The following is a 119,315-nucleotide window of genomic DNA, read 5'->3' as shown; positions in this document are numbered from 1 at the left end:
AGATGACACATGGTAAAGTTTGAAAGGCTACAAAATCAAGTCTTATAAAATCAAATCAAATAATTAAAGTCAAAATGGAATAAAAAAGATATATATATATATATATATATATATATACACACATATATAAAATGAATTTCTCAATTGAAGTAGAAAGGGTATTAGAAATTAATATTTTTCTTATTAACAAATTACTAGATGAAGGAGACAAGCTTATAAAATCAAGAAGTCTAATTATTTTAATTAAGCAATCAAATATCGGGGATTTCAAATTCCATCCCCTACTGTTAAGATATGGACTTATATATCTAACAATAAATTCATGACTAAGCTATTCACCTCTTACAATATTTGTTTTCTGTTCGTTCAAGAGTATGGGCCACATATGTGTAGAGCCCAAACGCCATCACGAGTCTTAGATGATGGGCCTAAGACTCGTGAGGCCCAATAACCCAATGGGTATGGTCCCTAAGGCAGAATGGTATAAAAGGTCAAGGGTCTGTTCATTTTGTAATATCACATTTTTTTTAATAGAACAGAACCCTAATCTCTCCCGCTTCCCATTGCCAGAGAGAATCCAGTGACGGTGGTTCCCCTCCTCAGCCTTAGAAGATCCATACATCTCAACCAAAATTCAAAAATGAATTCGGGTATGTTCCATGTGAATAAATGTATGTTCTAAATGAATTGATAATAAAGATGTATGACAGTGGTTCCCCTCCTCAGCCTTAGAAGATCCATACATCTTCAACCAAAATTCATAAATGGATTCGGGTATGTTCCATGTGAATAAATGTATATTCTAAATGAATTGATAATGAAGATGTATGACGGTGGTTCCCCTCTTCAACCTTAGAAGATCCATACATCTTCAACCAAAATTCATAAATGGATTCGGGTATGTTCCATATGAATAAATGTATGTTCTAAATGAATTGATAATGAAGATGTATGACGGTGGTTCCCTTTCTCAGCCTTAGAAGATCCATACATCTTCAACCAAAATTCAGAAATGGATTCGGGTATGTTCCATGTAAATAAATGTATGTTCTAAATGAATTGATAAATATATCCTGCATATGTTTTGGTGATAATGGAGATCAAAGATATATATATAACAATTGCTATCAGAGCAAGGTTTCGATTCCATTTTCACCAAAAACAATCTTTAAAAACAAAAACGAAAGATCCAAGGGAAACAACAAAATAAATCTGGGCCATTTTGGGCACTGTAGGCGTTCATTTCAGGTGCATTTCAAGCACCATTTAGGCGCCATACCTGGTGCTATTTGGAGAGCCATTTCAGGCCCACTCCAGATGTAATTCAAGCGTCGATTTTCCATTGTTTCGGCGCCGTTTTGGTGCTGTTAGGTGCGCCACTGCAGGAGACATCCGCCTTGCATTCCCTCCAGACGCCGTTCTTGGCGTCGTTTGTCGATTGAAACGTCATTGAGCGACGACTTTCAGGCGCCGTTTGGCGCCGCGGGTGGGGCTGCGCTGTTTTGGCGCTGCTGGTGCACCACTGTAGGGCCGCTGGTGCGCCGCTGCAGGGTTCCCTGCAAATGTAGTCATGGGTCTCAAATGCATCCTATTTTATGGCATAATTTAATAATAAATAAATAAATAAATAAATAAAAATTGTATGGGTTTATGCATGTAAAATAAATGCACTCTCTAAGCTTTTTCAATAAAGGACTAGTGGTTTGATATATATATATATATATATATATATATATATATATATAGATATGCTTTTGGGAACATCACCAAATAAAATTATGGGTGAGCCATAGTCCAGTAGCCTAGAAACTATAAGGGGTGCAATACCTGAGGAAACACAAGCCAAGGCATTCTTGGACCAAATAGCAAACCGATTCGCTGCAAACGAAAAGGTTGAGATAAGCATTATTCTTAGTAAGCTTGTCTCTATGCGGTATAAAGGGAAAGAGAATATAAGGGAGTACATTATGGAAATGTCTAATCTTATGACTAGACTCAAGGCACTGAAGTTAGAGTTGTCGGAAAACATACTCGTGCACTTGGTCTTGATCTCTCTGCCTACACAATTCAGTCCATTCAAAATCAGTTACAACACTCAAAAGAAGAAATGGACTTTGAATGAGTTTATTGCTCAATGTGTACAAGAGGAAGAGAGATTGAAACAAGAGAAAATAGAAAGTGCTCACTTGGCTTCCACATCTCAGGATTTGGTGCCAACAAGAAAAGAAAGAGGGACAATAAAGGAAAACAAACTGCAATTTCTGAGACATCAAAGCAGAAGGTGCAGAAGAAACAAGATAAGGAGATCACTTGTTTCTTTTGCAAAAAGGTTGGTCATATGAAGAAGACATGTACCAAATACGCTGCTTGGCGTGAAAAGAAATGTACACTTCTCAACTTTGTTTGTTCATAAATTAATTTAGTTGTAATGCCTATTGACACTTAGTGGATAGATACGGGTGCAACTACTCACATAAGTGTCACTATGCAAGGTTGCCTAAGGAATCGAATGTCAACTGATGGTGAAAGATACATCTATGTGGGAAATGACAACAAGGCTGCAGTCAAGACTATTGGTCTTTTTATACTACAGTTGGACTCTGGATGTACTTTGGATTTGGAAGAGACTTTTGTAGTACCGTCGTTTAGATGGAATTTAATTTCTATTTCATGTCTGAACAAATTTGGATATTGTTGTTCATTTAGAAATGGAATGGTTAGTCTTTATCTAAATTCAAATGTTATTAGTATAGGTAGTCTAATAGACAAATTATATAAATTGAACATAAAGGCCACTAATGGAAATGAAACCTTGCATTCAAGTAATTATGGCATTAAGCGAAAATTAATAAATGAAAATTCATCAATGTTATGGCACAGGCGTTTGGGTCATATTTCAAATCAACGTATTCAAAAGCTTGTGTCAGAAGGAATTCTTGATACACTTGATTTCTCATACTTTCAAGTATGTATAGAGTGCATTAAGGGTAAACAAACAAATATGAGGAAAAATGATGCCAATAGGTGCAGTGACATCTTGGAATTGATACATACGAACATTTGTGGTCCATTTCCTACCCCGGACAACAATATTTTATCACTTTCATTGATGATTACTCGCCCTATGACTATCTTTATTTGATTCATGAAAAGTCTCAATCATTGGATGTGTTCAAGAATTTCAAAGCTGAAGTTGAGAACCAACTAAGCAAGAAAATAAAGATCGTCAGATTTGACCATGGAGGTGAATATTATGGTAGATATGACGGATCCGGTGAACAACGTCCAGGGCCATTCGCCAAATATTTGATGGAGTGTGGTATCGTTCCTCAGTATACCATGTCGGGGACTCCGAGCCAAAATGGTGTAGCAAAGAGGGGAAACCGTACTCTTAAGGATATGGTAAGAAGTATGATCAATCATTCCACCTTACCAGAATCACTTTGGGGCGAAGCCATCAAAACTACAGTTTACATTTTGAATAGAGTATCAAGCAAAGCAGTAGCCAAAACCCCATATGAGTTATGGACTAGCAAGAAACCTAGTATTAGGCACTTGCATGTTTGGGGTTGTCCAGCTGAAGCTAGGCCTTACAAGCCAAATGAAAAGAAATTGGACTCTAGAATAGGGAGCTGCTATTTTGTAGGGTATTCTAAAAGGTCGAGAGGTTTCAAATTTTATGACTCCTCATCTAGATCCTTCTTTGAAACGGGTAATGCTGAGTTCATTGAGGATGTTGATTTAAGTGGAAGAGAATCATTAAGAAATGTGGTATTTGAAGAGGAATCTGTTAGTATTCCTACGATTGGATATGGTCATATTATGTTTGATGACACTATTTAGAATGTACAGTCGATAACAGAAATTCAAGACACACCTGAAATTTCTCCTGCTCAAGTTATGGAACCGATTCAAGTTCATGAAGAGATAACTTAACAACCTCAATAACCTCAAGAACCTCAAGTACAAGTGCCACTGAGGAGATCCACTAGAGAAAGGAGAAGTACAATTTCAGATGATTATGTTGTATATCTCCAAGAACATGAGTTTGACATGGGTCTAGAAGACGGTCCAATTTTAGTTAGTCAAGTCAAACAAAGTTCTAACTCTGAAAAGTGGATAGAAGCCATGAAGGAAGAGATGAAATCAATGAAAGACAATGGTGTTTGGGACCTAGTAGAGTTGCATGAAGGTGTAAAACCGATTGGTTGTAAATGGATTTTTAAGACTAAACGGGATTCAAAAGGCAAATTGTTAGGTATATAGGCGCGCCTAGTCGCAAAAGGTTTCACTCAAAAGGAAGGCATTGATTATAAGAAGACCTTTTCACCGGTTTTGTCAAATGACTCCTTTAGAATCATCATGGCACTTGTAGCTCATTATGATTTAGAGCTGCATCAAATGGACGTTAAAACTGCGTTTCTTAATGGTAACATTGATGAAACAATATACATGGTGCAACCGGAGAACTTTGAGTCTAATGATTCAAAGCAACTTGTATGCAGATTAAAAATATCCATATATGGTTTAAAGCAAGCATTTCGACAATGGTACCGAAAGTGTGATCAGGTGATCACTTCGTTTGGTTTTAAGGAGAACACCATTGATCAATGCATATACCTCAAGTTCAGTGGGAACAAATTCATTATCTTGGTGTTATATGTTGATGATATTCTACTTGCGAGTAGTGATGTGGGACTTTTGCATGAAACCAAGCGATTTCTATCTAGTAAATTTGATATGAAAGATTTTGGCGATGCATCTTTTGTGCTGGGTATACAGATCTATAGGGATCATTCAAGAGGTATGCTTGGGCTATCACAAAAGGCCTACATCGATAGAGTTTTGAGTAGATTTGGCATGAGCAATTGTGCACCAGGAGACACGTCTGTGGCAAAAGGCGATAAATTTAGTTTGCACCAATGTCCAAAAAATGAACTTGAGAAGAAGGATATGGAAAGGTTTCCCTATGCCTCGGCAATAGGAAGTCTCATGTATGCACAAGTTTGTACACGTCCGGATATTGCGTACATTGTTGGAATGTTAGGCAGATATTTGAGTAACCCAAGTATGGATCACTGGAAAAAGCCAAAACGGGTTATGCGATATTTACAAAGAACTAAAGATTATATGTTCACATACCGTAGATCCATTCATTTAGAGATCGTGGGATATTCAGACTCCGATTTCGCAGGATGTCTTGACAGCAAGAGATCCACTTCAGGCTACATCTTCATGTTGGCTGGAGGAGCAGTTTCATGGAAAAGTGTTAAACAAACACTTATTGCTTCTTCCACCATGGAGGCAGAATTCATAGCTTGCTACGAGGCATCAAACCATGGGATATGGTTGCGAAATTTACCACTCGGTTGCGAATTGTTGATGGGATTGAGAAACCATTGAGAATCAACTGTGATAATAAAGCGGCAGAATTGTATTCTAAGAACAACCGAAGTTCGTCAAAGTCCAAACACATTGACATCAAGTTCTTGGTTGTGAAAGAAAGAGTTCAGAGTCTTCAAGTATCGATTGAACACATAAGCACAAACTCCATGATTGCGGATCTACTCACTAAGGGTTTACCACCCAAAGTATATCATGAGCATGTCACACATATGGGTGTTGTACACATTGATGATGTGCTAGTATAGTGAGAGTTTGTATTTAGATTTTGTGTTTGTTTTCTTGATGTGATATTATGTTATGTTATATGTACAGACTTTGTTTTTTTAAAAAGACTATTGTGTTTGAACACTCTGAATTAAAATGACGACTTTTAGAAGCGGTTCAGCATCAAATGTTGAAAGTGGAATTTGACTATTTTTAGTCATAAAGTAGGACCAATTGGAAATAGACATATTAAATATCACATTCTATGTAATTTCCATACTACACATCCATACTTGATCCATGTTGCTTATTTTTTGTTAATGTTGTGATCATTGATGGGTCTAGTTAAATTATGATTAACGAAGGCCGCTTTAATCCTATGTTAACATAATTAGTAGACCAGATTGTTTAAGGATATTAAGATAGAATAGCAAGATGAGCTCAATAAAGTACTATCATGAACATTGTTTTGTAATATATGTGGTCCAAGTGGGAGATTGTTAAGATATGGACTCACATATCTAACAATAATTCATGACTAAGCTATTCACCTCTTACAATATTTGTTTTCTGTTCGTTCAAGAGTATGGGTCACCTATGTGTAGAGCCCAAACGCCATCACGAGTCTTAGATGATGGGCCTAAGACTCATGAGGCCTAATAACCCAATGGGTATGGTCCCTAAGGCAAGAGGGTATAAAAGGTCAAGGGTTTGTTCATTTTGTAATATCACATTTTTTAATAGAACATAACCCTAATCTCTCCCGCTCCCATTGCCAGAGAGAATTCAATGACGGTGGTTCCCCTCCTCAACCTTAGAAGATCCATACATCTTCAACCAAAATTCGGAAATGGATTCAGGTATGTTCCATGTGAATAAATGTATGTTCTAAATGAATTGATAAATATATCCTGTATATGTTTTGGTGATAATGGAGATCAAAGATATATATAACAATACCTTCACTTATAAATAAGAGTGACTAGCTCCTTATTAGACCAAAGTTGGGTATTATAATTGTTAGCATAAGGTTTGAATTAAAAAGAAATAATTATTTATAAAAATATTATTTGAAATTGAATAATTATATGTTTGTGTACTCTTAATGATGTCATCATATGCATGCTATGTGTTGCACTTTTCTAAAATTCATGTTTTCCCATTTTCTTACATTATTTTTCCTAATGGTGCTTTAAATTAGAAATGCTCTAAATTTGAGCAAACTTTTATTTGAAAAACATTTTCAAATGAAAAAATGGGAGAAATAGTATAATGATTTTATTTTACATATTTCCACCGAAAATATGTCATGCTTAATATTCACATTTGTAAAATCATTTTTAGTTAATATCATGATCCATTCGCCATGCCTAAATGAGACTTTTTGTTGATGACAAAAAGAAGTAATGGCAAGTTGCTAACTTGAGGAAAAAGTAGTACTAAATTGTTAATATTGTTTTAGCAATGCTATCAATATTAATGCTATGTACAAAATGATTATATACATGCATGCATCTTGTTTATTATTTTTTCGATTGCTATTGATCTTTGTGTTATTTATACTTGATTATATTATTTTTTAAGCATCATTAATATACTCCTAAAAGCTCTTAAACTTAAATATTTTCTAATATTAAGGAGCATATATTGAGGGAAAGCAATTTCACAACCTTAGTTTTGTAATCATAAAAAAGTGAGAGATTATGAGATCAAGGTTTGATTAATCTCAATTTTGATGATAACAAAATAGAATTGAGAACTGATAGTTTATCTTAAGTGTTTTTAGGCAATATTATTTCTAAGTGGGAATCACAAAAATAAACAAATCAAAAGAAATCAAGAAAAATGAGAAGACCTCAAAGACCTCTTTGTACGGTTATTGGTACACTAGAATCATGTATTTTATTTTTACTTAAGCACCTAAAATTATTCAAGTGTCTAAATCAATTTTATTCTTTTATAAATTGGACGGAGAATTTTTTAAAATGAAAACTACCTTTATTTAATAATATTCATAGTTAAAAAAGTTTTCAAAATGACAAAGAGTTTATTTAGTCGGGTTTTCCTAAGGATTTTAAGTTAAAGATGTAAAAATTTGCAAAAACTATAGAGTTCATTTATGCATCTTTTCATGTTTTTATAAAAAAAAAAAAAAAAATGAGATTGATTGTTTCAAGAATAAAAAATGTATATTTTGACATGTATTTCAACATTAAAATAATAATCTTAATTTTTCATATTGAAACAATTTAAGTCATTAAAAGTCATTTGTGCATCAATTTTCCATATTCTATATATGTTTGACCAAAATAACTCAACCCATTAGTATTCACTAAACTAGTTAATGTCCAATCGATTTAAGTAGTTACTATTTGCTTAATCAATCAAGGACCAATTGAACCAATGATCAATTGATCGAGCTCTTATGACCTAACAATCACTTTCTGGACCTTTTGCCACCCAATGACTATAGTCCATTCAATTGGTTGGTCGATTTGATTCAAAGTATACCTAACGACTAGTTTAAGCTTTTAACTCCTATTTAAAAAACTTCAAACTTTTTTGTTTTGCATAAGGAAGATTTCTAAATTTTTCTTAAATATTACTTGAGCCTTAAAGGAGTATTTTTAGAGTACACTTGCTTTCAAATTTATAATTCATCTTAATGCATCATTCAACCTTAGTTTCTTTATATTCCATTTGAGTAAATATTATAAATTAGGATCCTTTCTTCATGTCTATCTCTGAGAGGGTGTTTTGGAATCATAATCCAAGGGAATAGTATGGAAATTTTGACTTTTAACCTTGGTGTAAAGGTCCCTTCAAACCATAATCCAAATGAAAAGCTTGAAGACTTGAAAGCCTTAATTGGTAGAACCCTCACTTGTATAGGAGTTCGAGGATAGTGAATATAGGTCGAGTTTGTGTTGAATCTTTATAAAAACTAGTGTTTGTGTTTCTTTTTTTCCTACTCTCTTTATTTATTTCAAAATTTTCTTATATTGATTTTTCTTATATTATTACTTATATTGTCACTTGCATTCTCTAAGTTTAAATTTTCAAAAATGACCATCACCTTATTTACCCTCCCACTATAGCGATTACCTTAAATTGGTATAATTAAAATTTTAACACCATGATTATATATTTATTCCTCATGTCCATTTCTTCATTTTCTTAATTTTTTTATATAACTCATTTTTCAAAATAAACAAATTTGATCGTACAAATTAAATTTTTAGTTCAAAAAAGAATATTTATAGTTTTAATATATTGTGTTATTTAAAATAATACTTAACATTCACAAAATATTTTTATATATTTAATTGCATAATGTAATGTTGTTTATTTACAAATTTTAAATATTTAAATTATGAATATCATTAACAAAAAAAAATTAAAAGATTACTTACTAAATTAAAAATTATAGAATGATTTCCAAATAATAGTAAATATAAGAATATTGTTTTTAATAACAAGCATTGGAATATAATGAATTTTTTATTTTAAAAATTATTGAACAACAATATGCTTCTATTCCCCTTTTTATTCTTTAAGCCAAATATATATAGAGCATAACATATTTTAAGATAAGATATGTTAAATATCATTTCCATTAGATAAATAGTTAAGATATCATATATATATATATATATATATATATGATATCTTAACTATATATATATATTCCATTATTTATTGTATTCAATATTCAACCGAGCATGTAATAAGTATAGAAAAACTTATCTGATTTTTATTTTTTTTCATCCACATGGAATATAATATCTCTAAGTTGAAGTTAAGAGATGAGATATACATACTATATGAATTATAAATTTATTTTTTTGTCCACTTTCTTTATTATTATTATTTTTTTGATGTTACTCATTTTTTTAAACAAAATTTTAATTAAAATAAATTAAATTTCAATTCAATTGTTTTTAAAAAATAGGGGTGTAAACAACCTAAAATAGTTTTAATATATAGTGTCGATACACGACCAACAATGTCCTATCCAACTAGTCTTCTCTGAGTGAATGGTGAACGCACCTATTACAAGGAGTGGTCGGATGGTTTTTCTGGGCACGCCCCTCTGAAGCTTAAATTAGTTTAGGGAAGAAACAAACAAAAATTTGTTGAGGATGTGTTGCGTACTTAGCTTCGGATGTTTGATGACTATTTATCTTCACCAATTTGTAACGTTTTTCATGTGCCTTAATTGTCTTTAATGTCAATCATTGACTTGTGCATAGCGGTTTTTGTACTTTAAAATTAAACATTTATACTCATGAATAGCCTTGATGTAATGGTTACAACATTCAAATTGTAGTATTTAGTGTTTGCTAGATAGCAATAGATGATATCCGAATAGTATTTCATCGTCTAGCTTCTTATACGGGTAAGGACACACTATACGGAAAAGGGCCCATGCTACACGGATGCAAGGATCCCACATATAGTATTATTTAATTCAATATTTAATACATAATATTATATATATATATAAATATATTTAACAATAAAATGATTATTTTTTAGTATTTTAATAATGAATATTATTAATAAAGAAATAAAGATTAATTACTAAATTATAAAATGTATTAATGATTTGTAAATGATATTAAACGGGAGAGATTTCATTTTTTTAATAGCAAACTTTAAGTTGTAATATATTTTTTATTTGTAAAAGAAATTAAACATTGAAATGTAATAATTTTTATTAATTTTATAAATAAAATACGAGCATGGTATATACCATACCTTATGGATATAATATTCTAAGTTATAATTTCCATCCAATATAAGAAAGAGGATATCATGTCATTTCCTATTCTATCAATCAAACATAAACCATAAATAATTATTAAATTAACTTAATTACTTAATATAACTTAATAATCTTATTTAAATTTATTTTAAAACTTTTAGATAATTTTAAAAACCAATTACACTATCTCAATTTTTATACAATTTGAATGATAAATAAATTTACTATAATTAAAAAAAAAAAAAAACTATCATTAAGAAAAAAAAGGATAAGACTAAAATAAGTTTTCTTTTGTCCATTTTTCTCTTATCTCTTAGATAAAAAATTTTCTTATCAAAAGAGAAACTAAACAATATATAAATTGCTTAGATTTAAAATAAATCGATAAAATTTTAAAACATAAATCAAAATTGTATCAATGTAACTACTATTTTCGTCTCATAATTTATCAAATTGTCAATGAAATTAAATTTTATAAATTTTCTATACATTTCTCATTCAGCAAAGAAAATAAATGATACTAGAAACCATAAATTTAGATTGCAAACGAAATAGTTAAAAATTTTCAAAAGTCTATAACTAATTTTGAAAAATAAGAAAAAATTATGATTCAGTGTTCTTTCCCAAAAAATAAAAACCCAAAACTTAATCAATTAATTTTAATAATGAAACATACATTTCAATCACAAATCCATCAATATGAAAATACACCAATTAAAAAAATAAGTATTAATTTTAAAATTTTCTAACTTTTTTCAATAAACCAAACATAATTAGAAATCATAATTATTATTTAATTATCAATTTCTTACTAATTACGTGTCATGCCCCCAAAACCCATTCCAAGGGCATGACGATCATTTCACACCTCAAGCTCAAAGGTTCAAAGTGGAAACGACACAAATATTCGTATTGTAACTTGAAATTTATCAATTACCAAATTCATGTTCAGAGTAGTATGACAAAATTCTAAAATCTCAAAGTATCAACTTTAAAAATAAATAAAAAATAAAAAAACTAATACATCAACCAAAATATTATTGTCCAAATAACTCCAAACTCAAAATAATTCAAACAAGAATTAAGTTTTAACATCTAAACAATGTCCAAAATAAAGAGAGTTTAAACAAATGTCCTAATAAAGCTAAATTTCCTTCCTAACAGTCACTCCTCACCCGAATTGAGGTTACCTGAAAGATTATCAATAAGAGGTATGAGTTCAAAGCTCAATAAGGAATATTAATACAATTTCATGGATCAAACATTTTCAATCATGCATGCTTGCAAATAGGAGATATAACATATACTTGTTTTCATAAAAACTTTTGAGTTCAAAATACTAATACATTCAAACTTTTCAACAAAACTTTCTCATATCCATTTCAAAACAATTTCTCATCAAAACCAAATCGAATACATTCAAAATATCTTTACTTTGGTTATCGTATGACAAATGGTGTCCAATTAGGTGAGACTTCACAACTGAGTAACTAGTTTCAAATTTATTCCATTTAAGGTGAACAAAACCAAATGTCAAAAATTATAACTGTGAAACCAAGGTTTCGTTAATCTCAGTTTTAATGATAATAAAACAAGGTTTAAAACTAATGATTATATTTCAAGTGTGATTAGGTAAGACGATTTTCAAAGTGGCAATCACAAAGACAAAATTAAGCGAAAGAAAAATCATGAAGAAGAAAACCACCTCAAAGAGAAGTGTTTTTCAAGACCCAAGCTTCATAAGATCTCTTTGTGAGGTTTTTGGTGCACTAGGATTTTCATGCATTACATTCTTTACTTATGCACCAAAATCATTCAAGAGTTATTTTGTTTTATATTTTTTAAAATTGGATAATTTTGTGTTTTCAACAAAAACATGTGTCAAATGTTTTCCAAACTTGTTTAAAAGGTTTTAAGTTGAAAAAATTGGTTGTTGAGCCAAAAACGGCTCAATCGGTTGAACCAGATAAGGAATCGCTCGACTCCCCAGCTCAACTAGTCGAGGGGTGCAAAAAACCTTCTATTTCTTCTAGAACGATTGTTCAACTGATCAAGGTCTAAACAGTAACCGGTCGACCCCCACCTCAATCGGTCAAGGTATGAATAGTAATCGATCGAAGTCCAACGGTCACCTACTAAGCATTTAATGTTAATGGCTAGTCAACCAGTCGACCCCCAGCTCGATCGATCGAACCCCAATGACTAGTTTGACTTTTTTTCTCTATAAAAAGGCTCCAAATCTTCATTGTTTATTCGTTTAACCTTCTTAAACCTTTCTTGAATATATTTGAGCCTTGTGAGAGCGTTTTTAGTGCACCATTCTTCTAAAACTTTCATATCATTAATGCACCTTCCAATCCTAATTTTTCTTGTATCATTTGAGCTTAAAGTTTTTGTACTAGGATTTTGTGAGATCATTTATTTGTAAATCTTTGAGAGGAAGAATCTAAGTGTGAGATATCACTTAGGGATTCTCAAGTGTGGGGTATCACTTGAGGGGTTATTCAAGAGTGAGGTATCTCTTGAGGTTTGTAAAGAGTGCTTCGAGCCAAAAGTCCAAGAGGGTGAATTAGAACCATAATCCAATTGTATTGCTTGAAAGCTTAGTTTGGAAGCCTTGAATTAGTGGAACCTCAAGCTTGGGATTGAAGCTAGAGAAGAGTGGATGTAGGCTGGTTTGTGCCGAACCACTATAAAATCTTGTGTTTGCATTCTCTTTTCCTTATTCTTTTACTTTATATGCAATTGTCTTTATATTGTTTTATTATATACTTGAATATAATTGTCTCTTACATTCATACTTTTTAAATTTGCAAAAAGAGACCATCACCCTTTTCATTCCCCCCTCTCTCCTTAGGATGATTACTTTAGGTTTGATTAGTCTAATTTTTCTAACAATAACCTGTTGACTAGGGTCATAAGGTCAACTATTATAACTCGTTGACTAGGGCCAAAAATGTCAACAATTATAACCTGTTGACTAGGGTCATATAATCCAGAGTCAAACACTTTATTTCATTAATTTAAACTTACAAAACAAAATATCACATCTCCTCAATTTTTCATTTTTCATAAACAATGAAAATTCTCAAATATACTTTCCATACAAAACACATATTTAATCCATGCGTAAAGATAAAAATAATATTTTTACACATTTCAAAATACAATATAAAAATGAAATTATTTTATTTAATAAAAATCTGCATTAATTTCCCTTACCTTGAAGAAGCGTTCAAAAACTTGAAGTATTTAACTTGACGAATTTACTCCTCACCTGGAAAAATTTGAATTTCAAACTTTAGACTTTCAAACCTTTAACCCTACGTTCTCCAATTCTCTAATTTTTTTGTTAATAGAGTTTTCTAAATAAAGAAGACAAAAGGAAAATCGAATTTATACCAAGGATTATTAATTGTGAAAGGACTCTTTTACCTTTAATGGGTTTAATTAATTAATTTATTTATTTATAATTTACTATTTTGCCCCTAAAGTTTATTTTGGCGTGTGATATCTTCCCCTCCTTAACAAAAGTTTAGTCCTCTAAACTTGACATACATAAATCTTCAAATAATGAGGACGCTTTTCTTTTATCCCCTTTTCTAATTTCTAAGTGACCTCTTGAATACTGAGATTGCATCACTAAACCTTTATCAACTTGGCAATAATAGATTGTAATTTTTTATTTATTTTTTTCTATCACGCACCACATAAGCATAAAACCTTTAACAACCCTTTCTAAGCAAGGAACTAGCCCATAAAGCTAAGATCATACACAATGGTCTAATCACATGTTTTCTGTCAAAACTAAACACATGTTAGTTAGGAATGTGGATAGTCACCTTTTTTACCAAAATAATTAATATAAACATTGAAGGAAACTAACCAATCCATCTCCAAAATCACATCAAAATTCTAATGGTCAAGAATTACTAAGTCAACTAACATCTCCATATAACTAGTCATCATAAGATAACCTCTAAACATTATATTATCCACAATAGAATGTCTCATAGGAAAAGAAACAGTCAAATGAAAGTTTAGGCTACCAACAAGCATACCTAACAAACCAACAAAAGATATAGAAACTAAGAGTGTGTTGAGTTTTGGTCAATCAAGGCTCTAACAATAAATTGCAAATTCGAATAGTACCTGTCACCACATCAGAAATGGCTTAAGCATCTTGATGAGTCATAGCAAACATCCACCCTTAGACTCTAGGTTTCTGTTTATCCTCCTTATTATCCTCCTTAGGCTTTCCAATCATAAACTTCTTATTCTTTGGAAAATCACAAATCATATGTCTATGTTTCCCACAATCAAAGCAAGCTCCAAACTCTTTATAGCAAGGCTTACCTCAATGTTTCTTACCACAAATAGAACAAGTCAAATTTCAATTTTGCATTGTTTCCCATTTATTCTAACTCTCAATTGAAACGAACCTTTTAGTTCTTTATTATCATGGGCACCATCACTCCTACTCCTTTTCCTTTGTTGTTCTTTGTACTGTTGAAGCTCTTTATTATCCTTTTCCCCTACAAGGGCTTTATCTACAACTTCTGAATAGACGCTAAGCTTCAAAATAGATATTTTGTTCTTTAGATGGGGTTTCAATCCATCCTAAAACTTTAATGTCTTTTTCTCCTCTGTAGCAATCAATTGCGGAACAAAACATGATAAATCTGTAAATTTAGCCTCTTATTGGGCCACTGTCATATCCTCATGTTCCAAACGAACAAACTCTCTTACTTTTTGTCGTCTAACACTATCAAGGAAGTACTTTTTGTAAAATGTCTCCTTAAATTGTCTCCAAATTATAGGTCTCTGATCCTCTAAAAGCCTTTTGGTCATATGTCACCAATGATATGCTTCTTTATCTAATATAAATGTTGCATAAGAGGCTTTTTTCTCCTTAAAGCAATTTATAACATCAAAGAATTTCTCTATCTTAAGAATCCAAGCTTATGCTTCCATTGTGTTTGAATTACCAGAAAAGTAATGAGGACCTAACTTCTCAAAGTCATCAAATGAGCTACCTTTAGAAGATGAGTGTTGTCCAAGAGCTTGAGTCTCAATAGCTCTAGTCTGATACTCAACCAAACTAGCTAAAGTATCAAGATACCTATAAAGCTCTTCTACATTCATGAGAGGCAAACCCTCAAGTGGAGGAGGTTCATCATTATTAGTCTAACTATTTTGGGAAGATGTTGTTCTTCTTGGTGCCATGTTGTCCTATAAAGCATTAGGTATAATTAAATTAGTCACTAAGAAACCAATTAAACAATTTAGATTCATAAGGAAGAATAGGTATCTATAGAAGATGAAACTGAAACTTAAACTAATGTGTCACTCATCTATCCCCAAAGTAAACTAAAATAAGTTCCCAACAAGATCATAACCTAATGCTCTGATACCACTCTGTCATGCCCCAAAATCCACTCCAAGGGCATGACGATCATTTCACACCTCAAACCCAAAAGCTCAAAGTGGAAACAAAACAAATATTCGTATTGTAACTGGAAATTTACCAATTACCAAATTCATGTTTAGAGTAGTAGGAAAAAATTCTAAAATCTCCAAATATCAACTTTAAAAAAAAAAAAAAAACTAATACATCAACCAAAGTGTTATTGTCCAAATAACTTCAAACGAAAATTAAGTTTTAACATCTAAACAGTGTCCAAAATAAAGAGAGTTTAAACAAATGTCCTAATAAAGCCAAATTTCCCTCATAACGGTCACTCCTCCCCTGAACTGAGGTTACCTGAAAGATTATCAATAAGTGGGATGAGTTCAAAGTCCAATAAGGAACATTAATACAATTTCATGGATTAAACATTTTCAATCATGCTTGTAAATAGGAGATATAACTTATACTTATTTTCATAAAAACTTTTAAGTTCAAAATACTAATACATTCAAACTTTTCAACAAAACTTTCTCATATTCATTTCAAAACAATTTTTGATCAAAACCAAATCGAATACATTCAAAATATCTTTACTCTAATTATTGTATAAAAAATGGTGCCCAATTAGGTGGGACTTCACATTAAGTAACTAGTTTCAAATTTATTCCATTTAAGGTGAACAAAATCAAATGTCAATAATTATAACCCATTGACTAAGGTCATAAGGTCAACTATTATAACCTGTTGACTAGGACCATATAACATCAACTATTATAACTCGTTGACTAGGACCGAAAATGTCAACAATTATAACCTGTTAACTAAGGCTGAAAATGTAAACAATTATAACCCATTGACTAAGGCCATATAATCCAGAGTCAAACACTATATTTCATGAATTCAAACTTACAAAACAAAATATCATATCTCCTCAATTTTTCATTTTTCATAAACAAAGAAAATTCTCAAATATACTTTCCATACAAAACAAATATTTAATCCATGCATAAAGATAAAAAATAATATTTTTACACATTTCAAAATATAATATAAAAAAAAATTTCTTTTATAAAAATCTGCATTAATTTCTCTTACATTGAAGAAGCGCTCAAAACACTTAAAGTATTTAGCTTGACGAATTTACTCTTCACCTAGAAAAATATGAACTTTAAACTCTAAACCTTCAAACTTTTAGTCTTACGTTCTCAAATTCTTTGATTTTTGGTTAATAGAGTTTTTTAAATAAAGAAGACAAGAAGAAAATCTAATTTACACCGATGATTATTAATTGTAAAAAGAATCTTTTACCTTTAATGAATTTAATTAATTAATTAATTAATTTATAATTTACTATTTTGGCCCTAAAGTTTATTTTGGGTGTTACATTACATATTTAATAATTATAGAAATTTCATTATGGTATAAATTCTAATATTATGAGATATTTGGAAATATTGTTTTTTTTCTTTCATATTATTATTTTTTAAATTAAAATAAGAAGAAATAAAATATTTAATTTTATAGATTTTTTTTTCATATAGTGATTATTTAAACATTTATTCCATTTCCTTTTCTACAATAATAATAATAATTAAAGACACACAATTATAATTTTTTATGAAATTGAGAATATTCCGACTCGTGGATTGTCACATGGCTACGACCATTCATATCCCATTCAATTTATTCTCTATCAAAATTCTCCCCGGCAATAACAAGCTAAAATTAGCAGTCTATTTTCCTTATCATTATGAGCATGTTATGAGACACGTGACTAAATTGCAGGCATTTGATCACTAAGCAAAAAGGTCAACGTCAATCGGACGGTGCAAAAACAAATCATCATGCAGGCTTGTGAGTGATGGTGGGTTGTTTGGTGGGGGCGTAATCAGGAGTTCAGAGCGCGGGCAAGTAGGCTATGTTGAGCGCGTGGTTCCACGCGCCCACCCTATTTATCCACTCCGGTTCCTCTCCTTCCTCTTCGTCCAGTCGCTTGCCCATGGCCACCTCCGTTAGAATTGCCGTCGTCGGTGATGTGGTCAGTTCTCTCGCCTTCAAAGCCCTAGGGTTTTATGTGTTTGTACCCGCTTTTTTCTTTTAATTTATTTGTAAATATTTGCTTGCCTTTTTTCTTTCGTCGATGAAATTTGAATTTTGAAGCATGACGATTGGAATCTACAAGAAGACACGAAGGCCCTTCAATTTCTGCAGGTACTTTTCTATTTTTTTTTTTTTTTTTTTTGTTCTTCCATTTTTGTTTTTTTGTTTTTTTTTCTGTGCTCATTTTTGCTAGTTCTGGTTATCTCTGTTGGTTCTGATGTTAATTTTGTTCTACATGACTGTTTTTCTGGTTTCTTTTTCTGAAAGCAAAAACTTGAAAATGGCGCCAAAATTCGGTTGGAAGTTTGTTTTGGAGACTATTTTCGAAAGATGCAACATGAACAAAGGAAATGCCCTGTAATTGCTGAATGGTGATACATGGTCAACTGACATGGGAATGTCAATACAAATTAGAAAAGAAAAAAAAAAGATTGAATTACTTTTTTTTGTCTCTGTCTCTTTTAACTGTGCAGTGATTTTGTGCTTGGTTGTGTGATTTGAATTTCCCATTTGTATTTTTAACTTGACATTTTTTCTTCCCAAGTATTTGGTTTCAGTAGGTTGTTAAATACAATATTGTTGGATATGTTATATGCATGTTTCTTCCACCAGATCTAACCTCTTCTTTTGTTGAATTGCAGCCAGATTTGGTGCTGTTTACAGGTGGGTATTTTTTATTCTCTCTTTGCTGTTTATCTGCCTGATGTTGTGGTTTTAAGAGTGATGCTACCTTTTCCAGATGGGTCCTCCTGGACGACATGATATATAAAATGGCCTGGATTCTGTATAATATTAGTGGACTTGTCATTGTCCATGTTAGATGAGCAATTCAAAAAACTCACCTGGAAAAAGGATCATTCTCTGCTTAATTTAGGATGCTACTCTGGCTCTCCTTCACTTAACTTTCTCCTATTCGGACTGATAAGATGGTTGATCTCCTAAATGGCTAAGCCTATATCTTTTTCTTTCTTATTTTGGTTTTGCTTTTTGTGTGTTTCGTTTTTTTCCTCTTCTGGGCTTTGTCAGGTGATTTTGGTAACGAAAATGTTGAACTCGTTAGAAGTGTTGCTAACCTTGAAATGGCTAAAGCGGTTATTTTAGGGAACCATGATGCCTGGACTACTCAGCAGTTTTCTGGAAAGTAAGTCCAAATGGATTGCCCATGGTTTCATATTGCTCCTTATGGTAGGCCATTATAGCAAAATGTTCCAATCATAAAAAAGTATGTCTTGCTTGGCTTCTTAACTTTGTGCATATAAATAATTTATTTGTAGGTTTCTGATGAATTTATAATGAATATAATGAGTTTTGAAGTATGACACAACATTAAAAGACTATTCTGTGAATTATATTTTAAAGGAACTGCTTCTGTCCCTCTATGTACATATATCGAATATTTTGGAGTTAATGAGTCTTGTGTTTTAGTTTTAAGGATGTGAGGTCTAACTTCCATTCTAAATGTTTCATTCTAATTAAATCCTTGATTTGAATATTAGGAAGAAAGATGGTGTTCAACTTCAGCTGGAATGGTGAGCTCATATAATCTTCATGGCTTCAACATCAAGTTTGGAGATTTCTTTCTTGTTTCTCTTACTGCTTTGCTTAGCATTGTTTGCATGTTATCCAATTTTTCTATATCTATTCTAGCTTCCATTTTCTTTCTTGTGAATTATTTTGCTGTAGCTTATGCTATGTCAGCTGTCTTTTTCATTTTCCATTTTCATCTTTCCTTGTCATGTGATAAATTGTATTATAAGAGTTGGATCATTATTTATAAAACCATGATTTCTAGTTCTTATTGATCAATAATTGATGCGTTTTGTTGTTTATGAAAAATAAAAAGCAGAGCATAATTTCACCCACTACTAGGCCTTTGCCACTTTGATAGGTAATTAGAGATTATGTTTATTAGAAAGCAGGAACAGCCCAAAATACAAGATACATTTGTATAGTAACAGAGGCCAAACATAACTAGCTAAATAATCAGAGTAATGAAAACAAAAGAGCATATTGATAATTCTCTTATGCAGCATCATCATTTATGCTTTTCAAATTATTGTATGGGATACTCTGTTATTGGTATTTCTAGAGATAGATTCCCATAATTGAATTATATCAATTATCAAGGTATTGATCTAAATTTATTATCTTGGATGATGTTGACACATTAATGATATGGTTAATGTAGTTTCCATGCTTAGGCTACAAAGAAGTTGAGGGTTAGGATGGGAAGGTTCTAGTCTATAATTCCAAAATAGCAATTAATATAGTTTTTCCAAAGAGATTTGTTACCTATCAAAGAGATTCATTAATATAGTCTATAATTCCAAAATACCAATTAACAATATTATCCATGAATTTCTTGATTTCATTAATAAGAAAGTAGTTTTTCCAAGTTGAAGGTGTGACTGGGGGCGGGGGGAGGAGAGGACCATAAGCAGTGTGGTTAAGGTGCTCAAAAAGACATGATGGCCTAAGGCATAGCAGAGGACATAGCCATCCATATGAATGCAAACATTTGGTTAAGCTAATCCCAAGAAGTTGGGATTCAGACTTTGTTAAGGGTTCACCAATCTTGGGAGAAACATTTTGCAGTTTCATTTATGATAACAATAATTTAGGAATTCTGGTCCCCATAGTAGATCAAGATGCAACAAAACACTACTGTATATTATATTTTATAGCTTTCATTGTATTATATGTGAATTTTTTTATATGGTTATTTACTACCAGAACATGCCCTTGCAAAATTTTGACAGTTTTTTGCTTATTAATAGTTTTATTAGTGTCTTTAAGTTTATTTTGTTATTTCATATGGCTTCAATGAAGATCCATTTTCTTCCAATATTTTCACACTTTTTTGCATGATATAATAATTGTCAAGGATATATCCATCAATAAATTTATCTTTTTGTGTTTTTGTTGGTGTACTGCATATTGTGATCAAATTACTAGAGCTGTGAAGAGTTTCAGTTGATGAATGACAATTTTTATGATCAGTCTCGGCAAGGAGCATGTAGGTTATCGGCGTATGGACTTTCCTGTGTTAAAGTTGAGTGTTGTTGGTGGACGCCCATTTTCCTGTGGGGGCAAGCAACTGTTTCGTAAAAGGCTTCTGTCTGCAAGGTTTATGTTAACTTGAAACCAGAGATATTTTCCTATTTGAGCTCATTTATATTCATAATAGCATTTGCGTTGTTTTCTTCATAATCCTCATTGCGTCTTGTAAGGTTCTGTTGTTTTGCTCTGAAGGACTAAATCTAATTGCAGCTCTTCTTTTTGATCTCCTTCATTTTATGATTATGTGATTGCATATGTTGTAGACTATAATAATCAGCATTTGTTCTTAACATTGTTCCATATTGTTCCCTAAAGAAAAAAAGAAAGAATAGATTGTTCCCTCATACATCCAATTCAAACTTTGCTGCAAACTACTGTCAGTGTGTTGGATTCTCCAATATCTTCATATGACATATGGTAGCGTAAAAGTAAAACCACATGGCTTCCTGCAGCATGAAAGTGAGATTCTCAAATATGGAAGCATGCATTTGTTCTTGTTCTTGTTGGCTGCATTGCAACTTATTGAAATGGATTCTCCTTTTAGATATGGAATCCATGACATGGAAGCTAGCGCAAAGAGAATCTATGAAACTGTCTTGGGAACACCAGAGGATCATGTTGTACTCTTTCTTGCCCACAATGGACCCACGGGTCTGTCTACAAAAATCTATTCCAATTTGGCTATTTGTCTCCGAAAGGCAAATTAATTAATTACATATGAAAAATATTCATTCTTTGTGCAGGTTTAGGTTCTAATATGAATGACATCTGTGGAGTGGACTGGGTGTATGGAGGTGGTGATCATGGTGATCCAGGTACTATCCTATCCATTCTGGCTCCTGATTTAGTATAAATTACTTCTTGTGAGGTTTACAGATAATAATGTCATATAAGGTCAAGATAGGTTGCAATTTTCACTGGAAAAATTTTCTGTCCTAGTGACCATTGCTCCATCTTTTCATTGGATTACATTATGATTTCATGGTGCCTTGTGGCAAACCGTTATTGGTGACCTAATGAATGTCAAGTGGCCAATCAAGAGAGGAGACAATCATATACTTCATCATGCAGTACATGTGTCTCTTATGAGATGTAATAAATATATTTACTCTGTTATGTTTACCAAAGCATCTTGTGGTACAGATTTAGCACAAGCCATTTCCCACTTGAAAGAGACAACCAAATTCTCCATCCCCCTGGTTGTATTTGGCCACATGCATAAAGAGCTGGCACATGGAAATGGCCACAGAAAAATGATTGTTGTTGGGGAAGACGACACCACATACCTGAATGGGGCCATCGTTCCTCGGGTTAAAACTTTGATCAATGAACAAGGAACCAGTAACACAAGTGTCACAAATAGTGAAGCCCCTCCTTTCACACCTGAATCCAAAGGTACAATTCGGGCATTCACTGTGGTTGAGATTCTTGATGGAAGATTGGACAAGATAGCAGAAACTTGGGTTTCAGTCATAGGAGATGAGACCAGAGTAGAACAGGAGCATATATTATTTAAAAGCGGCATGGAGCTTTCTTCCTAATTGGATTGAGACACTATACATTGCTTGTGCCATGCATCAGTGTACTGGAGAGAGGGACGCTTCCTTCACCAACCCATGTATATAATTGTTAAAGCCCTTTAAGGGTGTCATAACTGGTGAACCAAATATGGTTTATGTAGTGAAATGGGGAACTGGATTTTAGCATGTAAGCATACAAGTGCTGTGAGGACTACTTTGAAATGACATCATTCCCAGTGTTCCCATAGGTTATTGCTTTATGTTTGTTTTCATCTTATTGTCATCCATTCATATTGGAGACCAGTTTTCTTCCTTTGACGCTACAGTAGCATGTGGGTTTTGCTTTTTGGAAATCCAGGTAGTCTTGCCTATGGAGATTCACTGCTATGCTGATTGAAATCCAACCATTTATGATAAGAAAAAAATGCAGAGGAACCAACTGGCTTAAGGTAACTGGTCCTACACATATTCTGAATGAGAAACTTGGAAATCTGAGATTGGATGTTTGGGAAGAATGGTACTAAATGGTTATCTTTAGAGGGTTGCCTTGATTGGTGCACCAACTTCCAAGCATTCTATGGGCTTTTTTGACCCAGTCTTTTCCTTTGGTCTAAAGCTTTCTCTCACTGAAAAATTACACTTCGGTCCACATCTTTGTTGGGGGTTCCTAAGACACATGCCTTCTTTTTTGTTGAAAAAAGAAAGTGAGTTTGTGATAATGGGTTCCTAGGTAGGGCACCCACCCCACAAAAGCATCAAAGTGACTCTGACCCAATCCACTTGTGGTAATGAGATGATACAAGGGTCTGTTTGTATTCTACCATTATTATCTCTGTTTTTCCTCCTCTCTTGCTGTCCTTAGGTTGTCTTGGCTCAAGCACATGTTGGTTCATGGAAATTTTTGGGGAAAAAACATAGAGGAAAAAAGTAAAAGGAATAAAAAGTGAAGAATTTTTTTTAAAATCAATTAATTATTATCATATATTATTTCAAACTTATTTCACTTATTTTAATTCTTTTATAAGTTAAATAAGTTACAAATATAAAAGAATTTAACTAATTTTAATGATATCTTAGTTTTCTCTCATATTTCAATAATAAAACCAAACGTGAAAAAAAAATCATTTGTAGAATTTTTTTTAATTTTTAAAAGACTAAAATAAAAAAATAACAAAACAAATAAGCCCCATGAGCTGCTTCAGACATTTCAAAAATTATAATTTTAAATTTTAAATTAGGGCTTATAAGAATGACTTTTTTTTATAAAAAGATAAAAAAAATTCTTGTTTCATTTCTAATAAGTAAACCCAAGCCAAGTAATAATAAGATGAGAAATAAAATAGATTGCCCATTTCCACAAGTTCCAAACAGACCCTTAAATTCACATAAGCATGATAAACCAAGTTGTATTCCTTGCATTAATTTAGATGAATCAGCATGAAACATACCTATTTTTGGATTAAAAAAAATAAAAAAAAAACCCCAAGTGCCTAGGGCAAAATGCATCATCTCTTGGGACAATCTTTATAATGATTTTATTAAAGGGAATCACATGAATCTCATTTTTCTATATGATTTAAAAAATGGGTTAGGTCCACCCAATGTGGGCTGAGTCCTTTCTATAATTTTCTCATTCAATGATGAATGAAATGATAGTTAAAAAAATGGGTTAGTTTGTATAGTAGAGTACACTGTACACCTCACTTTAGGGTATGATTACACACCAGGGGACTTGTATTTTAATGTGATATCATGCTCTTTGATTTGCATTCCAAGATATCTACATTCAAGACATTCTTTATTCCCAGGCTCAGTCCACTTCAGTCTTGGTTCTTTTAATAAAGTTTTTTGTATGATATTATAATGAATTCAATAACAAATGTCCCCATAAAAGCATTTTAGAGAAAGTCTGCGGGAATTGTTTGTTGACTCTTTCACAAATGCTTTAAAATAAATGTTGCTGAAATAGTTAGGTTTAGTCCTACATTTATTCCCCTTAGAAAAGGAATATCACTTAATAAAAACTCCACCAATGATAATATATATATGTCATATTTTCAATTTAATTGTAATTTTATAAAAATTAAGGATTTTCGATATTTTTATAATTGCAAAAGTAATTTGAAGTACATGACAAATGAAAATTTTCTCTTTTTTTTTTTCATTTTTTCTTTTCTTTTTTTTAAGTTTCAAAATCAATCTTTCAAGAGATGAATCTAATGGAATATTGTAATATGGAGTTCAATGTTGTAATTTGATAAGATTTGAATGGATTAGAAAGAAATTTAGATTTTTGAAAAATTCTTCGTAGTTTGAGTTGATACCAATAAGATTTAAATGGATTGGAAATAGATTTAGGTGATGTAGATATTGTTTGTTTTGAACTTAAATAAGTTCATGGATTTAAAACGTATTTATAAGATTAAAGCGGGTTTATACTTATACAGTGTCATAAATTTTTTTCTTATTCGATTTAGGATATCATAAATCCTCTCATACAAACACAATGTTTTCATTGTATTTGATAGGACTACGAGATCAAACAGATAAATACTTTCAACGAAGGCAAATAAACTTTCGTTGTATTTGATGGGATTGCAATATCGAACAGATAAAGACTTTCAATGAGGCCAAATAAACTCTCACATCGAAGTTGAAGATCGACTCTAATAGACTTTTATATCATTTATAATAACATGTATTCAACTGATGTAGATATTATTTGCTTTGAGTCAAAGTGGACACTTAATTTAAAACACATTTGTAGAATTAAAAGAAATTATACTTATATAATATTAAAAAGTTTTTCTCTATATATTTGTTTTTATAATAATTTATTTATATTAAACATAAAAAAAATAACATGTTATTTTTTTAATTTATAATAAATCATAAAGAATTATAAAAACAAATAATCTAAAAAGATTCAAAATAAATTACTTTAAAAAAAATAAATACCTAAAATTGGAAATAAGATTCCTTTTTATAAAAAAGAAAAACATTATTAATTTTTTAAAATATATTTAAAAACAAGCTTGACGTCATAAAAATTAAAGCTGATTTTTTGGTGTGCAAACTACAATTTTTTGTTTTTAAGATTAAAGTAGGAGGAATAAAAAAAATAAAAAAATAAAAAGAAGGAAAAAAAAAAATGGAGAGTGAATGAATAAAATAAAGCGGGGTCAAAAGCAAAGGGGACAGTTGTTAAAAACGTAAAGGCCAAAGAGGAAAGGCAGGAGACGCAACCGTCATCTTTAGTAGGTTATTAAAAAAAAGAAAAAGAAAATAGAGAAATAGGGCGAAAGAAGAAAGGCAAAAAAATGAGGAATATGTGAGTGGGAGTGTCTGACTGCTGACTCCACTGCAACTACCCTGTTTAGATCCCAGCAGCAGCAGTAGCGCCAGCAGCCTTTGACCGAATCTCAGCCCTCCATCTCAACCTCCCCCCAATATCCTAAATTCACCAATCTCCCTTATCCGCCCCTTTTACTTACCCACATTATTTGTCTTCCAATTATTTAATAATTCTAGGACCACTGATTTTGACAAACCCCATCCTGTTTTGCTTCAAGGGGACACCCCTATTAATATAATGGCCCCCACTCATCCTCCTTCTTTTTCCCATTTTTGCCCTCTCTTCTTAAAATCCTAACTACCTTTTTTTTTTTCCCTCCAAATTAAAATTCTTGGTAGATGTTTTCCATGAATTTACCCATCATTTTTTTTATTCATTTCATTTTCAATCCAGTCTACAACATTTATCGTTATTGGACTTAAAGGGTAAAACAGACATTTCATGTAATATAAAAAGGAAAAAAATTTAATTTATATATATATAAAAAAAATTAGAGGAAAGGGTGGGGGGGGGGGGGGGGCATGGTGACTTTTGTTTGTCTCCAGCAGTTCCAGCTCACCCGCTTAGATCGGATCCAATTTCTGCCACAAGCCCCCTTTTCCACTTTAATTTCCTCTGCCGCCACTTGTATTCTTGGATTGCCTCTGCCACAGCATACCTCCAACCTTTTTTTTTTTATTTTTTTATTATTTTTTTCAATTAAAAAAAAAGAAAATAATAAAATAAAATAAAATCTTCTCGTTTTCCCGGTATTATAATTTTCTCTGAGAAAACGCAGGAAAATATCATTGATGGCCTGAACCCTCATTGATTGTGTGGCGTTTGCGTAGAGTGTTGAACTGGGTTTGCTTAAATGGGCAATGTAACGTCGAATGTTGCTGCGAAATTCGCGTTTTTTCCACCAGACCCACCAACGTACGATGTGATCAGAGAGGAAGATGGGAGGCTGGTGTTCTCCGGGCTCACCGCAGACAAGAACGTGGATGTTCATTTGCTTGATACCAAGGGTGGAAGCAAGATTGTAGCCACCTTCTGGAGACACCCTTTTGCCAGATTCACGATTTTGTACTCCCATGGCAACGCTGCTGACCTGGGTCAGATGCAGGAGCTATTCATTGAGCTCAGAGCTCACCTCCGTGTCAACATCATGAGGTACTTTTTCTCCTTCAATGTATTTCTGGTTCCTTTGTTTTGATGCTGTTTGTTTTTTTCATCCTCTGTGGTCCTCATGGAGTTTGTGATTCTGATTTCTCAATGCTTACTAGGGTGTTTGAGATGGTTTTTTTTTTTTTTTTTTTTGTTCTTTTTTTATGTTTTTGGGATTGGTTGAATTCCTATTTTTTTATTTTCGTTGGTGTGTTTCTGAATTTTATGTGTTATGGGGTCCTGATTATGTTTTTCCTAAGCTTTGCTTTGGTTTTTTGGCCTGTTGTTGGAATAATTTAAATACTTTTTCTTTTTTCAAACTAGTTGTTAGATATATATTTGCTTGGTTTGTATTTTTCTTTTTCTGAATTTTTCGACAACCTTATAGATTTCATTTATGTCCGTTATGGATTATCTTCTATTTGGATTCTTTTGTTGGGATATATATTCTGTTTTTGTTGTTCTATTTCTTACATTTATGGAAACAATTTTACTTATATATATAAGTTCTATTGATGGAAAGGCCAATCTTTTGAAGCCAGTTATGTTAAGTTCTTGTTTACTCATCATTGATTTAATAATAGTTTGATGATTGTCTCATCTTTGTTTTGCTTGGCATGAAACTTGGGGGAAAAAATATAGAGGAAGCGAAGAAAAATAAAAAATTATTTTTGTAAGTCTCTTTAAACTCATTTCACTTATATTAACTAATTTTAAAATATATAAATTTTTGAGGAATTTTAAATCTATTAGGATTTTTTTATTTTTTATTTTTTGTATTTTTCATGGGAAAACCAAACATGAGAAAATACTTTCCGGGAACCAAAAATAGCCAAAGAGAGAAATAAATAAATAAATAAATAAACAATAAGGCCTTTATGGCTTCATGTTAATTTTGGCAATTTTGGGTCTGATGGGTTTTATTTAAATCAACTGGTAGATTTTTGGTTAGATGCATTTAAACAACCTGCTTGATTTTTTTTTTTTAATGTTGTGCCTTGATGTTTTAGCGGATGAATATCATGAGACCACACTTTTTTTTTTTACCAGATGGTCAATACCTATTTGGAATTTGTATTCATTTCATTTTCTTTTTCAATCACTGACAATGTTTTTGAGCTGGGTTAATTCTGTTTTCTTGGTTTAAGAACCATTCTTTTTTATTCACTGAAGTTGTTTTGCTGTACTGCAGCTATGATTATTCTGGATATGGGGCTTCCACTGGTAAGGTAAAAATCTATGAAACTAATTTGCATTTGAAGTTGATAAAAGTTTGATTGTTTTGTTGCTTGGAAAATCTGGTTGGAATTTATCTTTAAATGATTAAAGAATTTTTTTTTTAAAAAAAGAAAGAAATGGACGATAGAAAATGGTCTTAGTGTTGATATTTTATACTGTCCTTTTTCTACATACGTTTCTCGTAGATTGATGTGGTTATGCAATAATTTTGATAGCCATCTGAGTTCAACACATACTATGACATAGAAGCTGTATACAATTGTTTGAAGAGAGAATATGGACTTAAGCAAGAGGATGTGATTTTGTATGGCCAATCTGTTGGAAGTGGACCCACATTACACTTGGCTTCTCGGTCACCAAAGTTGAGAGGTGTTGTTCTTCATAGTGCCATCCTTTCAGGCATACGAGTCTTGTATCCTGTAAAGATGACATTTTGGTTTGATATTTTCAAAGTAAGTTCAACTTGGCTTGGGTCTCTTCTTTTATTACATCCTTTAGTTTCTTGGTTTTTTGAATTGAGGATTTCCTGTGTGATATTTTCAGAATATAGACAAAATACGGCAAGTCAACTGCCCAGTTCTTGTAATACATGTGAGTTCCCCTTTTTTGCAGCTGAATTTCTTTTAACATCTGTAGTTTTATATATATATATATATATATATATATTTTATCTGTGGGGCTTACAGCCAATTGATAGATTGAGATATCTACCTGTCATTGTTGGATGGTTAGTTATATCACTTCTTTAAGTCCTCCTGTAGTCCTGTTCATAGCCTTGAAGTCATCATTAGTTCTGTTCTTTCTTCAAATGCCAAATGGTTAGTCTCAAATCCTTGAGATGTGAACAATGATTTATCGTGTTTATCTATTTGTTTTTAAGTGTTCTACATAATCTATATTACACCCCCAAGTCCTTTGATTAATATTAGAGCCAAAATCCTTTAGTCTTATAGTTAGATCCATTTTTAGTTTGGTTCAATTTCAAAATGCTTTTTCTGGAATCTGAACTAGATTGTTCTCTTCTTCTTCTTCTTCTTTTTCCCTTTTTTTGGAAATTTGAAAATGCATAATTTCATAGTTTTCTTATTTTCTCCACATGGGATATTCGTGTGTATTTCTGTTAATGAACATATATGTAACAATATCAAATCTTCAAACAGAAAAACACATTTTCCCAAATCTTTTCCAATGTTCGCTTGACTGCATCATATTGTATGGTGACAGAATTTCTTATGCTCATTACATGTTGGTTTCACCTGTAGCACATTTCTTTTAGAATTTTGAGTTTCTTTCAAAATTTTCATTTTCTTTCCCTTTTCTGAGATATGTTATATTCCTCAATGTTGTTTTAGGACTGTACTGTGCTCATGCATACTGTGAGTTACATACATAAAGCCTAGAATTTGTTCTGACCCTTTTGTTTATGAGAAACCTATTTGTTTGCAACATGGACTTCCTTGGTTAAAAACTTATATATTGTAGAATCCTGCTTCCATGAACCGGTTATGCTATTGTTTATCAGCACATGAGTGTTTCCCTAGGAAACAGATACAAGGTACTGTTAGACAACCTTGCATGTTCAGATGTGTAGACAGGGTTCTGTTTTCTTGTTTTCTGTATATGGAGCATATGGAAACTATGGAGGACTCAGAGAGAGTTATCTTAAACAGTCAAATACTAACCTTAAACCACAATGGGAACATTTTCAAGTGTCAAACCTAGCATCTGAACTGATCAACGTATATCATATTGATTTAGTTACTGCAATCTACCAATTGATCGGTGTGAGCAATTTCTGTTCCCATTTCCCTAAAACCATCAGCTGCTTAAGTTCCTATAGAACTTGAAAATTAATCTCATAGGTTTATTCATTATTTGATTTTCCATGAGTAGTCAGAATTTTCATACAATTAAATTGAGTGGCTCTTGAAGCCGGCTTCTTTTATCTTTTGATCTTTTTTGTTTTGATTTTATTCCTGTATCTATCTTTCAATTCAATGATATAGATTAGCATAAAAGTGTTATAATCATGTGATGAGGAGAAGGATTCTTATGTACTGTAATGTATTCTTTGTTCCTTTTATGAATTTTTGCTTCATAGTATCACCTGGACGATTTTTTTGGCTGTCTTTTTCTCTGGACACTTAACATCATTCCTGTCTATTAGATATTTGTAATCAATGACGGTGTTGCAGGTGAAAAAGAACATGCATATGCTACCTTTTAGCTTCACTTCACTTGTAAAAGAGTAGAAGAATTGAATCATTCATATTAGTATTAAACCTTAACCAAATTTCACTATGGCTGTGCCTAATTACTGTCAATGCTGGGCTCTTTTCCTTCTCCATTTGCCTACAGTATCTTCTGGTTTAACTTCTCTCTAGTATCCTCCTGTCCATTATATTCACTAAGTTTACATATCCATGAGAGCATCAAACAGATGTTTGGGCCTGACCGTTCTTGAATCTTATTCAGTGGATCAAATCATAAAAATTATCATGGTTGAGTGAATTTTTTACCTATCCAACTCGCATGCTCAACCTTTTAATGCTGACCCTGTTTGATGATTCACCCACTCAACCACCAGGCTACTAAGTGATGGCCTCAAATTCCTAGTGTCTGATTTACATCCTTCTTTTGTTCCCTTTTGAAAGATTCTTAAAAGTTTTTCTGACTGATTAAAGAATTTTGCAGCAAATGGCTGACTGAAGGACAGCTCCATGTACATTTGAATCTGCTAGCCACTTGAATCCAATAATATTTTTGTATTTCACCATAAGTTTTTATGATCCACCTTATCATTCTGATTGATTTGATGATAAAAAAGGTCACCCTTCTAAAGTTTAGCTCAGACTGGCTAAATCTTGGATTCGCCAAGACACCTGCATCTGGATTTCTGTGTGAAGAATATTGTCATGATTTCATTTCTTATTTTTCATATCAATTGGCTAATTTAGACATACTTTCTGCAAACATTCTTTTCTGTCATTTTCCTGATGATTTAGGATTCTCTAGACCCTAAGTTAACTCTGATCACCATAGTTTGAGCCAAGCCCAGCCTCATCTGAGGCCAAGTTGAGGTAATGAAACAAATTAATCTAGTAACTGGCCTTACTAATTGTTGGAGTACATGATATATATTGTGAGCCTCAATCCTACAAGCTTAAGCTTTTAGAAAAATTAGTTGTTTAATATGGTTTTAGAGCCTCGTTTCACTAGAGGCCATGTGTTCAGTGCTCACTGCAAAAAATTTATTTTCCTACTTTATTAAACCCACAGGTAAGCACAAAAAGAGGCTACGTGTGAGGAAGGGTGTTGGAGTGCATGGTATATATTGTGAGTGCAAATCCTACAAGCTTAAGCTTTTAGGAAAATTGGTTGTTTAACATGGTATCAAAGCTTAATTTGATAGAAGGTCATGTGTTCGGCCCTCAAAAGAGGCTGACTATGGGTGTTTGCGTATGAGCTTGTGTCTATCTGCATGTGCGGGTATGGACACTATGTGAGGGAGGGTGTTAAAGAATATGATTTACATTGTTGACCCAAATTCTACAAGCTTAAGCTTTTAGGAAAATTGGTTGTTCTACACTAGTAATACTGCATGACTCTATCTTAATAAATATTAATTATAATGTTAATTATTTGGCGGCCTAGTCGCTAGCTCAACCACAGTTTCATAGTGATTACCTATGAAGACCTTGGATTTGCTTGATTTTCTTACATGTTGACTGTCTGGGGGAATTTGAAAAAAAATTTCCCTGTGAATATGATGAACTGATACATTAACACGCCCATTGAGACCTATTAAGCAAGTCTATTAAGGAGATTAAAACCAAAAAGAAAAGTTTGGAGCTGATGTATAGATTTCTACTTGTAGAAGGAACTGGAAAAATCCTAAATAATTCATGATCCCTTTAATTATAAAAGATATTTGTTGATCTTATAAGGAAGTCATTAAAATCGAAGTGTTGCCTCATGGATGGAAGCTTCTAACAGAGACCAATACTAATTACGCAATTTTTCACTCGGTAACTCATTTGTTGTAATCGGTGTTTAGAAGGATTAAATAAAGTAAATTGGACTCCAGAAAATTCAAAGTCTAGGTTAGTGGCCAGTGGCTCTAGTGAAAAATAAGTGATTGGTTATTGTGACATACATGCATGTGTTGCTAGGAAATGTTGTAACTGCATTAGCATCTGTTTATTGAATCAAAACCAATTATGAAAACATGGTTTTAAGTCAGCTAGATCGCCATTCGCAAAAATTAATTGAAGTTGGGTAGTGACCTTCTTATACATGCCTCTTCTTACAGAAACATTGGATCTTTCCTTTTTAAGTCACTGTGGACCTCAAAAAACTGATCACTGATCCCACCAAGAATCTTGGTCTCTGCTGAGTTGGATCCTAACTTCTGCTGGCGACTCTTAGTTGCCATTTGCATAGGCACTAGAATATTAGTAACTTGGGCTTTATCTTATCTGTATTTCTCTCTGGTTGGTTGCCAGGTAGTTGGCCATTACTTTGATTCCAGTGCACATGTTTTTGGGTTTCTTCTGTTTACTAGTCTAGTTGGTACTCCAGAAAATGCTTGCAGAAATTCCCAAGTTCTTGTGTTTCGTGGTCGTTAATATAGAAGTGAAGCATGACACAAAATGAATAGGTGTGCATATACAGCTTATGTCCTGGAAAACATGTCTCAGTATGAAAATAAGATTCATATCCCTTCAATATGATTGTATAAAAGAACTAGTTTTTGTTCAAAGAATCAATTTCCTTGTGCTCCAAAGACAAGAATTGCAATAGGGTTCTAATTTATTTCTTAGAATGCTTTTTTGTATCAACACCTATCAATGCCTGCAATGTGAATGAATGATGTTTAATTTTTTGGGCCACGCCCCTTTTGATTCTTGTTTGATTTATCCACTCTAGCTGTTGTTGATAATGAATCATTTGCAGGGAACAAATGATGACATTGTTGATTGGTCCCATGGGAAGCGCTTGTGGGAACTTGCCAAGGAAAAATATGACCCATTGTGGGTCAAGGGTGGGGGCCATTGCAACCTTGAAACTTATCCCGAGTACATTAAACACTTGCGCAAGTTCATAAATGCAATGGAGAAACACACTGTCACAAAACCTCCCAAAAGTCTTCCTCATGCTCCAAGTATAACAGAAGGCAAACACAACAAGTGCTTGAGATTTGGAAAAAGATAACTAATTCTTTGTCATCATTTGAAAGGTAGTGAATGGAAACAGCTAGTTTCTTTGCAAGGCACATCTCTGGGGAAAGTAATGCTTGCTTGCTCAGTACCCTGTGTTTGGTAGTGAAAGCTTATTTGGGCTCATATGTTTCTGAAGATTGTGAACTGATAGGAATCACATATAGTCTGTTTGATCCGGATCCTGTTCAAGTAACCATTTTTGAGGTAGGGGACTCCAGTAGCTATCTTTACCATTCATATGGCACAGTGTTCATTTATCAGAAAAATCCTTGACCATATATGCCTCTTGATCTGGATCTGGATTTCATGTATAATTAACAAAGTTTTATGTAAAGACATCCTTTGAGGGGAAAAAAAAACACATATATCGGTTTACTTTGTTCATTTGTTCTTGTCTTAATCAATTGTTTTTCTTCGGTTTGCTTCTCCATGTGATGTTTTGGTGCAGTAACTGTAATGATTCTCCTTCATGCTTGTCTGGGTTTTGCAGTATGTTTCACTTTTCTCATTGTATATATATGATGGAGGAATAAATTGGACATTTATTACAGTGTGGCCTTACATATTTTCTGATGCTGCTAAACATCTTCATGTGAGTGATATATAGAAGAAGCCCAACACTCAAGAAGGTACTGAATTTCATGCCAAAATGTTTCTACTTTGTCTTCGTTTCAGCTCAACAAGGACTGAAGATCCAACAGGAGGCTGGCAACCAAAATCTTTTGCTGTCCTTCTGGTTGAATAGCTCAGTGAGTATGTAGAAACTTCAAACATAATATGATGAGTCTTCAAAATGTTTTGTGGGATTCTGAGCAAGAACTAAGCCTAGGCTGAAGGATATAACCTCAACCTATGCTGTCCAAAAATTTAGATCTTTCCACCTTGGTTCCCTTTCAGAATTAAGAGTAGGTCTTTTAGTTTCGTCTTTTAAAGTTCCTTGGATCACACTCTATAAGCCCTGTTTCATGCTGATACATAGGTATAGTTTAGGCAAGTAGATAGGTCCAGTGAGTTCAGGTTAGGCGGGGTTCGGGCTGTCAATAGCCCGGCTAGGAATTTAACGCTTAGTGCCTAATAATTTATTATAATTAGATTTGTTAATAAACAAAGATGAAGGTCATGTTTGGAAGTGATTATGAGTAAAGTGTGTCTAATTTATAATGTTTTTTTTAAGTAGTACTTCCCTTAGAAATGCTTTTACGAAAAATCATAGAGTTGGTTTGATAATGTTTTTTAAAAAACATTTGTAACATAAAAAGTGCTTTTAGAGAAAAATAAGGTATTTGAAAAAAAAATTAAAAAATTGCACGTTCAAAAACCACTTGTAGTGCTTTTTGGAAAAATAATTGATGGGTAAAATTTAAGTATTCTTAAAGTTTATCTCCTTCAAACACTTAAAATATTTCAAGTGGAAATATATAAGTATTCTTAAAGTTTAATTGATAATATTTTTAAAAACCACTTGGCATAAAAAGTGTTTTTGGAAAAAAGTAAAGTGTTTGGTAAAATTTGAAAAACGTTTTTAAAAAGTTGAAAAATTATTTGTAGTAATTCTTAGACAAGTGCTTTACAAGTATTTTTGTCAAAAACAATTATAAAGAAAGACCTTAGAGTGCGTTTAGTAGTAATTATATGAAGTATTTCTATTATATCTAATAAGTATTAGAAATATTAAAAATATTTCTTAAAATTATTGTCAAACGCATTTTTAATTAAAGATACTTCAAATAAAAACACTTTTAAACGTACTTTTAGAGTCTGTTTGATAGTAATTCTATGAAGCGTTTTTAATATTTTTAATACTTAAAAATTTTTATCATTCAAGTTAAAAGTATTATAAATATATTTTAAAACCACTCACGTATACATTCTTAATGTTTAGAAATAAACTAAACTAGTGCTCAATAGTGTTTGGAAAAAAAAAATGACTTTTTGAAGAATGACTTATGAAAGTAATGGTACAAGAATCACTTTAAATAATTCTCTAAATTTAAAAAAAAAATTATCGAAAATTTAATTTCTCCGACCAAGTGTTTCTAACTTCTATACAAATCACTCCTGAAAAGGTTTAGCCTAGCTGTTAGGTTTGTCCCTAACACGCCTTCACCTCACCCAACTTCAAGAATATGAAAGTAGCACTAAAGCCCCCAATGTAGCCATAGGGCTGGGCCTGGGCTCTGTGGCTCAAACAATTATAAGGCCGGGAGCATAGACTTAGCAACGAAGAACACAAAGGCCTAATAGACGCCCCTACTAAAAGTCTAAAACCAAGCAACTTGGATAGCCTTCACCTGTACAGAAAGCAGGTCTTAAAGTCAACAAAACCATGGTGGGCATAAATGTATCACCCCTTTCCTAAAAGAATGGGGGTGTGGCCAAAAAAAAAAAAGAAAAAAAAAAAATCACAAGTGAGACAGCCCTACGGCCAACAAATTTCAGCAATATATATTCTGTTGTTGGGTACATTTGCTGTGGCATTTTGACCCAGAAGCCACCCTGTTAGGGGCCAGTGTTCAGAATGTGGACTTGTTCATATTATATATATATATCATATAAAACACTCTACAAGTACAGAAAAACTTAGCTGGCAATGCTTCTGCAATCTTCAAGTACTTCATTGCCTCAATAATAAACACTGGCAACTGGGTCTTGGCAAAACAACATAGGACCACCAGCATTATTCAAAAGAAACAGACATCAAGTGCCATTTCTATAAGCTTAAGAAATATATGAATGACAAAGTCATTTAAATCATTGTTCCTTGACAACCAACCTGCCAATATTCAATTCTCTATAGACTTTGTGAGATAAATCTGTCTTCTGAATGATTCACTTTGGCCTCCCCCTTATTGAATTTGTTTGTGGGGCCAAGTTGGACAATTTGAAGCCTAGGGAAACCCTAGGAATGATGTAAACTATCAAAAATTTCATAATCATATTATGAGGTTTAGTAGGGAAAGAAAAATGTGTGTGGACTGGTGAATATATACATGTCAAAATCAAGGCATTGGAAGCCACCAAATGACAGGGAAATTCCAAGTTCAAGACAAGTTGACAAGATTAGGTAGACTTCTTCACTTAATACATAATAGTGTCATTCTATTTTGACACTACTTTTCCCTATCCCTCTCCCTCTCAAGTATTACCTTCTCTCTCTATCACCTAAGAAAGTACATAAATTATTTCTCCTTTTGGACAAAGCTTTATGTCATTGATGAATGCTTCTTGTATCCTTCCCAAGTAAAATCATTTGAAAGAAGGATTTTGCATGAAGTTGTCTAATATTACCAAGAAAAACTTTATTTGACTATCATAACCCTAAAATCTTATTTACGAAGGCTCTGATAAAAATCCCAAGTCTACTTATATATTTAGAAATTAAAAATGATAACGAAACTCAATTATGTTATACGAAAAAAAGGGAATCTAAATCTTGATGAGAGTTAATTAGTTAAGAGAAATCTCCCAGCTTTCATAGATCTCATAACTTGATAATACATCAACACCGGGATTTCATGGTTTTAGTACTTTTTGTGATGATAATAATAATTATTTTTATTTCTAATAAATATTACCAACCTCAAACATTAGAGTTTAAGGCATGTAGAAAATGAACTAATGAAGACAATGACAAAAGTTATATGTACTCATATGAAGCAAATGTCCCTATATGGCCCAATAGATCCCTTGATTTGTATGCAAATCTAAAACCATTTTTAATATCATTGGGCAGTCAAACAATGGCGCCAAAGGTGATGAGAATATCCAAGGACTCCTGTCTGCAAGTACCAGCTGCATACATTTAACAAAGATATTAAAACAAAGCAATGCATAGGACCAATTATTAAGGGCTTGAGAATTTTTTTGGATTCCCTTTAACTAAAAACATAACACAAGAACCTATTGATCGTACAATGGCATCCACATCAACCACCACGCCCATCTCACTTGTACAAACTTTTCTTCAATAAAGAGTGGGGTTTAATTTTTCTTTTTAGAGAGTAATGATGGGTGTTTGATTAAAATATGATTAACATGTACATCCACTCAAAAAAACTTTGATTAAAGTGTTCATTAGCAAGGTTGGGTGGGGTTGAAAGTTAATTATAATCCCTTACGATATGCAACTTCACAACCCAATGAAGGCGCCCTTATCCTTAAATCCCTAAACCACATGGCTATAGTCTCCCCACTATAAATGTAAGTGTGCCCCACTAAAAAGATCAAGATCAGTAATGGCCTAATAGGCATTCTAGTGTGAGATGATTTGTTGCCTTTATGTTACTTAGGTATTACCTAATCTTTTCCTCCACCAATCTCCAAAAAGCCAAGCTTCAACCCATTATTTTTTTTTTTTTACGATTATCTTGATTTTTCTTACACTCCAAAAACAAAAAGATTATAATAGTCTGATCTTGTTATACTTACGTCTGTACCTAATTTCCTTATCTTTCTTCAATAATTTTAATTTAGTGATATACACTCGGTGTGATACCAAATCAATGGCCTAAAATTTTCCATTTGTTATTTGGTAACCCTTATTAGAAAGTCAATTTAAAGTCTCTCTATACTCAAATATTATGGTGCCTCCAATGTGCAAGGCTACCAATTGGAGTCTAAACCCTTTATGTGGGTTGATTGGCATCCTTTTGAGAGGGGTGGGTACCCACAGGCTCCTTGGGCCAAAGAAAAAACAAATATAGAGTATCATGTGTACTATAATAATGGGAAAGTTATATTAATCTAAGATAGTGTTTGACTGTTTGGTGTGCCTACACTTAATGGAAAATAATAGTAGAGATTTGCGGGGTTGAAGGCATTATTGAATCATGAAAGAACTTTTGGTGATGAGGGCCTACAAATATTAACTTCAATCTTGCTAAAAATAGAAATCCATCAATGGAGGATACAACTAGCTGCAGCACAAAACCTATGGGGAAATCTACAAAAGGGATGAACCCCATCATTGTTTTGACTCTTTAATCAAGCACATCCATTTGCCCTAATAGCAATTCCAGCTTCCAAGCACTTTTGATAAATTAACCCCATACCATTGGTCAAGACATTGAGATATTTTATCCACTTTATCAAACAAATTTTTTAATTTTTTTTTAAGCCACAGAAAAAATATATCTTCAATGTAAATATCAAAGTTTGAAGTCATCTCTTCAAGAAGTTATTATAATTAAAATCAAAATTAGGGATGACAAAGTTTGATATTGAAGATAATTTATATAACCCAAATTAGGTAAGTTTTCTAATCTTAGTAATATTTTCGATGATCTGTATATGTAAAATAGGACTTAAAATATTTAATTTATTTTGTAAGAGAAAACAATTTGTTGAAGTTTCTAAGCCAAACCTTACAAAATTACAAACTTATCTAATGCAAGAATCACCAATTAATTTAATCCATGCATAATCAAAGTAATAAGTTTCAATAAACTCTCTTATATCTAATCTCATGCCAAAACCTTTTTAAAGTATTTATGGATAGATCCAAGACAAGAATATGCACTAAACCATACCCATTCCTAGGAAATGCATATACTAACTTTCCATCTAATGATTTAATTGATGCCAACAAACCGCTAGCATATCCTACTCCAATACCCTAATTGCATTCCAAGATTTTATAAAACAGTATATTAAGACCCAAATTTATTAGATGACTACAAACAAGTCCATCCATGATAATAGTTACTCTATGAAAATGAGAGATCAATGCCTTATAAAGTGACCATCTATGTTTTTCACAAATCTATGAGTCATTCATTTATGGTACTATTGATGAATTATATTAGGTTGATAATTTTATTTCATTATTGCGTTGAATCTAGAACATTATACATTTTGAGGGTTTACTCGTTATAGTCAACTTCAAGGTGCTTGAAAGTCAAATTAATTTGAGACATTATGTCTTAGATATATTAAGATATAAGTAACAAAATTAGAAATATGGAGAAATGTATCAAACATTCTTTAAGGAGTGTCCAAACATCCTCTGAAGATGTTAAATATCCACAGAGTTTAAACACCCCTCTACAAGATGTTTGAATGTTTAGTTTTTCATTTAGTTTTTTTGACATGACTTTTATGTTTATAAATACAACTTTTGATAATTACATTATAAGATCCTTCTTTGAATACCGATCCTAAATTTTGATATAAAATCCTAATATGATATATTGAAAACTATCCACATGAATTGATAATTATTACTTTGTCCTACTACTTAAACTTCTAAGATCTTGTAAGAACCTTCTTAGAAGTCCTTTAAGAAGAAAGACATGGTGTATCAATTCATTACTCTTAACATAGGGTTGAGGTGGTAAACTAAGAAGCATGAGGTGCTACATCAAACATGTGAAAAAAAAATTATAAGCCTTAACTCGTATGGGACCCTTGTGGGTAGGTGTTGATTAGTATAAGATCCTTGCACGTAAGTGCTTATGGGTTAGGTAAAACTAAATACCTTTATATATAGTGGATTTTATAAATGTTTAACTTGTAGTTCTTTACATCTTCAAAGCTTTTGGAAGATTCTATAGATGGTTTCTCCAATTTATCCAATATTATTGTACGATTGATAAATTTATGATGTTCTTAATTGAATTATTGAAATTAATAAAAATAATTAAACATGGGATACATGTTGGCTGACTATTTATTGATCATGCTATAGATCATTTCATAATAAAGAACAAACTCAAAAGTGGCATTAGAGTAGCTTAAAATATTAAAACATTAATTTTAATTGATTCTTTTAGTCACGAAACTATAAGGAGTTAGAACTTCCATTAATTATCTTATGTTTTTTTAATACATATAAAAACAACTATCCCACATAAAAGTCTAACATGATTCTTTTCTAAAAATGCAATGAAAGCATATTTGGAACAAACTAGAATATCTATGGACAGGAATTAATGGAAGATTTAAGGGTAAAACTATGCCTAACAAAGAGCATGATAAGCTTGACAATGAAGATAGTAAAGTCAATTCCAAGGTATATGATTCTTGATGAATTTAAAAGGATATCAATATGTAAATACACCAAAGAAGCCTAAGATATCTTAGTTGTAACCCATGAAGACACTTCTACTACAAAGTTATCAAAATTACAAAGGTTGACTACCCGATTTGAAAAAATTAGAGTGAACGAAGGTGAGAAAATTTCTTAATTTCACATTGAAGTGAGTGACATTGTGAATTATTGTGAGAAAAGGTAGAGTCTAAAGCTAAAAGTGGAAAAGTTGAGTTTAAAGATGAGATTGAACTCCAAAATCTTCATGTTTGCAAAAGATATTAAGATTTACTTGAAACTTGAGAAAATGGAAAATAATGAAAAAGACTCAAAGAAAATAAAAATAATATCTCTAGGAACGAAAACAAAGAAAAAAAGCTTATCTAAGTCAAATTAAGTAGAATGCTTTAATTATGGTGGGAAAAGACACATTACTTTTGACCGCCCAAAATCCAAAAAGAATAAAAAAAAAGTTGTGAAAATGACTTAAAAAGTTATTTTGAGTTGAATGGAAATGAATCATATGATTCTTATAATTAAAAGTGATAATAACCCTAACTTTATCATATTTATTGCCTCCTTAACTACATCAAACAAAACATAAAAATAAAGTCAATTCTATGATGAAGAGTAAGAGGAATTTGATGTTCTGCAAGATGCGTAGAGTTTAATATATCAAGAGAGTTACAAAATTAAATGTGGGAATGTTAAATTTGACAAAATGATTAACAAAAAGAAAAACCTTATATTAAGTCATCGAAAAAGGTGATATGAATGGTAAATTGGATTCAATTGAATCTCAAAATTTTGATTTGGCAAATAAGATCAAGGAACTAAATAATAACAATCATAACATGCTTGAGAAAAATAAGTTCCTTGAATATAATAACTAAATCCCTCTGTTCTAAATCCGATCAAATAATGATAATAATAAAAGTATAGTAGATTATGTTCCTAATGGTTAAGATGAGCTTTAGATTAGGATTTAGTGAGATTATTTTCAAGAGTTAGGTGGCCTCAATGTAATCCATAATCTATGTCTTATCATATTATTGATGTACTAGATTAGTTTAAATGTCTAAAAATCCATATTAGAGTACAAGTCCATTAGGTTGTGAGTCACAACGGCAAATTGACTATCTAAGCAAGGATCAATTAATTGCATGTTGTCCTAAAAGAAGTATTACTTTCTATCAAGATATCAATCAATTACCTTCTTTTCAAACTAGATCAATCAATAGCCTTCTTTTCAAACTAATCTTTTGTGAGAGGACTTATAGATTACTCTAATAATCATCAATCATCTTAAGCTATTTTCAACCAATTCCAACTTCACCACCTTTTTAAAAAAAAAATTATTCAAATGAAAACATTTTATTATCATATAGTGCCTTAAAAGTTTCCTAATCTCATACTATTTGCCACCTAATCCCAAAAGCCTACTCTAAACCATAGTGTTGCTTTAGTTCTATGAAGGTTGTGAGACATCCACTAAAAAAATTGGAATGTAGTTGACAATATATTCATTAATCACAATGTTTCTACCTTAGCTCTAATAAAAAAAAATTCTCAAATCAACATGATTTCTCAAATATTTTTCCTTCCAATTAGCCATGTACATATGGGCAAAACTTGAGTTGGTTGATAGGAAGAAAAGAGCTTGGAAAGAGAGTTACTTCAATTAAAAATAAAACTAAATAACTAAATAAGAAATAGTCTCACGTTGAGTAGAGAGAAATCAACAATTATATAAGTTTGGAAGGACACACATAACCTTAATAAGAGTTTGTTTGACAGTGGTTTTAAAAAATATTTTTAATCTTCCTTATACTTGAAAATAACTCTTTTGATAAAAAATTTGAAACGCTGAAAAAAACTTTCTAAATTCACTACCAAACAGACTTTAAATCAAACAAAACAACCTACTGCTATGTCATTTATTTTAGAAATAAGTTGACGGCTCAACAACATCATACCTTCTTTACCTTCATGTCTCCAACTTAATTGCGGTCTAAAACTAGCTTTTTGCAACGATGTTGTAATTTTTTAAAAAATAATTTGAAAATATTCAAAGATAATAATTTAAAAACTATAATAATGTATATTAAATTAGATTTAGCATGAAACTCATATTTTGAAAAAATGAGTTCAATATAAAAACAAGAAACTGAAAAGAATAGTTAAAAATATCATATTTTTTATATTTATTTTCCAAATAGTTATTTTTTTATTGATTTTTTTTTCAAAAAAAAAAAATCCTTGTAAAACTATCACATGATGCCCAAATTTTTTAAGATTACGTTTGGGTCACATAAAGTATTAAAGAAAAAAAAAATGTTGCAGGAAATGATTTTTTCATGTTTAGTTATATTATGAAAAATACAAAAAAAAAAAAATCAAATATAATTAAAATTAATTAAAAAAATTATTAATTTTTAAATTATTTAATCTTTATATCAAATAATTAAAATAAGTGAATTGAGTTTGAAACAACATTTAAAAATTAATTTATTAACTTTAAATCTATTTTCTATTTTCATTTTTGCCCTTGGAAGATTAGAAAATAAACAAAAACAAGAGATAACAACAATAATTTTAAGCTTCTCAAAATCAATTCCAAATTTTGATATTAGATTAAGGCTAGAAAATAAAGATAACAAAGACTAGAAAATAAATATATAAAGAAAAATAATACAAATTTTCTCTTATGCATTTTTCTTCAAACTTTTCCCACTTTATTAAAATTATATTTGATTGTTGAAAAGTATTAAAAAAATAAAAATAAAAAGAATAAAAATATTTTATTATATTTAGATGTTATAAAAAAAGATGAGAAACAATTTGAGGAAAGGATGAAAGAAAATATTAAAATATTTTCTCCATCATTTTTCCTTAAATAAAGATTAAAAAAAATTAGGAAAATGTATTTTCCATCAATTTAATTTTTTCAATTTTCCACATCTAGCAAATAATCTAACCTTTTTTCTTTCTTTTTTTTTTTCCCTTCATTTTTTTTTCTTCAAATTTTCCAAAAACAAAACCTAGAGAGAAGGCTTGAATACAATAATGAATTATCAATTAATTCCAAAAATTAAATGGAAAGAAAAAAAGAGCAAAAAAGTAAGTCAAATTATTGACTTAACTAATAATAAAACATACTATTAAATGAAATTAACTCACAATCACAAACGACAAAATATTAAAATATTTTTTTTAAATTTATGATAAAAAAAATAATAATAATAATAATTAGATGAATGTAAATACTACATATTTCAGAAGAAGATGAAATATGATGGATGGGACATGGCTGTGAGTGGGCTGGCACCAACCTAGAATCCTAGACATGGGTGTGCTGGGGTTGGGTTCAAGGTGGTCCCCACCACAGGTGACGAGAAAACTGCAAAAATATCGTATCGCCCGATATGAAACATTTGTCGCCGTTCCGAAACGTCCTTGGGGGCTCTGATATCCTGCGACCCATGTGTCGTTTTCAAAAAAAGCTGCATTTCTTTCTGGTCCTGGAATCTCTTCTGGGTCCCACATTACACCCCTCCCCACCAATCATTTTTTGAAACGTGTCTCCCTCTGTCTCTACACTCTACATGCGGAGGTAGTACCTTTTGGTACTTTTTTTATTTTTTAAAATTGTTGGACTTTGCTGACCAATCAAACTCTCTTATCCCAAATCCACTCTCCTCCCTCTGCGTGCCCTTCACGCTCACCCTCCTTGGGACAAACTGGGAATTTGTAGTTTCGTGAATAATTGATGTGGGTTGTGAAAAAGCTCTATTCCATCATCAAACTTATTTTCTAAATTCAAATAAAATTTAACATCCTTTTACTTTTTTTCTTTAAAATAAAATTTCCCAAGAAAAAAAAAATATTTACATAAAAAAATTTAAAATAAATTTGAAGTCAATGAATTATTTTGATATATTTCTTCAAGTTTTTGTTATTTATTTATTTATCTCTTTTATGCAAAGATTTAATAATTTAAAAATACAATTTTTTTTAATAATTTTAATAACATTTTTTCTTTTTTATTTTTTTATGAAAAAATCAAATATAAGAAAATTAATTTTTTTTTAGTTCTTTCTAAGAATCAAACGTAACCAAAATTTAAATAATAGAAATGGTACTGATATTAAATATAAGTTTGGATGTTTTTTTAAAAAAAAAATTTAAAAATTAAAAATAGTAATAAATTTTAAAAATAAAAACAAAAAAATTATTCAAATAAAACATGAAAAAATTGAAATTTCGATAAGTTGGGTATCCAAATTTCATCTATTTTTCTTGGTGGTATATTGATTAATTCTTAAAAAATAAAAAATAAAAAATAATAAGAAGGCTGAAGTCAGCAATTTGGATGAGTTCCAATTCAGAAAATGCCATGCATGCCAAAAGGACACCCCACTTTGTCAAGTCATTAAAAGATTTGACCCTTTTTTTCATCACTACATTTTCTCTGTATTTTTGCAATTATTATTCTTTCTTTTTTTTCTCATTTTTTTGTACAATTCCTAGAAAAAAAAAAAAAAGCGCAAAGAATTTAATGGCCTTCGAGGAAAAAGGGGAAATTTTGAGTGATGACGTTCCCAAATTTAATTCAGCCAAAATAGGTTAAAAAAAAAAAATTCATCTCTGCTTTTGATAATCCAAAATTTCAGGTAAATAACAAAATAAATGATTATTTAATTATTTAAAAATTAGTATGTTTTTGTAAAATATTTTTATAATTTTTTTTATCCTATAATTGTTTTAAAAGTTTAGGACACGTGATGTATTAATTGAATTGGTGATGTTTGTATACTGAATCTCTAAATTAATGGCCCATAATGAGATAGGGAAAGAGGCAGGCTAACCTCTTTCCATATTAAAACATTTTCTAAAAATGTTTTCTCTGGACTGAGGAAGTACTGAAAGTGTTTTCAGTGAGTTTATTAATCATTTGACTTGGCACCCATCAGGCTTACTTAAAATGACATAATTGCCTATAGCTGACTACTCCATCAATTAAAAGCCAAAGGGTGGTGATGTCTTTTCAAACCATTTATTTGAAGGCCCGTTTTGTTTAAGGAAGGCCTAAATCACGGGCCCTGTCATTGTCAAATAGAAATAAAATTTGGGCCGGACATTGTTAAAGGCTTCCTAAAAATAGAGAATGGGAATATCATTAGCAATTAAAGCCCAAATTATTAACAGATTCTCTATAGATTTTTTATGGTAATTTGTGAGAATGTTTCCCCTTTTGACCATAATACCCCCAATAATCCCACTTAATTTCCTCGCCTTTGTTATGGTAAATTTCAGAGTCTAGTGTAGAGCTCACATGCATCATCGTCAATGAGCCTCGGATGTCTTTCCCCCGTTTTCAGACCCTTCTTCGGCCGTTGGATCTGTGGAAGCGGTCAGAGTAGTATGGGAAATGGAGGGTGTGGATGAGTTGAGCGTTTGCCTGGTGGTGGGCGAAGGCGTAGAGAGTCATTGTCTGAAGGTCTTCCATTTCCATATATTCCTGGGGGAGATTACCAAAAAGAAATGAAGGTTTATTATTCAAACAATTTCCCATATTGAAAAAGAAAAGGTTGTGTCTGTTGTGGGAGGGGGAAAAAGATAAAGACAAATACACAGAGGAGAGAGAAAGAGAGAGTGATTATAATAATACTGTTTCATTTCTGTATTGTTTGGGTTGAAACTTGAAGCCCCTTCTCTCTCTGTTCTGGCCATCACCATCATTGTCCATCTGCACAGCTTTACTTACTACTTCCAGTCCATGTCTGTCTCTTTACCCACTTTCTCTTCTTGATCCCTCTCATTTCTCCTTTGTTCATGTCTTTTGCCTTCTGGGTCTGGTCCAAAATTGTCAACAAAGTGTTTTTCAATATCAAAAATCAAAGCTTTTGCTCTGTGATCTCTGTTTTTCTCCTCTCTTCTCATCTGGGTCTTTGAGACTGTTGCTCGAAAATGACGGTGGAGGAAAGAAAAGGTGGTCTGGCTGGCGAAGATGGAGTTAAGGACCCGTTTCCGGTGGGTATGCGCGTGCTTGCCGTCGACGACGATCCGACTTGTCTGATGCTCTTGGATGGCCTGCTTCGTCGATGCCAGTATCAGGGTTTGGTTCTTCTCTGTTTTGCTCGCCTTTTGCTTTACATGAATTTTGGTTTGAGTCATGAAACGTGGATTTTTTTTACGTAAATTGTTTTACCCAATTTTGTGCTTCTTTGAAGTATAATTGAAATTCCTATCATAATTTTCCGTTTGGTGCTCTGCTCATTGATTTTGAATGGGTTCGTTGACTCAATTCAGTTTTGTGTTTGAAGTCGATGCTTTTAGAATACTTGAGAAGTTGTGAAAATGGGTGTTCCAAGTATTTTCCGCATTCCACAGTTTTGTTAAATTTTGCATTTTGTTGGGATTCATGGATGACATATGAATTAGTGCCGTCTTTGTTTATAGGGATGTTCTCTTTGATTCTGGGGTACGCTTGAAGTCTTGTTTGATTTATGTTCCGTGGGTTTGTCTCTTAACATTTTCCAATTGTGGCTTCTTTTTCAACAAGATTTTGGATTTTTGCAGTTACAACAACCAACCAGGCGATCACAGCATTGAAGATGCTGAGGGAAAACAAGAACAACTTTGACCTGGTTATCAGTGATGTTAGTATGCCAGACATGGATGGTTTTAAACTCCTCGAGCTTGTGGGGCTTGAAATGGACCTACCTGTCATCAGTAAGCAATGAACCCTTGTTCTGTTCTTCAATATATGGATCTATTGTTTCTTTTTCCCAAATCTTTTTGTTGAATTTTGTTATAGAAGTATAGCGGATGAAATCCACTCTGGTTTCTTTGATTTGCCTCCTGTTCATTGCTTATTAGTGGTTTTATTTTTAATTATTTTTTTTTTTGGAAAAAATGTAGATTTGCTTTATCCTATACACCATAAAATATTCAATTTGAGCAGTATATAGTAAATCTTTCAAGATTTAAGGGATGTATTGATTTCTAACTTCACTTTGATATCTTAAATGATTCCCAGTGTTGTCCTCGCATAGTGACCCCAAACTAGTAATGAGGGGGATTACTCATGGTGCTTGTGACTATTTGTTGAAACCTGTTCGAATTGAGGAGCTCAAGAACATATGGCAACATGTAATCAGGAGAAAGAAGATCGACTCCAAGGACCAAAACAAGTCTGCAGATCAGGACAACGCCCTACATGCAGATGGAGAAGGTGGAGAAGGCCCCCCATCATCCAGCAATGCGGATCAGAATGGAAAACTAAATAGAAAGCGGAAGGACCAAAATGAGGATGAGGAGGAAGAGGGTGAAGAGAATGGAGAAGAGAATGAGGATCCATCATCCCAAAAGAAACCTAGGGTTGTTTGGTCCGTGGAACTGCACAGGAAGTTTGTTGCAGCTGTTAATCAATTGGGCATTGAAAGTGAGTCCTTCACCAATAACATATGATATATACATATACATACAACACGTCCACATATATTTAGATTGGGTCTCTTGTTACTAATGGTTTTTTCCTCCCTGTCTCCTTTATTCTAATGCAGAGGCTGTTCCTAAGAGAATTCTTGACCTGATGAATGTTGAAGGACTTACAAGGGAAAATGTGGCTAGCCATCTGCAGGTAAAAATATTTCCTTTACTTACTCTGTATTCACTTTTAAGCATTCAGTGCTTTCTCAGCAACAAACTCTTGATTGAAGAATTCCTGGAAAAAATTTGGAATTTGGGAATTAATATGATTCATATAATGGAAAATTAGGAGGCAATTTCTACATCGAAATTTTGGCAAGAATTTCAAGAATGGTTGGAGAAAAGTCCAGAGATGAATTTGTGGAGGGAAAAGCAATGCCTCTTTAGAACTAATGATCTATTGGTTATTCTTTCTTGGATTATTCCATTAATGAGCTGATTTTTACTGCTGATGTGTGTTTTGATAAAGAAAGCACCCTCTTTTAAATATGATGCTGTGGAGTCAATTTATGCGTAATAACAATGTGGAAATCATAGCTTGGTTAAGGGGTAACTATGACCTTGTAATTCCTTATTTAAGAGGGTTCATCACTTTATCAAAAAACATGAGTGGTCGGTCCAACTTTACATCAGCATGCATTTGGATAATTTGGTAATTTCAGTAACAGTTTCTCTTGTTAACCATGAAAATTTTGAGTGAAATAATCGAGCATTAAGCTTAGTGAAAGGAAAAAGTTTTGCCTTGTTCACGATTTATATGAAAATTTGGAGAATTTTTTGGAGTGGTTAGTTTTACATCTACTGTCATATATTCTGTTGCAGAAATATAGGCTTTATCTGAAAAGGATCAGTTGTGTGGCAACCCAGCAAGCTAACATGGTTGCTGCATTTGGAGCTAAAGATTCCTCTTATATGCGCATGGGTTCGCTGGATGGATTTGGTGATTTTCGTGGCTTGGCTGGACCAGGAAGGCTTAACAGCACTGCTATGTCATCATATCCACCAAGTGGGATGCTTGGTAGGTTGAATTCCCCTGCTGGTTTGAGCCTACGTGGACTTACTTCTTCTGGACTGATTCAAACAGGCCATGCCCAAAACTCAAGCAACTCTGTTAATACTCATGGGAAGCTTCAACCGGTTGTTTTACCGACAAACCAAAGTGCAAGTTTGTTTCAAGGGATTCCAACGTCATTGGAGCTAGACCAGTTGCAACAGAGAAAATGCATTAGTACCCAGATAGGAGAGTTCAGTTCTGTTGATAACACAACAGTTTTCACAACTGCCAATGGCTTCCCTGATAGCAGAATGACTGTTCATAGCTCAAGCAACTCTTTATCCAATGCCCCAAGCAACCCTTTGATGTTACAATCTAATCCACAACAAACACTATGTAGGGGAGGGTTAGCAAATCAATCTTCCCTGAAAGCGGTTACTTTGAATCCAGAACCTTATACAATGGGCGTCAGTGGTTCATCTAATTTTCTGGATCATGGTAGATGTAATGAAAACTGGCAGAGTGCACTTCAATTGTCGAAGTTTCCATCAAATTCTTTGCCATTGAGTGAACCACTCAATCGCGATCCGTTGACTACTAATAACCTTAGAGAGCATATTTCTTCAACTGGCTCTCATATTCGACGTAGCCCAATTGATTTTTCTGCCACTAGTGCACTTGCAGGACCTCTTGAGGACTCAAGAGGAGAAATGCCATGCCAATCAGGGTTGATTGGTAATGTGGTTCAGAATATTAACTATGCACCAAAGCAAAGGTGGGAAGAACAGAAACAAGATTACACCCAGAGCTCAAATCATGTTTTTGGCACATTAAACTCTATCATTCCCGCCAACAATGTTATGGGTCCCTTAAACCACAGTTTGGACCGAAATAACGCAGCATGCAATAGAAAGATGGATATGCCTTTGATCAGTCAATCAAATGCTAGCTCTTCATCTCTTGTGCAGCACAGCGAGGTTGAGAAATCAGCTATGGACACAAAGATGGTGTCAAATGAAGACTACCTCTTGGAACAAACAAAGTCACAGGATGGCTTGATTCATAATAGTTACGAGTCCTTGGATGATCTAATGAGTGCAATGATAAAACGGGTATGACCAAATTCTTTCTTTCATCTGCTTTCATTACATTTCTTCTTCTGTTTTTCCCTATATCTCAACCATAAGTTTAAAATGAATATAAAATGTTAAATAGAAGAAAATGAAAAAAAAAATGAGATTCTGGATTTGATGGTAAATTAGGGTTTAATTTATAATGTTTATAAACAAGGATGTAAGTTTGTCAATCTAGATGAAGCATATCACACAACTGTTTCTGCTTCATAGAAACCTCTCTCATAGGTATAGCTGACAACTGCTGCTGTTCCAGAGGCAAGGCTTTCCAGAGAAATGAAATCCCTTTATGCTCAATTTAAGAAACTACCAATCTAAGGACATTAGGATATCTCAAATGTACAATGATTATAATGAGTTTATTTTCAAAAAGTGAATGGCTAGGGCAGATCATGTTAAGTTTCCCCTTATGTGTTTTTAACTTCATTTTGAATAAAAGTCATTTGGCTGTTCTCAATAATCAGAAACATAGAAGTAAATAAAGAGGCACGCAATACCATCAAATTTTCAAGCAGCTTGTCAGTCATGGTTATTTTATTCTGTTCAGAGTAACCTGCTCTACATATGCATTCATAGTCATCCTTTTTCATCCTACCATAGGAAGATGAATTCTTTAAGATAAACCGAGGATGTCATGTGTGGATTTATGTTTTGACTTTTCCCTTCACATGATAGGTGAACCCTTTTTATAATCTCTATCTTGCATTATCCACCTTAGTGCTTGTATTTCCTATGATGTTGTCTTCATGAAAATTGGTTTGCTTAATCCCACCAAGTGAACTTTTTACGATAGTTTATTTGTCTCTGTTCTCTTCTGGTGCTCAAATGTTCCCACCCAATGCCAGTCCTATCTAGTTAGATAAATAAAATTGAATGCCCTCCCCACCTACCCCTCCCCCAGGAAAGTTGGAGTTTGTTTGCTGAAACCAGAGGTGGACTTTGTCTCCTTTCCTGTGAATTCAAATTAATAACCAGGTGTAACTCTTGAATCACTCCATGCTAAATTATGGGGAAAACTTTATTTCCTTCTAATGATTGTATTGGCTTGATTTTCCTTTCCATGTTGACACCTTTTGGATTCATGTTGTTGTGTTTCTAAGATTGTTAACTTCTGAATCCATTTATGTGAAGAGGTATAGCCCTAACAAAAGGGCCGAGCAAAAGAATGAATGAATGATATCAAAATAAGAAAGAAATAGCATCCTCTTAACATCTTAAGAACTCTGGTGGATTGTAACATTGACCTTAGTACATTTGACCAAAAGCTTCTTGATATCATCTGTATAAGAGAACTAATATCTTCTTCACTCTCTTTGAGAAATCTTATTCCATAGACATGGAGGGTATGATTCCTACAATTAATTTGACTGTAAAAAAAATGTAGAAATCCATGCAACTCTGCTGATGTTCTCTCAATCATTATTATAAGGTGGAGACATCAATGTTAAGGAAGAAAAGGATGAGTAACCAGAACCTCCACACACACCTATGGCAATGCCTATGTATGTGTGATGAACTAAGTCAAGCCATGAGAGGGCGAATTTGCCACCTCATTTTATATCTTCCCACAAAGTACCTATCATTTTGAGGAGATTTCTTAGTACTTCTATAAAGGTTGCTTCAAATTTAATATCCAGATATTGTTCTATTAGAACTGACTAGGGTGGCAGAACTAGAACATGTGGAGAACCTTTGATGATATAGTTGGTTCATCACTAGTTTTGTCATTTTATTACTTTTATTTTTGAAGATGTCTATTCATCCAGATTTGCTTGTTTGTTTATTTACTTTTTAAGTACTGTTTTGCATATCATAATGTAAATTGCATTGCCCAAACCAAGTTCCATTGAACTGTAGTCCTAAATAATGGGTCATTCAGAGACTCCACAATATAGTGATATCAAAATTCACATACAAAACCATGGATGTGTTGTTTTTGTCCATATCAGCTCATACTGTTCTTAGATTTCCCAATGGCACAAGCCAATAACTTAGCGAAGCAAAGAATGCATTTGAGGGATGTAACTCAACATTTCATTTTTTCTCATCTTCTGTTGTTTTCAGCCTGTTAGGATTGTCATGTCCAAGAACTGGTCTAAGAAACAAGTTATGAGCCTCCAAACATCAAACTGAAAGCATAACAACCCAACTCCATATAAAATCATTTTTTTGACTGCACTATTTTTTTGGTAATTTCTCTTATCTTGATAATGGAAAACCACAAAAGCTCAATATCATTGTTCCATACCTCAAATTAATGGATATAAAACAGAATGCTGCACATTTGACCATGTATTTTGATGAAAAAAATTCACCTCTGTTCCTACATGTTAATTGTAACCATTTTAACATTTGAACATTGGATTAGATATATTGACCTGCAGATGAGATAGAACATAATAATTGCTAAAAGGATCAGTAATATTCCTTTGAGCACTACCAGAAGCTTTACTGAAATTAGATAATCATCATCAAATATTTTATAAGGAATTTTTACACCATAATCACTAGCTTTGATGCCTTTACCTTTTTTCCATCCTCACCCACATACTTAAGATTTTTAACCAAGACATGGAGAAATTGGATATCCCTGTCCTACTCTTCTAGGAGGTTTAATAAATCCTTAAGGGGTACCTTAATATTAATAGAGAGATATACTGTAGAAGTTTCCCAGTTAATTGAAAGATTTTGAATGCCTGACATTACCTGTTATTTAATGAATACCATTTCTATCTGCTATAATCCTCTTCACTTGTAAGTCTTTTGGGAATGAGAGCCCTTTGAAGGAGAGATGGGTCTCATCTGATTGGCTATAAGCCTGGGAATGATTTTACAAGAAACATTTCACAAACCAATGGACCTATAATGGGGCATTGAATCCTTGGCTTGAGTCCCCCCTTTTTATTGTCAGACCTTTTGGTTATCTTTACTTCAGACTCTTGCAATTAACCTATATCTTAAGCTGGAAAACTTTAACTGTTCAAAGTAAGGACTCTGTTTCTGTGGTTTTGTTGATGTGGAGGGTTTATTGTGTGAATGATCAGGATAACAGTAGTCAAGGAAGCTGTTAATAATCAAGTTAACAGCAATGTTAGTGCTTGCAAATTTTGTGTTATCAAAATCGTTATGATGCAAGTATTTTGGTATCAAAATGACAATTGTTGTAATAATATACTATTGTCACATAGAGGCAGACGACTTAGCAACTGCATGACATCGTTTGAAGTTGGATATGTATTATCGGAAAAAGAAAAAAGGACGAGTAATATTTTCAGCACTAGTCTGGAAAAAATATGTTCCTCATGCATATTTTTCTCCTCGCTGATTTTACCTCTTCCATTTGCATTGATTCAACTGCTAGGTGCCCAAATATTTGTTTTCAGGATTTTAGATGCTCCCACCACTGACCCATTCTTTCTACTGACCAATATTTTTTATTACTTGCTCTGACCACCAACTCAAGTCTTAGAGAAGGAAAAAGAATCAGTGAAACCATAAGGTTTTCTCAAACTGTTTATCTATGTCTTTGTTTTGAATTAGTGTTTGATGGTATTTTCTGTTTCAAATCATATCTCTACCTGAGAAGCTCTTCCATCCCAGGACTGCTTTCCTACTGGTTCTAGTTGGATGCTTTTTCTTTTTTTCTTTTTTTTATCTACGCATATTTTGCTGTTGTAAAATGGATTCAACTGAATTTGATCATGTACACCAAATAAACCAGCTCCTTAGTTATGTCTGCAATTTTTGGTTATCTGATAATTTTGCTTTCTTCTCTGAACATTTATAACAAGATCTGGTGTGTGATGCAGGAACATGATGAGACTATGTTAATGAATGGAGAGTTCGGATTTGATGCATACTCCCTTGGACCATGTATATGAGGCTTTATGAATCACCCATTCCTAGAGAAGAAAAGAGCCACAGCAATAGGAGTCTATTACATGCGGAGTTGTATTACCTTGTAATTTCTCTCTTTTTCTTTCCTTTTCTTTTAATTTCATTTATGTATTCTCCTCTCATTATCTATTGTTATTCTCTGTTACTGAATTTTTTTTTAATCTTTGTAGTTGCTAACAGCATGCTTGTTTCTTTTCATTTTTTTTCCCATTCATCTTCTTTCCAATTGATGGAGCAATGCCATAAAAGTTTCTCCATCTCTCTAGCATTTTCTTTTTATTTAATTTTCAGTCACTGGGGAGCTAGGAATATTAAAGCAGCACTTGGGTGCCCATGACTATAGCCTGGCATTGTATGAACAGCTGGCACGCAGCCTGGAGGGATTCTCTGGATGTGCTGAAAGAGTTTTATGATCATTTCTTTCTACATTCAGGAAAGACTGTTAATTGTATGCTCATTGCCTCTTTCTGGGGGATAGCAGGCCAAATCTCTGTTCTCTAACATTAGTTGTCCAAGCATTGGCCTCTATTTTAGAAGGGTGCGGATGGCATGCTGCAGCTTGGTGTCAAACCTGTCTTGCACCCCCAAAACCCACCTAGTAAAAGCTCCTAAAATGCTGTTTATCACCCTTCATGGTATGATTTGGTTCAGTCGCGGAGATGAAATTTATATTGAGCGGTTGTGTTCATGTTGTGTCAAAATTCAGGCATTCGATGAGAAAGGTCAATACAAAATATGACAAATAATAATTAGGATGCAAAAACATCTAATTATTAAAACATGTAACTCATTTAATAATCAAATTCATTTTGATCTTATTGGAATCAATATGATTAACCTTCTAACTCGATATGTTTGTGACTTAATTGATCTATTTACTTAAAATCAAATTTTAAATAATTCAATAGGTTAAATGGGTTATGGTTATAATCATGTTAATCAACATAATTATTGAATAAGTCAATTTGGATTAAATTTGTATTATAAAAATTAACATGTTTATCAAATAGATTATGCAATTCAGTATAAATTTGATTCAAATCCAATTATAATCAATTTTAACTCATGAAAAAATATGGTTTGAACTGTGTTGGTGGATCGTATCAAATTTTTGTTGGTACCTATTGATTATAATTAAATCTTTTTTTACCCTGATGCTCCATTTTGTATTACTCAGTAGACCACCAGGCTTGCAGCACAAGGGGCTTGGCGCTTGGGGCTTGGTTCATTACTAATCATATGCTCATCCATAATGCTGCCAAGTTTCCAGGTTGCTGGAAGCCTTCCACTTTAGTGGTTATTTTTTTGGTAACCCTAATGAATACAACATTCCATTATTTCATACTATGTTACCAAGTATAATTCCATAGGAGAAGAAAATTTGGAATCTTACAGCAATCATTTCAACCCCTCAGCAACCACATGGAGCACTGTGAAATATTTCCAGGAAAAGATTTTTAATAAATAGGCTTGATGTGCATTTGAGGAAAAATATATCTTCCACCCCTGATGCTCTTAGTTTTTCCTGGAGGCCACACAACCATTATGCACAATAATGTAGAGCTTATATTTAAAGCCTCAGAATCAATTCCCAGAACAACATGATCAACAAGAACTGAGGATTGTAAAATTACAAAGCGGGCTTTGATTCACTCCATACCTCAGAAAGCTTACAATATGAAATAATATATCCTTCCCTAACAGTGACTAAGTTAGACTTATCGATATATAGCACAAACATGAAGAAAAACAGAAAACAGAGTATTCTCTGAAGAAAAGATATTCAAGAAAATTGAACAAAAAGATGGCATATGGAAAGGGATAAGGTGAAAGCCTCAGCTGTTATACATATAGGACAGGCATATTTTCTGTATTTTCTTTCTTTCTTTCTTTCTGTAACTTGGCTTTATTACCAAAACTGGTAGTTGCTAGGATGGAGGTAAAGAAGTTGAAATCATATACCAGGTTCAGGTTGGGAGTAGTGGTTGCCAGATACCAAGCATTCAATTCAGTCTAGCTCAACAAGCTGAGCTCTCCTCTCTGCTGCTTTCTTCCTTATGAATATTCCCCATCTCAAGGCAGCTCTCAACTTAAGCCATCCCACAACAGCCTTTCCTGTTCCCCGGCCATGCACCTGACCAAATGCTTGATCCATCTGACCAAATGTTTGATCCATCTGACGCTCATATGGAATACTGTAGGAATAACAAGCATCATCAGAATGACCAAAGGCAGGCCCCATCCCAGCATCAACACCCATATTGAATGTTTTTAGCATTCTCTGCATCTCATCATTTTCTAACATCTCCGAACTCCTCAGCCGGATTTCCTCAGAGAAATAGTCTTCTAATCCCTGTCCATTCCTTGACCGAGAGCAGTCTCCTGAAAGATATGGATTCCCCCTTGCAGAAGTTCCTGCTGACATGTAATCCATGCTGCTAGATAATGCTGCTTGTGGAGTTGTCAATGCCATCTCCATTGTCGGATCAGACCTCACAAATGGGTATTCGATCAGTTGCCTGGCCGATGGGTGGTTATTTTCATGTTGGCATTGTGGGCTTGGGTCAGAAGGGATATGGTTCTGGCTGTGTGGTGCAGTTCTAATATAGTGATCCCTGACATGGCCGTGATCAACTATAGGTGTAGATGAGGATCTTGTTACCTTCTTACTGTCGATTAGAGAATTTAGGACTTTGCCATCATATTCAACAACTTGACTCCAATTCTCATATGCTCTCTTCACCAGGGAATCTGTTGAAATCTGAACAGAATTCCACAAGTGAGCTATAATTATGGAGATGAATGAAATCACAATGTTATTTTGTTAGGTATAACAAAATTGTTAGTTCTACTATATTATTAGAAAGATCATTCAAACCCCAAGAGAAAGGTTGGAACTAATTATTAGGTGTTGTTTACAGTCTAACAAATGATAGTTGCGACATGCCACGAATATCTGCAGGGCAGACTACCAACATTCACTGCATCCCATTCAGGCTATTCCTTATACCAAATGAGCAGTGATTATAACTTTACTGTCAGGAAAGCATTTTGAACAAAATAACCAGGTGTCAAGTTACCAATTTACTCAAAAGTTTAGCTGTTAGGTAATAGGCCAACAATATCTATCAAGCTAACACCAGGCAAGGAGCAAAATCAATCATTAAGTATCATTCAGGATCTGACTATATTCCACATGGCTTGATATGAGTGGACCTTCAGGTTGTATATGAAAATCCCCAGCACTTCATATTTTCTGTGCCATTCTGGTTTCATTATCTTGATCATTTATCGTTTATGCTTTATTTGATTGTTCGTAATCTATCTTTTCCATGCAATTTGATCCTCTTCTTATTAGCAATCTAAACTCAGCTATAAAATCTGGAATTCAATATTCCACATGTTATATGCAATAGTAACTCCCCTAAAGAACACTGTGGACGTGTGCAAGTACGTGAGAACCAATATTTGATTGTTCGCAATCTATCTTTTCCATGCAATTTGATCCTCTTCTTATTAGCAATCTAAACTCAGCTATAAAATCTGGAATCCAATATTCCACATGTTATATGCAATATAACATGTAATGGAATTTATTTAGTAACTCCCCCATGGAAAACTGTGGACGTGTGCAAGTACGTGTGTACCAATAAAAGAGAAACTTAATATATATATAGTGCTTTTTACCAGAATTTTTAGAAAGAAAGAAACTCCTACCTTTTGATTGTGGGTAAGCGACTCCAGAGGGAGGAACTCCTCATCAGCAATGAGACCCCTAAGCTCATAAATATTGTTGAAGACAGCACCAGTGCTATGAGTTTCATCAGTGAAGTAAACATAGACCTTCCCACCCAATACACATGTCTTGGCATGCTCCACTGTATTCTCCCACATCCTATTGGACATTCCACTCCCAAGGATCTGTATTGTGAAAATCAAATAAAAATGAAAAACAAAGAATAATCAATACTTGAAGAAACAATATACAGCAAAGGGAGAATCTATTTATATATATATGTATGTATACAAATATATTAAACACATGTAAAAGAACACGTGAATTAAGAAAGAAAGACTTACATTTCTTAATTTCTGTGGATCTCTGACAAGAAAACGGAGGAAATCTTCAACAGTCACAATTGCAGCCTTCACCAATTTTTTGTGGAGTGCTCCATCCTTGGCAATTCTATCCAATCTCCAAACTTCGTCATGTAATGCAGGTGGGTAATGTTTCTTGTATACTGCAAGAAAACAGAGACAATTTTGGTTAGATTAATGGTTACATACAAGATCTTCTTATTCAATGGAACAAATAGAAAGAGAGAAAATTTGACCTTATTTACATCAAGATTCCAGTGTTCTACATTTCAAGTACACAGTCAAACTGTATCAATTAATATAAAATGTTGGTTTTTGTCCAAGAAGCCAAAGAACTACTTGAAATCATCAGATTAACTAGTTTTGTTGGTAGACAAACAACAAAATAAGGGGAGATTTGTATACTGACAACAGTCTACAAGATTGCAACCCACTTTTAAATGTGAAACAACCACTGTGATAATACAAAGTAATGCTATGGAGGCAGGACAATTGCAGAAGTGTGTTTCGAGAACTGAAAAGAAAGTTTCCAACACTGCAAATCACACAAATTTAAGTTGGACAACAGGCCAAACTTGCATTGAAAACCTTGGAAGAACATGCCACAAATGTGAAGAACCAGGCATAAGTCAAATGGAGGGTCCAAAAACCACAGGCAATCACATTGATAAAGGCAGCAACTTTTGATAGAGAAGGATGACAAAAATTATAGACGCTTAAGTTAGATCAAAATTGAATGGTTCTTTCAAGGGTGAAGATGGTGATGTTATAGAGACATGGTTCAATTTTTTTTCGATTTAGACATCCTTGTTTCTTCTAAAATGTGATAAGGAAGAACTAGATTATGAAGATCATATTTATGATGATTATCCTGAAGAAGGTGATGAAAATCTTGTATAAGGTAAAGCTTTTGTGTGATTATTTGCTAATAAGAAGATCAATACAAATGATATGCTACAATTGAGTATTCTTTACAGAATCATCTGTTTGGATTTTTTTTATGTGCTCAGCAAGTGACAAGTTGATTAATTATATTTTTTCTATACTACTTGGTAGCTTTAGAGCTATGGCAAAGGTTACTAAGAAGCACTGGAATTGTTTGGGCTCCACCTAAAAGTGTGGTGGATGTGCAGATCATATCTTTTAGGGGTTTCAAGGGTCATTTGGGAGGCAGGATGTTTTGGCACATGGACTAGCCTTACTCTGATAGGGATTATCTGGCAGGAAAGGAATGCCAGGATTGTGTTATCTCCAAATGCACTCAAATAAGCATAGGATGATATTCTTCATGTAGACATAAGCTTTGGTGTGATTAATTTGACTATGGATATGTGTCATCTTCGATTTGTTAAGCCATGACAATATGATAATAGGGTGTTACATATGATGGTTGGACCAATATCTACACCTTTAACAAGGACAATAAGAATAAGAAGATCTTTGTGCCATCTAAAGAGGAAATTAAGCTTAAATCTGTAAAAAGGGAGGGTATTAAATTATTATAAGGAGGAAACTTTGGGAATAATGGAAAAACTGAGAATATGGATAATGGCATCCATCATATTATGAGGAAGCCAGGAAAGGCCTTTAGGGTAGCAACATAAAGTATAAAGATATCAGAAAAATAAAGAAAATGGATGGTGCTTGACTTTAGTAACTTTGTTTGGGTTATGATCATAAACCACAGAACTTCAACGGTTGCATACAAGAAGTTGAACCCAAGGAAGATGTTTCTTTTTGAAATTCTTAAAAGTATTTATGATAGTGCTTATCAACTTATGTTACTGTGTCATTTTCTAACTTCAGATATTTTTTATGTCAAGCACTTATATTAAGTGCAAGTTTTTTGCAACTTGGCGGCTAATGCAGCCTTTACATTTAAATTCCTATTCTTTACATTCTTATATATTTCAATTTCTTATCTTTTTAGATGGATTTTCATTTTGTTATTATATTTTTCTCTAAGTAACTAATCCAATCATTGTTAGAACAGTTCTGATATTATTTTCGATTTAAGAAGGCAAACAATACTTTATTATAGCAGGTTTAGAAATTATTATTTCTTTAGTTTCAATATATTTTACAACATCTTTAGTTTGTCCATACTTTCTTGTTGCTAATTAATTTCCTTACTTGTAAATAAAGTTGTTGTCAGTGAAGATTGAGTCATCCTCCCTTGATAAGACAGCATATAAACCACAGGTAGCATATGAGATTTTCTAGGTCAAAACATTGTTATGATCAGATATCTTAACCTTACAGTCTAGATATTTTCCTACAGCATAACAGTTAAGCTACCAACTTTCCTAAAAGTTTAAACTATTAAGATATGGTCCCACCACGTATATGGCTAATACCCTCCATCATACGTGGTAGCACATGGAGCCTTGAACTTGAGACTTCTAGTTAATTATTGCTCTGATACCACATTAAGCTATCAAATTTCCTAAAAGTTTAAACTATTAGGACATGGGCTCATGATTTATACTAGGGTACCAATAACTATATTTGTTTGGGCCATTCTGACCTTAAACCTGATAAGCTTAAAAAGGTGTTTTGACCCTATAATCATTGTATTTCCTAGACTGCAGCTAACTATCATCTGCACATCATGCTTTTGAAGGGCCTCACATTCCCTATAGTGAAAAAGTGAGGACACCATTAGTCAAACTGTTACTGCTTTTGTCAATGAAACAACAGCAGTACACTTCCTCTGTGTGATGCACGCTAAGGTTCTTAGCAGCAGTTGGCATTTCTACCTACTGCAGAAACATATATATTACTGTGCCTAACCAACTAATACAGGCTCTGTCCTCTCAGTTATGTGATTAACTATCTGTTGTCCACCCATTTAAGTAGCATTGGCAGTGCAAAATTTTCTTGAAAAAACATTTGGATGAGCAAAACAAGGAGGGAGCAATTGGCAGAAAACTCACATTCTCCCCTATGATCTTTAACTGCAAAAGCCTCTGTTTTAGCCTCACGAATATGAACATCCTCACAGTATCCAGGTGCAATTTTCACCCCAAGGCGAAACTTTCTGCTCCTTATCCAGCTTGAATTGTCTGTAAAAGTAAGATCTCCCAGAGTTCCTATCCCTTCCTTGAGGGTCACCTGTAGATCCCCAGTCAGAAGCGGTCTTTTCCCCTCACGCTCCTTCACTTCATGACTTTCAAAATGCTCTTTGGTCCAATCATCATCAGATTCTTCATTGAAATCACCTTCCAGCACCACAACATTCAGTTTGGCTGCTGATTCTGGTCCAGTTTGAACAACACTGCTGGTGTCCGCATCAAGCAAAACAACAAGGATAGAAGCTCCTTGCTCCCCCTCAACCTTGCCACCAGTAAATAAGTGAGGTGGCATCCTTGTTTTGAAATGAAGTTGCAGATTCTTTCCTCCTGGGGCTTGTATTCTTGGTGGTGAAGACCTGTAATAGACGAAAAATGCAATTCATTAGTACATACACGTGTTAAGAAGGTACAAAAACAAACCTAGGCACACTATAAAACTTCTATTACAGAGAATCATCAAAATCCTATTTGAAATCAGGCCTTCTGAACACAAATTACATGCAACTTACTTCCATTTAAACAAGAATATTGTGGAAGGAATTTTTGCATAAGGGGCAGTCAGTTGTTCTCTCGTTGGTATGTGATACATTAAGTATGTTCTTTGTTATCTAGAATAAATATCGTATCTCTTATACACTTATTGGATCTTGAATAGTAGAAACAATCAAATGTTAATGATTTGAATCCATGGAGATATACCAAAACTAAACAAGGATGTAGCACACAAGGAAGTTGTAGTGTAGAGTAAGGATTTGGAAGATTGAGTATTGTGGACCAAGGATTGGAGAGAGTGGATGCTTATTTGTTCATTTAAGCAAAACTTCAATTTCTAATGGAAGTGCTTTAGGTAAGTTTTCAAGGGGAGTACATTAGGTAATTGGCTTGATTGCAGTGCATTAGAGGAGTTGGGTGCACCGGTAAAGGCAAGTGAGAAGAAGACATGTATAGTGGATGCATGTATCATAGAAAGATGGAGCCAAAATGGAAATTGTTAGAAAATATCTCACATTTCTTTTTGGTACATATTCCTTTCTATAAAAAATATTGTAGAAAATATTTCATATGTGAAAGGAAAGGAGTTAGAATTTTCTCTACTAATGTTCTAGGTTACAAAAAGAAAAAGTTGTGAGATTGAGATGAGCTTTTAAAAAGTATACAAATAGGTAGAGATGTGACAAAGAATAGGAGACACCCGGTAGAATAGGGCTTGAGGTTCAGAGTGTAGACACTAAAGGCGGGAAACCATGGTATTATTTTGGGGTTTGAGGATTATATTTGTTTTCTCTTCCCACTGTAAGTTCTCTTTAGTATAGTGTATTGGTTCTCTCTCATCCATGGATGTAAGCGTGGTTAGCCAAACCACTTAAAAACTCAGGTTTCTTTGTGTATAAATCACTTGTTATTAAACTAATACAACACATTAAGATCATGTTTGTTGAGGCAGTTTTCTATTTTTGTTTTCAAAGAAAATAAAAATTAGGTCAAAATAACATTTTTTAATAGTGTTTTTCCATTTAGCTCTTTCTAGAAAACTGAGCTCAAAAAATGAATCAAGTGCAAACAACAATTTGTTGTTTCAAAATTTTCTTAAAAAAAACAGTGAAAATTGCTTTCTAAAAAGTTGAAAACAAATAAAGTAAATAAAATCACATAGAATACCTTATGAGACCTATAATATAAAAGGAATATTAATATTAGTATATTACATATACAAAAGAAATATTAATATGAATACAACATTATCTTTTATATATATATATTGAAATTAAATATTATATATGGTATAAGTATTTTGTTCATTTATAAAAAATATGGATTATTATCAGTGGATATATTTTCATATTCAAATAATTTAGTTGATTAATTATAGGTTTATAAGAATATTTTATTAAACCATGTTAAAATAAAAATCTAATAAAGAAAAGAAAAAGAAGAAATAATGAAATGAAATGCAATATAATAATAAGACCATATACGATATACATATAACATCACAATAATAATATTTTCCATTATAATAATATATCTCATGACATCATAGGTGTAATCAGTAAAATTTTAATTATATTTCTTCTTACCATTTTTTACATTAATGAAAACTTAAAACCAAACAAGATTTTACAAATTTCATTTTCTAAAAGTAGTTTTCACTTTTCTCAACCAAACGCATTTTCAAGAAAAGAAAAAATAGAAAACAAAAACTGATTTCATAAAATGAAAACTAGAAAGCATTTTCCAAACCAAACGCAACCAAAACCTTTCATTGGCACAACCTGTTTGAATAAAGTCAGTTACCAAATACCAGGGAAGCCTATAATAGAACTAATAAAACTGCATTGGTCCTACATTTCATCTAGTTTTGCAGTTGCTACACTTCACTTTTCCATCCATGATTCCACTAGCATTACATCAAAGACACATGCCCCCCCCAACCACGTAAACATTCTGAGGGGGGGGGGGGGGGGCGCAACCTGTTACTTTTTAATTTATTATCCACTGCGAACTTGGCAACTCTAGTTTCTGAAGAAGAAGAAGGCAAGTTAGTCTTCAAGTCAATAAAATAGGGCATATGGTACCATAAAAGTTGGACACAATGCATACAGAACTTGCCTTCAAGGAAGCTCTACATGTTGATCTAAAAGGATATATCATACCATAAAAGTAGGAATATATTGCATATGGAAAAATGGTATTGCCAGGCATCATCTTAAGTTTGCCAAGCACAGTTAGAACTGAACTTTGTCACCTATTATGCCAACACCTAGGTTCCTTGTTATATTTAATATATGGGCTTTCTTTCGAGGACTTGCCTCATGGAAAGGATACCATGAAAAAGACTAAATAACATCTAACAGAAACCAGGTTTTTAGGAAATCAAATTTAAGTCCCATTGAACTCATCCATTTATCATAACATTCTTGTTTCCCCATACTTCTTTGACATTTATTTTATGGAACAGTCTAATGTTTCTTCCATCCTATTTCTCTTCCTATTAAAGAACTGAATCCCCAATCCATTCCCAACAAAAGAATGACAAAGTTTAAGTTAAAACCAAAAAAACAAAAACAAAACAAAACAAAATTAGAGGATATATAGTGCTTAGTTAGCATACTGAATTTATATGCCCAGTTCAGATTTGGAACCCATTGTAACACAAATTTATTTTGTCCCTGAAGTGTCACTTCCACCAGCCATTCAACATTCTCTTTTTTATGTTCACAGCATTCCTCTCTAAAAGGATTTTCTCAAGCAGCATGTCTAAGATCTTGCTTTACAGCCATAATCGGCCTTACAGTTACATATTCCATGTCTTACAACAATCTGAGCATAATGATAATACATGATATTTTTCACAAGTTTCATTATCTTGCCTCCATTTTTTCCTTCACTTTACCCTCTAATCAACTTAATTTACATCACAACAACAAAGAGCAAAATGCAAAAATATTTTTATATCACTTGAATTGTTTATTAGCATGAAAAAGATCCATAAACAAACAAAACAGAGATGTTGATTGTTAGCTTCTACCCATATATGTAGTAACAAACCTTCCAACAAGTTTAGCATGACCTAATCTTGTCAAAGCGCGCTCCACCTCTTCACTGACCTGTTTTGTTCATGAAAAGTACCATATTAACCAATTTACAAGATTCCCTAGTTAAATACAATAAAGAAACATATTCATGTACAAGATACAAGCCAAAAAGATATAATTAAGATAATTCTAAGATAATAAATCAATTTTAATTCATTTTTAAACACTGAAACAAGATCAGAATTGCCTCATGCAAACAAATGGGAATTAGACAAAACTTTGGAACCATGACTATGAAGTTGACTGAGCAACAGTGAAGGCAGGCTAGGCAGAATGAAATAGATGGTGCTTAAAAAAAATGATGTATCCATAAGCAGGATTGACTGACCTCCTGATGTGCAAATAGTATTCATAGCCTCCAAGATATTCTAACAGTTACCAAGAACTAGTAAGTTTTTATTGCTGTTAAGTGTGAAAATGATTCAAATAATGAAAGAGAAATGAAGAGCCACAACTTCTATGGAAGTTCATTGTATACTATTGAGGTTTTTTTTTGTTCACGCTGCTGGGACTCAAACCTGGAACCTTTCAACCTTACCACTTGAGCCAGGCCTCAAGGGCACACTATTGAAGCTTTACAGTTTTAAATGAAATTATGTATTGGTAAGCAACTTCACCATAAATTTTTAAAAGAATAAAGATGAATTATATGCCAGAAGTAATGCATATTGCGCACATTCATGATCCATGAACAAGGATTGAAAAGAAATCAAAAACTCATTCTAGATGATTAGGTGGCAGTAAGTTTTTGTTGATGAGCAACTCTGATTGATACATAAAGCAAGAAATCAAGCTACATGAATTCATGCCATTGACAATTGAAGCAACAAGAACAATTACAATGCAAGAAAAGACTCATACATTACAAGGATTCACATCATCATTGTCTCACATCAATTCAATATGAAATTTTAAGACCTGTTTCTTTTTCTTAGCATCTGTGTGTGAGTGTGTGATGAGGTCCAAAAGGTGACTTCATGCATGAACCAGATAAATGATAGAAGTGTCAAGAATACCCAGATTTTCCCCCTCGTACTAGATTTATTCCTGGGGATGGACCTGGAGTTCATTACTGAGAAAGTCTACCAGTATTCCATCACCTTTTTAGACATGTCAAAGAGGAGCCCATGTGGTGGAGTATTAGTTATCACCAAATGGGATACACTCTTAGAACCTCAGGTTCATTAGAAACCTCAACACACATGACATTGACAACCTTACTGCTCTACTTTTCTTCTATCATATTTCCTGTCAGTTCCACTCCTGATGATGGATGTTGCAGTTCAGGAAGCAAAGGTTCTTACCCTTTGAAGTCCAATCCTTTCTTTCTTGGACTTCATGATCGGTTTTCTTCAAATCCAGTAAGTTGATTTGAAATGCCAAGGTCCCTAATAAAGTAAAAGCTTTCTTTTGGTTGGTAGCTCGTAGAAAGGTTCAATACAAATAACATGATTTATGTTAGAGGGCCCAATAAAACTCCCTCTCTTGATTGATTTGTCATGTTTATTGTGAGCAGGTGACTACTGATCATTTATTTATTTAGCATGATTACTTACAACTTGTAGCAGGACCTGTTTTCCTTGGTGTGGCTTGGGCAGATCTTAGGGAATACTATCTTTGATGGAAATTTTCTTTCGGAGGTTTTAGAAGGGAAAGGGAAATTCCATGGTCCTGCACAGTCCTTGCCATGATGCAGGTAATTTGGCTTGAAAGGAACTGCAGGATCTATGAGGAGAAGATATCATTCACTAAGAGTTTATGAGATAGAATGTATTTCTTGGCTTTTCTCTGGATGTCAGTTCTCAAAGACCTTGAAGGAGTTCCTTTGAACTTTAATTTTTCAAATTAGCAAGTGGTGTATTCCTCAAAAGTGAACCAATCAGATTGCCCAAAAGTGGAGTTCTCCTCAGGGAAAGATAATTTCAATGGATACCCTTAGGTACCACAGCCACTATGAAAGGTGAAAGATAACTTCAGTAGATACTCTTAGGTACCCCTGGGGTCATCTAGGCATTGGTGAGATATAGTAGAGGTAAACTTTGTTTGCTTTCTGAAAGCATGCTGGTGATGGGTTTGCCATTTGAGGAAGAAATACAGGATTTGCAATGGGTTTGGTAAGAAGTCAGAGCTAGAGGTGATTATGAGGCTCATGGTAGACGGAGATACTGCTACAGCTACAAGGTGAGCCAGGGAAAGATTGAAGACACAGGGGTTACCTTATGGGGGAGCAGGTACATCATTAAGATGTTTGGAGTGAACCTTGGGTGGATATAAAGAGAGAAAACGGGATTTGGAATTCCCTACCTAGAGGATTGCAGACTCAAGCGGCCTTTTGTGAGCACATATTTTTAATTGGCCTTCTATTGTAAGTTGATTTGTATCTATGGTGAACTATTATAATGTTGACATAGTGCTTGGCTCCAGATGGGAAATTTTCTCACACTTTTTGTCCCTTTTTTTTTTTTCATTGTTCTGATAAAATTTTCAGTCTCTTAAGAAGAAAACAATAGTGATTACACTGATGCAATTTAACAATGTGGTCACAGTTCCACTCTACCAACAAACCACATAAAAAAACAGTCTGAAATAACTTGTCACTGAAAGTAATACAATGACCAACAAGCAATAATAACTATACAACTCACAATTCTGCGGAAAAGAGGCTCCAAAGAAGAGCAAAGTCGTTGCAAACTATCCACCTTCAAAGCTTCCACAATTACACTGCAGGAAGTGAACAAAAGTTACATTTCAAACTAGACCACAGTTTTAACCATAAATAGAAGCCATAAGAATATATGAAAAATTTTGAAGTTTGGCTTCCAGTCAAATTATGGTCATACAGAACACTTAGTTTCCACACCACTAAAAGACTAATATCTCATGTTTACAAGTTACCAATCTTCATTTAGTTTTCTCCTTGGCAATATCCATACTATTTCATCACTCATACTGTCATACATATCTTTTTATACCTAAAACCCTTATGAGCAGCACATTCAATAAATTTCCTGATGTTCCATGCCAAGCAATTCAATATCCATTATGCATCTAGAATACACTGCTCACTGAACTATAAAGTCATTCAGCTTACTACTGTCCACCAGAAAATTTGATGTGGCAAATCATGACAAGCCGGTATCCTCCCCTTTGTAAAAAAATTAATAACTAAAATAACATTAAAAATAGCAACAAGAACAATAGCATTTAAAACAAGTTAATACTAGCTATGAAGGATTTTGCCCTGTTGGCATTACCTCCATCAGTGGAAAGCTCATGAATCATACTACAGTGAACCAGATCAGACAACTAACCAGTCTCAGAACAACCAAAACAATGGAACTATGAGGGAGGATGTTGGATTCATTAGCTTAATGAACATGCATTACCAGAAATATGTTTTTGCTGCCACCAATATTTACCCAAATACTCTGGTGTTCAATTTAGAAATGAAAAGCATGGATTCAAAGCCGTTCATCCTTATGTGATAACCATGTTCAACAATGCAGTCCTATGTTTTTTTCTTTTTCTTTTCCCTTTACTATACATAAAATTTTATTCCTGCCTGTCTGCTTAATTATCACATTGATCACACAAAGAAACTCAAAAGTGTTATTTGCAACAATTATCAGTTGCCAATTTGTTTACGATATCATATCCAGAAATGTTTCCCTCAGAACTTCCGATTCCCACTTCAGCATGATGCTTATAAACCAAATGGAATTGTTTCCCAGTTCCACCACACCTAATCAAAGCCTCAAGAAATCTCACTCTTCTTTTTGTCCACTACAGACCCACAAGTAAATGCGGCACTAGCATCAAGTTGGCAAGATCTGCTGGATATAGTATAGGACATGAGATTAATGGGGGCAACAAAAACCCCACAGCATGGTTTATCATCAGTTCACCCAGTACTAGTAACTGATTCATATCAGCTCCACTGGAACCCACTTGAGATCCTGAATGTCCATTCTCCCAATTTTCTCAAAGTCATCATAGGCTATTGAAGATGACCAAGTCCATGAAACAAAAACACGGAAACGCTCACAAAGAACGAATAATCAGAAATCACATAATGACTAATAATATGAAAGCCAAATCAAATTCAAACACCCATCAACAAGAACAATAAAATTCATCAAAGGAAACGACATGTGCAAAAATAATGAAATAAAACCTCGCTAAAGCGGGCAGCTTGGGCTTTTTTGATCCGGGCAGGTCATCTTGATCCTCCACGCTCTGTTCATAGCCCCTTTTCTCCACCCTCCTGCTCCTTGAACCTTCCATCTTTGCAAATTTTACCAACCCCACTAGCACTTTCAGTCCTGTTTCCAAATTCAGAAACCCACTACTGGTCTACCGATCCAAATATATCCTTGCAAGTTTCGTCGAAAAATACATCAACTAAAGCACGAAGACTTCGGAATTCTACCTCAGATTTTGATAACAGAAGACTAATAAAAAAAAGCAAGACACAAACAAAATAAACTGTTTGAAGGAGTCTTTTCTCAAGTGAGAAAGCAAAGGAAATAGGAAAGAAAAATCTGATGGGTGGGATCTGAATGTATTGTTTTTTGGGTTTGTGATATTAAAATAATGTAATAATTCCAAGACCACAGCTGGATTGAGCGAAATAAAGAGCGAGTGCATGAACATTGAAACCGCGTTTTGTGGGTCATCTTGGGTGTGCAGATTGTATTTGACTAATTTGATAAAGTCAATGGAGGTCAGTTTGTTCGCAATGGACCCCACTTGGATACCTTAATTGGAACGCTGATTGACAACCGACAACTTGTTTTCTTCCTGTTTGGATGGTGGGAAAATTGAAATGCACCACATTCACTTTGCGATTTAAGGCCACATTTTTTCATGTTTGAAATGCGAATAGAGAATGCAAATTGGCAATGAATTATTTTCTTATTAATAATATACGTTCATATTATCCTTTAAAATTAAAAAAAAAATGCAAATCCAATCTCATGCTCAAAAGGATTTCCTTTTGATTCCTCTTTTTAGATTATTTCAATTCATCCATGATTCATCCTATTTTTATATTCATTCCCAAAACCGATTTATATTTTATTTTTATTTTTAATTTTTTTTTTATAACCGAGAAACATTTTATGATCAAGTTCTTACAATTCTTCATATATACCCAAACCTCGAGGTACTAATCACTTTGCAATAATCTGCATCAGATATTTTCATTTACTATCATACCGATATAAAGATAAAGTTTGGTAAGAAAAATGCTACGACATAGATTTATGTTAAGTTTGATCATACAATCATATTTTGGGAAGGTATGATGATTAAAAAAACAATTGTTTTTTAAATGCATATAGATACAAGTTTTACAAATCCCACCCAATCGCAATCAAGCTTTAACTAAATGGATTTTTGACTCTCTAGTTTGCAAAGAGCTGTGGCTTGTTAGTATCCCAGCTTTGTCATTTGAATGCTTTACAAATCTTATAGTTATCCAAATAATTTCATGCTTAGTCATTTGAATATTTTAAAAATTCGAAACAGTACAAAATCTGACACTGTCCCAGAAAAATGGCGAAAGATGGGTCATTATTTGAATAACCACTCAACCATAAGCAGACATTGCCCATGTGGACTGTCCTATGATTAAGGGAGAGTGACATATTATATTCTGTTTAAGAGGCTGTGCCCATCCCCCACAGCATGCATACCACGTGCATTCTTCTGTCAAAACCACCACCACTTTGAAAGCCAGCCTGATGCAATCAGATAGATATATTATTTTCCAAAACAAACAGGCCATAAGAGTAACAAGGCCTGTGGCCTTGTGCCGTAGTCAGTTGAGAAATGCATTACAACAACTCATATAGTGGTAAGGTAGCTGATGGGTACGTAACATGTGGTTTACGAGTGGTGAATACATGCCATCAGATGGCACAAAAAAGAATATGCTAGTAAAATGTGCATGGGTTTGTGTGTGTGAGAGAGGGAGAGGGAGACAGAGTGTGTTTCAGCTTTTAATAAGACTCAAAGCAGATTTTGCTTTCTTGATCATATAAATATCATGGCTAGAATATTTTAACAAGTTGGACTGAAGAACAATTAACTAACTAATGTGAATGTTTATTCCCCTTCCCAACCAAGTCGACGAGCTCGCCGCTCCCACAAGGAAGTCACCTTCCTCTCCTTGATCAGCAATGCTTCAGCACGCTCCCTAGCCCCCTCACAAGTTTCAGTGGCAGAATTGCATTTTTCTGCCTCCCTTTGGTACTGGGAAGCCACCCTTTTTGCTTCAAGAAAGGTAATGTTCATATGGCGGGCATGCTCTGCAGCAACAGCCTCTTGCAGCTTCAACTCCTCTGTCAGAAGATCCACAAACTGCTTCTCCATCTCCCTCCTGAGATCTGGGTCATCGCCTCCACAGCCTGTGCCATCACCAAAAATTAAGATCATATGCATAAATGTGATCATAATTCAACAAAAAGTTGAAAAAACACCAGCTAGAAAGCAGGAGAGGACGGAGAGAAAGAGAGAGAGAGAGAGAGAGAGAGAGAGTGGAACATGAAGGGGTAGGGTAAGGCTGGGGAGATGGTTTATGGAGAATTGCCAAACAGCAGTAGGAACAAAACAGTTGTAGTGGCTAAACGAATCTGGTTGAGCATTCTCCCAAACTATCCTCTTGCAATACTTATCACCATGCCCCTGCTCTTGGCTTGTAATAATTTTACTATCTAATGGAAAATTGAGTCTTGACCCTCCTTGCTCATTGTCCACCAAAACTTTGAATTAAAATAGGTAGTCATCGTAACTTTTGGAGATAGGGAAAGACATAATGTGGAGATAAGAAGGACAAACAAAGTGTCTCCCTGCATCCTCCAGTTATTATCTTACGGTTTATCACCCACCCAAAAATGAAAGTGCAAAAATTTCACAACATGCTCTATAAAATGCAGACATTAAGTTTCACCGACATAAAGAGAATATGACCAACCCTTTAATACACCCGAGGTCTAAACTGGCTATAGTACTGTCTTTTCTATTCACCTATCATCTTCTTAGTTTTTATGACTTCATTAAACAATTAAAAGCAAACTATGGCCTGCCATGATCATCCATGGTTTCCATAGCCTCAACAGTACATCACTGGGTCCTATCGCCTTTCCTAGGAACTTTTCTAACTTTACACACCCTAGACTTTCAAAACACCTTTAATTTCTAACCTCATAAGAATTGTCATTTTTATATCTGATAACTAAAGGACATAGACTTCCACCTTTCTTTAAATTTCATCATCTTTCATTAAGGATGTCTAATCCTCATCTTCGATATTGATAACAAAATTTAAGCCTACATTTTCCTTTTTCCTTATTAGCAAGTGTACAAGCATATATTTCAACAACTTTCATGCCTTCCTGTCAATAAAACTCATCACACACCCTAAATGTGGCATCCTTTACTACATTTTCCGGTTTCCTCATTCCTATATCTTTTTACAATCTTTCTAATAAGTTTTTATTTATATTTTTGGCAGGCATAATATTACTTGAAGTTCATCATTCCATTAACCTTTTTCAATGACATGTTGGTTATTTAAGAGCCACTTATGCTTTTAATAGAATTGATCACTTCATTCCACACAATATTAGCTTCAAATTTAAAATTCCAATTTCCTTCTTTCGTCACTATCTTAGAAAGCATCAATTTTATCCGTTCAGGTTCAAACCCCTAGTTAAACATACATCCTGATTCACAAGGACATGTTAATCATACCTAAGGAAAATAACGATGATCACTCACATTGAACCAGTAAACCTGCTAGGAGGTTGCTAAGAAATGAAAGAACCATCAGAAGATGTGTTCCCGCCCTAATTTAGAACCTTGTACAATGGACTGTAAGGAAGTAACAGAGTACTAATTTTGTGTGTGCATGCTCTGGTGTTTGTATTTTATTTCATCAAATGGCAAACCCCAACTTTACAAGTAGATGAAGTGAAACTCAATTCCAGTGCAATATATCCTGCACGTTTGTTTATGTGTGAACATGCATGCATGAGAAAGAGATGATCAAAACTTTTGACTAGTGTTCTCCAAAATGGCTCAACCAGTGTCTGACCAACCAGTGTCTGACAAGCCATGATTGTCTTTGCTCGACAACATCAAGCAATCCCTGCAGACTAGACCATCATATGTTGAACATAACAATTCAATTGTACTCTTCGGTCTTAGAAGTTTCTAAGAACTAATTTGAATAGTATAAAGCATAAGATTCACATTCTCTTTTATAACCATAATTCATATTAATGAATTTGTTGTCGATAAAACAATATCAATTAGATCATATAGTTTATTCAGCAATGAAAGAGTTCCGAAAGAAAATTATATATTCCTAAAAGAAGTCTACAAAATTATATCAAGGCCTACTATCAGTAGACCACGTAGCACATTTGTACCCTAAATCTCAACTATAACATCACAGAAACCAAGAAAAAGTGGCATAATTTTGTGTATTAGCATTTTGCAGCCTTCAAAGTGCAACCTATTGCATGAATAGATAGTGGAACAGAAACTCAATAAAAAAGACAAGTTCCTTAGAATAAATTCCAAAATTATAAAAAAGAAAAGGTCATCAAAACTAATATAAAGGAATAAAAAAAATTCAAAGCACTTCAAATGTTGAGTTTACAGGACGGATTCTAACCTGTGACTGAGAGATTGACCAACCCTGCAAAAGAATAACAAAAACCAAAAAGATAACAAGTATCAGTATAGGTTGAAATGGCAAAGTAACACATTTACAACAAAATTGAACATTTAATTTAATACCCAAACCACATTTAACAATCAGTAAACTACAAAGCAACAAGAACAACAATAACAAAAAAAAAAAAATTGCAGCAATTTCAAAAGCCAAATTAGTTTTTAGCAAAGGCCAGCATGATTAGTTGATAGGCTACTGAGTAGATGACCTTCAGTTTAAAGAACAACCACAAGGAGAGCAACCAAACAAATGAGTACATTCCTTTCCAATTTATTAACCAATATCGATGCCTCTGTTTTCAATCTTCCTTCTACTTTCCACCAACATGAAAGATCTGAAGAGAATAAGACATTTCTACTCCATTTTGAGTCATTTCAGCAGTTAATAGTACTTCAAAATTTGGACCAATCTATTAATTGTCTGTACCATGTCATGATTGTGAGTGCAGTTTTAGAAGTCTTGTTAAATACTGCTGCTCAGCAACACTTACTTTTAAAGAAATAACAAACTATTTCAAGTTAGCCCAGTGCCAAAAAACCCCAGAACCCCTAAATTTGTCACTGCTACCTACATGGTGCTTAGTTGTAAAACCAATATATCAGAAAGCACAAAATTTTGCATCTTATCCCACCTTCATAACACCACCACAAAAATTGCAACAAGAAAATTTTGTTCCTATGAACTATGAAGAAATTCATATCGCACAGCAGAAGAAAAATCATCACCAACCATAAAGAATCAACAAAGAAATGCCAAACTTCCCCATGAATCAGTTTGAGAAACAGTCTCCAGGATTTTCTGACTAGCTAAGTTAGCAATTGTGGCAACCATCATTCTATAGTAAAAGAGATCTTTTTCAACAATAATCAGATCAAACCAAACATTTAGATAGTAAAAGGACTAAAATGAACAGATTGATCTTTCTGTAGCTACAAACTGTGGGTGCAAGGTCATTTGATCCCGGTACTCATAAAGAGAAAAAAAAACCTTCAAACAACCCAAGACGGTGCCAAGATAATGCTTAGTGATGCAGACGATATAAAAATGGAAAATAAAGGATTCTCCATATCAGATCTTGGTAAATTTCTTAAAAGCCACCAGATTCTCATTCGATTTATTTATAAAAAATGGCAGATCAAGGCAGGAAAAAACCAGTACATGACAGGACTCGTTACTCTGTATTAATGTCGAAATCAAAAATCCAAAAATAGCAACAAAAATATATCCAAATTTCAAACTAAATGAAACGGACACTCCTTAATTTCACCCTTCTCATACAAACTGAAACCAAAAAGGCAAAAATCCCGAATCCGGCGGGTCACCTCTCCATAGCAGTTATTGCAATACCCACACAAGAACGAGAGCGCAGAATCCCAAACAGCACTAACAATAAATCAGAACCTCGAAAAGATGTAATGGGTACCCATAAATTTTCATTCAAATCGACAGACAACCAAACAGAAACAAAATTCAACACCAACCCAGAAACGAAATCAACATCCAAAATCAGAATAAAAATAAATCAAACCCATAAAGAGAGGTAGAGAAAGAGGGAAGAATACCAGGAGCAATCTTGAGAAGAGACAAAGGAGGAGGGCAATCACAGATGCAAGGAGCACAAGAGGAGGATGCGTTTTCTCCCGACCCCATAGCCTTCTTGAGCCGCCAATACCAAGCAGGTCCAGACACACACAAAGCCGACAGCACTGCAAACACCACAAGACAACACCTCACACAACCTCCCGATCTCCGAGACATCTCTCTCTTCCTTTCTCCCTCTCCCTCCGTCTCCCTCTGTGTGTGAGATCTAATGCAGTGATTGTTAGGGGCAATCAGCAACCACTTTTCTCTTTCTAACTTTTTGAAGAAGTCATTTTCACAAGGTGCTGTGGAAATTATGGGCTACACACGCCTACAAAATTACCAAACCCACTGTCCACCTTTTTGTAATATAGCTGTGAGGATAATGGAAGATACAGTGAGGTCCCAAGCTTCAACTCTGATCCGATTCACAATCCCCCACTTGCATTTCTGCAATTTCTACTGCTTCTTTATGAGTTATTTCTTATGAGGGGTGTGAGACTCAAGAATTTCATTTCTTTGACTGTCTTCTTCACATTTTTATTTTTTATTTTTATAATTTTTTTCTTCGGACAGTTGAGCAAGTGTCGGTGAGCATTGTCTGAGCTTTGCATCTCCTAAATCGAAGATCCAAAACTTCGGCAATGTCCTTTCTATTTTTTAATATTTTATTTTATTTTTTATAAACTAAAATCAAATTATTTTAATTTTTCAGAAGAGCTTTTTCTCCACCAAAGTTAAAAATAAATAAATAAATAAATAAAAAACAAAGTGCGTTAAAAACATGTTTTAAGATGTTTTCTATCCTTAAAAATAGAAAAATGATTGTTTTTGTGGGAAAATCTTAGTTATTTTTATTTGTTTTTTAAAATTAATTTTAAAAATGATTATATAAACATGTAAAATGATTAAAAATAAATATTAAATATAAAAAATTATTTTAAAATATATTAAAAATATTTCAAATTTATAAAAAGGTTTTGTTATACAAAACATTAGAAAACAAATTTTCAAAATTATTTTTCCAAACTAATTTCAAAAATAGTTACTAACCAATGCCTTTTATTTTTAAAACAAAAATTATAATATTTTCGAATAATATTTTTTTAATTATTTTTACTTATTTTCTTAAGGTTTTTTGAAAACTAATTATATAAATATAAAAAATAATTAAAAATAAAACACTACATATAAAACTTATTTTTAAAATATATTTAAAAATATAAAAAATAGGTTAAAACTATTTCAACTTTCAAATAAACTTTTATTCTACAAAATATTATAAAATAATTTTTAAAAATTATTATCAAAAACTATTTTTGAAAACTCTTTCTAACAAAGCCGTATTATCATTTTTTGCAAAATATAATGGAAAAAAAACTTAAAACAAGAACATTCTTTAATACTACCTTAAGTTCTTAGAAAATTATTCAGTCAAAATATATCAAGAAACAAATTTCTTCCATTTGAATTTCATAAAATAAAAAAAAAAAATAAATAAAAGAAAAGGAAAACTCCTTAAATTTTTACATTGATGACCAAATAAAAGAAAAAAAATTGATTTTTTTTTTAAATATTTCTCTTTATTTTCTTTCTTTCAATCTTTTGAAAATCAAGTATAACATATTAACTTTTTATTTTTTTATTTAACTTTTGTACATAAAACCCAATTAGAGAAAAAAAAATTGTAACTTTTTTTTCTCACCTTTTTATTTCATACTTTCATTTTTCCTCTTTTTTTTGTTAGGAAGGAAAATTGTTTTACTTTTCTTTTTCTTTGGTATCATATCTAGTCAAATTTTGAGACAACAAAACATAATTCAAATGGAAACAATGAGGTTAGGTTGTTGGATGTCATTTTCATTTTCTCTCTTTGGATGGAAATAGACTTCCCACCTACAAAGTTGGAGTTTTGGACCAAAATATTTAATTTAAGAGTTGAATTTTGAAATTATTTCCCAATCCAATCCCTTTTGTACAAGTGGACATTTGTTTTGAATCAAAATCATTCAGTGGCCCTAAACTTACAAAACTACCTGTAGACCCCCATTTTGGGACACTTTCTTTCTCACCTTTCATGCAGGTTATTTGGCCAGGTGGCACGATCCCGGGAGACCACGTGGCGTCTTTGGAGAGGCTGACAGAGAATCAGGTTAGTGTTTTGAGAAGCTATCAGAGTTCGACACTTGTAAAGGGGATTTGGAAAGCTGTAGACTGTAGAGGTAGGGGACCCCCAGCTGAGAGCAGGAGGTCGTCTGCATGAGGCATGCAGCTGAAGGGAGTGGTTGGGCAAGCCATGCTTGTTGACCAGTGAATAGGAGGAAAAAAAGCATTTTTTTTGCAAAGGCTCTTTGGAAAAGCCCTTTTTGGTCTTCGTGACGCAGAGCTTTGTTTTAGTGAGTGAGGGGAGGAGAGTAATTGGGAAAGAAAAAGGACACAAAGAAGAAAGGAAAGGAGAACGAAAGGAACGAGAGGAAGAGAGGAGAGTTCGAAGAGTAGCCTTGGGAAAAGGTCATAGAAACGGGGGCTTGAAGTCAGGTGAGCTTGCATCTGCGAGGAAGCTTTTCAGGTATGGACCCTGTTCATTACCTTCTCTATTTTGTTTTTGGATATCGATAAGATTCTATTTTGGTGTTTGGATGCGAGCATTGGAGATTTTATTATGTTCTTATGGAATCTGAGTTCGTTTGCCTCCATGTTGTGCTTGAGTTCTAACATGGCTTTCAACTTGTTTACACCGACTATTTTAAACTGCTCTCCTCTGTTTCTTGATTGTTTGCGGGTTATCCTTGATGCTTGGAGTATACTTACTCATTCTCTCTGTTCTAGAAAATTTGAGAGAAGATTCATCACATGCTTTTGATTTGTGGGGTCGTGCCTGCATTTCTTTTTTTTTTATTCATTTATTTATCATTCCACCCGGGGAAGAATTCTATCCGGCCGACGTTCCACCTTCTCCGGATGTCTCGCATCCGGAATTCTGTCCAGTCAACATCCCACCTTCTCCGGATGTCTCACATCCGGAATTCTGTCCGCCGACGCCCCACCTTCTCCGGATGTCTCACATCCCGAATTATGTCCGGTTGACGTCCCACCTTCTCTGGATGTCTTACATCCGGAATTCTGTCCGGTCGACGCCCCCACCTTCTCCGGATGTCTCACATCCGAAATTCTGTCCGCCGACATCCCACCTTCTCCGGATGTCTCACATCCGAAATTCTGTCCGGCCGACACCCCCACCTTCTCCGGATGTCTCACATCCGGAATTCTGTCTGCCGACAATTCAGATTCCCCGGACAGCTTGGCTCGTTAGACACTCGCGATTTGCCGGGTCCATTTTCGTCCGCGATCTTCTGCTCCTTTTGATTTTAATAGGCATGAATGTTTTTTTTATAATTCCAGAATAATGGAATCTGTGATATTAATTCATGCTAAATGAATCGGTTTTGGTGGGAGCCCGATATATATGACTTTATGATTGATTGATTGATTGTTTGCTTTGATTATTATACATGATTGATTTACCCTACTCTCTAACATACATGCGATTATTCCTAAATTGTGCACTAACCCTCTCTATTGATAGCGCATGGTGGCTCGTTGCCCAGGTATGTACCCATTTTCCTCTAATCGTTGTCTATGCATGTCTCGACTTTTATGTGTGCATGATCATTCAGGATATTCATTGATTTACTAGTCAATTGCCACATCAGCTTCATTTTATTAATAGAGACCCGACTTTAGGGACTTAAAGGGGTGTTACGGTCTTTACCGTACCTTCCCAATAAATAACCTGACCCCCAAACCCAATCCGGTTTTTCACAGACCACATTTTCCAAAACAAGGAGTCACACTTAGGGTTTTTCTTTCTTATTTTATTTACCCTTTAAAAATAAAACAAAAATAAGTGACGACTCCAAGTTATTTTTCTTAATCAATAAAATCAATTTTTCAAATTAAAAATCGAGCTCGCCATCGAATGGGAGATGCATGAGCCGAAATACGGGATCCACACTACCCTTTTAAAATGCTTTCCTTCAAATTATTATTATTATTTTATTTATTTATTTATTTTTATATCCAAGGAAACTTTCATGGTCAACTCTTGAAGAGTGACCCAAACCTGGTGGCTCCCCTTCTGCTTTCCTTCAAATTATAAATGGCTCATGTTCCAAAGATTACAATGAAGGGCATGGCTTCTTAGACCTTCATAATCATAAATAAAATTAAAAAGCAAAAAAAAAAAAAAATTTAGAATAATTCCTGACAGTCAATGAGATAAGAATATTTAAATCCAACAGGGGCAAATAGAGTTTGGAGATTGAATTATTTGATGAATATAAGAAAATCATGCACACTTGCCCTTCTAAAGTGTGCATTTCCAGGAGAAATCAACACTAATTCATTGATTATTTCCCCCCTTAAAATTGCAGAGAAGAGTGATTCTGGGAACCAAACAACTAAAATTCCCCGATCCCACATATATTGGGTTGTTTTATTCACTCTTTTTCAAGTGTCAACTCTCATTGTTTGAGATCTGCATTGTAGTCATGTATCCACTTCTGAATGATCTCCACTTCTTGCCTCCTCTGCTCAATCAGCCAGTCTGGGTCCTCTTTCGTGGCTAACCGAAAATCAACATGGTGAGCTCCTGGGGATTAAACCATGGATCAATCAATATACCTCTAAATAAAATCAAAGTAGAAGGAAAAGTTATGTTGAGTGATGTACTCACCTTTTTTGGTCACAAGGGCTACAATGCTAGCAGATATATTTTTCAGCACACTGCACAATTCACATTCAGTGTCAGTCAAATCTCCGAGACAAGTTGTCCAGTTCATATTTAGTTCATGATGATCAAAATCAATGAGCTAATCCCGAACATGGGGAAAAACACGCTTCCTATTCGTTACTATGTTTGGATTTTTAGTATCTGCAATTTGTTTCCAGTATCAATTTCTTCATCTCTAATATGACTAGTTGCAGATCTGCATAACATCCCATGAATCTACTTTATCGACAGTGCCTTAATTTTTGCATTGCAGACTATTGGAGAAGTGAAAAAAAAATTGATTGACTGACCTGCCTCTGCTCCATGGATCTTGCATTCCATTGGAGAAAATAATGTTGCTGGCTGATCTCTTCAGCACTTGTTCGATTCTCTGCTAGGACAGATTTCAGAAAGTAAATCTCACAAGGTCTTGTTCTTGGGAAAATTGTATCTTGTTTTACTCATGTTCTCCCTAATAAAAAAAAAAAAGCGCATTTGAAAAGGAGGAAAAATAGAAGAAAGAAGACTCACACTGCCACCAAATTCAGTCGTGATCCAGTGTGGTCGAGGCATAACTCCATATTTCCTTGTGCATTCATCTGCAAATTCTTTGTACTCAAAGGCAGATGGAGGAAACATGCTTTCATTGGAGCAAGTCAGTGGCATAACCATCTCTGTACATGCCTGAAAAGTCATTTGCAAATTATTGTCTGTTTACTTAACATCAATAAGTAACTAGTTCCAGCGGAAACGTCTCCTCTGTGTCCATTCAAACTGGTTACAAAAACTCTAATTTTCAAACAAAATAAAAGTAAAAAATCGATAAAACTGATTAATTAAATTGCCGTTTGGAGCCATTGGTCAGTGTTTTACAAATTAGGTCCAATGTATTGCACTACTGCACGAAAAAGTAATCAGGATGAGAAGAAATATCGAGAGCCCTTTTTCATGCTTCAATGTGTATAGATGGGCTTATAATTAGCTTGTGATGGTGAGGGCTAGACAAGCTAATAATGAGATGTTTAAAAATACTGCAACAGTCAATACCGAGCAATTGAGCATGTAGTAGCACATTTGAGTCATCTAGATTTAAATCTGGTTTGTAAATCAGTACCTGCCAATCCCAACCATGGAGGCCATGAGCATCTTTTCCATTCTCCAAGTCAAAGCATTTTTCTGTACCAGAATAATTGTAATATAAGCTAGCAGCTGCAAAAGCCCTGCTAACATTAGTAGCCCCATGTGGAAATCGATCAATAATCTTGCACATCTGCATCCAAAACAAATGGTTTATGAGAATTATTGAGCCTTTGGAATTAAACTTTTGATTGAATCACATATATACAGGTTTCAGTATGAGCCATACATACCTCCGCAACAGGATACGCAGGTAACGGCATCATAAAATTGGCTTTGGTTGGATAATTCACCATGGCTGTGTAAACAAAAGCTGACCATAACCAGTCCCGAGCTGAATACACCGAGTTGATGTCCCTTAAATTTGAAGAGAAATTTGAGCAAGCCATCCCCATGACAAGTAGGAAAATGCAGGAAAAGAGAGTAAACATCAAAGCATTCCTTTGGGACACAAAATAATTAACAATTTGGATTTCAGATGCTAATGATTAACAGTGTGTAGAACTTGTTCCAATTAAAACCTAGGAGTACTTAGCAACTACGACAAAACATCATGAGAAACAAATTAATGTGAATTTTAGTTTGTTTTTATTTTTTGCCATTTATCTTTATAGATGTGATATTGTCCGTGGAATTATAACATCACAGTCTCTTCCATGTAGATATTTTGACTCAGTACGCAACAAGTTCTCACTGCTTTAAAACACATCTATATAATTAGGAGAAGCCTACTATATGTATAATGTCAGAAACTTCTTCCTCTATCTGCTGTGTGATATATATCACAATTAGTTCTATACACACAGTGTTCTCATTTTATCCCATGGGATTGTAAGGTAAGATAAAGAGATGTCCCTTGTCGTGTCAGACAATTAAACTCTCAATTCAGGAATTGACTTTGATGCCGTTTGTAATGACATGCTTCTTTCCATAAAGATATTGATATCACATAAATAATTGAGCATCACCCGTGACCCACCTCCTCTCTGGGCCTTTATTTCAGCTTCTTTCTTAGCTGTAGAAGGGGACAAGGAATGGTAAAGTTTTCTGAATCCCTTTCACATGGCAGGCTTTTCAGGTATCAAAAGTGAATTTGTAAAGAAACTCGACAAAACTATTCCTAGCAGTTTCTTTCCTTTTCCTTTTTGTTCATTTTCGTTTATACATTTCCATAGTATGAAGTCAGAACTTACTTGCAAGTTCTGAAAGTTCTGCTGACCTCCGCCAATCCTCCTTCCTTAGCTGATATGGCGTCCAGCTCTGCCCAGCTTCCCTTTATCACCTCATAGCAATTCAAGCTTGCTTCCTGCTCAAATCCATTGAAAATTCTTTCATAAAGGAAAAAGTCATACCCCAAAAAACAATTTCAAGAAGTGGGGGAAGAGAACAGAAGAAACACATATAACCCAAACTCCAACAAACAAGAGGATAGGGAGAGAGTTTTCAGACCTTGAAATCCTGGGAAACAGCATCATAGAAGCTCGACCATGGAGTAATGTCATCAAACTGCAAAATGGGGGCTGAAGATGCCAAAGCTCCAATGGCTACATGTGGGTATTTCAATCTAAACCAGGCAGCCAGCACTGTGAAAGAGAGAGAAAGGGTGGTTTCATTAAGAAGAAAAGAAGGAAATATACCTACTGGGTCTGCTATAAATCTACTGTGGAACACTAAAGAGAGCATTAATGGCTATTCAATTCAATAAATGACAATCATTTCTGATATTACTATACCCAGAAGGAGAAAGTTCCATTTAATGAAGAAAATATTGGATTTGATTCACAAACGTAAGACCCACGAAAAAAGAACCACCATCATCATATCACATCAATTCATTTTACAAAGCAGAACGGGGAAATAGGAAAAAAAAAATCAGAATCTGAGTGGGGATCTTTATCTTACTTCCTCCATAAGATCCACCAAAGACCACAACAGGGGATGCTTCAGAAGACAGATTCTGCTTCAGACTCCTAATCAAAACTGCAAAATCTGCTAATGCTTGTTGTGAATTCAAGTACCCTAACGTCTCCGGAGACTTGTAAGACTCCTTTCCGAATGGCATTGATTCTCCATAAAATCTATGCTGAAAAAACAAATCCACACAGAAAACAATATCTTTAGCAGTCTAGTCCCCATTACCAAGATTCAGCTACCGAGCTTATTTTAAACAACACCCAGATAGAGCTCTTATGATTTAAGCAAAACCAATATGGAAATTTTACGTTTTGACGAAAACCAAGAAAAATAAAAAAAGGTGTTTTCCTTGTTTTAAAAACGCCCATAGAGCGATGTTTGTGGGGTTTTAGGAAGCAGTACTTCAATGAAGACCAGCATGGCTCGAAATGAGGGAGCAATGTCGAGCAAGAAGCCAGTGTTGGAGGCAAACCAATCGATGTCACCCTCATTGCCCGTGTAGACAAATATGGGAGCTCCATGGGTCCAGTACTGGGTGTTGACGAGGTACTTCTGGTAGAAGATTGTGGAGCTCTTAGGCGTGAAGGTGAAGTGGTCCAGGAGCTGAGGGAAGTACTGGGTCTTGAATGGGAAATTCGGTTTTGGTTTCTTTGCGTTGCGTACTTGTTTCAATGCAGACCCAAGAATTGCTCTTGGAAACACCGTTGAAAGTGATTCAGAAGTTTTTGCAGTTGCAGCTATGGTGAAAAGAAGCAGAAACAGTAGAACAGATGGAGAAGAAGATGAGGCCATTCTCCCCCACTCTCTCTCTTAGGGACACTTGGAAATAAGGTTTGCTGTTTGCTTGCTATGTGAAGCCAAACCACGTCCCTACGTTTCAAAAGCAATTTTGCTATATCTACCAAACGACTCAGATATTATGAAAAAATCTGTAGCTAATTCATTATATTATTATTTTATATGGTGGGATTTTTCATATCATATGAGTGTACGCATTGTTGTCTCTCAGCATTGTCACGTCAGTCCCTGATATCTAGTCAATCCTTTCTTTCAGAATATAGCCTTTGTAGAGTGTATTTAACGAAAATAAATAAAGTTATGACTTATGAGTGACATACAATGGATGAGGATGATAATACATTCACGGATGTCTTTGAGATTAGAAGAGACAAATCTCAAAGCTAAATCTATGAACTTAACTCAATTTGAGGACGCTAAGTAGCTGGAAACCAAGGTGATGGGTCAAAATTAACGGCCTATTTATATAAAAAAAATATTAGATCTAACCACTTTATAAAATTTATGTTCAAATTAACATTTTTTGTACTACACGAGAGTCATGTCATAGAAATATATTTTTTAAAAAATTTTAATTAAAACCTTAATTAATAACTAAGACTTCATTTTTTAACTGAAACCATAATTGTTAATTAAGGTTTCAATTTTTGAACTAAAGTCGCAATTGTCAATTGGGGCTTCATTTTTTAATTGAAACCTCAATTGACAACTAATATTATATTTTTGAATTAAAGCCTCAATTGTCAACTGAGGTTTTAGTTATTTTTTTTTTTTTACTTTCAAATTTAATTAAAAACTATTAAATTACAACTTATTATTGAAATTAAAAATATATACTTTAATAATAAATTATTTATATTTAAACTTAAAAATCTAATATTACTTCAATAAACATAAATTGATAAATATAATACAATAAATTAAAAATCTTAAAATAATAAAATTATATGACATACAAATAAACTATAAAAATTTATAATTTATTAATTTAAGAAATTTAATTTGATATTTTTTAAAATATTAATTTATTTGTATTATGACAAATTTATCTTTATCGAAATAATAGTGTACTTTTAAGTTTCCATATATAGATTTTTTGACAAAATTAGTTAATGAAATTAATTAGAAAAAGTCTACTTCGAAATATAATTTTTAGTAGTTTCATCAAAGTAAAAAAAAATACCCACTAACCATTTATATGATGATAATATATATATATATAATCTCATATGCCTCCATAAGGAGAGAATCTATGGATAAATTTCACATAATACAAATAAATTAATATCTTTAAAAAATAACAAATTAAATATCTTAAATTAATAAATCATACAATTTTATATCTTATTTATATGTTACATAAATTTATTACTTTAAGATTATTAATTTATTAATAAATAAAATATTTATTTATAATATCATTTATCTATCAATTTATGTTTATTGAAGTAATATTAGATTCTCAAACTTAAATATAAATAATTTATTATTAAAATATATATATATATATATATATATATATATATATATATATATATATTAATAATAAATTAAAATTTAATAGTTTTTAATTAAATTTTAAAGTAAAAAATAAATAAATAATTGAAGTTTTAATTGGCAATTGAGACTTTAATTAAAAAATGAAGTCTCAATTAATAACTATGGTTTCAGTTTAAAAATTGAAGTCTCAATTAGTAACCGTCGCTTCATTTTTTTTTAAGTTTTAATTAAAATTTTGAAAAAATATATATATTTATATGATATAAGTCTTAGATGATCCAAAAAATGTCAATTTAAATATAAGTTTGATAGATTGATTAGATATAATTATATATATATATATATATGTATGTATTTTCTTTTTAATTTTTAAGATGGGCCATTTTGACCCAAAACTCGTGATTGATGGCCTTCTTACTTCTAGGCATGAAGTTGTAGGTACTGAAAAGCTGCAGCTGACTTTTCTAAAGAACTATAAATTAAAATGAGAGAGAGGGAGGAGGAAAAGCTGGGGAAGCATGGGCCAAAAAAATGAGCTGACCTTGGAAAAGGTGCTCAATCACAGTTTCACGGTCCATGATGACACAATAATACACACTACACTCCAATATCAGATTCTCTTCACCCTTCTCATCCATCCATTTTCAACTCCCTTTTTTTTTTATTCAATTCATGCTTACTTATTCCCTTTTTTCTTTCTTTTTTTTTTAAGTTTAAATTATTATTTATTAGGATTTCCTGTTATTATTAGGGCATCTTCAATGTAAGATGTTATAAGGAAAATATCAAACTAATTTTTGGGATTGATAATTACTTTGAAGCCAAAATGTTACAACACTTCAATGTAAAATGCAAAATGGTTTTTTTTTTTTTTTTAAACTTAATTTTTAGATTTTTTTTATTTTTATCAACCACTATTTTTCCAATAATTATAGGGAAAAAAAGTTTTTTTTATAAAAAAAAATGCATTTAAAACTTTCAAAAATCATACCAAAGATAACAATGAAATTGATAATGTGATATAATTAGGGTTGCCGTAGAAGTCTTTTTCGAGGAAATACTATCAGTGATTTTTCATGATTATAAATAATTTTTTAAAATTTTAAAAATCTTTCTTAAATTTTATTAAATATTTGATTTTTCTTAAAAAAAGCATTTTTTAAATTAAAAACATTACAAATGGATTTTTAATTTGACTTTTCATTATAAAATACTCGATTTAATACTTAATGAGTACATGAAAACTTTGCATGGTTAAGAAACCTATTAGGGATGGTTGAGCACAATTTGAAGTCATAGAACTTTACCTACATATGCCACATTCTTCCACAACAATAACCCAATAATAAATGTAATAATAAATTAACAATATCTATAACAAAATATCAAGAAAAGCATACCAAAATATATTAAAGGAGATAAAAATCATTTAAAAAAAAAAAAATCTTTTAACAAGTAATGAGAACATAAGGGTCTCACTAGTTGGCAATTCAAGAGATTAATACGAGGATTCTACATAAGAGAGTACTGCACAAATGAGTAGTAAGTGACCTTTACTTCAATCATGCCTCTTAACTAATTAAAATCTCACATGAATATGCTAGGTGTAGGAATGATACATGGTGCCCTTGCCTAAATCCATAGCACCTTGGTCATTCATCTTGCTTCAAACTCAATTCTTAGCAAAAATATTCAACTACAATATTTTCTCCATTGCTTAAGTACCAACCATCCACCTAGCTTCTATTGTGGACGAGGTAACATACTTCTATGGCTTAGACTAACATGGAGCAGCTTCCCCTGTAAAAGTGATCAAGTACCTAGATACAAAATCTTGCTAATCCATATTACGTACAATATATGAATATATAAGCCCTTCTAGAACTGTTTGAGCTCCCTTAAAACAAAAGCACATACTTGAGTTGCTTTTCAAGTATTTGAAAATTTACTTCATTGCCTCTCGATAATCCTTTTTAGGGTTAGACAAAAACCTACCCACGACCCTAACTGCATGAGCTATATATCTCATGCATACCATGATATGCATTAAACTCTCTATAGTAGAGTGTTAGGTTTATGCTAATCTAACATAAGGTAAACATTTATGAATTGAGTATTGCTTACTTTATACAAATTTTAATAAAATTAAATATAAGTGCTCACGAGGAACAAAAATAATAATACAAGTATAATAAGAGCAAGTGAATAAAAGAGAAGGGGAGAGAGATTGCAAAAAATGATTTTATTGAAGTTTAACATAACTTGATTTACGTCCATTTTGCTCAAGTTTCAATCCTAGGCCGAAGGCTCCAATATGAACAAGGATTTTCAAGTTAGAGTATTCAAACTCTTACACTTGGATTCTTAATTCCAAGGAACCTTCAATAAATCATCAAGAGATGTCTCACTTTTCAATAAATCTCAAATGATACAACTTGATAAACCCCAAGTGATGTAGCACGCTTAGAACAACTCACACAAAGTTTACAACAAACGAATTTCTAAAAACTAATTCCTAGTGTACAAGTTTGAGCTTAAGACTACAAGATGAAATTATGATTAAGATGCACTAAATGAATATCAAGAGCTTAAAAAGAAAGTGTACTAAAAAAAAATACTTGCAAAGGTTCCAAAGATTTTTTAACAAAGTTTTAGAACCATGTCTCTCTACAATAAATGAATTATGAGCATTTATATACAATTTCTAATAGGAAAATGGTAATTAAACTTATTTTTACTTGATTAATGTATATGAGTGGTCGATGTACAAGCCATTGAAGGTTAGAAAAGTACTAAGCAATCATAAAAAGTTGTTCGCCTTGGTCGACTAAGTGATTGGTTGATTGACGACTCAACCAATCAAGCTATAAGCTGAATAGATGACTTATATCAATCATAGAAAAAAAATTGATCAACCACTAGTTAAATAAACAAAACAAAAAACTATATTTAAGAAATTAGTGCATAACTATACAAAACATTGACTAAAATTTATGTCAAAATATGTAGTGGTTTCAAATACTATTTTTAGGCATATTTACAATGACTTGGATGTTCTAAATTATCAAGCATATATCTAATAGATGAATAAAATATTTTAATTCATAAAAAATCGAAGTTAATAAATGCACATAGTATGACATTTACACTTTTGTGCTTGCAAATGATTAATAAATTAATATATGTATATATCTTAAAATATTCTAAATATCATCCACATAAAAAAAAATTCCATTAAAAGATGGTTGTTGGAGTTTATGTACTTTAATTGCGAGTTAATTTGTGATCTTTATTAATGTATTAAAATATCATAAATATTATTATAAATTGTAAAAATTAATGAGTATTGTGATATTTATCGTCTCAAGAATAATGAAAACAACAAGAGAGAGATCTAAATTTCATTCTTTTCTATGTAAGGGAACATTAATCATTATTATTATTATTATTCTTTCACCCCCAAAATAGAGAGAGAGATTCCAAAATCTCTGATTCATTCTTTTCTATGAAAGGGAACATAATTTTTTTTTTCTTTTTTTTCTTTCACCTTCCAATATAAAGATTTTGTTTAGAAAGTTTAAAAATAAAAGGAATTGCTAATGTTTCATGGTTGTTATTTAGTATAGCTTTTAACCTATGTTTTTGAAAAAGTAAAATAGCTATTTTATTTTCTAATTGATTTTATGTTTGAGATTATATTTAATCTGTTTTTTATTGTTAATAATAATATATTTTAAATATATTTTTATTAAAAATAAGAATAAATTTTACATTCGTAATAGTAATTATTAAAAACTAGTTTAGTGGATGTTTGATAAATCAATCTAATAACTTAAAGTTACTTAATAACTTAATTTAAGTTATTAAATACATTAAATATATTTAGTAAAATAAGTTAATGGTATAAATGAAAGTAAAAAATAACTCTAAATAATAAGTAAAAATAATTAACTTATTCTTCAATTTACATCTTCATTTTATCTTTTTATCATCATTTGTCTTAATTGTCTTTAAGATCTCTTTTGCTACTCCACAACATTCATTGTTACTTGACTTTCTTTGTTTTAATTATAATTTATGAAGATAAATATATTAATTTGATGATTTAGAATAAAATTTAAATTAATTTTATCAAACAATTTTGATACTTAAATAAAAATTAAGTAATAAATTATAAGTCAATAACTTAAATATAATATAATTTAAAATCAACTTAAATCATTAAGTAATAAATGTTAAGTTTTATTAAACATCCCTTAAATGCATCTATAAAATTTCTTAAGAGATTTTTTTGAACATGTCGATATAAATGTATTATTTTATTTATATATATATATATATATATATATATATATAATCAAATATTATCTTAAAAGTATAATATAAATGTTTTATTATTTATTTAGAGTGTGTATTATTATAAGTGAATATTTTTTTAAATTATAATTGTTTATTTAAATAATATAAATATATTAAAATATTTTATTAAACTATAGAAATAAAAAAGGAACAAAATAATCAACATAATAACATGGTCACATATAATGTGTATTATAAATATAATTCTTAAAATATTATTTGATTATATTTTTTTAACCATTTTTTGTTAGTGACGATTAAAAAGCAAACAAGATTTGATTGATTTCATTTTCTAAAAACCGTTTTTTTCACTTGATTAAGATGGAAAAAATGGGAAATAAAAGCTATTTTTAGAAAATAAAAAACTGAAAACAGTTTTCAAAACCAAATGTAACCATATATTTTTGTTTTAAAAATAAATTAAAGTTTAAAGGGAACTTACTTGGATAATCCTTACATCTTTGTCCAAGGATATTTTTATATTGATTTTGTCAAAAAAATCCTTCCAAAAGAAAATTCCAGAAATTTCCCTTTTTTTTTTATAAATAAAAGGCAAATACTTCCAAATGAAGGGTCTAGAAAGCACTGGGCACTGCCCACGTGTAAGGCTATTAGACGCCCACGTTGCCCCGACACGCCTTATCAACCCAACAACACCAGGAGTTCACGATCCAGAATTCCAAAACCCCAAAGTACAAATCGGTAATTCAGAAACCCATCATCAAAAAATGGCCAAGAAGGAGATGGAAGTGGTGAGGGGTATTGACCTGCAGAGATACATGGGGAGGTGGTACGAGATAGCTTCATTTCCCTCATTTTTTCAGCCCAAGAATGGTATCAACACAAGGGCCACCTACACTCTCGAGGCGGATGGCACTATTGTCCGCGTCCTCAACGAGACTTGGAGTGATGGCAAGAGGAGCTACATAGAAGGCACTGCTTACAAGGCTGATCCCAAGAGTGACCAGGCCAAGCTCAAAGTCAAGTTCTATGTTCCTCCTTTCCTCCCCATTATCCCTGTTGTTGGAGACTACTGGGTTTTGTTCCTTGATGAAGAATACCAGTATGCTTTGATTGGCCAGCCTTCCAGGAAGTATCTTTGGGTATGTTCCTTGATTATTATTATTATTTCCCTTTTTCATCTGCTTTCTTCACAGGGTTCTTCCAAAATTTTCAAATTAATCTGGGATTCCTTTTCAAAACAATTGTTTGATTCTTTTTGTTTAAATTTTTTATGGGTGGTTTCTATTTTTCCAGATATTATGCAGGCAGACCCATATGGATGAAGAGATCTACGAGATGCTAGTTGAGAAGGCCAAAGAAGTTGGGTATGATGTGAGCAAACTCCGCAAGACAACCCAGACTGATCCTCCCCCAGAAGGAGAAGGCCCCCAGGACAATAAAGGCATTTGGTGGATTAAATCTATTTTTGGAAAATAGGAAATCTATGAGTGAAATAGGGTTTTGCTTTCGTCTACCATTACAATAAAAAGATCAAAACCTTTACAGCAAATCTAGTTTGGGGTTTGTGTTTGTTAGTCTCCTTTGTTCTTTTGATTAAGATTACGTATTTGTTTATTGTAATAGACAGTGTGTGGATGCATATAGTTTTCAATCCTTGTAAAAGTTAAAAGTATGAACTGTGAAATTTGAACTCTTATCTCAAATGGGTATCTGTTAAGTTGCTTTCATATGAAGTTTCATGGCTATTTTCAGTGGGGAGATGGGACATGAGGGTCCACCCGCCCTCTACCTTATCCTCTTACTACCTTTTACGTGTTATTTGGATAGATTCAGATTCGTTTCTTGGACTTTAAGAAAAACGCAGTTGGTCTTGGAATGAAAAATAAATGTTATTAATGGAGGCCATAGTTCCACCAACCCTTTGACAGGGTTAAATTGTTTCATTGCCTTCCTATTTGTCTGCCAGAGAAATTTACATTTTAATGCTTATGATCTTAGGTTTGTTTTTTTAGTTTTTTTGTTCAGATATTTTAGGTTGTTTGTTTGTTTTTAAATTTTTTTTTTTTTTTTATAATTTATTATAAATTTTTGGTTGAATAGAAAAAGTTAATTAATATTTTTTTAAATAAAAAAATATATATTATTTCTTTTAATTTTTTAATACTTAATATATATAAAATATTATAAAAATAAATAATCTAATATTTAACAACATTTAAATTCTATTTAAAATTAAGTAAAAAAATAAATTCCACCTACTTGAAAAGTTGTCGGCAAGACAAACATGTGTCTTAAAGATAAGTAAAATCTATATATATATATATATATTTAAAATTATTAAATAATACATTTTCTTTTTATTTATTTATTTATATTTTAAAATGTTTTAAAATATTTTTTCATTTTTTTCAATGATATCTAAATATAAAAATTTTTAATTTTCCTTATATCTTCTGTCATTAATATTTTCCACCATAGATATTTAATTTCCATCATCTTACAACAACTAATTTATTTTCCCTTAAAATCTATAATTCCCTTTGTATCAATAATTGAATTTTCCCATCAACACTCACCCCATGAAAATGCCAAATTTTCTTCCAATTTCCAGATTCTCTGTATTCATTAAATCCAGGTTGACCAATCAACTCATCAATTTATGGAGAAAAAAAAAAAAAAAAAAAAGGCCTATCCATAGAGGTTCACATGTATTCTCTCTCCTAGTGTCCAGGTCAAATTGTCACGAGATACACAAAGGGGTTCCCCCTTTTCAATACCTATTCTTACTTCTTAGAACCAAGGGTTAGCTAAGGATAAACTTGTCTCGGATTCATCCTTCCCCACCCTTTTTTCCCCCTTTTTTTTTTAGCCAACCATAATAGTTTGACAATTATGGTTAACTAATCATCCAAGAGCTAACAGGCTTATGCAATCCAAGCAAAGCTTTATGAGTAGGAAGTGTTAACATACACTAAAATTTCCCAACATAAGGCCTTTTTAACTGAACATACGACATTCACAATACTTTTTTAACTCACCTTGCCCCATATTGATACTGTTTAATCTATAATATAAGCAAAGAACCAACACCAGTATCAGCTGTTTCCCCATTTCCTTTTTTTGTAATCCAGAAAACAAAATACAATAACAAAAAAAAATCAACAGAATTCTGCCAAGCAAACAATCGATAATTGGTATAAACAGACAGATTACAGAGTCACCATTTTGTCATCCATCTTCTTCGATACTAGACCACGTGATGTGAGGGCCATTACGGTAGAGCACCTTTGCTTTTGAAAGCTTACAATATACTACAGCACTGATTGGTTTTCTTCGCCTGCTTGTAGAACATCTGTTTCAACCACCACCGTCAGCTTTTGGTATTAGCAAACAACATTCAGGCCCACGCCTAAGTTTAGAGATTTCTAAAAGAAACCCTACTACTACTATCTAATGAGATTTCAAATTTTAAAATTTAAACCCTACTATTTCTTCTTGTCAATGGAGCATTCATTTTGAATTTGGCTCATGGGCCCAACACAAGGTTCTCATTTCAAGGTACTTTCTGTAAGGCACTTTCTATACCAGACAAAAAAGCCATTTAATGATGATACACATCGGTATGGTTGATTACTACTTTATTATTTGGAATTGAATGACCAATTTTATGGATGAACATTATCATTAGTTAACTATCATGCTTAGCTACCATTCTGCAAAAACCCAGAACCATGTTGTTATTAGAGAGAAATAACTTTAGATTCATCCTCTTTAACAATTATCTAATATCAATAAGAGTGGAACATCATATTAGGTATTCAATAACAACAGAGCTAGAATTCATATTATATTTGTACAAATATGTTGGTTTAGCAGATTGGATTGTGATAATTCTCCCCAGAGGTGATTTCAGAAACACTACCTCCCAATCTGAGCCTAAACTGTTTAGAGGCCCTTGAACAAATTCTTTTATTTACCTTGATTCCACTCATCTCAATCTCTCAGAAGAAAATTATGTACCAGGAAGGAGAAAAGAGTTCTATATAAAAGCATATAATTTCATTATGTGTTAAAATGTTTCCTTGATACAATCAGAATGATATGCGTCAAGCAAGTTTATTTGCTGAACAGTGAAGAACTAAAGACTGAGGAGGAAGTGGAGCCTGAGAATGATATTATGATGCAATTTCAGTGCATTTAGTAAATGATAACCACTTAGGCACATGTTCGCATTTTTCATAACTAACCGCGTCCAAGAGTAGGGCTTTCAGTTGTAGTCATAAACAATCTACAACATTTCCTTTGGAAATTTGGCCACTCCCACAACAACCATCATAATGCTCACATGATATGATATATAACAAACATATCAGCTAATATCAACCTCAGAATCTATTGCACTCTAATTTACAGTTTGGGACCTATCATCATTCGTGTTAGACACTGTTTAGCTATGTAATTCTTTCCTGATGAGTGTTGATAAGGATGTCACAATCCAAACTACAATTATAACACCAGCTTAATGCAGGTTGATACCTACATTATAATAATATTATATATTCATTCAATTCAATTCAGACTTTAATCTCAATTGCTTGGTGTCAGCTATACAAATCCTATCATTCATGCTTCATAGCTAGACCTAGACATTAATGAGGTATTCTGTTACCTGCCATAGGGTAAAACACACTTGCATACAATGGTAGTAAACCAAAAGAGCAAACAAGTCTGATTCCCAAAACCATGCACCATGCATGTTAAGAAGCATAGAGATACGCTGAAGGAGATAGAGATGCACGGGCCTATGTATAGAGCGGGTAAATATAACAGTAAGATGCAATTAATGTACAGGTACCTGTGATGCTGTGCTGAGATCTGAACTTTTCTCAACTAAACTGTCCAGCTTCTCACCTCGTGCAAGGACACTATCAATAGTCTTATGCTGTGTCAAACAGAAAAATACATATCAAAGAAAAGAATAAAGATAGAAAAATAAAAAGAAGGAAAAAAGGAAACAAAATTAGACAGCAGATAGTTCTCCATCGTGAGGAAAGTAAATTTTATTATTATAAATATTATTATTATTGTTTTTTGCCTTTGCTAAGCAACAAAATAATTAAGCATGCTTATTGCCAACTTGAACACATAATCAATTGATCATTGCATTTTCAAGTTCAGTCTACATTATAAGTGCATTCCAGTATCTATAAAGACAATCAAATGATGTGAATAAAATTACAAAAAGAGCCACAAGTGGTGGACAACAAGGGCACGTATAAATTAAAAGACTGGACAACATGAAGGCTATAATCATATGGCAGAGACTGTTACTCAGTGTTGCAAGCTCTCTGAGGCCCCTCAGTTTAACTATTTTAGGACAACAGAAAAATCAGTAAACCCTCCATTGAAACATTTTTACCTGATTACAGTTCAATTATGGAGGAAAATCCTTTTGCTGAATTATGAAGGGACTGCAAAACTGGTAGCCCAACACCTGCCAGGGTAGCCTAGTTGGTCAGGGCAAACACTAGGAAGTGTGGTCCCAATAAGTGGCACATGGTCCTAGGTTCGAATCATGCCACTGATGATACTCTAAATTTACACCGTAGTTGTTGCGGGATGGTTAGCACCCCAAAGTTTGAGTCCCCATGGAGAGTCCTAAGGGTTTGACCACGAAAGGTTCTACTGTTATATAAAAATAAAATAAAATAAAAGGATTATTTATTATTATTAATCCCACACAAGATTTTTAAAATTGACTTCTCATGTGCATTTAATTCATTCTGATAGAAATCGCCTTCTCATGTGTATTTAATTCATTGTGATGGGCATCAAAGGTTTAACCAGCAGAAAACATGATTTAAATAGGACTATCTTATAATTGACAATAATATTCCATATATACACACAGGGATACATATATTTTATCTTTAATATTATTATCCCAAAACACCTGAGATTGATGACTGACAAGGAGGTTATCTTAAAATTTGACAACTGGGTTATAGAAGACAAGGAGAGAATGAAAAAAAGAGAGGGAACTTGATTTTATTCTAATTGCCATGAGCCAAAACACCTGATTTTGCATGAATGATAATAAACAAGCACGTGGAACTCACCACTGAAAACCAGATTATTGTGATTAAGGAGTGTTCTTCATCATGGGATTCATTTTGTTTTGTGTGTATGAGCAGGCACCTGGGGGATGGTGGGTATTGTTGTAGGATATTAAAGATTGGATTCAATACTACATACAAGTACATGGATATATAGAGGACCTAAACTCAAAATTTTAGATCCTTTCATCAGTTAGCTATAAAGAGGCAACTGATACGACAAACACATTTTCATTAAAAAAGAAAGGTACAAGAGATGGATGAGAAAACTTCAATATGGTTCACCATTCCCCACGATAATTTTCTAGGAAAGATATCAGGATCCAAGTAATTAACACTTTACCATTGGATATGACAAATAGTATTTTAACATAAAGGCTAACCAATAGTTAGATACTTCAAAAAGGTCATAAGATCGAAACATATCCAACTTTAAAGTGACATATAAATAGCAGAAGCAACTGCAAACCTAAGAGCACAAATATATGCTGGCATAACCAGCAATCAAATTTCCCTATTTTCATATCACTAATAATTAGCTGTCTGATGACACAGAAAATACAACAATCAATAAGGAATCAAAAAAGCATATTTAATATGGTTATTTACAGGTATATGAACTGATAAAGAAGGAAAGAGAAAGACAATCTATTTATATATACTGGATCTATATACATAAAATAATGCAATTGTAAATTAAAACTCACAAGAATAATTTTAGTTTCATCCAACTCTCTCTGAATTTTCAACAACTTATCAGCCTCTGCAGGATCCTGAAGATTTCAAAGAGAACAGAATAAAAAGTATTTTGGGTTATAAATGACCATAGCTTGAACCATTAAGAAGAAAGGAACAAATCAAATTGAAATAGTTTATGATGCAAAAAAAATTAATTGTACCTATATGCAGCCTTATGACGCAACAAACAAAATGAGAAAAATGTGGAGAAATACCTGAAATTTGGCTAGTGCTTCATTCAAATAGGGCCATGGTTGAGTGTTATCTGCTTGTACAGTCCTCCACGAATCACCAAAATTCTTCTGATACTCATCTATCACCTGTCAGGCATACAAACTTATCATTTGCACATGGAATCAAGCAGATGCCAACTATCATCTACAATTTTCTATCACAAAATAAAACCTCTATCCTAACCATGCTAAATCTTGGGATGCAAATAACTTCCAAGCATCAAGCAATTTAGAACTCAAAAAATCAGCAAACACAGTGCCTCAGTATTTTAAGTATCAACAAGTTGATTAGTCATTGAAGCTCACTTGTGTTTCTAGTATAAAAGTAAAATATATATGCAAATTAGGTTATAATCTGATGGTCCTCAAAAAAACTAAAGTATCCCACCTCCCTCTCTCCAAATCTTGGCACCACATAATTATAAGATCGTGACAGAATGGAACCTCAGCCAACAAAGAATGCAGTGGACTTTAATTGGCCTTCTCCACATCCACCCACATATATCCACCATCAACATGATAGTTTCGCAACATATGATTATGGAATCAGGATAGAGTAGCATCTTGATCTTAAATGGCCTTCTCAGCTTGAATATGTCTCTTATTTGAGTTATTTCTCCCTTCCCTGCCCATCCCCCATTACCCCCCCTCCTCCCTCCATCCCTCCTACTGGTGGATTATAATAAAACTGACCCTTTCCCTTTAGCAACTATAACCATGTCCAAAGTTGGCATGACATGCCATGAATAGGATATTTACCTGAAATTTTAGAAACCTAAGTTCTTCTCACACTCAGCTAGATAACAAGAGCATCAGATCAAAAAGCATGATGTGAAGAAATTATTTATAATGCTTAAAACAATAGTGTCTTAGAATTCGATAACAAATTATATATAAAATTTCAAACTCTCAAGACTCAAACAAGAAATCGATTTTCATAGTTGAATATTTCCTTTGTTGGCTATGGCAATTGGAAAATATATACTTGTTTCACAGAAAACTTGATCTTTATTTTTATTAATTATGTAACTATTTTATACATTTGTATTGGACTTACAATATCTTAAAGATATGGATGCCGCAGAATGTCAAACAAAGCCCCACTTAGAACATACATCTGCACTAGACTAACAAAGACAAGAACTTGGAGAAAAACATCTCTATTTGTGCTGTCATCTTCAAATGATTCTCGATAAGTTCAATGAAGAATTCAGCAAACAAGAGGTGATTGACCTTCACAAGTCCACTTTTGCTCATTGACTTTTTATGTTACAAGATTGGGAAGGGAATATGAGCATATTCTTCTTGTCATCTCAGGTAGCTTTTCTATGAAATATTTCTTAATTTTTGTTGACAAGATTCATTCCTTGCAAAAGTTTTTGGCAAATCTCCAATGCCTTCCAAAGTTGCTTTAGTTTCCCACAGGTTGCACACTTTGGATATGCAAATACCTTTACAAAAAATGACTTGTTTTTCAAGGAATGGAATATAGACATGTTCAGCCCATCTTAACTTGCACCACAACCACATACGATGCTCACTCAAAAACTTTAATTCGATGTTTAAACCCACAAGATGGAAAAAAATAGGCCAGAAGATGAAATGAGTGAGAAATGGATTCAAGCCACTCCAAACCTACCTCTGAAACTAGGTACCATTGCAAATGAATCATATCAGTGATCATCTTTCCAAATTTAGATATGGTTGACTTAAACAAAGAAATAAAGTATGCCAGATCAATTATCTGAAATTTCTTTTGAAAAAAACAAAGACAATAAGGCCATAAAAATTGGGTTTACCTGGTTGAGCAAGGAAAATGCGCTTCGAACAGGATAGTGGTCATCCATAAAACCCAGTGCACAAAGACCATTTCTGTTGTAAGAATGCACTTTATATTCTATATAAAAGCCACCAAAGAATATTCAGCATTTACAAAAGAAAACATCTTCACAATAACATATCAAAACATACAAAAGACTCCCCACAGGAAACAAAACTCCAGTGCCTACAATTTATAATCAATTCAATTCTAAGATAGCCAATTATGTTTTCTCATAAAAAATAAAATAAAATGAAGAAATATAACATTTCCAAACCTAATCGAATCCAAATCTCACCAGATGAGAAAATTAAAAGCCCTATCAATAGCTAGAAGATAACAGAATATTTGAAACAATCGATTGCTTTTTAAATGATCCAAATCATCCAACCTATATTGGACGATCCGTGAGAGAAAACTTCACGCCCATATTTAAAAAGAAAAAAAAAAGAAAAAGAAAAAGAAAAAGCCCAAAATTCACCCAATATAATGTTTTCGCTACACGAAATCTCAAAAATATACAAAAAAAAAAAAAAAAAATTGACCTATTCGTCCCCTGGTTCATCGGATTTAAGCTCCGATCGCTGACCAGCAAATCGAGGGAACAAAAAAAAAGCAGAGGAAAACGAAACCAAACTTCATATCTTTTCCAGTTAAAACGAGGAAAAAAATTAAAATTTTGAAATTGTCGTTTTCATTTGATTTCCTATAAGTTTGATTTCTCGGTAACCAAACAGACAGAATTATACAAAATAAAGGAGCTGGAACCCTGATTTAAGGGGAGAGAAGGAACCTTCGTGTTGGACGGATTGGCGTTGAGAGGGAGGAGTCCTTTTGGCAACTGTCCGACCCACGAAAACGATAAATTCCTTGACGCTGGATCTCTGAAAGTACCCGAAATGGCCGACATCGGATGCGTTCGCCAGGATTATCGCGTCGGATCCATCCGGATTGCATTTCAAAACCAGAAGTGCCGTGATCTTCATCTTTATCTCTCTAAAAAAACCCTCCCCCTCTCTCTCTCTCACTATTGTCTCTGTAGGCTTTCGTACGTGTTGATCCCAGTAGAAGAAAATGCGGAGTTGTTATCCGCTGTGATGGGGAGTATTTGAAGGTCTTGCAGCTGCTCCCCTGCAGCAATCACGCTCTGCCGACATCCAAGTTTTATTGCCAAACATATTCGGCACTCATCCACTTTGGGATGTGTAATTTGTTTTCATTTTTACTTTTAAAATTAAAATTAAAACATAGACATATTTTCAAAAATTAATTTTATAAAATATTTTTAGAAAATAAATATTTTCTTACAAATAAAAAAATTAGATATTATAAACATTTTCACCGGATTATAATTTCAATCTAAATAAATATCTTAGAGTACTTTTGGGATTGATTAAAATAAATAAATAAATAATATTTTTAACATTTAAATGATAAAAAATTTGAAGTGATAGAAAACTTAAAAGTATTTTTTAAAATTACTATCAAACAGGTAATTAGATAATGATTATAAAAAATATTTTTAACATTTATAAAGCTTAAAATTTTTTATTTTTTAAGTTGTAAAAAATTTAAAAACACTTTTTATAATCATTGTCAAACAAACTTTTAGAGTGTTATTGGTAATAATTTTAGGAAGTATTTTTAGTATTATCAATATTTAATTGTTTCTACTCAAAGTGTTTTAATGAAATTTTTTTCTCTAAAAGTGGTTTTAGAAAAATTGTTTCTCTAGAAGTAATTTTTCAGATTTTTAAAAATATTTTCTAAAATTTATCCAACACCTATATATATATTTCTAAAAATAGTGTTTGGACTAAAAACACTTCTTAGAATAACAATTAATCGAGCTTTTTATCCTATTACAAGTTTTTATTTATATAATAATTTAACCTTAAAATATTTTTTCAAGTAATGTTAATTTTACATTATACCCAAATGTCAAAAGGTTTTACAGTTAAATTAAAATACAAAAGGACAATGGTGATTTTTTATATATATAATTTATCCATATATTTTTAAATTTTGTTATATAATTATTAAACATTTTTTTTTGGTTTCTAGAAAATAATAAACAAAAATATATCAAATGATGCTTTAATGTGTTAAGTATTTATAAAAGATAAAATATGGTGAAAAATAATTTCTATTAAAAAAATATAAGAACATAGTTTTATACCATTTTACTGGATAATAAATTTAAAATAAGCACAAAGACCAAATCATTTGGAAAATATTTATTTTTGAAAACATAAAAATCATTTTAATAGAACAGTATGAAAAATATATGCAAGCAGTAGCTTTTATTACTCTTGAGTAATACCAAAGTTAAGGAAACATTAATATTAGACAATGTCACTCCTTAAATGAATAATTAATAAATTTAACGTTTCAAGTTACAACCATATAATAAAAGACATAATATGATTTTTAAAGAATATAAGTGGGATTAAAGAGATTTTTTTTTTTTTTTAAAGGTTTTTGGTTAGATGAGAAATTGGGTTGGAGGGAAATGCTCATAATAGGAGTAAGGGGGTTTCAAAAAACCGTTGGTGTATTAGCGGTTTGAGTTGTCTACTTCCCTCAAAAACACACAAAAATGGCTGAATGTCTGGAAAATAGGAACCAACCCAGCTATTAATATGACAAATGTTTGGGAGTTATTCACCATTAACCTTCTCCCTTAACTCGCTTTTCCCCTACTCTCTCTCTCTTCCATTACATTCCCTTGAGGGTTTCTTGCTTATGTGAAACTTGAAAGGGAATGAAATTTTCTCCTTTCTAGTCCATATTTTTTCCTGTAAGTTCAACTGGGTGGCCTTTCTTCTTCCTTTTTTTTTCAATCCATTAATATTGAAGCAAGTTCTTCCTATGTTTTACATTGTTTTTCTTGTTCTTGCTTTCATTTTTTCCCTTTCAAGTCTGGGTTCCATGTTGTGGTTTTCTAATTTTTACCTTAATCAATGGTTGTGTTTGAAATTTTGACAGGATTAGAAGAAAATGATCAGGTGTTTATTTCTTTTCTCCTTGTTGATCCTCTCAACTTCAGCCCAGAAAACTTCCTCACAAACATGGCAGACTTTAAATGGTATGAAACAGCCACGGATCCCCACTATTATTGAAAGAAGTTGAAGGTTACAATATAAGTTTTACTGTTACATGTCAGTGCTTCTCTTCATGTTTGGAATGTCTACTTGCCTGCAGGTGATGAGCCTGTTGTTATAGCCCGTGGCGGATTCTCGGGACTTTTCCCTGAATCTAGCCAATTTGCACATCAAATTGCGCTTTCCACCAGCCTGTCCAATGTAATTTTGTACTGCAACCTGCAACTGACAAAGGATAGCGTTGGCATATGCCAGACAGATATAAGACTTGATAATTCAACAAATATAGCAGCTGTCTTTCCAAAATCCCAAAAAACCTACACAATTAATGGAGAAAATGTTCAGGGTTGGTTCGCTTTGGATTATACATCTGATCAGCTCTTTAACAATGTAACATGTAAGTCTTGGGATGATGCCTCTTTTTCTTTACATGAAGCCTTTGGTTGGCAATGGCAGCAATGACTGAGGGGCTTGAAAGTGACTGTTTTCTCTTCCTTGTTTTGTTCTTTTCCCGCAGTGACTCAAAGCATATACTCCCGGCCAAGTTTGTTTGATGGCACGCTGCCATTATCTACTGTTGACGATGCAATTGGGATCAAACCCCCTGGCTTTTGGTTGAATGTTCAGGTATCTGTGCCTATTTTCTCGTTCTTTCTCAGAAATGAGAGAGATGTGTAGAGAAATATATATTGTTTTCTAGGCACAGGCATTGGTATTTTTCTGATTCATTTCTTTGGTGTTACTCTGCTCTTTCTTGTAGTATGATGCATTCTATGCTGCAAACAAACTCAGCGTGTCATCATACATTCAAAAGACTACAAGATTTATGGGCATAAGTTACATTTCATCTCCTGAGATAGGTTTCTTGAAGAACATGAATAAAATCATAAACAAGGCCAAGACCAAACTCATCTTCCGGTTCCTAGATGCAGACGCAGTCGAACCCACAACCAAACAGCCATATAGTTCAATATTAAAGGATCTTTCCTCAATCAAGTCAATTGCAACGGGAATTCTTGTCCCTAAAGAATATATATGGCCTCTTAGTAAGGACCAGTATCTGCTAACTCCCACTAGTGTTGTAGCCGATGCTCATAAACAAGGCCTAGAAGTATATGCTTCTGGATTCGCAAATGATATGCCTGGAAGTTACAACTATAGTTATGACCCAACAGCTGAGTACCTGCAGTTTGTCGATAATTCAGAGTTTTCTGTTGATGGAGTGCTCACAGATTTCCCTCCCACAGCATCAGAAGCCATTGGTCAGACCATCTCGCTCTATTCACTGAAGAAATTATAATAGTGTATGATCCACATGTTATGGGTTTATTCTTACCATGGATTCTCTTTCTTGTGCAGCATGCTTAGCACACAACAAGAATGCTACCAGGCCTAGCAAAGGTATGATATGAAATCACAATCTTCTTTATCATAATAAGTAGGAAGAATAAAAAATCGATCTAAGGGGGCAAATGCTATTGTTTCTTGCCATAATCCTATGACTTTTCAGGGAAAATTTTGGTCATATCTCACAATGGAGCAAGTGGGGTTTACCCTGGCAGTACTGATCTTGCATACCAGCAAGCAGTAGATGATGGGGCTGATATAATAGATTGCTCAGTCCAAATGTCAAAAGATGGAGTTGCCTTCTGCTTAAATTCAGCTGACCTCTTGGGGAGTTCTAATGCCATGACTTCTTTCATGTCTCGATCTACCATGGTCTCTGAAATTCAACCGAAGAGTGGAATTTTTTCGTTTGATCTCACATGGAGCGAGATTCAAACACTGACGCGTAAACTTCTTAAAACATTCTTCTACATGTTCACACATGGGTTCTGAAGTCTGATAGAGCTATATCTCTCTCATTTCAGCTCAACTAACAAGTCCACTCCCAAATAGTGGCTTGGCAAGAAACCCAGCAAACAAGAACCAGGGGAAATTCATAACTCTCTCTGATTTCCTGGACTTTGCTAAGGCCAAGGCAGTTTCTGGAATTTTGATCGACATAGAGGTAGTAAGCAATTTAAATTTGCTAATTCCCACTGTCTCTACATATCTACTTTCATCCTGAATTCGAACACCCACTCTTTCTCCTCAGAATGCTGCCTACCTAGCATCAAAGAAGGGTCTTAGCATAATAGATGCTGTGACAGCTGCCTTGAGCAATGCCACCTTTGACAAACAATCAACCCAACAAGTCATGATACAATCCGACGACACTTCAGTGCTGTCCAAGTTCAAGAATGTCCCAGCTTACAAGCGAGTTCTATCCATCAAGGAAATTATAGGTGATGTACCCAAGCAGACAGTGGAGGAGATAAAAAAATTTGCTGATGCAGTCAACCTCCCAAGATCGTCCATTGTCACAACTAATGGTGGCTTCACTACAACTTTTACCACTGTTGTTGATGAACTCCATGCTGCAAATATCTCAGCATATGTCTCAGTTCTCAGGAATGAATACGTCGCCATCGCATTCGATTTCTTCTCAGACCCGCTTGTGGAGCTTGCTACTTACGTTGGTCGCATTGGAATTGATGGGGTTGTGACTGACTATCCAAAAACTGCAGACGCATATCTCAGTAAGCCCATCACACACCCAACTGTCTCACATTAGCTTAATCCGGTTCCTAACAGTTGAAAAAACTTGCAGGAAGCCCCTGCTCGGATTTGAATGCGAAAGTGGCATATTCCATATTGCCAGCAGAGGCGGGTGCATTACTTGGGTTGGCAGAGCCGGAAGTGTTGCCGCCAGCAGAAGCCCCGGGCCCACCGCTCACAGTCGACGACGTTGTAGACCCACCACTGCCACAGGTATCATCATCAAATGGCTCAACAGCCGATCCGGCTGCTGGACCTGTTAAAGCCCCTCCTAGTTCAAGTGGTCGGGCAAATGCTGCCAATATGGGTCTCCATCTATTGGGAATTCTGCTGATTAGCTTACTTTCTGCGGGATATTAACTTTTATCAACCTTCCCATGGACTTTTATCTACATTCTTTTCCTATTGAAGTGGATAATGTAAATTTTATTTTAGAACTAATTGTCACACCCTTTACAAATTCATTTCATACTTGTACCTAAAAAATTTATTTGTGATTGGTTTTTAGTTTTTACACATTCTCCTACTTGCTTTCTCATATCCATTAGTCAATGTTGTTCTGAATTTACCTTTTTTTTAAAAATTTGGAAAAGTTTGCTTCATACCCACAAAATTCCTGTCCATGAGTTGGTCATCCAAGGTCATTTTATTTTCCTATCCGCATTTTCTCATCAACCAAATAGGGCACACCCAATCTTTGGCACCCATAAAGAAAGAGGGAGAATGGGAAGGATGAGGCTCAGATTCGGCCGGAATCAGACAAAGAAAAGGTCCCCGCCGTGGCTGCAACCACAGTTGCCAATGGAGGCCATCCGGGTTGCCTCGCCCAAGCACGGGGTTATTGTTCTTCAGTGCCTGATTTTACTCGTGCAAACATCATCACTGCCTCTTTTTAAAGAGAGAAACAAGAGAGGAGGAAAAGAAGAGTGGGTGTAGAAGGGCCGTTGTTGATTTTGGTGTCATAGAAATCATGGGCTCCGGTGATCTGATTGGATCAGTATCAGAGAGGGGCAACGACCCTTCGCAAACTCCCCAGCCCTCTGAAATCTCTGAGCCTCATTCTTCGGTAGTTGACTTCGGTCATCTTCTTTCTACTTCTATTTATACCGATGCCCTAGACACTTGAAATTTTCCTTTTTTTTTTAAATTTTAATTAGAGCTTTAATTCAGATGGGTTGGGCTGAGTTTGCGCCTAACTCGGGCCCAACCAAAATTAATAAACCCGAACCAGAACCCAATCAGTAACCTAAGATGTTCAACCTAAACTCAAACGTATACCCCTGATTTTTCCCTCAATAGTATAAAACTTGTAAACTCATATACGCATCTTCCGCTATTCATTTGAGATTATACAGGTTCTTAGGCAATGTGCAAGGATTGGTGGGAGAGAAAATGGCAAAATGCAAAAAAATAAAAAGAAAAATCATGATATTTCAAAACGATGTTGGTTTTGGTGTGTTCGATATCGAAGGTCAACATTGTTGGTGAATGAGAGATACTTATCATCGTTCTCCGAAGCTTCTTAGATTATAAATATGAAAATGAGCAATTATGTTAAGGACACTTATTTTTTGAAACAAGACGAGGGGAAACTTTGTTGAATTATTCAACACAAAAATAAGAATAAGAATTGCAATCGAGAAACTTGAGTCCCAAGCACTAGCCTCCCTTAACATCAACGTGGGCACTTAGGTATAAACACTTACCATCTTTAGTTCTTGCATTTTGGCCTTGTAATGTGAGTACGGTGTGTATAGACCTTTATATATTGTATTAAGTCATTGGTGATGTGTGATGAATCAATTTTAGGATTTGAAGTGAAGGCCATGAAATTAGAAAACCCACTTTTGGAGAAGTGAATCCATGGTTTCCAATGTTTTATTTACTGCATTATTTAGCTTTTGATGAGGGTAGGAACAATTTGAAATAGAGAAAAATAACCTCAAGTTTTGAATTTTGATATCATATGTCATTTTTTTTTTTAATTTAAGGGTCTTTTGGTTGTTTTTAAAAATTATTTTAAAAATAGTTTTTAAGAATAATTTTTTTATGTTTTCAACAATAAAAAATAAAAAATTGTTTTTGAAAACTAAATTCTGTAAAACAGTTTTTGTTCTAAAAAAAAAACACATATTTGATTGAGTTAAATAAAAAAGGCTTTTAAAACAAATAGAACAAAAAACATATTTAAAAGTTATTTTTTTTAATTAATAAAATGTTTTATTCCATTAACTTGATATTATAAATATATAAATAATTGTTATATGTACAATTTATTTAAATTAAAAAAAAAAGTTTATTTTTAAATTTTTACACTAATTATAATTTTTTTAAACAAATAATAATTTTATAACCATGTATAAATATATTAATCTCAATAATTTAAAGAAGAAGAAAGGGCTTGAAAAGGCTAACAAGAAAAAAACACAAAAAATTTATTCTTTTGAACATTGAAAATAATCTTTTTATTATTCTTAAAAAAATGATTTTTAAGAAAAACACAAAACAAAAACACATCCCTTAACCAAACAAGTTTTTTATGTTTTTTATTTTTAAGATAAAAAATAATTCTTAAAAACAAGAACCAAACAACCTAACTCTTTTCGTATTTTTTTTAAGAATAACTCATTTTTTACCTAAATGTCTTGATTATTTCAAATATTTACATACATATTAAAAAACAGAAAATATTGAAGACATTATTATATCAAAATGAGACCAAAAACTAATGAAAGATTAGATTTTAAAAATTAGATTTTCAATCACTCTTAATAAAAAAACACAATTCAAAAAAAATTAAAAAGATAAAATCATTCTTCACATAATTATTAAAAAATAAAAAGATATCAATTATATTTGATTGATATTATCAATTATGCTTTGTGGGACCAAGCATCATGACTCATCTTCGGGCCTCCCGCTACTTTAATCCTACACAGATGACACATTTCTATTAAGATCCAGATCCTATTATCATGGACTGGGCAATGGAGGCTCAGATCCGGCCGTAATCAGAGGAGCTGTTGGGACGCCATGGCTGCAACTACGGTTGCCTGTAAAATGAAACCCATTTCACAGATCATCCGGGTTGCCCCGCCAAGAAACGAGCCCTTCATAATCTCTGATTTACTTGGAAAGTATCATCATAGCCCCTCGATTTATTTACTTGGAAACAGATCCAGGACCCTTTGAAGGACCCTAAATACATCCAACCAAACAATAATAAATAAATAAATAAATAAATAAATAAAGATGGACATCACGGGTCCAGGGAGGGCTCAGATCCCCCGTAATCAGACAAGATCCATGTTCGCCATGGCTGCAACTACAGTTGCATGTGAAAAAAAGGGCATAGAAACCCATTTCACAGACAATCCGGGTCGCCCAGCCAAGAGATGGGTCCTTTCAAATGTCTGATTTACTTGGAAAGTGTCATCACAGCCACTTAATTTTCCTGCACATTTTCTCAGCAACCAAACAGATACAAGATCCTTCTCAGAAAACACATTTTAAAACACAAACAAAAAAAAAAACCAAAACAAAACAAAGACCAGCCTCAGCGCGGAAGTGAAGAGCGAGTAAAAGGAAGGCTCAGATTCGCCTTTTATCAGACAAGAAAAAGATGACCGTCATGGCTGCAACCACAGTTGCTTGTGAAACAAGGCACAAAAGGTCCCATCGCACAAACCATCCGGGTTGCCCCGCCAAGAAACGGACATTCCCAGTGCCTGACTTACTCTGAAAACGTCATCACAGCCTTTTATGTTGCCCACATGAACAGAGAGAGAGAGAGAGAGAGAGAGCGCTGTTGATTTTCCAGAGAATCAAGACAGCCTCTGATATATATGTATATATATATATATATGTACACACATGTGTATGAAAAGAAAGAAAAGAAAAGAAAGAGCGAAGGAAAAGGGCTGTTGACGGGCGTAGTAGAAGGAATCATCGGCTCCGACGACCATGAGATTCAGAGAGGGGCAACCACCCTTAGAAACTCCCCATCCCTCCGACACAGTCCCTGGAGCCTCAGTCACACACATGTGTATGAAAAGAAAGAGCGAAGCAAAAGGGCTGTTGATGGGCGTAGTAGAAGGAATCATCGGCTCCGACGACCATGAGATTCAGAGAGGGGCAACCACCCTTAGAAACTCCCCATCCCTCCGACACAGTCCCTGGAGCCTCAGTCTTAAACCAATGGGGTTTAGCCCTAAGATGTTATTTGGTAATCTGATCATGATTTGCAGGCAAAGGTTGTGTTTTTCAGCCTGCCTCAAAAATCGTGGATTTAGGGTTCGTGAAATTTAAATCCAGTGGCACAAAAGCAAAGAGACCCTAGAACAGATCCAGAAAACACAGGGAGCAAAAAAAACAAGCAATTTTTTTGGTTTTCCTTGGGGGTTTTGCATGGATTTTCTCGGAAATCAAACGAGGATGAATTTTCCCGGAAATCGAATGGGGGATGGATTTTCTTGGAAATCAAACGGGGGTTGCAAAAACAAAAAATAATAACATGATTAGATTAGTAGCTGCGAGGATTGAGAGTGGCAGAGGAAAATAGGGCCTTCTTAGGGATTCTCCCGTCTGGAGGGCAACTTCAGAAAAGGGCTTCTTATGCCCCAGTCAGAGAAGTGGAAGGCCCTTTCCATTTTTATATTTAGTAGAGAGAGAACAAGGGAAACAAATCATGAGAACAATTTTCCTCTCTATATAAATAATTATTAATTATCCATCTTTATTTTGATTAAATCACTACCAAAATTTTGATTTTTATAAATTAAAATTAATTTGATAAGATAAATTATTAATAATTTTAATTATTTAAATAAATTAATATTAATAAAAATTGTTATTACCACATATTTTTAATAAAATCTTAAAAATTAAAAATTAAATAAAATATTTTATATAAATTAATTTAATTTTTCATTTAAAATGTAATAAAACATGTTTTAATAAAAAAATTTTAAATAAATATTGTCTTCAATAAGATGTACTCATTTTATCTAACAATATGATGGAACCACATGGATCTTCATTTTGATACTAAAGACTATTACAATATCATATGTATTATATTTATATATAAATTATTTTTATTCCATAAAATCAAATATTTCTTAACTCAATTCTAACTTTATACACTTTCAAAATTCATATTTATTATTCTTAAAATTCAAATATTGAATCTACTGATGTTTTTCTACTTGATCATATTTATATCAATTACATTTACAAAATAACTTTAAAATATATATTATTGTTTATTTTATCATTTTTTTTAATTTTTCCAAACATTCTTATAAATTTTAAATAATTTTCGCTCCACTGATATCCGTTTACTCTGTATCTATCGAAAATAAATGAAAGACAGTTTTTTACAACAATTTTTTTTATGATTTTTAAATCAAAAGTTAGTTTTAAAATCTGAAATATTTTTAATCCACTATTATGTTTTTAAAATTATATAATTATTTTTTAAAACAATAAAAACAAATAAAAATAATTAAGGTTATGCTTAGTTTATTAAAAAAAAAAATTTAATATATTTGATTTAATAGTGAAAATAAAAATATAATAATAATTAAAATTACTTAAAAACCAATGTAACTTTAAATTTCTTTTTTTGATCTTCAGCTTAAAAAAGAAAAATAAATAAAACGAATTTGACAAGATAATTAATCTCTCTTAAGGAAGAGACTCAAAATTATTGGAGGAAGAAAAAAAGGGAGTAAGATTTGATGGATAAAAATAAAGGAACAAGTGGGTGGGTATTGCATTATATCCATGAGTTGATCAATAACTAGCTCCATTTCCTTTCCTTTATTTTTCTTGCCAGCCAAACAAAATCTCAAGCCTGGAACCATCATCCCAGCAACCATTTATTAAAAGCCATACACCAAGGATTCGTATAACACCATGGAATCAACCATCATCACCCTCTCAAACCTACATGCCATAGCTACACAGACTCTACTCCCAAGTTCCCAAATAACCAAGCTTCATATCTACTAGCTCCAAAATGGTTAAACAAGATGAAAGAAGGAAAGGAAGAGATTACTTGATGAGAGCCTGGTAAAGGCAGGTCTGCAAAAATTACAAGCCTTGTCCACATAGCTTTATGTGGTCCCATGGTATCTATTTATAGCCCCATGAAAGCAGAATTACTTCTTCATTACCAAATGTCAGCATAGGCAATGCCAGACCTCCATCTTCCCATGGCTGCCAAGCCCTTTTATCAATATGTGAAGATGCAAACCAAAATGGTTAGCCCATCATCCAAAGCTAGCTCCTCCTCCTTATTTACACCTAACAGTTTCCCTGATTCACAACAAGTTCAATTTCCTTGCTCGACATCTTTCAGATAGAACAGAACAATTACGATTACAATCACAAAATGTAACACCACCCCACATCTTCCTCTGTTTAGCTAAGCATTACAAGACCTCAAAGTTGATGTTCCATCATCATAATAGGCATGGTGTATTTCCAGTCTCAAACAAGTTAGGTTCCATCCTAACACCATAATGGTGGGTTGTGACAACGAATCTGAGTCAGTTAACAGGCAAAAAGAAACATTCAATAGTTCAAGAAGATCGCTTAGAATTTTCTGAAAACCTCAAAACTGTTTTCATTTATAATTACAAACCAACCCAAAAGTTGAACAATATGAGGCACTGGGTTGAACAATCACCTCAGAACTCTGGTAAAAAAGATGAAGGTTTCTATAGATAAAATGGCCTTTGCAAATAAAGCAATGAGAAAAACGGGATATAAATTAAGGAATGATAGAATGAAAATGTTGAAAGGAATTGCACATGGCTTCAAAGAATGAATAGATTTGGTACCCTTGCCGAGAAATTACATGGCTGCCTTGCCCCTCTGTTGAAGTACTATATCATGCACAACTTCCCCTGCTGAGTTAACAAAGTAGGTTTCCTGCCATGGAAAAAGAACATTTGTTGGTGCTTCAACAAGAACAAATTTAGTTAAAAAAGACGAATACTCACAATCTCTAAGGAGCTGACTCTATGAAGAAGGAACCCATTAACCATTCCCCTGAGGAAACAAAGAAAAAAATCACAGAAACTTCATAGTTTCATATGTATGAACCAATGTAGAACACCATTAGGAACTATGAACAGAAATACTCACTTACTAAAACCTGATATTCCATTTACAGAAGCAAGAGGAAGTTTTTCATCTATTGAACCTGGGTTCCTGATGTAGGCTATACTATCTGTACGAGCATAGTCACTACATCCCTCCCCACTCAGGTAAACATCCTGATGAGCAAATGCATGGATAAAGCGTTACTTTCTTCATAGGCACCAGAAAGATTCCAAATTTGACATATCAGAAAGTTGTTCATTCAATTCATTAGGAACTGTCTTAGATTTTCATATATATTGAAAATTTTGGACTTTGATCATCTCAAAAGCAAGTTCTCTAAAGAACCCAAAATCAAAACCTTGGGCATGGGATGTCTTCACCCATTGATACTCAATGGGGAGAGCCATAAATACTTACCACTCCAAACTTATAAAAAATATGGTGTAGATGCTCATAAAGTTGTATTTCTATTCGTTCCCTGTTTCCTTCACAAACAGCCAATGAGCAGAAACCAACAACTATGCGCCTGGATCATAAGGAGGAAAAAAGGAGACAATTAGTACTTGGGATGGATAGTTTCTTTATTAAGTTAAATATGGAGTTGAAATGGTAGGGGTGCTTGGCAATGGCAATAGGACAGCAAACAATGAAGGTCCAACATAGTAACCAGAGAAAACAAAAGGAAAAAGGAATGTTTTAACTCCACAACAATTTGGGTTAAGGCAAAATTTAAATGAAAACCAAAATTTTATTGTTGAAAGAAAGAAAATTTGTGAAATAAAATTAAGTTCAGAAGTAGATTATCACGCATCAGAACCACTCTGAACTGACATGATTTTCAAATTTTTCAAAATTTTCCAGACATTACAACCTTGCTTATTCCTAGGTTCATGCAATTATAAACAGCCAATATGGTGCAATGTAATCTTACCAGTCGCTATCTGATGTTTCTAGTGTCTTTGTCAGCCCGTGTAATTGATCATTTCCAGCACCATTTAACGGATTCATAAGCATAAAATCCTTCAAGTTTCAAAGAGGAGCCCAATTAAGAGGAAAGAAGAATGAAATGCGGCATAAAGGAGCAGAAACCAAAAAAAAGAAACAAATGGGGGATAAAATGTGTGATAAATACATATATGTGATATTGATAGTGTAACTAAATGAAATAGATATCAAATCAATCATATACACATATAAATACAACACAGAAATAAGCACGGCCATGGTTAAAAAGGGCTGCAATGTGGGTTGTAACCAGAGAATGGAATATGGACAAGGAGCATAAAAAATGATTTGGCAGGCCAAGAAATGGCTATTTTAATATGATGAAAAAGAAAAAGAACAAAAAAAATTCATTATGAACATGACTTGAAGAGTACACCTACGCTCAAATAATGACCAAGTGATCAACTTTAAAATCACATTGCTAACCTCAGCCCTACCCCTCATGGAAAATAAAAATAAAAAGAAAAAAAATTCTTAGAAGGCCTTGAGAGGGGTAAACCTGCTGGGACTGAAACCTGGAACCACCCCACATCCCCACCCTCAACCCAAGCTACTCGAGCCACTCCTCAAGGGTGATAAAGATCTAACCTTCAGCATTGAATAAAAAATAATCTAAATGTGCAAAAAATATCCAGTATTTTCTCATGCATTTTAATTGCTTACTAGACTAGATAGAATCTCCAGTCATTGATGAGAACAAAGAACTCAGTGTCTTTATTATTATTATTGAATAAAAAATAATCTAAATGTGCAAAAATATCCAGTATTTTCTCATGCATTTTAATTGCTTGCTAGACTAGATAGAATCTCCAGTCATTGGTAAAATTCACTAATTCCAATTTCCACCAGTTGATTTGTCAAGTCCCTAATTAAATAATGAAAGATACAATACTTGATGAGTTATATACTAAAATACTTGTGCTTCCCAATCTAATTCTAACAAGAACCCTACAAAATGCACACCTTAATCCAACTCAACCAACACTCAATCTTGCGATTGCCTCATAGTCCACAAGGTACATCGGAGAGACCTAACTTATCTTGATGCTACAAGATTTCACATGAACATCTGAATACTCGTTTCCATAATTCTTTGTTATCATACATCTCCTGGGGCATGGTAAAGATGAATATAAAAACAAAATGAAATCAATACAGGAAGTTGATAGCCCCTCTATGATCATAACTGGGGTCAGCACAATCAGTAACATAAGATTCATGGCGTAGTATAGCATTCTAAACAATAAAATATTGAAGTGTATAATAAACTCAACACAAGCATATGCAATGTCAATTATCATTAAGTCAACAATGATATTAAACATTGGTATAAACAATTGAAACAATGACAACACAAAAGGAAAAAACCTTATACAACTATTAATCTATCCTCTTTGGAAGTCTTTTATCGTCTTCCACAAATTTCCCATTTTCCTCCATATGCACAAAATCCGACCCCATATTTTTTGTATCTTTGTCAACATTAAAGGAAATAAATGCATGCAACTTTTAAAGATTTGAGGCCATGTGAAAAACTTGTCATTTGATGTCAAGTTTTTTTATATGAAAAGGTTTTCCAAAATGAGAATGGCAGAACTATTAATCTATCTTCATCTAGGTTTGGAGCTTCTCGAGTCTTTTATCAATTATCATCCACCATAAAATTCCAGTTTTCTTCTGTAACTTGCTCAACCTCCAACATAATTTTTAATTTTTTTGTAATTAATATTAAATACATGCATATTTTGAAGATTAAGCCATGTGGAGAATTGTCAATCAATCGTAAGTTTTTCCTATATCAAAAGCATTTTTTAAAATTTTCGGCCTTGTTGGAAAAAAGACCTAATGAGATGGGTTTGTATCACAAAACACTAAGGATTGACTCAAAAGTCCCAATGAAATTATAGCTACTGTAAAAACCATGTAACCGCTTTCAAGCTTAAACCCATATTACAAGAGGATAGTAGAAGAGGCCTCTCTTCTGACCGACATAATAACCATGAGAAGTATTAGCCAACAAATCTAAAATTGAGCAAATTCAACAAACCAGTTGATACCTTAAATGCCCCAGTATCCAAACCAATAATGTCTAAGGTTTTCCCAAAAGGTATTTTGATCTGCTTTAGGAAGTAACCTGTTCCTCGTCCTCTTGAAACTCTGGTACTGTACCTACAAGCATTACAATTCAGGATTACCACACAAAGAGACTAAACCAAAAAGACTGTTGTATTAAAAACTACATTGGAGTCCAAGTTTTGTAACAATGAAATTTCAAAAGATGAGCTACAAAAATGACACAACTGATTGCAAAGTGGATGGCATACCAGGGAACTTTCAGTGTTGAAAAACGCCAAGTACCCTGTAAAAGAAGATGTCATCTTCTAAGATTGTTCCTAACAGATGAAACCAATGAAACCTAATTAAACTCAGCAGTAATTTATTTTCCAATCACACACCTATAAAGCAAAACAAAATAAAACTACAGAATTAAATATGAACCACTATTCCATTACTTCAACCAAAGCATGGTTTCTATTATTTCAGTTAGATTCACAAAAAGTTAGGAGAGAATCATTTCTACAACTTACCCAGAGTGAAGCAATGCATAACTTTGATTAAATTTTGCTAAACTATGACAACTAAAGCTTCCATATAAATGGAGTGTAAGCCTGAAGGTGCCACAAGAAAGTTCATATAACAAATAGTAAAAGGGCTTCCCACATTGAATTTACTAGCCATGGTCTTACATTCTGTGTGAGTGGATCGTCTTCCCCAAGTTCACTAATGTTTATCACAAACCTTGCCTCATAAGTCTTTGCAGCCTTCTCCATCTTCATGGGAAAAAAAAATTCAAATTAGAACAGGGAAAATAAAATATAAACTCAAAATGCAATTAATGTTAGTAGACGATAATCATTTAATGCAACTAAGTTCAATAACAGAGGGGGGAAATAACAAAGCCTAAAAACAGAGAAGGTGGAAGGCAGAAGTAAGTTGGATGAATTAGAACCAAGAAGCCAAGACAAGATCAAAACCAACAGATGAGAAGGCTGACACAAACAATTGAGAGAGATCAAAAACTGAACCATATAATAAAAAACTCACTCACATGATTATTCTTTGGCCAAAAGATAAAGGTTATGTTTGGTTCCAAAAAGTACCAAGGAAAGAAATAAATACTAAGAAATATTATTATGTTGCATATACAATTAAAAACGGAAAAAAGAAAGATCTTCTAGTGTTCAACAATTGTCATATTAAAAAAATAATAAAAATAAAAATTCGATCCCAGTAAAACCTAACACAAAATTCTTTCCTCAAAGCAAAATCATTCACATAGAAAGTAATTGAGAAAGAAATAATAAACTGTTTGGTTGCTGAGAAAATGGAGGCATAGAAAAGGAAATCAAAATTTTGAAACTCTATTATTTCCATTATTTGAAGGCCTGGAAGAAAGAGGGAAAAAAACTTCCACTCTTACCTTAATTTAGGTTGTTTTGTCAATTTCGAGAGGGGAAAAAACAGGAAATTAATTTCAAGCGATTTCACTTTCAGCATTCTCAGCAACCAAACGGAGCGTCTGATAAAACTATCATATCCACCAACAGAGCCAAAACCAAATATACCCACCATCAACATCTTAAAACAAAATCCATATAGAACGAGAAAAACCCACGCTTTTCTTCAATGAACAAAAGGAATCAATAGAGAGGATGAGAAATAGACCTGTTTGAGAAGATGGGTCTGTTGATTAAGAGGTCTAAATCCTCCTCTAACACTGATAAAGTAAAGGTCAAGAGGCCTGCTACTGCCACTGCTGCTCTGGGACATGGGCTTCTCCCAAGGCCGACCCAAGTTGAATGCAAGCAAGACAGCCAAGCAGAGAGACAACTGTGTGATAACAGTGCGAACCCATGAAGGTTTCCCCATTGTTAACACAGGTCTCACAGCCTCAGCTCTTCAACTGGTAATCGATTTCACTCATAGATCTGAAGATATCTGAGGAATGTAACAGTCGTCACCCGTATCTCTACTTTCCTCAGTGTTATCAATTGCTTGATTCAGATATTCGCTAATGAAGCTCCAGATGGCAGGCAGGACCCATTATTGAAGGGAAATGCCTCTACAGTTCGTTTATATCATGGACTGTTTGACTGAAATCGCTTTGTCATATTTGATACTTTCCTCACAAACAAACGCACCATCAGCCATTAAACATCATATTTCAGCATTCTATTTTTGCCCTTCTGATAATTGTGACATTGTCACATTCCTATCTCCTAATTTTCAAAACTTATTTTAAATTTAAAAATTGAGTTACCACTTCAAAATATAAATTTTTAAAATAAAATTAAGTACATTTAAATCCATACTAAATATGTGTATTTGCGTTTATTGCCTTGTAATAATATTTTATTTATTTTATTCTTTATTATTATTGTAATTTAGATGAGTTGGTTCGATCTAATATAATATTTGAACGAATTTTGATATTTATTTTTAATATTCAGATTAGACTTTGGTTCATTTTTTAAACCTCATCTTAATTTGGATTTGGCTTGGGAGATACCTCTAATGAAAATTAATATGGTTCTCTTCATACATTCTATTCTACTTTTCTTTTAATATCTTTGTTTATTCTCTCGTATTTTCTTCTTCTTATTCTTTTATTTCACAACATGTTATCAACACAATTATGAATATATAGAAAAAGAGAAGAATTCATCTAGAAAATTTCTTATAGGTATGTAGTCTTATTCTCTTCGAATGAAATATGAATAGTATACATTGTATTATTATAATTTTTATTTACTTTATCTCATAGCCAGAAGTTATGTGAATCATATTTTATATAATTACATATTTTAATTATTTAATAATTAGAAGTTATATAGAAAATTTTTCATAACCAGAAATTATGAAAAAAAATATGCCCAATCTTCATAACCAGATGTTATGGAGTAAATTACAAAAATACAAATACGTAGTGGGAAGCTATGCATAAGATCCCTAATTACTTTTTAATTATATTATATAACTGAAAGTTATATAAAACAACATTATATGACCAGAAGCTATATAATGAATAGTTCATAACATGAAGCTATGTACAAATCCAAAATTACAAATATACAACCAGACGCTATGTATATAACTCATAATTATTTGTTTTTAATTATATAGTATAATTGAAAGTTATACAAAATAATATTATATAGTCAGAAGCTATAAAATGAATAGTTCATAGCTTGAAATTATGCACAAATCTGCGCAATGAATAGTTCATAGCCTGAAGTTATGCACAAATTTATATAAAAAATAGTTCATTGCCTAAAACTATGTACAAATTTAAATATTTTATTGTTCTAACAAAATAATCATAACCTGAAGCTATGAAAGATATTAACTTTTAATTTCTTTATTTTCTTTTAATTATATTGTGTAACTGGAAGTTACATATAAATAGTTCATAGTCTGAAGTTATGCACAAATTTACATTAAAAAAAAGTTCATAACCTGAATCTATGTATAAATTTACATATTTTCTTGTTTTGACAAAATAGTTATAACTCAAAGTTATGAAAAATATTGGCTTTTAATTTTTATTTCGTATTCACTTATTTTTCACAATAGAAATTATGGAAAACAATTTTTATTAACAATTGTTTCATAGCCAGAAACTATGCAAACAATTTCTAATTCTCTTGTATAACCAGAAGTTATACAAAACAAAATTGTCAATGAACAACTATGTACCTAGAAGATATATAATTTTTTTTAAATTTTGTTATATAACCAGAAGTTATATCATAATATAATTGTCAATTGTTTAATGTTATTATAACATTACTTAAATTTTAATTATTCATAGCCTGAAACTATGAAGAAAAAGTTATAGAGAACAAAATTGTTAACTAACAATTTTGTACAACTTTATGAAATTTATATGACGAAAAGTTATAATGAAATATATTATAGCTTGAAGCTATGATAACAAACATATAGATAATATTTACATATTATCAAAATATTAATATTTTGTATAGCAAGTTATACAAATAGGCAAGTGTTTGATAGTTTTTATAAATTTCTATCATTAGAAGTATACTGTCACTAGTAGAAAAATTTATATATAGATGTGGAATTTTGAATTGCATGAAAGTATGATATTTTTGTATTAGAGGTGATGGTTTGGAATATTTTTTTTATTCTAGTTATTTAATATACAATAATATTTTGATTTAGAAATTTGAGATTTTTTGGGTACATGTGAAATATATGACTTGGTCATATGATTAATAAATTGATTTCGCATGTCTTATTTGTTTATAACATGCTTTTTTGATTGAAAATTTTTGAGTTGTATAAAATAATATATATTATTGCATGTTGTCACATATGATATTTTTATTAATACATTAATTTCATTATTCAAGAATATCTTTTCAAAAACAATAGATTCAACTATTATTTTTAATATATTATGTTATATCTTTACATACATATTTATATAGATTTGTAATGTTTCAATTTAAGTTTTGAAACAACAAAATGCTTTAAATCATGATATGTTCTTTTGAAATTTTGATTTATGAATTAATTTCTACACATTGATTTAGATCATAATAATATTTTGAATAAAAATTATTGATCTATCACTACAATTAGTTTGATTATTGAAAGACTTCCTAGTTATTTCATATATAAATTGCTCCACACTTATAAAATAAAATGTGAGATATTTAAGAAACATATAATTTTAAATTATCTTTTTCATATTTGTTTTGTTGTGTTATATATGCTTTCATTGTTTTTAAACAACTTATTAAGGTAAGTCATCATTGATGACTAGTGTTTTTCCATTTGATTTTAACTCTTTCTCTATGATAATATTTCTTCAACTCTATAAAGGTGAGGTCTTTATGACATGTTTTATGACTTGTTATTTTGATGAAACTCTTGTTTCATTAATTGCACAACATTGATGTCAAACAATGTTAATACTATATCAAGTGATAGAAACCTAATTAAAGGCTCCAGAATAACTTATACTATGTCACTAGTAGTATTTGATT

The 119,315-nt window shown here is 33.0% G+C and overlaps 10 protein-coding genes across 20 annotated transcripts; 5 read left to right on the top strand and 5 right to left on the bottom strand.

Annotated features, from left to right (window-relative positions):
* The first annotated feature begins 17,665 nt into the window (after positions 1-17,665).
* On the top strand, positions 17,666-22,786 carry LOC117925692. Of its 3 annotated transcripts, none has more exons than XM_034844766.1 (9): positions 17,666-17,826; positions 17,949-17,999; positions 18,530-18,551; positions 18,915-19,029; positions 19,385-19,417; positions 20,889-21,014; positions 21,493-21,599; positions 21,692-21,763; positions 22,092-22,786. In XM_034844766.1, the coding sequence occupies exons 1-9, from the start codon at positions 17,707-17,709 to the stop codon at positions 22,487-22,489; spliced, it is 1,044 nt and encodes a 347-aa protein (XP_034700657.1). In that variant the 5' UTR covers positions 17,666-17,706; the 3' UTR covers positions 22,490-22,786. The 3 variants fall into 3 exon arrangements, with proteins under 3 accessions (XP_034700657.1, XP_034700658.1, XP_034700659.1); XM_034844767.1 differs by having other exon boundaries at positions 17,668-17,826; positions 18,628-19,029; XM_034844768.1 differs by lacking the exons at positions 17,666-17,826; positions 17,949-17,999; positions 18,530-18,551 and having other exon boundaries at positions 18,982-19,029; positions 20,844-21,014.
* Positions 22,787-26,535: 3,749 nt separating this feature from the next.
* LOC117925725 (alpha/beta hydrolase domain-containing protein 17B-like) lies at positions 26,536-33,978 on the top strand. The gene is made up of 5 exons (XM_034844813.1): positions 26,536-26,975; positions 28,162-28,198; positions 28,424-28,660; positions 28,752-28,799; positions 33,165-33,978. The coding sequence occupies exons 1-5, from the start codon at positions 26,677-26,679 to the stop codon at positions 33,420-33,422; spliced, it is 879 nt and encodes a 292-aa protein (XP_034700704.1). The 5' UTR covers positions 26,536-26,676; the 3' UTR covers positions 33,423-33,978.
* A 12,110-nt stretch (positions 33,979-46,088) lies between these two features.
* Positions 46,089-54,676, top strand: LOC117925174 (two-component response regulator ARR12). 4 transcript variants are annotated; one of them, XR_004652961.1, is made up of 7 exons: positions 46,092-46,575; positions 47,040-47,192; positions 47,500-47,904; positions 48,026-48,102; positions 48,774-50,057; positions 53,888-54,039; positions 54,225-54,676. XR_004652961.1 is itself a non-coding variant. In XM_034844088.1 (6 exons), the coding sequence occupies exons 1-6, from the start codon at positions 46,428-46,430 to the stop codon at positions 53,957-53,959; spliced, it is 2,139 nt and encodes a 712-aa protein (XP_034699979.1). In that variant the 5' UTR covers positions 46,092-46,427; the 3' UTR covers positions 53,960-54,671. The 4 variants fall into 4 exon arrangements, 2 of the variants coding, with proteins under 2 accessions (XP_034699980.1, XP_034699979.1); XR_004652960.1 differs by having other exon boundaries at positions 54,211-54,676; XM_034844088.1 differs by having other exon boundaries at positions 53,888-54,671.
* Positions 54,677-55,521: 845 nt separating this feature from the next.
* Positions 55,522-69,358, bottom strand: LOC117925112 (calmodulin-binding protein 60 E). The gene is made up of 7 exons (XM_034843977.1): positions 68,918-69,358; positions 67,389-67,464; positions 64,697-64,755; positions 61,010-61,503; positions 58,056-58,216; positions 57,693-57,896; positions 55,522-56,736 (listed from the first exon to the last, which is right to left on the bottom strand). The coding sequence occupies exons 1-7, from the start codon at positions 69,025-69,027 to the stop codon at positions 55,984-55,986; spliced, it is 1,857 nt and encodes a 618-aa protein (XP_034699868.1). The 5' UTR covers positions 69,028-69,358; the 3' UTR covers positions 55,522-55,983.
* Positions 69,359-70,485: 1,127 nt separating this feature from the next.
* On the bottom strand, positions 70,486-75,613 carry LOC117925465. Its single transcript, XM_034844476.1, has 3 exons — positions 75,049-75,613; positions 73,427-73,450; positions 70,486-71,153 (listed from the first exon to the last, which is right to left on the bottom strand). Exons 1-3 carry the CDS (start codon positions 75,242-75,244, stop codon positions 70,852-70,854), a joined length of 522 nt encoding a protein of 173 aa, XP_034700367.1. The 5' UTR covers positions 75,245-75,613; the 3' UTR covers positions 70,486-70,851.
* A 3,704-nt stretch (positions 75,614-79,317) lies between these two features.
* On the bottom strand, positions 79,318-83,755 carry LOC117925653 (lysosomal Pro-X carboxypeptidase). Its single transcript, XM_034844719.1, has 10 exons — positions 83,292-83,755; positions 82,878-83,058; positions 82,425-82,558; positions 82,169-82,281; positions 81,209-81,332; positions 80,953-81,108; positions 80,370-80,522; positions 80,150-80,229; positions 79,803-79,852; positions 79,318-79,718 (listed from the first exon to the last, which is right to left on the bottom strand). The coding sequence occupies exons 1-10, from the start codon at positions 83,679-83,681 to the stop codon at positions 79,591-79,593; spliced, it is 1,509 nt and encodes a 502-aa protein (XP_034700610.1). The 5' UTR covers positions 83,682-83,755; the 3' UTR covers positions 79,318-79,590.
* A 6,458-nt stretch (positions 83,756-90,213) lies between these two features.
* Positions 90,214-91,237, top strand: LOC117924454 (temperature-induced lipocalin-1). Its single transcript, XM_034843056.1, has 2 exons — positions 90,214-90,649; positions 90,804-91,237. The coding sequence occupies exons 1-2, from the start codon at positions 90,275-90,277 to the stop codon at positions 90,984-90,986; spliced, it is 558 nt and encodes a 185-aa protein (XP_034698947.1). The 5' UTR covers positions 90,214-90,274; the 3' UTR covers positions 90,987-91,237.
* Positions 91,238-92,557: 1,320 nt separating this feature from the next.
* Positions 92,558-99,538, bottom strand: LOC117925501 (VAMP-like protein YKT61). Its single transcript, XM_034844521.1, has 6 exons — positions 99,210-99,538; positions 98,397-98,494; positions 96,580-96,684; positions 96,334-96,399; positions 94,366-94,452; positions 92,558-92,862 (listed from the first exon to the last, which is right to left on the bottom strand). The coding sequence occupies exons 1-6, from the start codon at positions 99,400-99,402 to the stop codon at positions 92,812-92,814; spliced, it is 600 nt and encodes a 199-aa protein (XP_034700412.1). The 5' UTR covers positions 99,403-99,538; the 3' UTR covers positions 92,558-92,811.
* A 1,567-nt stretch (positions 99,539-101,105) lies between these two features.
* Positions 101,106-104,636, top strand: LOC117924967 (glycerophosphodiester phosphodiesterase GDPDL7-like). Its single transcript, XM_034843721.1, has 10 exons — positions 101,106-101,216; positions 101,405-101,504; positions 101,621-101,917; positions 102,038-102,147; positions 102,281-102,782; positions 102,880-102,921; positions 103,031-103,312; positions 103,392-103,531; positions 103,619-104,102; positions 104,174-104,636. The coding sequence occupies exons 2-10, from the start codon at positions 101,417-101,419 to the stop codon at positions 104,479-104,481; spliced, it is 2,253 nt and encodes a 750-aa protein (XP_034699612.1). The 5' UTR covers positions 101,106-101,216; positions 101,405-101,416; the 3' UTR covers positions 104,482-104,636.
* Positions 104,637-109,967: 5,331 nt separating this feature from the next.
* On the bottom strand, positions 109,968-116,388 carry LOC117925095. Of its 6 annotated transcripts, none has more exons than XM_034843952.1 (10): positions 115,966-116,388; positions 114,987-115,070; positions 114,564-114,598; positions 114,297-114,408; positions 112,166-112,254; positions 111,652-111,760; positions 111,277-111,407; positions 111,132-111,180; positions 110,970-111,060; positions 109,968-110,442 (listed from the first exon to the last, which is right to left on the bottom strand). In XM_034843952.1, exons 1-9 carry the CDS (start codon positions 116,167-116,169, stop codon positions 110,983-110,985), a joined length of 891 nt encoding a protein of 296 aa, XP_034699843.1. In that variant the 5' UTR covers positions 116,170-116,388; the 3' UTR covers positions 109,968-110,442; positions 110,970-110,982. The 6 variants fall into 6 exon arrangements, with proteins under 6 accessions (XP_034699843.1, XP_034699845.1, XP_034699848.1 ...); XM_034843954.1 differs by lacking the exon at positions 109,968-110,442 and adding an exon at positions 110,708-110,824; XM_034843957.1 differs by lacking the exon at positions 109,968-110,442 and adding an exon at positions 115,721-115,828 and having other exon boundaries at positions 110,708-111,060; positions 115,966-116,028.
* Between the last annotated feature and the right edge of the window lie 2,927 nt (positions 116,389-119,315).

This window comes from Vitis riparia, chromosome 11 (genome assembly GCF_004353265.1).
Source record: "Vitis riparia cultivar Riparia Gloire de Montpellier isolate 1030 chromosome 11, EGFV_Vit.rip_1.0, whole genome shotgun sequence".
NCBI lineage: Eukaryota > Viridiplantae > Streptophyta > Magnoliopsida > Vitales > Vitaceae > Vitis > Vitis riparia.
The sequence above is the reverse complement of the archived record's forward strand: the minus strand, read 5'-3'. Positions and strand labels throughout refer to the sequence as shown.

Excerpts from the sequence above, each read along its gene's own strand:
- LOC117924454 (XM_034843056.1), top strand. The coding sequence starts at position 90,275 with ATGGCCAAGAAGGAGATGGAAGTGGTGAGGGGTATTGACCTGCAGAGA. Across the intron at positions 90,650-90,803 it reads CTTCCAGGAAGTATCTTTGG|ATATTATGCAGGCAGACCCA; the intron begins GTATGTTCCTTG and ends CTATTTTTCCAG.
- LOC117925692 (XM_034844766.1), top strand. The coding sequence starts at position 17,707 with ATGTTGAGCGCGTGGTTCCACGCGCCCACCCTATTTATCCACTCCGGT. Across the intron at positions 17,827-17,948 it reads TTGCCGTCGTCGGTGATGTG|CATGACGATTGGAATCTACA; the intron begins GTCAGTTCTCTC and ends TGAATTTTGAAG. Across the intron at positions 19,418-20,888 it reads GTTCAACTTCAGCTGGAATG|TCTCGGCAAGGAGCATGTAG; the intron begins GTGAGCTCATAT and ends TTTTATGATCAG.
- LOC117925174 (XM_034844088.1), top strand. The coding sequence starts at position 46,428 with ATGACGGTGGAGGAAAGAAAAGGTGGTCTGGCTGGCGAAGATGGAGTT. Across the intron at positions 47,193-47,499 it reads AATGGACCTACCTGTCATCA|TGTTGTCCTCGCATAGTGAC; the intron begins GTAAGCAATGAA and ends AATGATTCCCAG. Across the intron at positions 47,905-48,025 it reads TAATCAATTGGGCATTGAAA|AGGCTGTTCCTAAGAGAATT; the intron begins GTGAGTCCTTCA and ends ATTCTAATGCAG.
- LOC117925112 (XM_034843977.1), bottom strand. The coding sequence starts at position 69,027 with ATGGAAGGTTCAAGGAGCAGGAGGGTGGAGAAAAGGGGCTATGAACAG. Across the intron at positions 61,504-64,696 it reads CATGCTAAACTTGTTGGAAG|GTCTTCACCACCAAGAATAC; the intron begins GTTTGTTACTAC and ends CGTCTATTACAG. Across the intron at positions 56,737-57,692 it reads CGCTTACCCACAATCAAAAG|ATTTCAACAGATTCCCTGGT; the intron begins GTAGGAGTTTCT and ends AATTCTGTTCAG.
- LOC117925095 (XM_034843952.1), bottom strand. The coding sequence starts at position 116,169 with ATGGGGAAACCTTCATGGGTTCGCACTGTTATCACACAGTTGTCTCTC. Across the intron at positions 115,071-115,965 it reads AGACCCATCTTCTCAAACAG|ATGGAGAAGGCTGCAAAGAC; the intron begins GTCTATTTCTCA and ends TTTCCCATGAAG. Across the intron at positions 112,255-114,296 it reads TGGATACTGGGGCATTTAAG|GATTTTATGCTTATGAATCC; the intron begins GTATCAACTGGT and ends TGAAACTTGAAG.
- LOC117924967 (XM_034843721.1), top strand. The coding sequence starts at position 101,417 with ATGATCAGGTGTTTATTTCTTTTCTCCTTGTTGATCCTCTCAACTTCA. Across the intron at positions 101,505-101,620 it reads AACATGGCAGACTTTAAATG|GTGATGAGCCTGTTGTTATA; the intron begins GTATGAAACAGC and ends ACTTGCCTGCAG. Across the intron at positions 101,918-102,037 it reads GCTCTTTAACAATGTAACAT|TGACTCAAAGCATATACTCC; the intron begins GTAAGTCTTGGG and ends CTTTTCCCGCAG.
- LOC117925725 (XM_034844813.1), top strand. The coding sequence starts at position 26,677 with ATGGGCAATGTAACGTCGAATGTTGCTGCGAAATTCGCGTTTTTTCCA. Across the intron at positions 26,976-28,161 it reads CTCCGTGTCAACATCATGAG|CTATGATTATTCTGGATATG; the intron begins GTACTTTTTCTC and ends GCTGTACTGCAG. Across the intron at positions 28,661-28,751 it reads TTTGGTTTGATATTTTCAAA|AATATAGACAAAATACGGCA; the intron begins GTAAGTTCAACT and ends TGATATTTTCAG.
- LOC117925501 (XM_034844521.1), bottom strand. The coding sequence starts at position 99,402 with ATGAAGATCACGGCACTTCTGGTTTTGAAATGCAATCCGGATGGATCC. Across the intron at positions 96,685-98,396 it reads CATTTTCCTTGCTCAACCAG|GTGATAGATGAGTATCAGAA; the intron begins GTAAACCCAATT and ends TATGCCTGACAG. Across the intron at positions 96,400-96,579 it reads AAGCACTAGCCAAATTTCAG|GATCCTGCAGAGGCTGATAA; the intron begins GTATTTCTCCAC and ends TGAAATCTTCAG.
- LOC117925653 (XM_034844719.1), bottom strand. The coding sequence starts at position 83,681 with ATGGCCTCATCTTCTTCTCCATCTGTTCTACTGTTTCTGCTTCTTTTC. Across the intron at positions 83,059-83,291 it reads CCATGCTGGTCTTCATTGAA|CATAGATTTTATGGAGAATC; the intron begins GTACTGCTTCCT and ends TTGTTTTTTCAG. Across the intron at positions 81,333-82,168 it reads AGAACTTTCAGAACTTGCAA|GGACATCAACTCGGTGTATT; the intron begins GTAAGTTCTGAC and ends TTCAAATTTAAG.
- LOC117925465 (XM_034844476.1), bottom strand. The coding sequence starts at position 75,244 with ATGTCTCGGAGATCGGGAGGTTGTGTGAGGTGTTGTCTTGTGGTGTTT. Across the intron at positions 73,451-75,048 it reads TCTTCTCAAGATTGCTCCTG|GGTTGGTCAATCTCTCAGTC; the intron begins GTATTCTTCCCT and ends ATTCTTTTGCAG. Across the intron at positions 71,154-73,426 it reads GGTCAATCTCTCAGTCACAG|GCTGTGGAGGCGATGACCCA; the intron begins GTTAGAATCCGT and ends GTGATGGCACAG.